A 144,179-nucleotide genomic window follows, 5' to 3' on the forward strand; every position below is an offset into this window, starting at 1 on the left:
TGATACAAGGAGAGGGCCCAGCTGTAATAAAGCTACGGAAGGCTCTGGTGCCCTTAAAAGGGCCCAGGGGAGTAGGCCCCCCGGGTTTGCTTTTGCCCAACCAAGCAACATACTATATGAGATTTGGACCAGAGATTATAGTAAAGTCTGGCAACATTTCTTGGCTTTTTTGTATTGCCCTACAGTGAAAAGAGACATCTATCCTGCATTCTTACATTTTCATATCAACTCTGAAGTAGAATAAACCACAGAAGTGATAAGGTTTAGACCATAATTAGTATCATTCACAAGGTACTAAAATACACTTGCACGAAGATGAAGATTTAGATTTAGGCTGGCCAATAATCTCTTTGTAGATTTAGTGATTTCATATTTGCAATCAAAGTTGGTATATGACCTTAAAGCAAGCATTCCATGGTATTTATTTACCTCTCATTTCTTGAGCACTGACCATTCACTAGCCAATGGGTTAGACTGTGGTGAAGACAAACAGAGCCTCAAACACAAATCTTACTTTCCAAAAGGTTTTTCTAATGGAAATGAAAACATTCTTGCACTATGATATGTTATGATATTATGACATGTACTATGGTGAAGGAATGTCCAAATTGCTTTAGTAGCTTGTAGTAAAAAGTGATTATTCTTTCTGAGGATGTCTAGGAGGGCTTCCCAGAGGTGGTGACAATTTAATGGAATGAGGAATATGAACATGAGTTCACCATTTGTAGAAGTAGGTGGGGTAGCATGCAAGAAAGCATATGCAAAGCTGTGAAACAATATGTCATGCCTGATAAGTGAAAACTAGTTCTTCATGATGATAGCTTGTATTGGGAAGCAGGAGACAAAAGAGTTTGAATGACTTTTTTATCATTATTGATATTTTAAAACTAGGTCCTTTAGAGAATTTGAAGCCATTGGAAGTTAGGATTTTTACATTTTATTTTTAGAGAGATAAATTGTGGAGCAATGTAAAACAAATAATATTCATTACAAACACTTAAATAAGTGACATTAAATGATTTAATGGAAAAAATAAAGACATGGTCAAATCCTACCATGACCATTTATCACCTTTACTTTTTAACCTTTAGAACCAGTGTGTTTTTCTCATTTGAAAAATGGTAATAATATATCTAACTTGCATGATTGCTAGACAAAATTCACACAGCATCAAGGACATGGTAGGTGTTTAATAATATTTTACCACTAATGGCTTTTATTCATAGAGTTGTTGTGATGATAAAAAATAATTTATACATTTGAAGTTCCTAGTGTAAACCCTGGCATATATGAAACACAATGTTTTATTTCCCTTTCTCTTTATTTTTAAACTGAAATAAGTGTGTTTTTTATGGTTATTTTCACAAGAAAAGCAAAAATAGAAACTTACTTTAAAAATGTCATAAGGAAATCTTGGGAGTTAAACAGTGTAATTATATTTTTAAAAAGTGACGATAATAAAATGATATACATTCACAGAAAAAATATATAGTTTTCAAATGAAATGTTGACCTCTATATATACAACTACAATATGTAATGATTTCAGACTTGAGGGAGAGAAATGGTCTATAAATGTGATCATAGAAAGATGTACACGATGTGTACAAAACAAAATAGAAAACAATATATGTAGGCTGATCACATTTTAGAAAAAAATGTGTTCTTAAACAAATAGACTACTATTTGAAAGACACATACCAAACTGTTAATGTGATTTCTGTGATATGTTACTTTCAATTTTACTTTATATTGTTATAGTGCTCTGAATTCTTTCCATTTTTTATAGGCAGGCATTGCATTTTTATTATAAATGCAAAACTTGGTAATTCACACAGACACACACCTCAACAAGCTACTTATTTATTTTACACTAAGATAACACACCAAAGATAGCATAAAGAACAAACACCAATTCCTTTTACACAAGGACCCAGTTCACAAAAATGCAAAGGGGAAGTGGTGGCTTTACCTTAATGAAGATAAAGCTGACAGTGAGAAAGTCCAGGGGAGGGTAATTGAAGAGACATGCAGAGTTATGCCTCCACTCACTTATGGTTACTGACTCCCAGCACCACTGCCGTGCATGGATAGCAGAGGCAATCTGTGAGCTTACAATTAAGTAAATAAAGATAAATCTTCCCCTTTATTCTACACAAAATTAGAAGCAAAAAGGGTCAAGGACCGAAGTGATAAATAGCATAAAATTAAACTTTAGCATATGGTACCTGCAGCCACACAGGATGTTTTCAGAGATTCCAGCTAGAGTTAAGAAAGTTTATGTTGTTTTTTTTCAAATGATAAATTGAAGGTATAATATTATGAAATGGATTAATATGGAGTCAAAAAGACTCCCATTCTGAGTTGCACGCACAAAAAAATGTTGGCAATGTTAAGGGGGGAAATGCTATTTTTCATGTAGATGAGAACTCATATTTTCTCTTTTAAACACTTTATTTTGCATTTGTATATATTACGTTTTCTGCTTAATCCCAAGGCTGAGAGGGAACATTTGGAAAATCACAAACTAAAATTACCTGTTAATCCAATATATCACATTTAATTTATTTTTTACCTCAATTGAATCTTGTCTGTCTAAGATCAACCATAGCACATTCTACCGGCCAAGTCCCATAGCCACTATTTTTTCCTGTGTTAAATGTGGGTGTGTGGTTACACTCTAGAGTAATAAAATTTAGTAAAAAGTAGCAAGAATAATTTAAATCACTCCTTAGTCGTTATTTTGGCTTCTTAGAGACAGAGAGAGAGAGAGAGAGAGAGAGAGAGAGAGAGGAGAGGAGAGGGGGGAGCTCTCACAAGCATAAGCATTTTGCATGTAATGTCAACAATGTAGCATTTTAATAGGAACAAAATATATCTATGAGTTTGTACTATATATCATTGTAAAGCTGGATGTTTATTATGTTTCAGTATTATACAGTTCTAATGATTTACACCTTGCGTGCCTTTTTCCCTGTAGATGCGGAGGACCTCATCAGTAGCAATGGCCTTGCTGGGGGTCCGAGCCCGGGCCGCAGCCAGGGCCTGCTGCCCGCAGGAAGGGAAAGGCGGAGCCGCGTTTGTGACCAGAGGAGACCCAGGAACTCCCGGGATGCACAGCCGGTGGCGGCCGGTCGCGGGGTCCGTGTGAGGAGCATGGGCTGATCCTGCCGAGAGGAGACGTCGCCTGGAAGCGCCCGCGCCCTGGGGAGCTGGGGTCGGCCTCTCCTGCCCCCGCTGCATGGAGGACGCCCAGGGATCCGGCTGCGTAGACGGGTCCCGGCCGTGCAGCGGGCCCGGACCCCTCCCCCTAGAGGGAGAGGAGGTGAGGAGGAGGAGGCGGCCGAGGAGGTGAGGAGGAGGAGGCGGCCGAGGAGGTGAGGAGGAGGAGGCGGCCGAGGAGGTGAGGAGGAGGAGGCGGCCGAGGAGGTGAGGACCGGGAGGAGGCGGCCGAGGAGGTGAGGACCGGGAGGAGGCGGCCGAGGAGGTGAGGAGGAGGAGGCGGCCGAGGAGGTGAGGAGGAGGAGGCGGCCGAGGAGGTGAGGAGGAGGAGGCGGCCGAGGAGGTGAGGACCGGGAGGAGGCGGCCGAGGAGGTGAGGAGGAGGAGGCGGCCGAGGAGGTGAGGAGGAGGAGGCGGCCGAGGAGGTGAGGACCGGGAGGAGGCGGCCGAGGAGGTGAGGAGGAGGAGGCGGCCGAGGAGGTGAGGACCGGGAGGAGGCGGCCGAGGAGGTGAGGAGGAGGAGGCGGCCGAGGAGGTGAGGAGGAGGAGGCGGCCGAGGAGGTGAGGAGGAGGAGGCGGCCGAGGAGGTGAGGAGGAGGAGGCGGCCGAGGAGGTGAGGACCGGGAGGAGGAGGCCGAGGAGGTGAGCACCGGGAGGACGCGGCGGCGGGTCTGGAGGAGGCAGCCCCCGCCGAGGCCCCCCGAGGGAGGGGGTCAGGCTGCTCCCGCCCAGGGACACGGGCCTTCTGCGAAACGCCCTCTCCGAGGTCTTTCCTCTGCTGTTCCCTGCACCGCAGCGTACAGAATAACTTATTCTGATGCTCACGGTCTTGGCGTCTCGATCTATACCCTGAAAAATAAATGGGCTCGTGTGTGGACGTCTCGCAGATTCTGCGGGGAATGCAGCTGCCGCCCCGAATTCTCCCCGCGGGTCGCCGGAGTTTTGCCGCCGAAATAATGCTGGGTCTTCTCAGCAGCCGCAAACCATTGCCTAGGAGTGTCTCTTGGGAGTGAGCTGACTTATTCTGATTCATTATCTCCCTCTTGGTAGAGTTTATACCCACTCGGGAAATGAAACAGAAACAAAAATATCTTAATAAACATTCCTAATGCAAGAGGTCCAGTCATCAGGTGCGTATTTCTCAGAAACCGCCTGGGCCTTGAGTATGCGAGGAGGTACCGTGCTTCCTTTAAGGCACGTTTTGGTTTCCACTTTTACACTGAGCACCATGTTTCCTTTTTTGAAAGTGGAGCTGTGGCCCCCCGATTCACAATCCCTTTCCAAATGAAGAAAAGTGCCTATATCAGCTGTCCTGGACGCTCCCCTCGTCCATCGCTGCTTTTCCTTTCGCCCACTGTGTCCTGGCCACATCAGACTCCTCCCATCCTGGGTGTAAGCGAAGCTCTTCCCTTCCTCAGATCCTTTGCATGTGCGGTTCTCTCTGCCTGGCTCATTCCTCCACCTCCCCTTTTTGCCTGACTAATGCCTACTTCATCACTCAGCTGAAATGTCACCACTTGTCCCCACCCACTCTCCTGGTCCAGTTACACAACACGAAGTATGATGCATCCAGTTAATTAAATTATTTTCATACACACACACTTGTGTGCATATGTGCATGTGTATACATTTATGGATAGTTTCCCCTACTACAGCGTAAGCTCCATGAGAACATGGGCTAAGTCTAAATTCTTTACACTTTTATCTTAGTACTGGGTAAGTACTACATGATAGATATTTGTTAAATGAACGTATCAGTAATTAGGTGCTTGCAGAATTTTGTTTTCATTCAATTCCAAAGTACTATCACATTGCAATCTCTACTATTTTGTTTACTATTAAAATAGTAATATCTCCAAATTCTTTTGGTGGTAATGTTGGGAAGGAGGTTTCTACTGGTTTCTGTCATATATTTTTATTTTATGTCAGCACATATTTACTGATCACTTACCATGGCAGTGCTAGATCCTGGGAATACAATAGTAAATAAGTAAAACTTGTTCCCCGATCTCACTATAAATACAGACAAATCTGAGAGATAGACATGAGACGAGAACCTCCGAGTGTTAGCTGAGGCGTCCAAATAGCTTCTGGTGTATATCGCAATATTTTACCAAGATTTAGCTTCATTTTCCCTTAATCTTCTAATATTGTTATAGTCTTAAATCCTGCCAATTTGAACATCAGTTTTTCTATTTCATGAACACTTCCACCATTGCATTACTAATGATTCGACAAGGTTTGGATTTACTTTGATTTTCCCCTTTCTTTCTTCAACTTTTCCAAGTTCCTAATCTTTTAAATCCTGCCCCCTTTTCCTTACGTTCCCAAGAATCTTATGACACTTTTAGTGGATTCAGAGAAGTTTATGCATTTATTTTCAAAGGGATAATGTAACTTTTCAAATTGTAAGAACACTGGCAATTTTTAGAGATAAAATTACAAAGGTTTCTTTTGCTAGCACAAGATTAATAATTTTTTTATCATCATAAGTTTTTAATTATATTTGAAGATGATCTAATAACAACAGATAATGCTTATTCAGTGCTTTCTACATGCCAGGCTCTGTTTTATCTCATGTAATCATCATTATAATGTTACAAAGACAGGCTCTACAACTACATTTTAGAGAAAGTATTCAAAGAACTTGTAATAAGAACCCACTGAGGGGAAGATTTTCAGTAGTAATTTTGTTTGACCCTTTAGTTCTATCTTGTTTGACAAACACTTAATTTAATAATTTCCGGAAAAATAAGGGGGAAAAAGTAACTCATTTAAGCAACAACAAAAAAACGCTGCCATCATCTGAGCAGGATATGAGCAAGAACCTATTCAGAGGTCAGATTGCTTTTCAAGCAGGGCTTGCCCAGAGAGCAACTAAAGGAGCAGGGCCTCCTCACCTGCAGGTAGAAGTGGCTCAGACAGGGGTTGCTTGTAATGCTAAGTGCTGTGGAGTTGAAGGTTAGTGGGGTAAGGGACTAGTTTAGCAAGGGAAATTTCTTTATCTTTGGTGGGGGAGGGTGGTCTAGCTATCGGCGAAGAAAAGCAACAGTCTTATGAAATAGAAATAGTAAGAACCACAGAGAAGCATATAGTGGTAAAAATTCAAAGGGGCTCCAATGGGAGAAAAAAGATCAGAATTGATTCTAAAACAAAGAAAAGCAGCAAGGGTGTTTTCCCCTTATTGTAGATATCAGAAGGTGTTTTATGAAAAAGAGAAATACCTACAAAGAAAATTATAATATTTTATATAAGGCCAGTGCAGTCCAGGGAATAAAACTTGATTTACATATTTATTTTTTGCATTATACCATGTGGAATCATAGACTGACATCTTCAAAGGCATGATAAAAATCACCCCATGAATTTACAAAGGAAAAAGAGAAAAGTATAATGGCCTTCCTAGAGTTACACAGCTAGAGAAAGAGCCAATCCCAGAAACAAAACGGACTCCTTGTTAAATTAAAAATCTTGGTTTTATTATTTACTTATCTTTAAACTGAGATCATAAAGTACATAATATTGAAATTGTGTCAGTACCTCAAAAGAATCGCATTATTTCAAACAATTTAAAACAAAAACCTAAAATGCTACCCAAGCAAAAGTGAGGTCCAATCTACTTGACAGCGTAAGGGGCCTGGACAAAAGCCTAGAAGAGACAGCCACTGTTAGGATCCAGCGAACTCCTTCATGAGGACTGAGCCAAGGTGGATGCCATTTGGCTTTCTTCCCTAGTCCACTCTGTGATCTAACCCCATCCTGGACTGGGAAGAAGTCCTCCCAGTCAGAAGGACAAGCTGGGGATTAATTTTGGGGCAGAAGTGGAATTGAAATGCAGTAGCAGCAAGAGCACACTCTAACAAGCTGTAGCGTAAAACGGAATGAGTGCAGGGCCATCCTTCCCAACTCTGGGGGAAGGAACCTGCCAGTGCTGACCAATTCAGAAATCTGCAAAAGTTCCTGACCCAGAGAGGCGATTTAATATTTAAAGCAGCTTTAGAAGATTGGCTTTGTTGGCAGATTAGAATTGTTTTTAGGTCCTCAGGTAGGGCCAGTGGTGTTCTGTGGTTGTGCAATCTGGGAGCAGGTGAGTTTGAAACTCTAGCTCTAAGTCTCCCAAATACAAGGTTACACATTGGGATTAAAAGCTTATTTAATTGTACCCATAGGTCCCAATATTATGCCTTGGTCACCTTAATTCAGCAGTTTGAATCTTCATACTCTGTCTCTATCCACCTTAGAATATGATGAGCAGTCTCAGGACATCCCCATACCTCCAAACATAACAAAAGCCCACCGTAGTCCAATGACCCTATCTGGAAACTATGCAATTTCTTTGCTTCATGCAACAGTCCTGATAAGGGAAGAGACAGGGTTGGCAATTGCGGTCTTCTGATCATCTGACGTTTTATCACTTCAGCACATGGTCAATGATGTCCAGTTGCGTAAGCTTAACCTTTGTGGATTTTTTTTTGTAATAATGACAACCTGAAAACTGTTTTTTTTATTAACCTCATAATATTGTGGCATGCATTTTAGTCAATAAAATTTTTTTGACCCTTCTTACAGTTATGATTCCAGTCGTTAGTGTCTGGAGTCCAAAATGCTCTCCTGAGGTTTACTGGGAAAGACAAACTTCTCTGCCTCTCTTCACTTACATGTCCAATAGGTACTTCAAATAGTATCTTCCAACCCAGAACACGTTGTCCCCCTAAACCTGATTTTCCTTCAATATTTTCTCCAGCTGTGGCAGTGCCATCTGCAAAATCACCAAAACCAGAGCCCTGGTTCATCCAGTCTTCTCCCACTTCTCATGGCTCAAATCACCAGATTTGCTGCTTTTGCCACCTATTTATGCCTGAAAATGACCATTCCTCTTCCTTTTTACCTCATTTCCCCGTTTGGAGCCTTCTTTATTTCCCTCCACAGTTTCAGTATTCTAAAAGGCTAAATCTAGCCCGGCCGGGCGTGGCTCAGCAGTTGAACCTCGACCTAGGATCCAGGTGATCGGGGTTCGATTCCCGGTCGGGGCACATGCCCGGGTTGCGGGCTCGATCAGTGACTCTCTCATCATTGATGTTTCTATCTCTCTCTCTCCCTCTCCCTTCCTCTCTCTGAAATCAATAAAGATATATTTAAAAAATAAAATAAAATAAAAAAATAAAAGGCTAAATCTAAATTGGCTCTCCTTTAAGCCACCCTCTTCTGTGCTTAGAGTAACCTATATAAGAGGCACATATGCAAAAGACAGCCCATGCCTACAGTTCTTCTTGGCTCTCCATCTGCCAGGATATAGACCCCAAGCTTTTTAGTGACCCCAGAGCTCCCTCCATACCTCTTCCCTCCTTGTTAACTCTGCTCTAAGCATAAGAGGTACCATGGTAACTGCTTATAAAACCAGTGACTTTTTTTAAGTTTCTTTATCTTTATAGTTGAAAATATTACAAATGTCCCCTTTTTACCTCATTGATCCCCCCCACCCCACATCCACCCCACCCTCAGGCCTTCCCCAGACCAGTGCCTGTGTCCATGTATTATGCTCATAAACATCTAAATTCTTTGATTAATCTCTCCCCACCCACTCCTCCTTCCCCACCTTCCCTCTGAGATCCCTCAGTCTGTTCCATGCTTCTATGCCTCTGAATCCATTTTGTTCATCAGTTTATTTTGGTTATTATATTCCACATATAAGTGAGATCGTGTGGTACTTGTCTTTCTCTGACTGGCTTATTTCACTTACCATAATACTTTCTAGTTCCCTCCATGCTGTGCCAAAGGATAAAAAGATCCTTCTTTTTATCAGCTGCATAGTATTCCATGGTGTAAATGTCCCACAGCTTTTTTATCCACTCATCTACTGATGGGCAGTTGAGCTCTTTCCAGATCTTAGCTATTGTGAATTGCGCTGCTATGAACATAGGGGTGCATAAGTTCTTTGCCATTGGTGTTTCGGGTTCCTTAGGGTATATTCCTAGAGGTGGGGTCACTGGGTCAAATGGCAGCTCCATTTTTAATTTTTTGAGGAAGCTCCATACTGTTTCCCATAGTGGCTGCACCAGTCTGCATTCCCACCAGCAGTGTACTAGGTGCCCTTTCTCCACACCCTCGCCAGCGCTTGCCCATTGATTTGCTGATGGAGCCATTCTGACAGATGTGAGATGATATCTCAGTGACTTATTTTGTTTTATCGTTTGTTAATTTTAATTTTTCCTTTGTTTCTTGCCTCAATAATTTTGTCACGGTGTTCTGTCTTCCTGTAATAGATCTGCCTACCATCTCCATTTGTTGCTAAATTCTACTTAAATTTTTAGTTTGACCCTAGGTGTAGCCTCTTCTTGGTTTTCATCCCAAACAGCTGGCTGGCTGGTTCCCGCTTTCTTGTTTAGTTCTGCCAGCCTCATGCTGGGAGGAAAACACTACTCTAGATTTGTTCCATCTGTTTTTAGACGAATATCCTTAAAGAACCTACTTTCCCTATGGCAACAGGATCTCAGCGCTGCAGCGACTGAGCCCAGCCCTTAGGGCCTGAACCGCTGTCACATGTAAAATGCCTGCACCATGGTTCACACAGTCAGTCCCTCTTCCTTGGAGCTTCAGTTTCCAGGTCAGATGTCACCTAATGTGCTCATAACTGCAGGGGGAACAGTTGTTTATCAATGAACCATAGATTCGGATGTGTTTGCTTTACCTTCCATGAAATGGAATTTACAAGACTGTACACATAAATGCCTTGGGTTTATGTTCATTTTAGATTTTTAGTTAACCAGCAGTAGTTTGGATCACTCTAATATCTACTCTAGTTAAGTGCTTAACATGGACGTGTGATGTTAAGGGAATCTATATTTTTGTGGTTTTGTTGTTGTAGTTTGCACAGTTAAGTATTTGGATAGTAAATCTTTTGTTTATTACTTTAAAAGAAAGTCCCATGAGTGTGGGTTTTTCAGTTAAAATTAGATTTAGCTTGACAAAAAATTCAAAATAATAATTTTATTTCTCTTTCATATAAAAGCAATCTGAAGGTAGAAGTGCAGAGTTGGCACGGTAAATTTGTGAAATCATGAGGGACTCAGATTCTTTCTGTTATTGCTGCATGACTCTCAGCACTCAGCTCAATTTTATGTCCAAAATGACTGCTCAAGGTTCTAGCATCAAGTGTGTGTTCCAGGGAGCAGGAAGGAGGAAGGGTAAAGAAAAGGCATCCTCCCTTTAGCAACACTCCCCAGGAGTTTCTTGGCCCTAACTTAGCCAAACGTGGCTGAAAGAGTAACTAGGATATATGGAATCGTAGGCTCCCTGTGTCGAGCTAAATCTTGAGGATTCTATTGCTAAAAAAGAAGTAGAGAAGGGATTTAGGGGAACACTAGCAAACTCTGTAATAGAGGAGATTGACTTTTATAAAGAAAGCCTTTAAGCCGCTTTCCTTCTACCCAACTACAGTAGCCCCCCTCCACCACCACCATCCACCAGGGATTTGTTCCAAGACCCCCAGTCTGAAGCTGAAAATAGTACAGAACCCTATATATACTGGGGTTTTTTTTCCCTTTGCATACATACCAATGATAAAGTTTAATGCCTTTCCTTCTTAACTAAGCATTTATCGATGCACTGTGGTTGTAACTTTTGCAGTTTGAGGTGTGACAAAACTAGCTCAAATTCTTTTCCTTCACAATTTTACAGAAAGAAAATTCATTCTTACCGTAGACCTTAGCAACCTCAGCACACAGTTTTTTTCTTTCCTTATTAAATCGAGAAATTTCACTTCTTTAACTTAAAGGTAGCACTTTACAGCCTCTCTTTGTCATCTTATTCAGTATCCCTACTCTTGTGTTTGAGGTCATTAGTAAGTAAAATAAGGGTTGCTTGAACACAACTACTGCAAAACCATGACAGCTGACCTAATCATTGAGATGGCTAAGTGAATCATGAGTAGGTAAGCATATGCAGAGTGGATATGCTGAAAATTGACCTGGGGAAATTCGCCAAGTGGAAAGATGGCTGGGAGATACTTTTGTAGGAAATAAAAATTATTGTAGGTTATAAAAGACAATAAAAATCTAAAACTATGTAGTTACCACTGCCTCCCATTCAGAAAATAAATATGTAAATCAAGTTTTCTTGGATTGCATTTAGCCGAACTCTAGTGCTAAAGGTATAAACATTGTCTCTGTAATTTTAAGGGGGTTCTGCAGCACGGTAAATTTGAAGAGTATGCCATATCATGCTCCCTCATGGGGCTTCAAAAGACATATGAATATCCAATACTCTTGACAATTCTACAGCACAGTGACCTATTAAACATATCAGCATGTCTAAAACTTATTCAAGCCCTGAACATTTTGTTCTTCTCAGCACAACTTGTAAGTATCCTGCAGAATCCTGTGAGACCTGTTTGGATAAAGCTTTCTTAATTCATTGAAGAAATATTTCCTATTTTAAGAAATGTCCATAGTAAGAGATCCCATGAATTTTCTTATTCATTTATATATTCTGTAGACTTCAGAATTATGAAGTTTCTTGGTACCTAAACTACCTGACTCAAACGTCAATCTTCCCCCTCCCCAAATTCTTACATTCTTAACCAGAAGGAATTGAGAATTTTCTCCCATAATGGCTCTTAGAACAACCAAAGAAAAGTATTAAATCATACATGCACCTTCTCTTCTCTACCTTAAAGATCCTTAGTCACTTTTATAATTTCATAATGTAAAATTTCCACTTATTAAATTATTTGTTATTTTTCTTTTATAGGATATAAAGTATTTGTTTTATAGTCATATATTCTAAACAATCACTGTTTTTGGATTTTAGTCACCTAAAAATCAGAGGTCTGAAGAGTGGACAATATCTTGTAAAGCTTTAAAAACACATGAACAAAAAATAATATGACAATCCATCTGCATTTTCTCCACTTCATTTCATTGCAACATGTTACCCAAGTTGACTTCTTTCAGTTTAGAAAAGTCATCAAATGAAAACCTTTTGCTAATTGAGTAACAATATTGTGAAACTTCTCAATGCACAGCAGATGGCATATTTGCACATAAGTAGTGAGTGGACTATTGTTGACTCAGAATTTTTTTGCAATAATTGATATGACTTTTCCCCTCAGTGTTATGACATCAACACTTCATGCAAGAAACTCAGATGGGAAATGTTCACCTACGTAATTGAAACTATATTAGGTTGTATGAAGTAAACACCTGTATCTATTAACCAACTAAAGTCTAGTTTTCCATTTTTATATTTAATAAACATATTTACAAATATAACTGTATAATCTCTTCAAAGTTAATATTCTCTCTTTCCTAGCTGCATGCTCTAGTGTATGAAATACAATAAGCAACTAAAAAATAATCCCACTTATTAATTCAACTCTAAATAATGCAATTAAATAAAAACTCTAAAATTCTTAACCCTGATGAGAGTTGCTTAATTTCTACAGATATTACAAATCTCTGGGTTATACTGTTAAGCCTTCAAAAAGATGATAGATTGTAGAATAATTATAAAATATATATTATAACTATGTGTAAAGTACTGTGAAAAATAAAGAATATATAAATATTAATAACAAGACTCTGCTGATGTCTCCAAGGATCTCAGATGGGGTGGAGGTAGATTGCACATTAACTACAAAATAAAACAAAATGAATCTCCTGTAGTCATAGGCAGACTATTATAAAAAGTGAGCAGGAAGCATAAGCAAACCAGCAGCAGGCTGAGGAAGGAATGGTTTCTAGATAAAGATGCTGAGGATGGATTCACATGGGAAATTATGTGACATTTGAAGGTTTTGAGGAGTTAAAGAAAAGTATACTGTTCACAGGGACTGTCTGAATGCAGGCATGATGTTTAAATGAAAGTAATGTTCCAAATGATGAAAATAAAGCAAAGAGTGTGTAGTATTTGGAAGAGATGAGGGTCCAAAGTCAGTTTGGAGTTATAAAATGTTAGATTGATAGCATTTGTTTTGTTTGATGTGGTTTACTTTTTTAAAAGCATAAATATACTTATAATCACCTTACACTTATTTTGGATTATATAAAGCAAAAGTGTCTTCCCCAGTATTTTCTGTCTTGTTTAGATGTATTTTAGACAACAATATATTCTTCATAGTTTTATAAACTTTGCCCAGTTTACAACAAATATTATTTTTATCTTGAAGTTACTTTTAAATTTCAGCTTTCCTAAACAACACATGCAATGGAGATATTTGTAAATGTAAGGTGCAAAGGAAAAACTGACTGTCTGGAATAAGACTTTTAATCTGAATTTTATATGAAGGGTTGATATTTGGTGAAATTATATAGACTGTGTAGATTAAGGATGGCCCCTGTGTAGGAAAATAATGAAATAAAATTACCATAAAAATCTTGGACCAAAACATTGAGTAAATGCAAACCAAGGTGATTCTATTCAGGACACTAACAAATGCTGACTAAAGTATTACAATTTGTAAGCATAGATAAATAACCTATATTAAGAAACTAACAAAATATTGTCCAAGTTTTATTTATCAGATTCCAAGTATTTAAACTGCTTGCCCTCTCACTTCATTGAGAATCTTGTTCAATGCTATCTCTTAGAGAAGCTTTCTTGGACTATTCTACTTAAAATAGCAGAATATAGGTTTATAATGGAGTTCTAGGGGAAAAAAGAGGGGAAAAGTCAAAATTTAGACATATATAAAATTTAGAGAAATCTAAATTTTGTACATATATGAAACATTCTAACAACAGAAATTAATGTGCATATATTCTACTTGCATTGAAATCATTAAGAAGATCAGATATTTTATCATGGGCTCTAGAATTAGCTACATTAATCATCACCTGAGATAAGTATCTATGCCAGAAAAATTAGAGCAACCTTTTGGGGAAGAGGCAGTATAGCATAACTTGAAATAATCAATAGTGTTAGAGAGTTCCTTTTGGTTTGATCAATTAATAATTAGTTCTTCCAACCTTGCTTCCCATTTTAATTAAATGAGCCCATTTACTTCATATTTATTCTGAGTTTAATACATATTTTGAAGATACACTCCAAATTGATTTGTTGAATCATGTGTAATTATCTTTGTAATATACAGTGATATGGTAAAGAAATGTAGGTGATCATTCAGGACAATATTTTGTATATATTAGCAAATAACATCATAACACCATTCTAGCAAATATGAAGAATGACTAAATAATTTTATTTCACAGTGAGAGAAACTAAACACTAATGGTTTACTGAAGATATTGTCATGGGTAGATGTTGGAATAAAATAATAACTTTTGTTTTAGCTCTATAAATGGATAATATGACATTTCTAGTATCATATGTTATTTCTGTCAATAAAACCATTGTTGTCCTAGTTTTCTGCATTAAGCTCTAGAGCAGATTCAAATAAGTTCATGTATATAATTATAATAAGAGAAGGGAAGCATTTTGGTAAAATATTTTATTATTAAGAATAATAATAATATAATCATGGTTATAAAAATAACAACTTTATTAACTACAGAAACTTCATATACAAGTCATAACCACAGTGTTCCCTTTCGGGGTAAGCATCCTGCTATACCACTGAATAGGCAGCTTATCAATTTCCTATTTACACACAACACAAACAGTCATAACATCCACAGTATTCCATTTTCAGTTTCCTAAAGACAGAAACTTTCTGTGCAAATGGAAATTACCTACTTAAAATTACACTGTCAAGATTTATAAGGTCCAAAGAATTTTAACATGTTTTTTTTTTTTGTATTAGTAAATTATTAGTTCAGAACTTAGTTGAACTTTGAAAGTTAAATTTTAGACTTTACTGTGAAAAGTAATTTAGTCACACCAAGACTGTGTCTTTTTATTCAAATTAATTTATTTTTCAAATGATGGTGTCTATAAATATGGGATATAATTATTTGAAAATAGTCAATTTTTGAACCTCAGTAAATCAATTTAATAGTTTTAGTCTGAGAGTTTATTAAAATTATTTACATCATGATCTCTATATTGCAGTATCTATTTTTAAAAATATGTTTTGAAACAAGAAAACACCTGACAGCAATTTTTAACTTCTTGACAGTGTTGTTTTTTAAGAGAATGTTGTGGCTATAACATTCACTTTGTACAGTACCATTGGTACCAACAAGAAATATTCACAGGAATAAGTGAAATACAATTTTGCTATCACATACCATTATTGTAATTTTTCTTGCCTTCCAGTGTCTCACATTTCCCACAGTTTGAAACACTTAGATAGCAAGCAAGAGCCTGTTAATATTAGAGACTGATTCAATAGAAACCACTGTACTGAGGACCTGCCCACAGCAAATAGGTAAAAGTCATTACATATTTTACAATAAAATTAAAGAAGTATACAAAAGGATTATTATCCCTTCTGCACGGCAGAGGCGTTATGACAAATATTTTAATTTTACATTACTATTCCTGGTAGACATAAGAAAATGTCCATAATTATAGCAACAAATGACCATTATTCAAACAGCCAAGACAAAAATAGCAAAGAAAACTTCTCATTTGAAAGAAAGTTTGGTCCATGACTCAAAATGAAATAGATCTTTTGAATAAATTGGATTTTTTATGTTTTGTAGTTTATTAAGAAAAGAATGCCCAGCCTCAATAGTAGCCCTTACCAGAGAGACAGGCAGGACTATACCCGGTCCTACCACCTAAAGGACACACAGGTCTCACTCATCTGGCTTTTATGGTCAGTTCCTCCCTTCTCCCTCTATTGCAAAGGGAGCTTCCCAAAGGGGGAGCAGCTTTCACCCCCACGTCTGTGGCTTATGGGGGGGGTGGTGCTAGCCTTTGCTAAATCTCCCGGCCTTAATAGAGATCCTTCTAGAGAAGCTAGTCGGAGGAGCAGGGATACTAGCTTTGAGTCATTCAAATCACTATTTTTAAAAAGCTTCTATAAGGAAGATTTTGTAAAAAGTCAGAACCTATCCTATTAGTCTTTATCTCATTTCTCGACAAATACATGATCTTTAGCTAATCACGACAAATACAGTAATATGATAATTTACTGATTATCATACAAAATACAACACTTAAGTGAATATTTCCCACGGTCTTAGGACAGATGTATGTAAAATTAATAAGATCGAATGAAGCTATCTTGATCAAATATCTCATTTAGCAGATTCAATTCCATTTTTTAAAAAATTGAATACAGAGTTTAGACAAACCATTTTCTTTCCTTTTCTTTTACATTTTTCCTTTACTTGAATAAAGTTCTATTAGGATAAAAGACTTCCAGGTGGAAAAAAGTATTTAGATTTTTTTCTTCAATATATATTTTAATGAATAATTTGAAAAAAAGCTATTTGCAAATCTTTGGAAACATGGAAATATTCCTCTGAAATAATTTTTTTAAATTAAAGAGGATGAGCTAGAAGCCAATCACAGCAAGTCTTTAATGGCCAAAACACTTTTAAATTTCAATTACATGGTTATCTAAGAATTTTAAAAAATACTTTAGGAAAATAAATCTAAAAATATCTTGCATAAAAAAGCGGTCCTAAATTTGGAGGAAAGAAATGATACTAATACACATATTGCCCTCTTCCTTTTAGGAATTAGAAACTACATGAAATAATCTGGATGATAAATATGTGTGACCACCTAGATTAGGTGTTATTTAACTTTGTGGGTCATGAACACACCTTGAACGCCAACCAGTAGAGGCCATATGCAGATTATATATCAGGATGAGCTAGTCATTCCTATGTTGCACTTTTCCTTAATATTTCTACTGGTCTTTAGAACTGTTTTTCTTAAGGAAAAACTGTAAGTACACACTTTCAAAATATTTAACGTTACATTAGAGACACCGCAACTTGAACTCTAGTGCATGCACATGTGTACCTAGGCTTGTGTATGTGGGTACATGTTCTTATAAAAAGTATGTGTACCAGTATTACAGGATACACGGTAAGGAGAAACAAATGAAATATAATGTGTGGTGTATGAAAAGTAATATAATTTAATATTGAGTTAAAATTTAAAGAAACAAAGTATAAATTGTTTTCGTGAGGTTAAAATAATGTTCAACTTATGGTTTATTCATTATTAAGAAACTAATCTTGAAAAGCAGCGTAGAGATTAATTGATTTTTCCATTACATCTTTTGTCATCCAGCAATTACACCTTTGCATTTTTTAATCCATTCAAGTATATTCAGGAGATATGTTACTACACTTGCATGTACCTTAATTCACTCAACATTTACAAAATAACACTCACAAACAAAACAACAGAAAACACCCATAAATATTAATGAGTATCTAACAAACATGACACTCAAGTAGTTGTCTTAGGATTGTTTTAAGTGACATTTTAATTTCATGTTCTCTGTATCTTCATGCGAAAGAGAGTTGTATTGATGGTAGCTTCAGACACAGTTACATCAGCTACAACTGTGGTACCTTATACGTCAATATAATTTTATGTATCCATTTTGCATAATATGCTACTCTGACAAAAATACCAGGACGATTTGCAATGGCACATCCACGACCAGGAACAATGACACCAAGAACCATTCTCATTTTATGTTGTTCGCAAACAAGCGGGCCACCATAATCCCCCTAGGAAGAAGACATGTAACAATAACAACAAACTATTATTTTAAAAATAGAAATTCATTAACATTTTCTATATAGATTTGTATATCAAAGGTACATATTTATTAAAAAAGAGAGTAATTAATTTAAATAAAAGTTATGTACTAGACCATTGGTTATCTTCTATTGAATTAACCAAATAAGAATGGGATAAGTACAAAAGTTCAAAGTGTTCTATAATCTGTAGCATTCATTGAATGCACACTAACACAGAGCCACTGACAACTATTTAAAAAGGGAGATTTTATGTTTATTTTTATTTTCTTCTGATGTTCAAAATATGTTCAATATAGAAAATTTGGAAAGTGTAGAAAAATGCAAGTACCAAAAAAATTCCACCTGTAGTCATACATGTTTAATGATTAAACTGCATTAAATTTTTTCTTATTCCTAAAGCTTTTTTTCCCTTCGTCCAATCCTGCCTCTAAAATGATCTTAACAATTTAGTGAAAGAAAAAACATATAGTTGACAAAAGTAATCTATTTACTACTTAGAAATTGCTGTTCCGGCATAAAGAAGGAATGCTTTTGCACTTACTATTGGCATTAGTAGTTAATATACATAGTTATATTTATATTTTATACTCCCCATAGTGGAAGGCAGCCTGTGATTTTTATGGCATTTTTTTAATGGTAACCCTGTTATATCTTCAGAGATAGATAGGTGACAGATGAATAGATGAATAAATTGCTTTGTGTGTATATTTTCATATACACATATACAAGGTGGGGCAAAATTAGGTTTACAGTTTGTATGGAAAATAATACAATAATTAATAAATAATAATACAAGAATATGCTCTGTGTCCCACATACTCACAACTATAAAGCTACTTTTGCCCCACCCTATATTTGCACATATTGTTGTATAGGTTGTATATTACAAATATACATGCACCATGTAGCGGCCTAAGATTGTGATAACTGGCCTTCGGCATCCGGTCTGAAGCAGTGTTTGGGGCTATCTCGATGCTCCCACAGCAGTGAGGTGGTGAGATAGAACTAAACTACTGCAAAACTGAGCTCTGTAATACAGGTGGAAAGAAGAGGGGTGTCAGCCTTCTATGATGGGGAAAATCAAGGCGAGGGTGAAGTAGAATATAAAATAGTAAGAAAGAAATAGGTTATTCTAAGAGACTTCATAGAAAGTATGCCAGATGAGGTTATAAATTTGATTTTTAAATAAACTCGCCAGTAATGACTGATATGACCTCTTCAAAGCAATTTACTTTGGGAAACTTTTACTAAATGTAATGCTATTGCTATTATACAAACATTTGGGAGGTTTATTTTTTAAGTATTTAGATTTCAGGGGTTTCTGTGATTTATTAGCTTGTTTTAAAAATAACTGATGTGAAAAAACCCATTCTGGAGGACAAATGCATTTTTGAGAAGTGGTAGAATCAATTTGAAGTCAAATCTTGTCCATATGAATAAAAATAAAAAGTATGTGATACTGTGATAAAACTTCAGTGCTAAAGTTAGGAATCTAAGAATGCATAAGTGGTAAACCAGATTACAGGTTATTCCTGAAGAGCAGCTGCCAAAGCATTTTTAGTAATGGCAGTAGGGCGGGGATAGTGCATAGCTTCCTAAATGATGGCAAAGATTGGGTCTAGCTCAGACTTCATGCCCACAGGTTTCTTAGGGGAAGGGAGGAAGGAAGGAAGGGAGGAAGGAAGGAAGGAAGGAAGGAAGGAAGGAAGGAAGGAAGGAAGGAAGGAAGGAAGGAAGGAAGGAAGGAAGGAAGGAAGGAAGGAAGGAAGGAAGGAAGGAAGGAAGGAAGGGGGGAAGGGGGAGGGGGGAGGGGGGAGGGGGGAGGGGGAGGGGGAGGGGGGAGGGGGGAGGGGGGAGGGGGGAGGGGGGAGGGGGGGTTTCTTTCTCCTAGTAGATTTTTACTTGTTATAATGAACACAATAATACTGACTTACTAGAATAACAACAAATTTAAAAGTGGTTATAAACACATAACCTGTTTCTAACCATATCATGTTAAGCAGTTCTAAAATGTTTTTAACTTAATGTTTTCTTTTTAGGAATAAATCTCAGAGCAATATATGTAACACATGCATTCCTATACATATTAATACTCCATCCTTAGGGTATTTTCTATATGTCAAAAGACATTTTACTATTACTGAACTCATTCTGTGCTTTGCTACACATAATATTCTACAATTCCACAGCTCCCAGGCTTGGAGAGTGTGTCTCTTACATTGAAAATACATCTAAAATAACATTTTAACAGCTTGTCTATGTAAAACAAGGATAGGAACACTGCCAAGTTGAAAGAACAGTTGCCTAACAAATTACAATGTCCAAGCTCTTACAGTCATAGACTTTGACCTTTCAGTTTTTTAAATAGAACTTGTTAAAACACACACACTGGCTGAACCAAGAGCACATTTAAAAGTTTAAAACTAGACAGGTATTTCTTAAAATTATAATTATAATTCATTTAGAAAACATTAGAACAATTAAAACTGTTATATCAAGCTCCTACTGGATACTCCTAATTAGAACAGCTTCCTTTAGCATTCTGGTTCTGTTCATTTACTGGTGTGTGTGTTTTTGTGGGTTTTTTGTGGATTTTTTGAGAGACAAATGTCATCACAGTTTACTGCAAGTAAAACATGATGGTCTCACTGTTCAGTTTTAAAAAAATGTACAAGGATAATACAGGGTTATCTTTCCCAATTCCTCTCTCTTGGAACATGTTGGTGAACAATGATCTTCATTTGAAAAAAATAGAGAAAAAATAAACATGAGAAACTATGCTATTCATTACATATGTCTTATAACAAAAGTTCCCTTTTTACCTCACATGGTCCTGTTCCAATATTTTCAGCTCCAGCACATATTTCGGATTCATTCAGAGTCACCTTCCCTTGATGATATTGACTGCATTTCTCATTCCCCATAATAAAGAGATGTGCTACTCGTAATAGGCCATCAGAGTTGATCACTAGAATAGTGCAAAAAATGTACAGTTAATGACCACAGGGTGAGGTGAGAAAAATAAAAAACAAATTGCCTTATCTTTTTAAAAATAGCTTACATCCAGTGTAGCCCCAGCCATAAACACTGCAAGTGGTTTTTTCAGGAATTGTGCATCCATAATTAGGTAAATCAATTGTACTAACAAAATTATCTAGGACAGCAGGTCTGAAAAGAGAAAATATAATGGTAGTATTCTTAATTGGATTCAACACAAAGTTAACATACTGAAATTCAATATTAATATTTAATATGACATTTAAGGAGAATAAAAAGTCATGTTTCTCGGAAAAAAAAAACAGAGAAGAATTTTTAATATATAACATAGAAATCTGTAGTAGGTGGTAGAGAAATTAGTTATTTGCTAATATTTAAGAATAAATGGGCACTGCTATTTTTTAAATCAATATTTTACCTGTTATCAAATAACTAACTGCTCACTAATCTTTGGTTTTAGAGTAGGTGAATGAGACTGTTGGCCCAATTTCACTTATTATTTTTGAAAATTTTGAAAATGCTTTTGTGTGTGTGTGCATACATATATACACACATATATATCTATATAACAAGTGGTTTAAGTTTTTATAATAAATCTATGTGAGAGAGAAAGAATATCCGTATAGCAGAAAGAGCTTCAACAATTCGAGTCTCAGTTAAAAATATGAAACCTTCTAGAGGAACCGACCTAGCCAGCTTCAGTAACACCAGGTCCGACCCGTCCGGCCCGTACACCACCTGGGAGACGTTGAGGACCTGTTTGCGCTTCTCATCTCCCCTCCCGTGCACGTCATGAATTCCAAGCCAAACTTCATAGTCTTTCAAGTCTTTGTTTCTAAATAAAAAAACCAAAATATAAAATATAATTTTAAATTGTATAAAGTTACTCAGATATATTGTTATTTTAGCTCACAAGAGCAGAAAAATCACCTAAATTTAAAATCTGACTCAAAGTATAATAAAAACATTTGTTATGCAAAATTCTGACTGCTGCAAGCACAGGTAAGCAGGAAGAATCTATAAACTGCTGAAAACTGGAATGGCTGTTTCAAAAAAAATTGATTATGCTTTTCTAGAGAGAAAGTTTTCTTCAGGCAAATAGTATTACATGAATTACAATTTTAGTACAAAATTTCCTTTTGATCTCAGCTGTGTATATGTTTGGTTTCTTAGTGCCGGCTGAAGATTTATACCAGCAAAATAAGAGTGACCTTGGTGAGAATCAGGAAGTTAGCCTACAAATGCTGCCTCCATATCTTTTCCTTAGGATAATTCTCATTGAAAATTATTCCCAGGATGATCTGGGAGCTGGCTCTACATAAGAAAGCAGAAGTGAGGATTGAGAGAAAGTTTTTGATCATTCACTAATGTCACCCCAATAAATGCAATAATAAATAAAACAAAAACAGGAAAATAATTTCTATCTAGAAATATAGTGTAAGAGGTTGTGATTAAATTATTTACATAATTCCAGCAAATTTTCCCCTCAAATGAGAGTAATGTCAATTGTGGAAAGAGGTGAAGAGTAGTACCCGGTAAGTAAATATCAAGTCAAAGCAAGTTTTGTTAGCTAAATCTAAAAAAAAATTAGCTTTTTTACTCCATGCTGGTAAATTTCTATTAAATAAATACACATATGAAGGCTAAAAGTTAAGTGGAAGCCATACATTTTTTTAAATGCTCAAAACAAACAATTGGTTGCAGAAACACTTTACCGAGAAGGGAAGCACTGTCTTGCAGTAAGAATCCAACTTTCCTTTATCAATGATCCTCCGCAGATATGTTTATTTCTATGAGAAAGAGGAAAGAGAAACAAGTAACATCTGTGCAAGAAGGTTGGCTGCCAATTAATGCAAAACCTATGGCTATGTTTGTTAAAAGCAAATGCATTTGAGAGAAAAATGTAGAAATTAACCCAACTAAAATAAAATGAGTAATACTTTTATCAGAAAGATGATACTGGGTGATTGTAGCATTAGCACTTTTTTCATAATGTGATTACAGTTTTATAAACTCAACTTTATTTTTGCATACAGAATCCTGTAACTACATACAAGATCCATCCCTTGTGAGAGAAAGTATGTGCTAAAAATATAGGATAATTAGAACAAACAAAAATATGAACAACAAAAACAATGTAGACCTATTCAGTGTTCGATTATAAAAAATGCAAATTTGAGTTTTTATTTAAACCCTAAAAAAAATGTGATAGTTACAATATAAAATTTGTACACGATTCCATTCTTTCATCACCATTATTTAGCTCCGATATGTTAACTCAGTAACTGAGTTTGAGTACATTTGTTTGTTCAGCTTAACACCAGCATTATTTCATTTATAAAATTAAAACAATTTTCCAAGACATATCACCTAAGAAATTATAAGATATTTGTGGAGAATAATAAATACTAGTACATTTAGTTGGTGATATCCCAAATCTGCAAATCTACTGCTTTTTTTTTGGCAGAGAAATTTTTAAAAGTACAACTTTTCACAACTTACTTTTCCAAAGTGTACAGATGTTCAGTGCTTGAGAGAGTAATAGAAGAGGATTCCCAGAATAAGACTATGGTTATTTATGGCCTGTACCACACAGGAGGATAAGAGTATATATTGAGTTTTAATTTCTGTTCCTCTCAGTATGTGTTTTGGAAGAATAACTTAACAGCTGTTGTTACTAAGAATTTGGATTTTAAAAAAACAAACATTTTTTTCCTAAAAGTTTATAGTAGTTTGAACTAATGAAAAACAGTTTCACCTACTTCTCCATGGAAAGTTCCAGAAGAGTGTTCTCGTATATTGCATTGGTAATAATACATTCAGAGGTACATACCTTTTTTCTGGAGTTATGAGATTTGCAAAGAATCACTAATTAATTTAGAGATGTGGATTCTTGAAATATTTTCTATAAAAATTGAATGGAACACTCCCTCCAAATTTTACACCCTTCATTAAAGCTTCATATTGCACAATTAGCTTTAATATTCTGGTGAGTTTCACAACTCTATTTCAGTACTACCCACCTAGGACAGCTACACTATAATTATCAACATACATATTTATAAAATTTGATCATTTACTCCTCAAAAGAAAGGCATACTAAAAGAGAACTTTAGGCCATCTTCTACCTGGTATATATCAAAGGATTCTGTTTGCTAAGAATGGGCTTATTCATAAAAGAACTTCAGTTTCAAGTTGTCTTTATTCTACTTTAAGATCACCGTCATTTAATTGTAGTAAAAGATATATTTTCTTCCTCTATTCAAGAAGTCTACAGTTAAGCAACAGAGAGGGTTTCCCAAAAGAAGATATATTTGAGTTGGTATTTGAAGAATGAAAAAGATTTTCCAAGCTCAAAATATGGAGGAAGAGAGTTACAACATGCATTGAGAACAGCACAAATGCGTGGAGGGGGAATGGAAGGTGTCTTAAAAACAAGAGAAAATGTGGTTAGAATTCAGGTTCATTTGAGGGTGTGTTGTGTGATGAGGCTCCAGTAGTAGCAGATAGTGACAAAAATATTTTAACATTCTGATTACCATATTGTATGATATATGGAGTATATAGAAAGTTTTAAGATCAGATTTTAAATTAACTTTCATTTTCAATATTAAACTCTTACAACAGAATTACTAAGCTTAATTTTTATATAACTATATTTTGCAAAGTGATTTTACACAGAACATGCCATTCATTCTTAAGAGCATTGAGAAACAGACATGTTAAGAAATTTTAACTACATTACATATTATAATAGCAGGACTATTCAACCATCAGTATTGTTTGTTAATATTTTTCTTAATGGTAAAATATTTTAGAATTTAAAATTATTGCTGTTCTCATTAGTATGGCAATGAAAAATAAAAAATTTCAAACAAATATAAATTTCTGATATAATTATGCATGGGCATGTTAGAAAATAAAGTCAAAATATCCTAGATTGGGAAATTAATAACATATGCATTATAACTAGTCTGGTGATATCAAGGTATAAGTTCTCTGCGTAGATGTCTTTTGCTTAATCAGAACTGAAGTATCACTTGTCATTAGGAACAATGCCAACACAAATGGGACCTTTGTAAACATTTAAGAAGGTACTATCTGAGGAGGCACAAATTGCAAACTCTAGGACTATTTGGGAATCAAAATGTCATTAATCCCCACTTGTGCTCCCCTCACATGGGTGCCCATGTGGAGGCACAATCTGCATGACCACATATGGCCATACTGCTGGGAATACACCTCTTGCAAATAAGCCAAATACATATGATTTTTGTCTATTAATAATTACCTGTATTTCAAACTAACCATCCATCCTACATTTGTTCTTGTTGGAATTCCATTTACAACTCTCAACTGTTTTGTTTTGGCGCAAGATATTACAGGATCTAAAAAGAAGACCAAACAGAACATTTTGACAAAACATTTTTAAATACTCTGTCTCTCAACTTTCTTAAATGTAATGGTAACTAGACAATTGCAACTACTGTAATTCTGTCAGAAGAACATTTTGAGGGGGAAAAGTATTATGACTATAGTGAGAAATCAAGCCCAAAATGTTTGCTCTTCTCAGTAGATGAGTATCACAGAGAAACTAATCAATCAAGGTCAACGGCATTGCCGGGGCAGCGACAGTGGCTTTCCTCACCCAGCACTAAGGACAAGTTACTCAGGTCTATTAGCAACGTTGTTTCCCTCAACATAAAATGAAACAATATCATTTATAGTGGTAATTTCTAAATGACCATGAAAATCAATAGCATGACCGAAACAAAAACAAAAAAAGCACAAAAGCTATATTGGGCTTATTACTTCTGAAATTGTAAAGCAAGAATGAAGAGCCATTTTGAAACAGGTTACCAACATTCTAATTATTGGAACTGTATCCAAATGACATAATTATTATGTTCAAATTATTATATCCAAATGACATAATACAGAATTCTCTGGAGTAAACTTTTTCCTGACCCTCCTCTGTGTTCCTTGCCTTATTGTGTCAATTACTGTCCATGGTCTAAAATTGATTTCCAATAGCTTCTTAAGCCTGGGACAAAGCAGGTGTCCTCTTAAATCAAAACACTTGAGTGACTTCTTTTAGCCCAAGAAATATGTGAATATTAAAAACAAGTAGCACTCCACAGATTTTTTTTTAAGCTGAGGATTAACTGAACCTCTCAGGCTGAGTTATCTTTGTCTAGTAGACCATGCAAAGAGCTTTAAAGATAGAGTGGGACAGACACTCTGCATAATTTTCCAACCTTTTGGTTTAATTGCTTCTGATATTTGCATCTTTATTCAACTTAAAAGGATGAAGGTCCATATATATATATTTGGCCAGAATTAAAAGCAATGTAAATGCTTTTTCAGAGTTAAATGTAACGTCTTATAATTTCTGATAGAGAATTGAATTTTGATATTTAGTATGCAGTTACCTTTGTAATCCCATTATATATGCACATCAAAAAATTTTAAGTAAAAATACTTTAACTTATTTTTATAATGCAAGTTGATATAATGATAAGATATTTTTCTATGAAGAATATAATGACATAATTTCTGACACATAGAGAATCAAATATACCAAATATTACTTACGGTCTAAGTTGACTATTGTAGGTGTGGTATCACCTTCACCTGTAAAAATAAGTATATACATATATACATAATTCTTACATACATACTTGTTATATAGAGCCAAAGCTATATATTAAAATTCAAATATCCATGAATTGGTTAATTTACTAAAATTATTGACATTGTAATCAAAGATAAAATGTAATAGTACTCTTTTGAGTAATTATGTGTCGCTTTTACTGAACAATATTGAAGGTATGTGCCTACTGGTGATGTGAGGAAAGCCCTGTTTTATGACTGTGGAGGCTTTCTACTGGCATCAAGGAGCTGCCTCATTCTACTAAGATACCCAGCATTGTAGACAAGGACATTGAATAGCACTAATACTTACTATTGCTTGCTTGGGAAATTCATATAGATAAACTATATTTTCACTGTAATTTGGCCCATTGATTTTTTTTCTGAAAGTGACATTTTAAAAAATATGGTTGAGGATAATTGAAACTTCACATGCTTTAGAAAACTTTAAGAATTCTAGAAGATAGAAATCAATGTCATCAATGGGGAAAAAAAGATAACAGTATAATTTGTTTTGTTAGAATATTTCAAAGATTGGTTTTTCCAGATGGTAGTGAAAAAATAATATATGGAAAAAAGAGAAAACTAGGAACTGGAAATTAATTCTAACTAAAACCTCATAACTCATCCCTTTTTCATAACCTCCCTACTGGGGCTTGATTGCTGCAAAGAGAAAGGCCTGGTGGATACTAGGATTTGAGATACTTATGCAGTAATGAATGAGGCACAAGACATTCCCTAGAGTTTAATGTCCAACTATTTATAATTGACGGCATAGAGTTTAGTCAAGCAGTTTAGACCCAGCCGGTTGTTAATCCAAGGAAATGCTCTCAGCTCAAATAAACTGGCAACGAAAGAATAATGGCCTATGGATTCCTTTGTAATAGATGCAAATTTGATTGTTATTTATAGGGAATTTCGAGAGAATTAATACATGCTAAAAGTTTTTACTTAAGCTCACTTACCAGGTCTAAGAGTAAAGGCAAACATAAATTTCATCATTTCTCTTTCTGTTTAGATTATCCTGGGAGAAGGTTGTGTCTTAGAGTCAGTAGAGGTTAAGGTTTTAGTTTATAGTACAAATAAGGATTGAGACTGACTGTGGGTCATTAAAACATCAAGGATATTAGTTTTTCCACTCAAGCCAATTACTCAAAAATTCTAAAATAAAAAACTAAATATTTATTTCTTATGTTTCCTGATGAGAAAGACTAAACTATTTAATCTACCCTTAATTGCATATCAAGTTTCTATTTCTAATCAAGTTAATAGACCAATACAGTATTTAGTTCATTATTGTACCTTACTAAAATATTTAAATTTTAAAAAGTTGTAGATATAATTAATTGTGAGCTTTAATAATTAATACTAATTAATCTTTAATAGTATATTATTGGTTTTAATATTAATTAATCATTGATAAGATATATACAATATCGTTTTCTCTAAGCCAATATTTCTCACGCTTTAGAAAAAGCTGAAATACCACTTAAAATCAGATTTCTAGAGGTTTTGGGTTGAAGGCTAGATTATGAATTATTAAAAAGCATTGCAGGTTCCTCTGTTGTACATTTTGAGCAAACGTGAAAAACTGCTCTCTAGGCCAACAAATACTATTCTCAATTTTCCTCTTTTACTTCTTCCCCACTATCTCCACCATAATACTCAAATCTGGAAAAAAAAAAATGATATGTACCTTATTTTGTATTGATTCAAGTTATATTTTGAAGAAGGAAAACATTTCAATGATAAAAGTTGTATCTATGGAAGTATAGGAGTGTGTGTCAGTTTATATGGCCTCAGAATCAAACATGAACAGTTATTGAAAATAAAAGAAATATTTTCATATATTCTTAAATTTTCAACTCAGGTTAAAAACTTTATGAACATCCTATATTTTTCCAGGCAGACATCTATGTTCCTATCACAATTATTTATTTTAATATTAATATATATTGATTAAATGATTGTATCTTCAATTATTTACATAAATGTTCCCTTTCTACACTGAATACTATGTTAAGAAACATTGTTTATATTGCCGCATAGTTAGTATGTTATATAGGGTTTTGCACACAATAGTAGCTCAATCTTAAATTGTTAATAAATGAATAAACAAATACAACCTGAGATGTAAGTAATGTGCCCAAGGCACTTATAGTGACAGAGCTGGAATTTGTACCCGGGAAGCCAGAGTTAAAGCTCTTAACCACTACACTCTCCCTTGTTAAAACCTGAGATTTTTCTAAGCTATACTGAATGTGTATGTGCATAGACTAATGTATAAACATTTCTACAGTTATAGTTTTGCATATTTGATAATCTTAAAATATATACTAAATATTATTCTGTAAGCATTTTTGAAAAAGTAATAAAAACCTTTACATGTTTTGTAACACAAATGTACAGTGCAAAAAAATGATTTATATAGTCTCTGCAGTTAACTAGAAAAGACCTCAAATCTTCTAAAGACAAATTTTATTATCCTTTCAACAGTGGTAAAATGTAAATAAATCCTGGCTATAAATATTAGTTAGAAAATGACAGTGTAAAAATATTTATTAAAATAAATGTTCAGAAAACATTGAAATAAAAATGAGTTATTTGCAATAGCATTTAATCAAATACTAGCAACACCTTAAAGTCTTTCAATAGCACATTACAATATTTATTTTAAAATGTTAGTTGAAAACATGTTTTTAAAACTTTTAAATTATTAGAGTCCTGTGTCAGTGAGGTTTGTAATCCAAGGCAGAGTTCCTTGAGATTCCACGGGAGCATTTTACTCCTTGTGCTAAAGTTAAGCTGCTGGGATTCTTACAAATCTGGGATTCTGTGGGGAAAGCATTAGAGCCTGTTTTAAAATCCAGATCGTTGACTTTTTTCCTTCTCGCTAGATCATTGGATATTCTGCTAGCCTTTTTTTATTCTTAATCATAGAAACTTCGCAAAAGTTTCCATGAGGTAAAACTAATATTTAGAAAAAATAATCCTTTTACCATTTTTTAAAAATTGTATGCCAGAGAAGTGGGTTTGTTTGCTTGTTGTTTTGGCATTAAAATTTGAAAGACATCTTCTGTAGAACATTTTCAAAACCTATGCAAACCCTACTATGGGAAAAATAGAACACCAGGGAAACACTAATTAATTTAAAAGCCTATGGTTATAGCTGATTAAATAAAATCTAATATTAATAGTATATCTTTGTAAACATGTAAGATGCTTACTTATTACTATAATTTCTTTATTAAAAATAAGTTGGAAAGTTCTAAGTCTTAATTATATATATACTTGATGAATAGTATATTTAAGGTTTGCTATTTTATGTGAAAATTCCATGAACTATAACTAGTGTTCCCACTTAAGGGGAGAAATTAACTCTTTAATTTGACATAATAAGGAAAAGTTTACATTTCACATTTTAAAGCAAATATCATTTCTTCAATCTAATGCCTCTTTGTAAAGAGGATGCTTTTGCTGCTGTTTTCAAGGCACTTGCTACTGGCTTGTCTCACAAGAAAAACATTCTTAACAGACTCTTACTAACTTATAAAAGTATGTCCATTTTAAACGAGAAGGTAGTTTAACAGAATTTAAAGATGTTTGCTATAAACATAGAGCTGTGAGATATGTAGTCTAGTTCAATGGTCTCTTGCTACTGTACAGTTTTATAATAAGGCTTTTTCACTCAATAACACATTGAGGATGTTTTTCTATCTCAATATATCTTACTCTACATCAGTGGTTCTCAATGGAAGGTGTTCTCCCTGCCCCCACCACCACCACCAAGGGGATGTTTGGTAATGCCTAAAAATATTTTTTTAATATGTTTTTATTGATTTCAGAGAGGAAGGGAGAAGGAAAGAGAGACAGAAACATCAATGAGGAGAGTCATTGATCAGCTGCCTCCTGCACACCCCCTACTGGGGATTGAGCCTGAAACCCAGGCATATGCCCTGACCAGGAATCGAACCATGACCTGGTTCATGGGTTGACACTCAACCATTGAGCCATGCCAGCCAAGCTAAAAATATTTTTGATTGTTATGACTGGAGTTAATGGTGGTATAAGTGGCATGTAGTGGGTTACGGATACTACTAAACATCTTACAGTGCACAAGATAGCCTCCCACAAGATTTATCTAGCACACAATGTAGTAGTATTTAGGCTGAAAAATCTTAGTACATTTGTGCATACTACTTCCAGGTAAGCTTTCCAATTCAGAAAGTAACGTAGAATTGAGAAAGTCAATTACCCAGATTGGGCATTTTCTTATTTGCCAACCTGACAAGTAGAAATTATTTCTTATGCTTTTATAATTTTATTTTTCTTACTATTAAGTTTTAATATCTTTTTATTTGTTTATTAACTATATTTATTCTTGAGGATTCATTTTCTTTATTTTTCTCCTGAATTTTCTTTTTCTTATTGACATATAGGAGCTCTTTTATATGAAGTATATCAGACATATATATTGTACATATATCTTTTACTTTATGCACTAATACTCTTTTAACAAAATGAGTTCAGAGAGTGGATGGGATGCTCCAGACTTCTTAATCTTGGGCTAAAGAACAGAGAAGAGGCACCACTATCCCAGGTCTGTATCAGACGATTAGTGGGCTCGGGCCTGTGCTGAGAGCTCTGCTACATTTAAAGGCTGACCAGGTAGTATCGGGGGTGGGGATGGGGATGGGGAGTTCTTTCTAGAGCAGTCATATCAGAACCATGACCAATGATTGCTTCTGGATTACAAATGAGAATCTTCTGAGGGAGGAAAGTCTTCTTTAAAAGGCCAGCAGAATATCCCCTTGTCTAGATGAAAGGTGAAGAAAGCCATGTGAGTGTGTGCACGTGTGTGTGCGTGCGTGCGTGTGTGTGCATTCATGTGTGTGCGTGCATGTGTGTGTGGGTGAAGTACATCCTCATTAGAGGACCAAATGCAGCCCTCTTATTTTCACTTCTGATTAAGGTATCAATTTAGAGAATATGCAGTATACTTAAAATACTTCACCTGAAAAAGATCATCCAATATACTTACAACGAGAAATAGGGCAATAATCCCAAGGAATGAGAGGATTCCCGGTGTAACACCAGGGACCATGGGCATCATCATCAGGATTCCGGCAGTAATTCTTATTCAGCTTACTAGCATCTGGTTCCCAGAAGATATGCCTGCATAAACAACAGACTCTGAACCTCACAAGATGCTCATTTGGTCCAAGAGAAACAAAATGTCACCAAGAAGATATAAGCCTAGCACATAACTTCCATTATACATACAGCACAAGCTTCGACTGGTGTGAATTTTGGTTATTTTGTTTGAGATTTATTTTGTTGTTCTTACAGTTTGGAAGCATGTTCTCTAACTCAGGAATATGGGACAGGGCTGCATAATTAGCATAGTTTAAATGATGAAAGATTTTGCGACTTTATTTCTATTTAATAATCGCAGTGGCAAGGTAACAATACACTTGTGCATAGAAATGGAGAAACATTGCCCAAAAATGAGCAGATGACAAAGAAGATCAAGGTTTTCAAATAACTAGAAAATATAAGCCATTGCAAAATACTTCGCTTGTTTTAAAAACATATGAAGCATCACTAGCAAAATCACTATGCAAAAATGCAAGAAGAAACACTGAAAAATTAATAATAAAGTGCTAATAAAATAGTTAAATTCTAAAATATCACTCGTCACTCGGCTGACATGGCTCAGTGGTTGAGCATCGACCTAGGATCCAGGACCACGCTGTTCGATTCCCGGTCAGGGCACATGCCAGGGTTGTGGGCTCGATCCCCAGTCGGGGGCGTGCAGGAGGCAGCCGATCAATGAGTCTCTCATCATTGATGTTTCTATCTCTCTCTCATTCCCTTCCTCTCCCTGAAATCAATAAAGATATATAATAAATAAATAAATAAATAAATAAATAAATAAATAAATAAATAAATAAATAATAAATAAACAAATAATAAAATGTCCCTGGTCATACAGTAACAAAATATGTTTTTTTGACAGGTAATTGAGTAACATTTTGGCTTTTTATATTTTACATCTTCACTAAATTTATTACAAAAGAAAAGCAAAAATGCTATATATTATTTTATAAGACCACTCCTGCTTATATAACATCAATATTTATATTGACCTCAACAACATTAGTGAAGTCAAATTCTATGTGGCCATCCTAAGCAAGTCACGAAAACTATACATCTAACTGGATGTGTTTTGGATTACTAATTACTACCATGTTTGAATGTAATTAATATATTATTTTTAAAATCGGGAAGAGCTTGGATATAGAAACTTAGATTATCTTTTCAGACTCAGGTTTATTTTCTGGAGCAATAACAACAGCAAGCACAAATAATACTTACTAAGTTTCAGATTCTATGTGATTTACATATACAACCTAAGTGATACCATGCAACTTAATCATTCATCAATTTCCTGCAAATTACTTCCAAATGACTTTTAACTATTTCCAAAAGTAAACCTAAACTCAATGAATAATAGTTATAACCACTGCAATACCTAAATAAGTGTGTCACATATTTCCAGGGTATGCTGCTAAATATTTAACAACTAGCACTCTGAGGTGTATATGAAAGGAGTCCTTATATATTGCCCCTACTGATTTCTGTGGTGTAAATACTTCTGCCATAAAAAATGTCCACCTTCTAATAAAAAATCACTGAAGGCAGAGTTAATGCAATTGTCTCTCACAGGTCCCTCCATAAGAGCTAGATCCACTCTACTGCATTTCTAAAAATGATTTTTAAAATAGCAATGTTGAAGTCAGCATTTAATTTTAATCATGCCAATTCTGGCTTAAAATTCTTAAATGAATTCTTTAATGCTAAGAATAAAATCCAAACTTCTTAACACAGCTTACAGGGCTCTATACAGTCTTGCCACTGGAGAATTCCTATGGACAGTGACCAAATTACATTGTTTCAACCTTACCAAAATTATTTCTGACTTTCAAACGCTTTAATCTTTAGGCTTTTGCGCAAGTTATCCCTTCTGCCTGATGTACTCCTATATTTCCTTTTACCAACCCCTATTTATCACATATGTCCCAGCTAATGTCCTTTCTTCTAGGAAGTCTTCCTGACCATCAAGAGCTTAAGTAGCACTTCGCATTCCCACAGCATTATATAGGCTATTCTGATGATTTTTACAATACAGTATTGACATTGGCTATTTTCTGGCATTACATACTAGAATGTGAGACCTATGAGGACAGAATTCTGCTTATGCTTGAAGTCCCAGAGCTACTGGGTCCAATACAGTTGCTACTATCTTCCTGTGGCTACTGAGAAATTGGTATGTGGCTGGTCCAAACTGAATGGTGCTAAGGTTGTAGACACACACCAGATTTTGAAGCTTTAGCAAAAAAATGTAAAAGATATCATTAATAACAATGAAATAGCTTTAAATATATTTGATTAATAATAAAGCTATATTTATAAAAACAATTCTGCCAGTTTATTTTTACTTCTTTAAACGTGGCTATTGGAAAAGTTAAAAGTACATGTGCAGCTTACATATGAGTTGCATATTTACATTACAGAGCACTACTTTAGAGTTATCGTTATTTGTAAAAGTAAATTAAGTGAAGCAATATCACCCACTAGTGAGTACATTTTTGAAGAGAATAAAGGCTTTAAAGTTAAAGTGGGACTGGAGGCGAAATGACTCAGCTTCTCTTGCGTTCCTGAAATTCTTATTCACACATATAGATATATCTTCCATGTAGGATTATAATGTCCAAATGCAGTAAAAACTCCTATAAAGCAACCATGTACTTTGATCAAATGACACTAACCTTTTTATCTTTTATTCTAGTGTATATATTCTGGGATATTTATTAAAAATCAATTTCATGTCACAACTATGTCTCACACTTCTGTAATTTCAAACACATTAGCACTGTTGCTAGGGTTGAGTGGAAGATAACTTATTTTTCTGTGAATATGTCCAATGTCAACATCTCTACTTCTCTGGAATATATAGATTTTTTTCCCAATTACATATACATTCCTTTTATTACAGAAAAATTTGATATGTCAAAATAAGGCTTTATAAGGAAACTTGTTTTTCTAAGTTTTTAGTAGTTAGTTGGATATTAAGGTATGCATGTACATGAAAATAGTAACTTACTGAATTTTTATGAATATTAGCAATAATTAATTATGAGAACATAATATAATGCACTACATGAAAGATGAGATTTGTCACTTAATTTGCACTGTTTTATCAAGTTATGTAAATTATTTTCTCATAGCCTCCTTCAAGATGGAGTCAAAAAGTGTACCCACTTTTTATAAATGTCCCCCATGGCACCTATCACAGAGCAGAACATATAGTAAATGCTCAATAAATATGTACTGGCTTGAACTTCTTATTTAAAAGCTTGATACTTAGAGGTAAAATATTAAATTGAGTTGCATGAATAATCAATCTAATGTTTTTGTTAGCTTACAATGATATATAAATAGTGGAAAGAAATAGCAATGTGCATACCTGAGTGTATCTATTACTATTATCACTACATATTATAATTGAAAGAAATTTACACACCGGTGTAAGTCTTCCATGTTCTTTTCCCACATTGAGCACGTTAGTCCAGATCGTGTTTTGGATAAATTGCCCATATAATTTTTGCCATTGCCACGATAACAATCTAAACATAAATATATGAAAAAAACTAGTGAATACTAAGGAATATAGATAGAACAAAAATATTTTTATAAGCATATAAATTCATAAAAGTCAACATAAAAATTAAATCACTCTGAAATCTGTACAAATTACTTTATTTTCAGCCAAATTTCTTTTTCATTAAAATAAGGTTTTATGCAGTAAATTACACATTTAAAAAAAAAATTAAAGAAAAAGTTAAATGAGTGGCTTTTACAGAAACTTAAAGTGATAATTTTTAGAATGACATATATATTTCCCAACATTTTCTTCAGAAAAATTTTACTCCACAGAAAAGAATGACATAATTAACATTCATCTGCTCATCACGTTTGTTCTGTTTGGATTTTATCTTTGATCAGACTGACATTCTGAGTCACCCAAGCCAGCTGTTTTGCAAATGCTCTTTAATTTCATCTTTTTATTTTCTCATGAATAAAATAGTTAAAGACAAGAATATTGCACAGGTAACATTTTGTTCTTTTCAGAGCTTTATATTATATTATATTATACATGATGTCAGTTTTTTTCATTATTGGTGGTGAGTTGATAACTTGGCTAAGTGGTATAAAAGAAAAGCTTCTCCTTTTATATAACAACAACAGAAGAAAATGTTGTGACCTTGGAGGCTGAGTAAACATCTTCTTGCCGAACACTGGTCACAAAATGGCTTAGGCATACTTTGGCTAATTTTACATGAATTAGTGCTATGCTGGTTTTAAAATGGTTATTATTTTATTTCCTACACTTCCTTTTTTGTTAGTTGCCATTCTTCTTGTAAATGAGTACTCCTTCTCCCCGTCTGCTTCCAAATGGTGTCACTACCACCAGGAGTGGCAGTGGTGGTGGAAGTAGTGCTACTGCCAGCAGTAGGAGTGACATAAATATGGACTTATTGATCCCTTTTTACTCAGTGAGGTATGTAATCTATTTCCCTTGTGCATTTTGATGCTCAAATTGTTCCAAATTCAGCCAATGGAAGCTACTTTACACGGGCTCCTATATCTTTCATCATGTCCCACCTGTTTTTATTTTGTATTACTTTTTAATTGAGCAATCTGTGGTCTGTTAAACACTGATATATGTTCACATTCTTAGTTTTAAAAATCTCATAAAAAGAATTCAAGTTCTATCAAACGTGTAAGTTACACTTCTACATTGGAAAAGAAACGCTATTCCATATTTTGAAATAATACCACATATTGAAAAAGTGACTATCTGTTAAACAGCCCTAATTTTTACATGAATAAGAATTGTATATCTGACTATTAAACTTTGTAAACCATAGTATATCATCATTGGTTCTAATTCTGTTCTGTGATTATAATAAATAATAGGTTTAAATCCTAATAAAATTTTTAAATAATTTAATAATTGGTTCAGGAATCAGTTAAGATAGTGAAAAAGTATGTATGTATACATACAACATACACACATATATACATATATACTATGAATATACAAATTATTTGTATATGTTCTATATATGTATGATGTCCCTTTTTTATTAGTAGTAGTAAATCCTTTTATTTGTTAATAAAGAATACCAAATATAGGGTGGGAAGGTGTGTGGGGAGAGGTTAACCAAAGAATTTGTATGCATATATGCATAGCCCATGGGACACAGACAATAGTGTGGGGAAGGCCTGGGGAGGAGACTGGGTGCAGGATGGAAGGGGTCAATGGGGAAAAAAGGGACATCTGTAATATTTTCAACAATAAAAAAAGAGAACACCAAATATATGCTTTAGTGTCCTGCTTTTTTTAAAATTAACAATATATTTGAAAAATCACTCCATATTAGTTCATGCAGAGTTTTATCATACTTTTTTGCAATCTCATAATATTTTATTGTTTGTTATTTATTCTTCCAGGAGAATTTTATAATCAATTTGCTTGATACTTAAAAGGACTTGTTGATCTATTTATTCATATCATTAAATTTATAATTATCCTAGGCTTCATTTAAGCATTTCCGACACTGGGGTCTCATATTAAGGACAAGAAATGTTTTTCTACATGTTAAAAGTACACCTATGTGGTTTTCAGGAGTGATTTAATATCTTATTACATGTATTTTGCACATTTCTAAGTATATTCCTAAGTTTCCAACCATTCTGTTGCTAGTATAGATGTAGTTTTCTATTTAATTAGATCATACATAATGCTATTGATATTTGTATATTAATTGTATATACTGCTACTTTAGTAAACATTTTTTTAATCTTCACCTGAGGATGTGTTTTTTTTATTGAGTTTTTTTTTAGAGAGAGAAGAAAGGAGGGAAAGAGAGAAGGAGAGAGAAAGAGAAAGAGAAGCAATCATCAATGTGAGAGAGAAACATTGATCGCTGCTTCCCTTAGGTGCCTGGCCAGGGATCGAACCTGCAGCCTAGGCGTGTGCCCTGACCAGAACTGAACCCGAAACCTTTTGGAGTGAAACTCCAACCAGCTGAGCAATCCAACCAGGACAGTACATTTTTTTATTATTTGAATTCAGGTTTCCAAGTATATTACCTTTATATCATTTGCATAAAGATAGGTCTTTTGCTTTTTGACCCAATCAGTATGCTTTCTCACATAATTGTTTAGAATATCTCCAAGAGCATGTTAAAGAGAAATGCAGTAACTTATATTTACAATGTTAAATAGAAAAAGAGAGAGCAGACATTCTTGTTTGTTTGTTTCTTTTAACCTTATTAAGAAAGCTTCTAATGTTTCCCCATTAAGTAAGTGGTGGTTTCTTTATTGGATCGTTTACTCAAATTTCATTTAGGATCTGTATATTAATATTCACATATGAGATGAGACTATATCTGTGCTATCTTTTTCATGTTTAATTATCAATATTATAAATCTATCATAAAAATAAATTTGGAAGGTTTATTATATTTTTAAAGCTACAGGACAATTTATGTAGCATTGAGATTATCTTGTTTGTGAATTTGTCTAGTCATGGTGTATTTTTGCTGAAATAATTCATTAATAAGTTTCCGTATTTTCTCCATAGGAATTAGTATAGGTAATCTTTCTTTCTCTACCAGGGGCAATTAAAAAAAATTGAATTTTCCTAGGAAAGTACCCATTTCATTTTTATTTTCAAACTTTTTTTACATGATGTTGTATAAAATAATATTTATGTTTTCTAACCTTCCTATTTCAATGATTATCTCCCTCATTAATTATATTTTATAATTGCATAATAGATATAACATATGTTATATATTTAAAATAATTGTGTTTTATAATTTGAAAAATAAATATATATTTTATATATGTGCTTCTTTCTTGAGACAGCTGATACTATTTTATTATTTTTTTTCAAAGCACCATCATTTTGCTTTATTCATTAAGTTATCTTTTTCTTTGTCTGCTTTATTAATGTCTGCTTTTATCTTCTTTTTTCCTTTCTTTCTTATATTGCTTTTGGTTTACTTTTCTCCCCATTCTTTGAGCTGGAAATTTCATTGACTTATCTTAATTATTTATGATATTGATGTAAGTACTTAGAGCTGTGAACTGTCTTCTGTTTACTATCTTAAGTGTACCTCATATAATCTAATAAATTGTGTTTTATCAGCAGTTTAAAAGAAATTCTGCAATTTCAGTTTTTACTTTTTAAACAGTTATTTAATGTCCAATTAGAATAGCATTTACACATATGCTAATTCATATGTTGCAAGATTTGAGAAGTGTCTAACTAATCAATCTATATGTGAAATTTGTATTTTCTGTTATATGGAGAGGGTAATAGCAACATTCTTTTGTTTGCATGTGTGTGTGTGTGCATGCATGCACATACAAACACATCACCTGTACAACAGTGCATACTATTAGCTTGGCAATATCAAACAACAGCATAACAGTGTTAAAATATCACAGCTGTATGTTGAATGGGCTGTGTCTCTTAAGTAGGACTTCTTCATTTTTAAATTGCCTCACAGAGCCTGCACTTTCTTGTAATGTATCAGGTACAATACATTATTAAAGAGAAATAATGCAATATACTGTTAAAGTATAATTAAAAAAGAGGAAGCATGGAGTAATGGAACCACAATTTTAAGGAGAGTTATATTCAATCCCAGATGTGCTAATTTGAGTATTTAGGCAAGTTATTTAAATTCTGTAAAACTAATTCCTTTGTCTATTAATGTGTGCACTTATTAAATAAGCAATATCTGCTTAACTTCTAAAATCCAAAACTCTCACTTTACCTGATCATTTGGTAAGTAGTATATATATATACTATACATAATACTATCTTAACATATACCAGAAACTTATGAAGTCATTGCTCTCATTTGCCTCTATGATCACAAATTATCAGTAATAGTTTCAGGGGTGGGGAACTTCCACCTGCAAAATCATTTGGTCTGGCCCTGCCAAGTCCAACCATGGGCAGGACTTGAAATTCGATAAATCTAGGAGCTTTTTTCATAGCTAACTTTTAAGTTGCTAATTTTGTATGGCCCGAGAATGATGTTATAAATATCCAATTGGCGCTTGACAGAAAAAAGGTACCCCATCCATGGAAACTTTAAATGAACAAGATAGAAACAAAACATCCAGCTGGTACCAAAACTCTCTTAATCATTTGTTTTAGCTTTATTTCCAAATGACCTTTAAAGTGTTCAAAGAACAGTGAAATTGACTGAGAAGGGACCCATCCTGTCTTTTCCCTACAACTGTGTTCAGAGTTGTTCATGAAAAATGTCACTGAGAAAGAAGTTAAAGGATGGATGAGCATGTATAGGGCAATAAATCTATGAATGAAACTTTAAATTTGGCTTGGACTTTTTAGAATGATTTAGGACTATGATCATCATAATTCAATTTATGTAGAAGAAATGATAATGTGAAAATTATAACTCTCAATTCAGTGTATAACAATAAATGCCCAGAAACCAACATTATTATTAATCTTTGACGAATGATTTCTTTTTTAAACCTGTTTCAATCTGACTTTCCTCTACTACTGCTCCCTGAAACAATTATCTTCAATGGTGCCTACATTTCCAAGTACAATGGTGATTTATCCCAAACCCCACCACTACACACCACCTCCACCGCTAACACCCAGGCAGCTTCTTATCTCCTGCCTCAATACTGAAACAATCACTCACTTGATTCCCCTATTTTGGCCCTTGTCAGAAGTTCAGATTATTTTCCATAATACAGCCAGAATTGTCCAGTTAAAATTTAAGTCAGGCAGGTCATTTATCTTCTCAGAACCCTTCAACACAGTTTCTTCTCTTTCAGAATAAAAGTATAAATTCTTCCTAATCTTACAAGGCCTAAGCAGTTCAACCCAATTGCTCTGTGACCCCATCTCCTGCCACTCTATCTTGCTCAGTCTGTACCAGCCACAGTCATGCGCTGTTTCTTCCCTTTAAACTTTTCAAGCACTCTCCCATTTCATGCCATTTTCAATTGCAGATTTTCTCTACCTAGAATGCTGTGTGTGTGTGTGTGTGTGTGTGTGTGTGTGTGTGTGTGTGTGGCCCAGGGAGGGTTGGGAAGGGTGAAATGATGTCCTTTATTTTTTTGAATTTTTCATTATGTGAGATCTTCCCAAACAATTAATATGTAAAGTAGCAAAGCCCCTCTCTTCTAACTGGGACACTTTTCTCTCTAGCACTTACCACAAACTAACTTAATATCCCCACCTCTTTTTTTTTTTTTTTTTTTGCTTCTTTTCTGTTTACTAGAGATTATTTCCATGGAGTCAGAGAATTTTGTTTTGTTTCCCAGTATCCAGTGCCTAGAACTGTGTCTGGCACTGGTATACAAGCAAATAAATAATTAAATGTTGAACAAATTAATATGAAAAAGAAATCCAACTTTAGACTTGGTGACTCTGTTTGCTATCCAGAGAAAATATTACAATAAGGAGTAGGCCTTCTGCTGTAAAATGTGAACTCCCTTTAAGCATTTCCCCTGAATTTATTTAATCATGCGCACATTGCAAAATGTCAACTGTTACCTTGTCCACTTGACACGTCACATTTTGGAATTTGGGAGCAGTAGCCAACTCGGATGTTTGGATCAGTGGTAAAACACCAGGGTGACTCAGCCCCATCTGGATTTCGGCAGTAATTTTCTCTTAAGTCCCTATTGAGAATAAACATGTTAATGTAAATTACCCGAGTTCTTACATTCATGAAATCAGCACTATTACATCTCTAGAACCCCAGAATGTGTGCATGTCTATAATTAGAGTGCTAAGTTTTAGTTTTAGGATTGTTAGAACAATCTAGAATTCAGTATACACAATTGACACTGCCCCTATTACTGAAAAAGATGCTGTCAGATATTGGTATTCTTTCCTTTCCGCTGGCCTGGTGTTCCAGACAAACACCACTGCTTCACAAAAGAGAGAACTAGTACCACTTCTTTCTTCCCATTCATTCTCAAGACTTGGACTCTCAACTGTTACAAATTTTAAAAACAAACCTGTTATTTTCTGCTTTTATGGCTCACATATAATGTAGAAACAACATGTACCTCTCTGCAGAATAGAGGCTAATATATAATAGTCATTAACTACTCTCATTTAAAATGCAAGTTTCACCTATTCAAACATTTGCCACAAGAAAACATCATATATATTTCTTCTTTAAATTCTGTATTTTCTTGATTTATTTCACTTATTACATACATTTATTTAACTTAAAGCAGTTATTTCTTGATTTAGAGAAGTTAACTAAATCTTCATAAGTATTTTTGTAAAATAAAGACGTAATTATAATATAGAAACCTAACTATAGAAGCTGTCAATGTAGTATATGTACATCCTTTATTTTACCAGTGATTTATTAAGTATTTAGAGTTTTCAATAAGGAAAATATTTTATACAAATAGTCTCTGTATGTAAAAGAATTTTAAGGTGAACCTTAATATAAGGTTCATTTTAAATAAAATATTGAGCTTATGATTTATTTTCCTAAAAAATGCTCTCTAATTTGAAACAAACTTGTACTTTCTTTTCTTAGATCTATGGCTAATCATTTAACAAAATTAATATTCAATCTATGGGAAACCACATTATTTACATTACTTAGGTCTAATTAGAAATACCTCTCTGGCCAGTGTGGCTCACTTGGTTGAGTGTCATCCCCTGCACTGAAAGGTCACCAGTTCCATTCCCAATCAAGGCACACACCCAGGTTGAGGGTTTGATCCCTGGTTGGGATGAATGCTGGAGACAACCAATGGATGTTTCTCTCTCAAGTCTATGTTTCTCTCTCTCCCTCTTCCTTCCTCTCTCTCTAGAATCAATAAAAACATATTAAAAAAAAAAAAAAAAGAATTCATATAATTTTATTGCTACCCAAATTGACCATTAGAAACTGATAAGTTTTTAAGGAAGAAGCTTGGGTTTGGTTATAAGAACAGTGATTGTCAATAGTTAAGGCCACAGTATAGCAAGTTTTCATAGCTGTAACCCATATTCAAGCCTTTAGCCTTCTTATAAAATGATAAAATTATTAACTTGAAAGATAAAGAAAATCTTTTATTTCTTTCAACCAATTTATACTTATGTTCCAAAAATTTATGTCAGTACAAACTACTTGCATTTAAATTTACATAAAGTTCACACACACAATTTTGTAATTTTAGATGAATAATTGTTTAGTTCAATTAATTTAAGACAAAACAATTAAACAGAGGTCTAAGGCTAACAAAACCCTCAGTTTAGGCCCACTTTAAAAATCTATATCTAATTACTAGTGAAGTTGAAAATCTTTTCATATGTCTGTTGGCTGTTTGTATGCCTTCTTGGGAGAGGTGTCTGTTCACTTGAAACCTACATGATCCTATAAACCAATGTCATCTCAATAAATTTATTTTAAAACAAATAAATAAATAAAATATAATTATTTATCACAAAAAAAGTATATAAAAATGGGAGTCAAGATGTGCCCAAATACTTTTGCAAGATTTTTTTCCTTTAGGAAGAATCATTTACAATTACTAAAACAGATTAATCATTATATGATTCATGTAGATTTATCACAGGCACATGGTTGAGTTATAGTTTTAAAAATTGTCATTTGTTAGGAGTCTCAGTATTGAGGCAAATAGTGTTTAAAACAACCAGAGACACCAGACCAGCACACTATTTTCTGCTAGGCCACAAATATTAAATGTATCAATATTCTGAGAAAAATGTTGAGTCAGATTTTATCTGCTTTATATTGCAACTCACTTTTTGTTTTGGGGGATGTGGGTTTGGTTATCTTGATCAAATAACTAAATTAATAAAGAATACTTTAAATTCTGATAACAAATAACAGCTAAACTTTTGATAATTTTTCATTGTGAAATGTGTGAATTAAATTTTTGTAACTACTCTCCTTTTCTTACAGATGAATTTTATTGGGTATTCACACACCCACAACTTCTTACTTGAGTATTACCAGTCCTTAGATGTTAACAGAAAGTTAACTAATCTTTCTTATTTTCTTTGCTTCCTTTACTTCAGTATTTATTTCTGAGGTGTGAAACACATACAACAGGAATAGAGAATGTACTGCTGTGAAGAAGACGGTGGGAAATAAACCCAGAATGACAACTATAATTTTTTTATTATAAAATAATGAAAAAATCATAACATGAATATTTACTGTCTAAGTAAATACATTAAATTAACTTAAAAAGAAACACATAAAATATATCCCCTCTCCAGTGATGGACCAACTAGTGCTCATAATTCTCCATCTTGAAATGTTAAGCTCTCTTATTAAAATCCAATTACATAAAGCCAATATATGTTATTTATAGGTGCTATTTCAGCAAAGCCACTATGAATGACACGTGTGTTATAAATTTCAAAAGCAATCATTTTATGTTCCCCATAACAAGGTGGACAATTTAAAAACACATGGCACTGTGGCTGTGTCTGTCCAACAAAAGTCAAGTGGTGAAAAAAAAACCAGTCACAGAGAAGGCACATACAACTATATAACTGATATTCAAGGGAAGTTTCTTTGGCTTGATTCATCTAATCAATTGTTTTACTTTCCCATTTTTTAAAAGCAAATCTAGAAATAATAGAAAATATTCATTTAAAATGTTTAAAATAATTTTGTTTCAAGGCTGAAAACTCATCAGTTTACAATGTTAGCTGAAACCAAGGTATTCTTCTTCTAGTGGGAGAAAAAGTAGGTAATCTCCCCTAAAGTTAACATGAACATTTAAAAAGGCAGTTTGAAATTTGACTTATTACTTGGTTATTATTACCACTTATGGGCTTATTAAATAGACCTGAGATCAGAAACCTGTGTATGCCCTTCCCAAAGCATGGTACATCAACGATCAATTCAGAATCACCTAGAGTGCTTGTTAAAATGCATAATTGAGATCCAAATATCAGACCTAAGAAATCAAAATCTAAGTGGATTAATCTGCCTTTTAACTCCCAATTATCCCCAGGCATGCTAAAGTTTAAGGATCACTAACACAGAAATTAGTAAAAAGTAACCACCCTACCTCATTTTCCCAGAGTTTACTGCAAATTTATATTTGCCTAATTTACTCACTTGCACTTGAAATTTTCAGGAGTTATGTCATGCTGGTGGGGATACTGGGAATCCCATCGCTGACATGGAATTCCATTCCAAATGGTATTGACTGTGCCCCGGTAACCTTCTCCTTCACCTTGAATGCATTCAGTTGTTTCCATAGGGACAGCTGTGTCATTCATAGTACTGTGAGCTATTGGTAAAAAGAAAAACAAAATAAATAAAATCTTTCAACCTATCATTTCCTTCCTAGTGTTCATTTGCATTTGTATTATCAGGATTTTTGGTCACATAAATTTTTATAATAATTGAATGGAATAAAAAATTAAATTTATTATTATTACTATCACACTCAATCTAAAAGAATGGGTTTACATGGTGGACTCAGCTGTGAAATTTTTCTCCTCATAAAACAGAATATTTTAGCTTGGCTTTATCTAAACCAATTTGAAAAAGCATCAACAAATACCACTTAAATTTCCTGGATCTGTCTACTCATTCATTATTAACATTAGATACAAAATCTCTCTATCAATTAATGCTTAAGTACCACATATGTTTTTTTTAAAAATTACTTTTCACCTAGGCAGGGTGAGTCAGTTGGTTAGAACATTGTACCCTACACCAAAAGGTTACAGGTTCCATCCCTGGTTGGGACATGCAGGAGAGGCAACCGATCAATGTGTCTCTCTCACACATCAATGTTTCTCTCTCTCTCTCCCTTCCTCTCTAAAAAAAAAAAAAAAAAAAATCAATAAACATATTCTTAGGTGAGGGTGAAAAAATAAAAAATAAATTAAAAATCACTTTTCTTACTTTGGAAATTGAAAAACATCTATGAGTAATATAGTGATCAAGTAGGGAAATTAAAAAGTACTATGTGCCAAGTTTTAAAGGGAAAATTAATGTTCTAAAGAGCAGAGTTATAAAAATATTTCAATTTATCATTATTGCTATCTCCTTTCTAATTTTGCTTTCAAGCACCAAATTAGGTTGTTCTTAAAAAGTTCTTTAAAGATATATACTTCCATGTCACTGTAACTTATATATGTTGAACATACAGTATTTCTGAAATAACTATACAATTATTCCTAAAATTAATTTGCTTAAATACATACAAAGTTGATAATGAGATTATCCTTGGATTTTTCTCTAATATAATAAAGTTGATATGCTCTTTCTTTTCTTTTTAATCAACTTGTTGGCATTAAAAAAAACAAAACACAAATTAGTTGTTCTAGCTCTTTTCTTAGTCCAACTGTAATTCTTACCATATTTTATGAAGATCATGAAAATCTCAGTAACAAAGTTAAAAAAGAAGTTAAATTTTTAGTACAAATTGGACTTTCTGTCTTTAATGTTACTCATTCAAACAAAATATAATTAAAAACATTCTGGAGGAACTAAAATTCATAGGCCTTCTCAAAACATATATGAAAATGTTTATGGTTCAAAAGACTCCTCAGTTACCTTCACAATTCCAATGGTCATTCAAGATATCACTGGAAAAAACTCAGGTTGACTCCCTCCAGGACAGTTTAAGGTTTGAATAAATGTCTTTGATTTATCCAATCTGGAATTAGATGTATCATTTCTCCAAAGAAGATGTCAAAATTAGACATGACTTCAGAGGCTGGGGATGCCTATAAAAGTGTTCCTTATTTAATAGTGTAAATTTTTTTAATGGCTTTTCAATTTTATAAATTTATATATTTTTTACAAGTAATTACTACCTTATGTGCCCAAATGTTTTATTTCATTAAATTCCATGGAGACTATGTAGAGCCTAAGTTTGAAATTATTCTATGAAGCTTTGTGAAAAAAAGAGGAGGGTTAATGACCATCCCAACCACTAGGATATGTTGTATATACAGATTTCTACAAATTGCCCTTTTAATAACTTCAGCCTATTTTTAAATGTTTTCACTTTTTACGTATCTACTTTAGGAAAATAATGTGGGCTTGGCCAAGGTGGCTCAATGGTTGAGCATGGACCCATAAACCTGGAGGTCACGGTTCCATTCCAGGTCAGGGCACATGCCTGGGTTTCAGGCTCGATCCCCAGTAGGGGGCTTGCAGGAGGCAGCCAGCAATGATTCTTTCTCATCATTGATGTTTCTATTACTCTCTCCCTCTCCTTTTCTCTCTCTGAAATCAATAAAAATGAAAAGAAATTAAAAAATAAAAACATGTTTAAAAAAAAAAGAAAAAAATATGGTTCAGAATTATTCTAAATTAAAAAGAAATTCAAATGGAGAAGAGAAAGTATCTGAAGACTAACCCATAAAGTCCTCATTAAGAGTTGATAGCCTAGAGAATTTACATATATGTAAGTTATACATATATATGTGTGTATATATATTAATATTACTAATACATATTGATTCAGGAAGAATAAAAATCATTGGGCTGGGAGAAATTACTTGTATAGAAAAGTTGGTTCTAATTAACCAAGTTCTTTGATTTTAATATTACCTAAAGTTCTTTCAAGAAATAGAAAATAAGATGGATTTCATAGGTCCTTAGGAACTATATATGTTTCAGTAAAACAAATGCCACTAAGCTACTAATGTCTGATGATTTGAGTTTACTGTTAAATTATTTGAGGAAACTCTGGGGGGGAGTCTTTAGAGGATGATAGCTCTAAAACAGATAAAAGGTCCAGCTTGTATTAATATATTTCATATATAGTTACAAAAGTATGACGTGAAAGGAGAAAAAAGCAAATGTCCCCAGGAATCCACCAATTCATTAGCTTAACATTCTAAGAAGAAAAGTTCTGATTCCCTCACTTCTTGGACACAAGCTCCTGGGCAGCACACGTGTGACCTTGGTAAGGACTCAGAATCCTTACAATGGGAGAAATGTCAGAGTTAGAGCATTCAAAGCAAAAATACTTCCATTAATCTTTTCACAAACCTCATTGCCTGTTGGGTACTTCTACTCTTTTACTTTCTTACTTATTTGTGTATGTTGTTTTATTTGTTTATTACTGACCTGTTTTTTTCAAAGCTGAAACTATGACTCTTTATTTTCCCCTGGATGGTTTAAAGAAAACCAGCACTAGCTTCTGTTTAATGTAAAAAAAGAAAAAAAAAAGAACTCATACACACACACGCGCATACATGCTAAACAAAACCTTGTGCTTAAAGGAAACCCATCTGTCATTAGGAGCTTGGTTGAAGGACTCATATTTTTAGAAGGGAAATGCAGTGCAGAATTCTTTAGAGAGCAATTTTTAAAGAAATTTGGAGGGCAATAAGTTTTAAAGCTAGTTTGGGGGGCTTATTTCCAAGGCTCAAGCATTACTCTGGCACTGTGAACATGAACCAAAAAACTCAGTCTTGATGAATCCCCATGTCAATCAGGGCCACCTCCAGGTAGATATGGGCCCAACAGATCTCACTAGGAACCTAGATTGAGGCTGAGCCCATCAGAGATTAGCAGGTTCTTCTTCTCCTTGGACAATGGTATGATTTGCCAGATACCAACCTAAACATTGAAAAAAATTAATATGATATTCAGAAATAGTTAGAGATTTGGCCATTATTTGACAGAATTTCTACATGTGGCAGCAGGTTCAGAGGGCTGTTTCCTCTACTATGTGAATGTAGCCTCTCACTATAAAACTATGCCTGTGTGGGGATGAGAGAGCAAAATTGTGTGCCTACAAAGTTAGTATAAGATTAAATATAAGGTGTCATTTTTAGAGAGTAATTGCATTTTCCAAATAATTTTTCATAAACACCTTTTATAAAATGACACTATTGTAGAAATGACCCATAATCATTAAAATGTGAAACAATACATAGAGCATTAAACTCAAAAACAAATTTAATTACACTGCTCTCTATAAAAGGGAAAGAATGTAAAAAATATCATAGTTTATTAGGAAATTAATACTGGGAAAATTAAGAGAGTAAGCAATCACATGATCATCAGAAAGCATTAAGAGGAATGCTAAAATATAAAAGCTAGTAGAAAATAAATATTTTCCTAATTTGAGGCCAAAGTTTTCAAATTTTAAAAACTAAAGTTGCCCGGCCAGCAGTTGAGCATCGACCTAGGATCCAGGTGATCGGGGTTCGATTCCCTGTCAGGGCACATGCCCGGGTTGCGGGCTAGCCGATCAGTGACTCTCATCATTGATGTTTCTATCTCTGTCTCTCCCTCTCCTTTCCTCTCTCTGAAATCAATAAAGATATACTTAAAAAACAAAAAAAAACAAAAAACTAAAGTTAATTTTAAAATACCTATATTACAAAACCCTGTCATAGAAAATGCTACTTATGTAAGAATATTTTTTTTTTATGTAAGAATATTGAAGAAAATATTTCACTGCTGATGGATCCACTAAAAAAATAGAGTCAAGTTCAAAGACTTGTATTTTTGGTTTTAACTTTCCACCTCATGTGCAGAGGTTCCCAATGAGATTTAATTAAAGAATCTTTCACTTTTAAAAGTAGCAATCATAGGCCCATTCGGTGTGGTTAAGTGGCTGAGTGTGGACCCATGCACCAAGAGGTCGCTGGTTGGATTCCCAGTCAGACGACATGCCCAGGTTTCTGTCTCAATCCCCTCTAGGGGGCGTGCAGGAGGCAGCTGATCAGCGTTTCTATCTCTCTCTCCCTTTCTCTCTTTCTAAAAATCAATAAAAAACATATTTAAAAGTAGCAATCATAGAAACATTTGAACGATTACATTGAATAGTTTTTTTATAAACTTTCATTAGTATATTTTAAAATCTTTGATATAATCTTATCTTAAGGAGTCACTGAATATTAACTAAAAGACAAGGTAAGTTAAAATGATTAAATAAAAACCAAAAGTTTGGTTTTGGATTAAATAACTTGGATTATTTAACAGATTCTAATTTGGAGGTAGAAACTAAAACCTTTTGAAATTACAAAAATTACTGAATATAAAGAATTACTGCACATTAATAGAAATATAATATGGTACAGAATAAATATAATTTTTTTGTAGGCCTTGCTAATAAATATTTGTGTCTCCCCAAAATTTATATACTGAAATTCTAATCCCTAATCCCTAATGTGATGGAATTAGAAGGTAGGGCCTTTGATAGATGATTAGGTTACAAGGGCAGAACCCACATGAATGAAATTAGTGCCCCTGTAAGAGACACCAGAGTTCCCCAGCTCCTTCCACCATATGAGGACACAGGGAGAAGACTGTCACCTATGAACCAGTTACCAAATCTACTGGCACCTTGATTTTGGACTTCCTGGATTCCACAACTGTGAGAAATAAATGTCTGGTGTTTATAAGCTGCCCAGTCTATGGTATTCTCTTATAGGAATCTGAACTAAAACAGGCCTCATTTAAGATATAAAGAATCTAAATAATATTATTTTTGTCTTTTATTTTAATAAGCATCTGTAACTTTCAAATATATAACCTCAAACAACTTGATGGTTTTACTTATTCTTGTGTTTTAATTCAGTGGAAATATTACTTATGATTTTAACTACAAACAAGCAGTATTTAGATAGCATTTTACTTTCACTAAAAAGTACCCTCTGAAATTAGTGCATCTGTATTTATCCCATTTGACATTCAGCTGTTAGAAGTAACCCCATAAGCAAAACTACATAACTCTGGTGGCAATGTGTAAGAATAAATAAGAAAGGTTAAAAAGATATATTAGTACAAGATAACTAAATAGTTCTCATCAATAAATAAGAGTTATGAGACTCATGCAGCTGCTTAATAAATATTATCCAATGAGGACCATGATGAATGATTTGTCCATAAACCATTTGACTGTGATGTAAATGTTTGATCTCTGCTGCCTACATACATACTTACTATTCAAACAAAATGAATTATTTCTCAACTGCAATAAAATAGGCTTCTTCAGCTGTCCTACAGTATAAATATCAAGACCTGGTTCAAAATCAAAACAAATGTTTTATGCCAGTTAATTTGGAAAGGGTTATTAAATGTTGGGAAAGCTATCCCTTTAGACTTAACACTTTAACATGGCACCTAAATTAAGGGATGGATTTGAAGAGTCTTTGGTAGTCAAGTGAAGTGTTAAATAAGTATAGAAACATCCCCAAATATCAGCTGAAGCTGATCAAGTGTAGCCAAAGCAACATGTTTTTAAAATACTACATCCCTACATACACAAATATTTTTGCAAGTTACACACTGAAAATACCCGAAACTCTTCTGAGAGTTCCTCACAAATTAAACATTTGTAGTGACTACCCTTTGAAGCAGATGTAAGATGTTTATATGATCAATGGTGGCCCATGAGAGAAAGAATGTTTTTCTCTGATGATTGACACAAAGTTTTCTGTTTGGAAATGCTTTAAGGAAAGCAACATTTGCTATTGAAAATTTTTACTGACCTGTTAGAATACAATAAAATACAACGGGTGCCTCTTGGAATATTAATTTCACTTTGCTGTTGTGGATGTGCTATTATCTGATTGCCAGTGGGGAACTTTAAGGTTTAAGTAGATTTTCTGAGAGAATGAACATTAACTGTGATGCAATTCTTGGAACAAACATCTGGCGCCTCAAAAAAAGAAACCAGTAGAACAAGATGACTAATAAATGTGATCCGTTTTCTCTGTGGAAAGCTAGACAAATCTATGTGGAGACCACATGGCCCTGCTGGAGGTCCATGAATGCCACTTGGAGATTTTAAATGCATACATATATTACACAGAGCCACACCACGGCTCTGTAGGATCTATATGGGCAATAAGCAAATCCCTACATTTACGTTTCCCCTACACATCCCAAAATTTCTTTCTCCCAGTGGTGATAAGCTATCACTGTTCTTTTGCCTCTAAAGAAGAGCAAGTTGCTTCATAGGCCTTTAGGCAAATACCTGCTTGTTCCTGGGAGTAGTTCAATCCACCCACTTCTTACTCCAAACTATTGAAGAGCAACTGAAATGTAGAGTTTACTTTAGGATGGTCCCTGAACACTGAGAACAGTGTATAAAGCTACTCTCCTGTCAACAGACTTGTGCACTTTTGGGGCCACAAAAGACAGGATCAGGCTCAGTGTAAATTTAAAGAGCTTCTTGTTTTAAAATTGACGTGGGAAAGTAGTATAAAGACCTCCAAAGTGCAAACCTCAAATTGCTTGCACGTTTATTTTCCATGTGAACCTACAATTCCTATCTGAAGCTTTTCCCTGGACTTTATCCAAGCTTTTTCTAGTATAAAATGCTCAAGAGACAAGCCTTTCATGAAAGGTCTTCAATTCCATACTCTTATTCCTTAGTAGATGACTTGGGAAAAACCTCGAAGTATAAGATCTTTCCCTTGAGAACGGGTATTGATAGCATTGTTTTCTCCTGACTCAGACTACAATAAGACTTTATTTCTATGAATCTCTGTCTGGCCTTGGATGGATTTATAAAATTAAGAGAAATAAACAGCTTTCTTAAAGATATAAAATAATTTCAGTGTGTTTGCATGTAATTTTATGAATTATTGTCTCAATATACAAACATACTGAATTTTAAAAGGTAGATATTCTCCTAAAATGACACTGATGTACATTGGTTAATAGGAAGGGTTCTTTTTTTTAATTATCAGTGGTAATATACCTGCATTAGTCTGCTCAGGCTGCCGTAACAAAATACCACAGACTGGGTGGCTTAAACAACAGATACTTGTTTTCTCACAATTCTGGAGACTGGGACATCCAAGATCAAGGTGCCAGTCAATTTGGTTCCTGAATAGCTGATAGCTGTCTTCTTACTGTATCCTCGTATGGTGAAGTGAGAGAGTGAGCGAGATCTCTCTTCTACTTCTAAAGCCACTAATCCTCATTTAACCTTAATTACATTCTAAAAGCCCTATCTCTAAATACAGACACAATAGAGGTTAAGGCTTCAATGTATGGATTTTTGTTGGGGAGGGACACAATTCAGTCCATAATAATACTTTTAACAGAAACCCTAGCTACCAAAGATCTGCCTAGCTCAGACTTCTGAAATGGGGAGTTTTTCAACAGATATAAAGTTTCAGTTATGCAAGATAAGTTCTAGAAATAGACTATACAACATAGAACCTATAGTTAAAAATACTGCACTATATGCTAAAAATTTTTAAGAGAGTAGATCTCAATTTAAGTGTTTTTACCACAATAAATAAATAAATAAATAAATAAGTGGCAGGTGGTTGGCAGAAGGAAACTTTTGGAGGTGATGGAAATATTTATTGCCTTGATTTCTGGGTATATGGAGACGCTCAAACCCATCAAATTGTAACATCAAATATGTGAAGGTTTTTTTATATCAATTACACTGCAATAAAGTTGTTAAGAACTAAAATGGCTCTGGATACTTACATATCTAAAAGTTTAAAAGAGAAGAAGGAAAAGAAATAGGAGGAAAATAAGATAAATCATGAAAAATCTTGTCTATTTTGTTGGTAAGGTAAAGACCATCAAGACAACCAGCAATGAAGGAACAAAAAATAGGGGAAGCATGAAACCTGAGGATGAGTTGATGTGGTGATGGGAAGATGGTACTAAGCAAATTTTCCTGGCAGACAGTGTCTGACAAAAGCCAAGTTTTCTTATGAAAATCAAGAAACATAGAAGAAATTTCAGGAAACACAAAAAAGAAAAAGAAAACTACCACTTTGTAGAAAGGTAACATTCATTTATTCAACAAATAGTTGCTGAAATTCTACCATGAGCAAGACAATGTGCTAAGCACTATGGGATAAAAAAAGAGACATAGTTCTTGCTCTGCTGGAGCTTACAAATTTTGATAGAGCTATTAACCAAATAATTTCAAAAATAAGTGTAAAACTGGATTCTAAGAAGTACATGGAAAGAGAGGCTTATGGTGCTATAAATATATAATAAGGAATTTGACCAACTCAAGGTTGTTGAATAAAGAAATGATAACTGAAGAAATGATGACTGAGTTGAACTTTGAACTCAGGAAGGAAGAGAAAATTTTCAAGGCAGGGGTGAAGGAACTATAATGACAATATGGAAAATAATGAGATATAATAAAGAAACTATTCTGGAAGGAACAGAGCATGGAGAGAATTGTGGTGGCATATGAGTTTAGAGATATGGGTGTAGGACTAAAAGATGGGTTTGTTTCGTCTTTGTCTTGAGATCAAAGAAAGTCATTGAAGGGTTTTTAACTGGTGTATGTGACTGAGTGTGTGTATTGTATGCTAGGGATGGGGAATCATGTACTCAGATTGAAAAAATATATACTATTTGCAGTGTAGAAAATAAATTGGAGGGGAAAACTAGTGAATATGGGTACAGCAGCTCCATTCAGAAGGTCATTCAAATATTCAAGATGAAAAATAATGCTCTGTTGGATAACAGAGACAGTGATGAAGTATAATGGCCATGTTTGAAGAGTACTCAGAAGATAAAATTGATAGGTCTTGACGGATCAAATGTGAGGAGTGCAAGAAATGATTATTCTAGGCTTTTAGCATTTAAACTGTATAAATGATGGTACCAATCATATAAGAGAGCTTAAAAACAGATTAGACCATCCTACAGCATAAATAAGAAAATCAGAGATAAAGATAATATATGATAAAAGAAATCCCCAACTAGGTAAGTTGCTGGTGGTGAGAGGTGAGGAACAGTTAGAGCAGCTAGCAGGTGTATCCTAGTTAGTGTATTCTAATGGGACTACATCAGCCTTACATGTCTGACATGCAGCAAGAAAGTTGTTCTTAGGGGGACACCTGGGGTTCTGGAGATTCTTTTAGGGATTTAGAAGATTGGAACTATTTTGATAACAATGCTAAGACACCATTTGTCCTTTATACAGTGGGATTTCCTGATGCACTTGGTGTATGATATCCTAAACTACTGAATGCAAAGCAAATGTGAGACAGTTATCTTCTAATTAAGGTGACATTAAAGAAATTTGCAAAACATTTGAATTTGAAAAAAATCTAAAACAATGCCATTGTTTTCCCTATTTTTCTGGGGAGAAAAGTTATTTTTTAATTTAAAATAGGTTTTATTTATTAACATCCAATAATCTTATTTTTAGCAAATTAATAAAAATTTTAAATGTATATTTTAATTTCCAATAAAGTAAATATTGATTCATAAGCCCACATTGACAATTTGAGGTTATCAATAATGTTAAAGATTATAAAGATATCTTCAGCCCAAGAAGTTTGTGAGAAGTGATTTAAATAATCAATGAAAGTTTCTGAGGGACATCAACCACAACAGTTTTTCTATTGCCAGAGAACTGTTAAAGTTCAGTTCAGAAAAGCACAATTAGTCCCAATAAATAGTATTATTTCTTCCTGAAAAACAGGGAACAAACTGTTTTTCAGAATATAAAGTTATTATAGGCAAAAACCACAAGAAAACCAATACTTCATTTAGGCACTATACAGCACCTCCAATCTTTTATGTTTGCAATGTTTTAAAATTCCATATACCTGGAAATCTGTTAAAAGTTATGTAGCCAGAATATATGTGGGCTGCTCCCATTGGGTGGACAACACCTCTGGGGAATGTGGTGTGAAGGAAGACTGAGAAGACCTGTCCTGGAACAGCCTGGCACACATTTGTCAGGTTACGAGCAGGGCTCATCCTTCACTTTCAGTGATCCACTGATTGTAAGATTAGAAGGTTGGGAGCAAAGTGACAAGAACAAATCTGTGGTTCATTCAGTTTTTTAACAAATAAAAGTAACAGAGCAGTATTCAAAACCTTGGCTGGAAGGGTGTGAATATCCTAGTGTCAAGGCAATGTCAGCTTTCACTTCACTAGTTCATGCCAAAGCTCTGAAATCTCAGTTTTATCATAGACCTCGGTCTGTTTTGTTCACTTCTACATCCCCAGAATCTAAAAAAGCATTGACGTATAAGATCTACTCAGTAAATATTTATTAAATAAATCCTGTAGAAAAGAGACAACCCTCTTTGTGTTCTCTTTGTGCTGCCTGGAATTGCTGCTGTGCCCAAGGCTTTTACCATCACTAGTACTTACTGATGGCTTTGCATGACCTTCAGAGAAGGCTGAACTTAAATGTGCTATGAGCACACACGTACGTAAATCACCTGCATCTCAATATAAGCAGAATTAAACTTTTATCTTTCTCCTCAAATTTCTCTCTCTCTCAAATATGCATCATCTACCCAATAATGTGGGATATATTTTAGACTTTTCTCTTTCCCTATCTCAATTCCCCACTACATCCAATTTGTTGTTATCCTGGACATTCTGCCTACTTAGTATCTTTCGCACCGTTCCCCACCCTGTTATTCTCACAGCTCACTGCCTTACTTCACAGTCTCTTTATCTCTTACAGGCTTGTTATATCAGATCTTATCAGACCCGGCTGCCTCCTTCCTCAGCCTTCCCCAGGTCAGTTACTTGGAGTGTTTAGTAATTCTTCCAGATCATTGGTCTTCAAATGTCATTGGGTTTTGGTTGTTGTTTTTTCTCATTACTAAAAGAATTTTGAAAAAATATTCATATTTCCTTTTATGTTTTTAAGTTGACCTCTATACTTTTTATGGTAAGTCTAAATAGCTCCAAAAGTTGTGATTTCTAGCATAACTATTGACATTTTTAACCAAAAGAAAATCATATTATTTTTAAATGGATCTAACAGACTGTAAATACCATCGTGAGGTGATACCTACCTCTTTCTAGTTAAAATGTACATCATCAAGTTATTTTTTTCCTTCAATCATTTTTCCATTCCACTTTACCCAGAGAATGTTATTCTAATGTAATGTATTTTATTTTATGTTGGAGAGTCTTTTATTCCTTGCTCCATCATACTTTTCTAAAATATTTTTATGTCTTTAAATTGAGTTTTTTTAATTTCTTATGGACACAAAATTCTAAGAGATAAATACACATTCACTAAATACACACACACACACACACACATATGTATATATTCTGGAGAGAGTTATATAATTATTGGTAGTACATAAATGATAAGCAGCACATATAGTATTTTCAAAGGTCTCTTTGTTTAGTGTCCCAAAAGTTTTTACACACCAGGACAATGTACTACCTTAAAATTCAGGAAGGATGGGCAGTGTGACTTTGTTTAGCAAAGGGGGGAATGGTGGTTGTGAATAGAAATGTAAGGTGTTAAACTTGATTGACTCCTTAGGAACATATGCATCTCTAGTAGACGACTTTGGGAAAGAATTCATATGAATTCTTTTAATAGAAGAGGTGGAATTTGAGGCCTTTAAGCTATCCATGCCTACAGAACTTTAGGAGAGTCATTATATTCCCCTGGGTTTCATAGATACCAATTTGGAGAATACTGTTCTAGGTCACAAATCAGATAAGACCACTCTCCCTGCTTAATTGCCCAGTGTTTCTCTTGGGAACTAGATGGGACAATTTTGGATCCTACTTGATCTGCCTCCCGTCATTCTTTGTCATCTTCTTTAATTTCTCTGTTTTCAGCCCATCCTAGCAGTATCAACCTACTTACCATGCCTTGAATACTGCAATGCTGTTCCATCCATCCATGCTTTTACACCCCTTTCCCCACTGGCTTAATCACAGCCATTTTGTGGAACTGAAATAAGGGTTACTGATTCTTGGAAAATACCTTTCTCTAGGTGTTAGATAAAGGTTGGAAATTATGATTTTCTCATATGGAAATTATAAATAAAAGACTTTAAAAGTTTCCCTTCAACATTAGTGAGGATAAATAACATACTAAACTCTATTTTTTTCTTCAAATATATTGAAAATTTAGAATGAATGCAAGCAATTGAGACTGAGAGATAACCAGAAAGCTCGCCCAAGAATCAAATAATACAAATAAAAAGTGATAATCAATATTCTGTTACAACCAGTGCATATAAACATGTGTGTGATATATGGAATGCAACTATAATACCCAAGATCCCCACCCACTGGTGTACAGTCTGTATAATGCACTCCCCTTAAGTGTGGGTGTGAACATTATGGGAGAGCTACTCCTGTGATTAGCTTATTAGCTTATATTAGCTTCATAAAAGTGAAGAGAATTTGCAGATGTAATTAAAGTCCCTAATCAGTTGAATTTAAGTTAATTAAAGGAAGACCATCTTAGATGAGTCTTTCTTAATCAAGCCAGAACTTTAAAAGAGGGTGTAGGGGTCAGAGGCTCACAATAACAGAAATCTATCCTGTTGGCTTTGAAGAGGTAAATTGACAGATTGTGGAGAGGATCAGATGATAAGAAGCAATAGGCATTCTCTAGGAGCTGAGGACTTCAGCACTACAACCACAAGAAACTGAATTCTGCCAATAACTGGTGAACTTGGAATGGAATCCTGAGTCTTAGATGAAACCATAGTTCTGGCAGGCACCTGAATTATGGCCTTGTGACATTCTAAGCAGAGAACCCACCTGAGTCATGCCTGGACTACTTACCAAGAGAAGCTATGAGATAATAAATATATATTGTTTTAAGCCACTAAGATTTTTTTGTAATTTGTTATGCAGCAGTAGAAAACTAATGCACAATTGAAATTACCACCAAATTTCTTGATTTTGCATTATAGGCTTTATTATATATTGAAGCCAAAATATTTGAAAGGATATTCATAAAAAATAATCTCATACTTATTAAAATTCCAAAATGTCGACTTTTATTCATTTTAATAAAAATGTAGACTTTCTATCTAATTTTGTAAATGAAAAGCTTCCCTATAATAAATTATTTCTAAAATATTTCCAAAGCTCAAAAGATTATTTTAATCTTAACTCTGTAAGTTTGATTCACAAGTTCTACTGTTTTCTTAGAATTAACATCTTATAAACACTGCCCTCTGTTTAACAAAGCCATCAGAATTATTGCATGTCACTTGTATAATTAGTTAAGTCTTCCTTGGACAGAAAAAAAAAAGAACATTTATCTAATAATTGGGAAGTGTTACATTCATTCTATTTCTTTCTTCTTCCAATGTATTTTTAAAATAACCACAGATTGGTTGGAAAATGAAGAGGAGAGCAACACTTGGATATTTTTGGAGGTGTGTGTGTCAGTTGAAGGGTAAATGTGTAGGTGCATATGCATGTGTGTGTCTGTATTTATACTGGTATTATTCCAGAGGTGATTTATAAGAGTACCTAAAATGTAAGGTACATTTTTTCCTTACAAAAATGTAAGGAAAACAGTTGTTTTATTGTACCTAAATGGTCTAGAATGATGAAAAGAGTAACATGATTTTAAAAGTCAACAAGTGGGACTAATTCAATCTTTACAGAGAAACACTGTCACAGGAGTCATCTTTTATTTTAAAGAACCAAGCAGATGATTCAATTTTCTTGGAACATTGAGTTCACATTGAGAGCCTTCCAGATTCTGCAGTTATTTCACATATGCCAGACTCATCCCCTTTCTATGGGCTTTGAGTCATCCAAAACACTTCCTTTTATTAGCAGGTCTAAATGAAGAGAGATTTACTTTGGCAGTATCATACTGTGGATAACACCAGATTAGGTTTGTTCAAAGGAATATCCCCATCCTCTTTATAACAGCAAGCCAATTTATAACATTATTACACCTTACTAAATTTATGCAATTCTACTGGTCTTAAAGTCTTTTAGGATTCAGTTGAAAAACTAAGACCTGTACTCATAGAAATAAAAGCATGTCTATATCTAATTATTACCGATTAGTATTATTTCAGAAAAGAGTAAAAATACCTGAGTTAACCATGGAGGAGAGGACCAAGCATACAGATATTAGAGGGATACCACAAAGCAAGTGAGAGAAGAAACTTTTTATACATTCAGAGAGTGGGTAAAGGACAATATATAGAAAAGAATTGTAGGATTGCTAAAAGAGGTTGAAACAGAATGCAGGTTGTATATAGGAACAGCCACAGAGTTGGGGATCAGCTCCTAGAGATGAAAGATGCCTGCGAGAGTCTTCTACTAGACTGGTTACTCATCACTGCAGCTTCTGTCCTTCACCAGAAGAGGTTCATGGTGAGCTGACAGCCAATGTTATATCTTGCAGGGGAAAGGCAGGGAAAGGATACAGGATTGGAAGGTAAGAATCTAAGGTCCTAGCTTTCACAGCCTAATGACATTATGATACTACATATAATCTTCGATTGTTTTCTCCTTCGGTGGATTTCTTTTTCTTTTTCTTGATAACATGAAAATGCTTAGGCCTTTCAATAAGTACCAATGTTTTGTGTGTATGTGTTCATTTGCTTATTTATCTCTTTCAAAATAATGGCTTGGATAGGATTATGTAACACATTTTAAAAATATTAAAACCTACACACATTAAAACATCAAGTAAAATAGTTGTTAACCTGTCTCACTAATAATCACCTGCTTCGATCCAATCTGTGAGAGAAAAAGGAAGCAATAAATTTGACCCTAACTTACCACACATTTTAATTGCACAGTATTCCCAAGGGGTGTCAGGGTCAAGAGTATAGCACCATGGCCTCGGCTTGCCATCGGGATTGCGGCAATAATTATCATCAAAGCCCTTGTCAGGATATCTGCAAAGCACACCAACAAAAGTGTCATGTAAATCTGCCTGGAAACACCACCCAGCCCTCAGCTCACAAAAGAACTTCTAATTCAGCTCAGATACTGCTAGCTGGGGGGAAAACAGGTTCTCTAAATTTTGCCTTACAAAAACTGCTAATCATTGGCTATCAAATCTATTAACTTACATATTCCATCAAGTATAGAGTACCATCATCTTTGCTGATTAGTTAAGACAATTTGGTGGTACCTGTCTACCAGCTGAGGTCCCAAACCAAATCCCCTTTTCATAAAGTCCAATTAAAGACAGATTACATAAATGTGACCTCATATAAAATGCTCATTAAGAAAACAGGTTCTCTTCTATGGCAGGCTTAAAGTTTAAACCAAAAGGTAGGTTTCAATAGCTGTTACTAATGATAACTCAATTCTGGAACCAGAGCCTTTCTAGGTCATGCCCTCACCTCCACCAGAGCAAGAGACAAACTCCATCACACCCCTTTCTCTATACCCTCCTCCCTTTAAATTAACTGGGGCCTGCATTGGTGACTTGATTTTAATTGCTAACATGTCCCTTTTGCTCTCACTTGAAAGACTAGAGATGCACTTAAAAATAATGCAGAGTTTTAATTTCATTTAGAACAATAAATAAAAATATAAAGAAGAAAAAACACCTTTATAAAAACACGTTTCTAAACAAAGATAGGGATAGAGTTTCCTCTGGAATTATCTTTATTTTTATTCTTTATAATAAAAATAAGAGAATTTTTTTTTTCAACTAAAACATGTCATGTGAAATGAATGGGCCAAAGTAGACATTTATTTTAACCATTTAAGTCCCAAACCTACTTCTGGGGAGAAAGTAGACTTGGTTACCTGACTTCTCCAGATTGGCAATTTCAAAATACAACAGGATAAAGCAGCCAAATAATTGTTTGCTCTACCTTTATTCCCTTTCTATGGGCATGACCTTTGCCATGTTGTCACACACATGGGCCCATTTTACCTAACTCACTGGAGATGTGGCTTGAGAAGGAGACTGGCCTGTATTTAGCAATAATGCCTCCTCTCACAGCCCAGGATGGTCAAAATGGCCATTATTGAAGGGGCCTCTGTCTTTTTTTCTGCTGTGGAAGAGAAAGAGAAGCCTCTGTTAGCTTCCCTTCCACACTCCACTGAATCTCCTCAGGACCATCCTGATTTCCGGGAATCAAAATCTGGTCAGCCAAGAACAGCTGGAGCTCTAGCCAGGGTTCTCATATACCTCATCATACATCCCTTTGGCCAAGACTCTCCAGAAAACAACGTATAAAGAGAATTTCTATTTCAGTTTGTCATGGAGCAAATAACAGTTTTAGAAAAGAATCATTGGTAGAATGACTGGTGGTATTGTACCTTTCTGGCATGAATTTGTGCCGATGTGGAGTCTGATGATCCCAGCGCTGACAAATCTTGCCTGATTCTGTATGATCCATGGGACCTCGATAACTTTCCCCATTGCAGGTCATACATTCGACTAATAAAATTAAAGTATGGCATGTTAATTGCTTCTGACAGAAAAATCAAAAACACCACTGTTCCATTTAAAGAACAGTAAATCACCTGTTAACAAAGAGATTTTTAGAAAACCTTACATACCATTTAAACTTTAAATTATGGCTTAATGTCCATAAAGAGTGACATAAAATACTCCTTACAGAACTTTTCATATAGCTTAAATGGGATTTTTGTACTTAGTGTCATACAGATTTACCATAGGGCCAGGACACTACCTTTCTAATTTTTCAATAACTGTCCAAAAGGTACTTAGAAACTGGAAATATCAGATAGAACTTTTCTCTTAGTTGGTCTAAAATGCAAGGGATCCCAGTAGCTATACTGTCAGTATAGTAATGCTCCTCTCTCAACTTAACCTCCAATTACATACACTGGAAATGAGAATACATCTTACTCCCATGGCTAATGCCAAAATAGGATGAAATACATTGGAGAGACAGCTTTGAATAGAAATCTGGTACTGTTCAAGAAACATGGATATTTTAAAAGAAGAAATCACAGCTCCTTTCTGTTAGTGAACATCCATGTTGAATAACTGAGCAGGCTTTATTCTTATCTAGCTTAGGATAGAAGTTGACCTGCTATTGAACTCCTTGCACTCACTGTTTTTAAAATGTATAAGCTGATCTAGTTATGCAGGGTCTTACTGATGATTTTGTGTGGTTAATTAATAGTTCTCTTCTGGCTGGCCTCTTATGTCACACTGAAAACTGAATCACATCAACTAGCTGAAAAAGAGACTTCTCCAGTGGACAGGGTGATTTGTAGCACAGCAGGCACCCTGTGGAATAAATCATCGCTTGGCTTTCCTACGGATCAGGCAAACTTCCCCAAACACATCATTTGTATCTTGTGATTACTGATCGTCTAACTTTAACTGAAAGGCAGCAAAGATATCAATGTTTAGTTTTATCTACCAAGATCTAGCCTAATTAGCATTTGTAATAATTTGGGATATAATATCAGAAAACTCACTTTTGAACCTTTGATTTTTATAATCTAATAGAACATTAACTATTAAGTTTTTGAAACATGAGACAGCTGGGCTTGATCTATCTACTTCTTTCCTTATAGTTTAATATGTGAACTAAGACAAGGAGGCAATTGAGCTTCCTCTCATTTGATCCTGAAATTCCCCAGACTACAGTCAGTAAGCACCTACACTATAAGCGACAGGGGTCCAAGAGCATATTGATAAAGTTCCTCTGTTTGGCCAAGGTCATTTCCACATTGAAAAGCTCAACATAGCTTATGCCTTATCACATTTCAGCTTTCCATTTGAATGAGGTACAGATTTATTAATTCCCTTTTTTAAAAGAATGCAAGGTTTGATATCTTCACAAAATGATGTGACACTTATCATTGTTGTTTGTTCTTTTGTAATGAAATGAATGAAATTGAATGAGAAATGAATTCAATTAAGTGAAAATTAGAATAAAATACTATGGTCACACATAAGAGATAAGTACCTACATACGCAATTTCTAACCTTGTATAGTACTTCAAAAATTAGAATATACTTATTTTATCTCCTTCAGCAAATGCAGTTTATAAGAGTCTATCCCTTTATGTGAGAGTGGATAAAATTATTTTCTAGGAAGCTGTACTATGGGGATTATTATAAAATATTTTTCCTGGATTTCAGGATTTAATTTTCCTATGACCACTTTCTAGAATGAGTGTGGTCAACCACTGCTTCTCCAAACTTTAATGTTCATAAAAAGTCACTTTGAGATCTTGTCAAAAGGCACGCTCTCATAAAGGGTATTAGGGGTGGAGGTGCTCCTGGTGGATGCTGATGCTTCTGGTCTTTGGACCTCATGTTGAGTAGCAAGTTTGTAGATAATTTGTTCTATTCTAAAAGTTCTAAGCATTTTTCAGTAATGGCTTTTTAGAAGAGAATAGATTTTACTTGGTCCTTGAAGGATGGGTGAAGGTTAAATAAGCTAAAAGGAGGCAAAATGCCATAAAATGGTATAGGAACATGAATTAGTACATTATATTTACAGTAAAGTGAAGAGATAATTATGGATGCAGTTTCAAACCCTGTGAGATTTGTTAAAATAATAAAAGTTAACAAGAATAATGTTAGATTTCAGTAGTCAATGAATGTGTGTTGTGATAGAAGTGAGATGCTAAATATATTATTGTTACATATTCTTTAATTATTCAGTATTTTTAATATATAAAAAATCATTTGATCTTTGTGAGGAAAACTCACAAAATTTTTAAAGGACTTACCTAAAACAGAAAATGTCAAACTTGTGCTTGGAACACAAGTCTTCTGACCCACAGTCCAGTGTTCTTTCCATTCTCCCTAATTGCCTTGTGTCCTACATATTTTAATGTGTTCCCTATACATTCTAACAGGTCATACTTTAAGACAGACTGATAGAAATAATTTTAGAAAGTCCACCTCCCTGACTTTTCCAGCATTTTCCCAATTACCTTTTACCCTCTTGTTTAAAACAGTAGGTTGCCCTCCTATTGGATTTTCACCTGTTGGGAGATGTGGAAAAAGAGGCCATGGGAAAGCAGATAGATTGGCCATCTTTTCCAAGCCTAAAAAGTTTGTTGGTTTACCAGTGCATCGAACCATCAGGTTAGTCTTAAACATTACCTCAAGAAAGCCAAACTCTAAGCCCACAGTCACTTTTCAAACTTCCATAATTCTAAGACTCTTCTATGTTTTTGCAGCTCAAAGTTAAGCAGTATAGGTAATACAGGTAGAAACCAAGTCTATCTACTCAAGGAATCAGGTGAAAGCATAATCTATATAACTGTGCAAGAAGGTAAGAATTGCCCTTCCTGCTCTATTTTTTATTTTTTTTATTTTTTGGTTTTCTCTATTGGAGCCAGTATATTATTTAACCCTTCTAGCAAAGTCTTCCCTTTAAAACAAAAGAACAAATAGTAAAATACTGTTCTAGATCACATAAGCACAAACTAAATAAATATTTCTATTCATAAGTAGAATGTTTTTCTAAATATAGTCTGACATAAATAATAGTAGAAAACTATAAAAAATGACACATAAATTATAACATAAGTAGGATTAACTTACCATCTTTCTCATCGTATTAACCAACTAACTCAAAAAATATTGTGTTTCATTTTTCTCAATCATAAAACCACAAGTGATCTGAGTTTACAGACTAAAACAGACATTTTGAAAGTATCTCTCAGCAAATTCCATGCTGGTGATTACTTCAGAAACACTGAATGTTTAAAATATGGATAGTCTCACAAATCCACATTTATAAATAATAGTTTTATTTAAACCTTTGTTTTTAAAAGTCTTTTTCCACACAGAGTATGGAATTAACACATAAAGTTATGGCAGTATCATTTGGGATATTAAGTGTAAGACATTAAAAAATAATGATTATGGCTTAAAATGCATTTACTTGGATATCTGACAATCATTAAAAAGACATCTGTTCCAATGACTAGTGTTGGCTTTATTTCAAATCCCAAGCAAATGTTAAAACAAGAAATTAAATTTTACATACCTCAGTTTTATACAACCTTTGAATCAAACATTAATGGTCTTTTTTTCTTCACACAATTATGTAAGATTTAAATGTGAAAAAGTATTTCTTTTCTATTGGAATGCTTAATATATTTCAAAGTTTTAAATTATAAGAATGTAATATTAACCATTGGACATCAGATATATATCATCTATGAACCAAACTTTCAGACAAATTTCAGATGATTATTTAGTAGAGTTAAATTGTTACAAAAATTTCAAATATATATATATATATATATACTGTTCTACATGTCTTTTTTAAAAGAACAGTTTAAAGTTTGACCTCAGGTATTTTTCTTAATTTTAAATATACAAAATGATTTGATTATTTGTATCTTAATAAAAATTTACAGTGTACCTCATTTTGAGTATTTTTTATTACTTATTTTATAAAGAGCTCTGCTTTTCTTTATTAATGTATTGGTAATGCTTCTTATTTTGCATCCTCTTTATTAAAATCCTGCTAAAACATTGTTCATTATAGGATGAATTTAAACATCTCAACTCAGTTCATGCTCCCTGAGATATGTTTAACCTATAGGGCAGGTGTTGGTTTACTTCTCTCACAGGTGAGTTATTCTACTACCAGATCTCTAATTGTTTCCAGAAAAAGCATATCTGCAACCTTCAGTGCCATGGTAACCACGAACATCATGTACCATTACAATAATGAGCAACACCCTTTTCCAAGAGAGATGCAGTGACCTCAAATAATTAAAGGATATTAGAGATGTATAATCTAATGAAATAAGAATAACTGGAAAGATGACTTTTACAATTACTTCTTTTCTAGCATGTTTATTCTATACTGCATATCATTTCAAATCTATGCCAGTGTATTTTGATGAAGGTTCCTCTTATAAACCAGGGGTTGAAAAATCACATTCTCACACAGACTAGACAGGTAACATAAATGCTAAACTGTTTACAGTTTGACCAAGTTACCTTCCCTTGAAAACATTTTCTCAGGTAAAACAAAACCAATTATAAAACTCGCAATGACTTTTAACCTCAGAAAACTGGGATAATGGAGAGTTTCCAAAAAGTAGGTTATTTTCTTCCATGTGTAAATTTAAGACAAACATTAATTACAGACTTATTCATACAAAACAGACTTGTTCATCATGTTATCACAGATCAGTTTATTATTTTTAAAAGAAAAGAAAACAATGATGAAGAAGTTATAGTGAACAGAATACGATATGGAATGAATGAAAAGTAAGAATTTACAAATAGACAAGGAACTGGCTCTAGCACATGAAGGCAAGAATTTTAAATTAACTAACAACAGAAAACAAATTCACCTTCTCCATGACAACTAACAATGAATGGTCTTTTTACGTGATAATATCAACCTAATACTAAATTGATATTTATGGAACAAATATATTTTTTTTAAAAATTGGTTTCTAACAAATAGGTAAGATAACTTACTATAACAATTGGACAGTACTTCAGCAGAACCCCACACCCAAGTACTTCAAATCCTACTAAATTTCTATCAGAATTTAATCCATGTTTCATTTGGATTTTCAGAAGTTTGGTTTCTGACAGAACAGCTATTCAGGAGCCAGATAACTAAGAAAAATAAAACCATATACAATGCTGACATGGTTACTCTCTCTTTTTGTCAGTCATTCAGTTTTCCACTGCGAAAGTAAGGACAGTGCCCTCTTATGCTATGAGAGGAGGTAAAAACATAGGCACGGATTTAGGGTGCCTGCCTTTAAGACAGCCTTGATCTCTTCAGACACTACTCTGAATGGCGTTCCAGTCTATGTACTGGATTTGGTTCTAGTCACTTTTGCACCAAAACGCACACAAGTGTCCAATTCCAGGGACCCCCTCCCATTTCCCTCCTGGGCCCATATACCCTTGCCTCCCCCCTTCAGAGTAGCTTTGACAAAACTGTGGAAGCAGGAGCTTGATGGCTAGAGAACTAGCTCTACTCACAAAGGGCTAAGTTTCACTTGGCTCCGTTCAGAAGATGTAGGAGCATCAGACTTTGAGGCATGTGAGCTCCAGGCAGTTCATGGAGAAGCCCCAACTTTTCCTCTCCCCAGAATGATGCCTGGGGCGCTAGTGAAACTTACAGACTGATAACTCACTCCATTATTCTGCATTAATCTGCTGATAATCAGGTTTGAAAACTTTGTAGAAAATGCTCAAATAATTGCCTATAGTTGTATTTGAATGAACAACATGTTTATTGCGATTGGATTGTTTTGTTAGCCTTTCACGCGAGCTGCAGTTCTACACAAAGGAGGAGCAGAGCGCCCCGCCCGGCACTCAGGTTCATTTACCTTCTGAACACTGGGGAATGTCACAGACTTCGTAGCGTACCTCTGGGTTGCTTGTGAAACACCAAGGTCCCCCTTCTTCCCCTCGAGGATTTCGACAGTAGTTTTCCTGTAGGTCTTTACCCCGATAGCTCGAAGGCAAAAAGCTAGTTTTAAAATGATAATCATTACAGTATAAGAGCATGCAACTTTACTTCAGGCTTATTAATTTTACTAATTAGTGGGTATGCTTTTCCTGGAAGTAGAGAAACCTTTGTTCTAACTCAGACCTCCATATAGAGGGTGGGGCAAAAGTAGATTTTCAGTTGTGAATATGCAAAAACCAGAGTTTGTTCTTATATTATTTATTAATTATGTATTATTGTCTGTATGAACAACTATAAATCTACTTTTGTCCCACCCTGTATATTAATTCAAATTATCCTTTCCATCCATTCTTAAAATCCTTAAATTTCATAAACATTTATAAATTCACGTATTCAACTTAATTCACATATTCAGCATCATTAAGAATGATTTATGCTTGGATTTGCAAAGAGCCAAACATTTGAGAACCTAATGAACATTGTTTGAACCACAATTTGAAAGCTGCATTCAAAGGCAGCAAGTGATTGAGCAAGGCCACCAAGGAGAGAAACGCTGCAATTGACCTTGAAAACTCACAATCACACTGCTTGTCCCACATAATTACTTGCTTGTTTGTTGCTTTATTATGAAGAATAACCCTCCTATTTTCTGCACAACTGAGAAACAGATCGAAGAAGTAACACGAACAAAGGGTCTAGTATTAAATTAAACCTGGATTCAAATTTCAACTTTCTTGCTTCCTAACTGGAGACCCAGCAGGTAATTTAGCCTCTCTCAGCCTGTTAGCTTACCTGTACAATGCGTATAACCATAACTTATAACATCGTACCCCTTATATGGTTGTTTTGAGAAGTTCTAAGAGATGACAGAGTAATTAACAATAAATGCTGCCCGGCCTGGCGTGGCTCAGCGGTTAAGCATCGACCTAAGATCCAGGCGATCGGGGTTCGATTCCCGGTCAGGGCACATGCCCGGATTGCTGGCTGCAGCTGATCAATGACTCTCTCATCATTGATGTTTCTATCTCTCTCTCTCCCTCTCCTTTTCTCTCTCTGAAATCAATAAAGATATATTTTTTTAAAAAAAAGAATATACTTTAAAAAAAACAAAAAAACAATAAATGCTACCTATTATTAAACATACTCCACTTAGTAGTCTTTCCTCTGTGGAAGTAAAAGTTAAACAATTAAATTAGCAATTAAAGCTCATTATTTCACAGTTTCCTATCAGTTTTAATTTTCAAAGGGAAAAGAAGTCATATTTTGTCTTAGTTAGCCTCATTATTCCAGAATAATTTAGGATACCTTTTGTTTGTGCCATTGCTTGAAATTTATTTTCTTTCATTTTTGTTAGTTCTCCAACTTTTTATAGTAAATTTATAATGAAATACTCATTGTTCTGATAGAATCAAAACTGATTTTACCTTTTTTGTAAAGTAATGTATTAATCAAATTTAACTTAGTAAATTCTCTTATAACTCTATTTTATGGAAAAGCTTAGTATAGTGTAGTAAGAATAAGTTACAGTTAATCACAAAATCTACATTGCCGCCATGTATATGAAACCAGTCCTTAGGCAATTTATTTACTTTTGGGTTTTCAACTTTCAGATTTATAAAATGAATGGAGTAAATTAGATTATTATGAGGTCCTTTATTTTGTATCATTTTACATATTAAGTTTACTTAAGAAACTAAATAATGGATTTAACACATGTTAAATGAACACATTAAATACCTGCAGTTTAGAGATTTTTGTTCTACACACACACACATACACACACTCACACAAATATATACACATATGCCTTTCCAGTAGATTTGTAAAGCCAAAAAGAAGCTGTGAAGAAGTAATGAATTAATCAATAAACAGTTTAGTAAGAAAAATACAAGTAAGAAGGAAGAGAGATAAAGTAGAAATCAAACCTAAAAAAGTGGCTGAAAAATGAATAAAGTTTGCTCACTGGAGTTAACAAATGAGAAATGAAAAGATGTGCTCCTTTCCACAATTCTGCATCAATGCATGCCATATTCTTCTTTAAGGCATGCAAGGTAAACAGCATTTTGGGTCATGTCTTCTCATCATTCTTTGGCATATATGGCTTTTTACCCAAATTAACTGTTTTTCCTTTGTGTTTTGTGGTTTTAGTATGCTCTGTTTAGCATCCCATACTTGACCAAAGGGTGAGCTTAGCCCCGCTCTTTTCATTTATTTTTGTTCATCCAACAAATGCTTATGAAAACCTGTTACACCAAAGCCATCTGCCAATCAACAGGCTCACTAATAAACTTTTATTCGCACACATACAGTTTTTGGTTCTCTGTCCTTGTTGGCAAGGCTTTAAGAAAGGTAAGTGAAGAAATATTTAAAATTGAGTTTATTTAAAGGTACTTTGAAACATAAATTAAATCTTCTGGTTGCTAGTCACCTTTTCTTTTCTTTTAATATAAACTGTGTTCATAGGAAACTTAATCTGTTCCATCATCTGCTTCATTAATGAATGCTGGGTGGCCAATGAAGGATAGAGATGTAGATATCAGGTCACCTGATTTTCTGGTTAAGCTTCTATACTAATTTCATCATCTATCATCATCTTCCCATTAAGCCACTTGTAAAATATTTCAATTTAGGGAGTCAACAATAAATCATTCCTCTAGACAGAGACATTATATATATCTATATATATAAACACACACACACTTTTTTTTCCCACTTCCTGTGAAGTTAATCTTTAGTTAACACTTAACTTAAAAGTGTTAAACTATCATACAGATATTCCAATAAGCTTCTAATTGATGATAATTAAGTGTTGTTCCCACTGAATTTTTTAAAATTTTGATTAATGTACAAGATCTTCTCAGCCCTAAACTCAAGGAAGTGTTTGTTGGAAAAATAGCTGATTGGACTAAAAAGTCTGTTCCCAGGGAGATCTATTTCACATTTACTCCTCTAGCCGAGAATCACAATCATAGAGAATTTCGTTGAAATAAGACCTCTACTAGGTCAGTCCAATGCACTCTCCTAGACTAGGGCAGGAATGACTTCAAATGCTGTTCCTTTGTTCATTAAAAGCATAGATTTATCTATTTAAATAAGATGTTTTCCTCACTATCTTGGGAGTGGCATCATCCAAACACTTAGGAAAAGACAAAACCAATTATATTGTTTGTTTTTGTAATATTAGGACAATACTATGTTTCAGAGATATTTGTGTATAAAGTAAATATGACCTCACTTATATGTGGAATCTAATGAATAAAATAAACTGACGAACAAAATAGAAATAGAGGAATGAATACAAGGAACAAACCAACAGCTGTCAGAGGGGAGAGAGAAGAGAGGGAATGGATGAAAGAAGGTGAAGGGATTAGTCAAAGAACATATATGTACAGACAAGTGAGGTGACGACCAGAGGGAAGGAGAGGTGGGGAAAGGGGGGAAATGGAGACATTTGTAATACTGTGAACAATAAAAATAAAATTTAAAAAATAAAATTAAAATTAATTAAAAATTCAAAAACAGTAAATAATTTTGAAAAATTTGTTGTTTTCTGTTATTAAAACATTGTAAAGCTGACACCTACTAGCTGGTGTTAGTTAGGCTAAGATCACAGGTTTCATCTCAATGTGGAGCAACAAACTTTTTTCTTTTTATGTGGCCAATTAACTCATCTTTGTTTACTGAAGTAAAATCACATTGTATAATTATACCCTCTAAAAGTTAATGAAAAGGAATAAAACATGGATTCATCAAGGCAAAGTTATCCTCACTATTGCAAAAACAAGTCACAGCACATGTCCTACTGACCTGCTAAGTGTATCAAAGCAAAGATTTTAGAGTGATACTAGCTAGGCTCAGATTCTGAACATATCACTTACTAGCTGTGAATGACCTTGAAAAGTTACTAAGACTTTATGCTTCAGTTCCACCATCTATAAAACAGAATTAATGAAACCAGGCACTACGTGGTTTTTGGGAAGATTAAATGTGACAAACCCAGTATGCTGTTCAGCAAGGTAACTGGCACACGGTAAACTAAGTCTTCTAATGCATTTAATAAAAAAGGAGAGCTGTTTTCAACTACTTTAGTTACTGTTCAAATTATTTGTGAAATAAATCTCGAAGACTGGTTATATTTAGTTCTCTAGTGGGTAGTAAATATCTATGTTTCTCCTCCATTATGACTAAAACTTTCAGACTAATGAGCCAAGGGAAACTATGTTTACTGGTCTTTAAGTAGTATTCATCTGTTATAATAAACACAATTCTTAAGTGTAGACATTTAATTCCTGAGGAATGAGAAGTTTTGTCCAGTCATTGGGCAATAGGTAAAATGGGTAAACTGGTCAATCTGAGGCATGAGTTTTTAGCAGAGCTTCACAACTTTGCACTTTGGAATCACCTGGGGAGCATCTTTTTAAATGCTGGTGCATGGGTTATTTCCCCAAGAGATTATGGTTTAATGAGTCTATGTTGACACCTGGGTGGTAGGATTTGTTAAGAGTTTCTAGCAGGTGATGTTAATGTGCAGCCGAGGCTGAGAATCACCAAGGTTAAAGAACATTTGGCCCCTGGGTAAGGTCAGAATGTGATCCATCTGTAATGTATACAGCCAACCCATCCATTCCAGCTAGAGTGCTGAAACTTCTCGAAGGTAAAGGGAAGGAAAAAGTCTTTTTTTTTTAAATTATGTTTTCATTATTTTTTTCACAAACACCAAGGTCTATAAATTGAGGTTCTGAGGTAGATTAACATTAGGTCACATCTTAATGATAAGTTTATTAACATTTGACTAAATATCAGTCATGGATATTTAGAATTATTCTGAAGGACTAACATGAGATTTATAACATACATAATAGGAAAAAAAAGAGGTTTATCCTCTCTTCTTCATGCTGTTCTTACCTGTGTTCATGGGGTATCATGGAATTCCAGGGCTGGCATTTGATGCCACTCTTTGTGACAGATACCGTCCCCTTGTAGCTACCTCCTTTACCAATGATGCAGTTTCTAATATAGTCTATCAGAAGAAAGCAGAAAAATGCTATAACTATGAGTAATATGCTATATATATTTAAAGGAAAAAGAAAATTCCATTCTAACCTTTAAGTAATTAACACTTGTAAACTACTCTATTTCAAATCATATTAAAACACCTTGCCTAAAGCTTCTACTAATATTTTCAAAATAATGCATTTCAGAATAGTCTAAAACAACAACCAAGGCTATTGAGTTTTAATTTTGTAAGCATAAACCTGGATAATTGCAGAGTTTAGTCTATATACTGAACATAGTCTCCATACTCAACTGGCCCAACAAATTTAATTTGGCAGAATGATTTGTTCAACTATGCAGACTGTGTTAAGAAAATTTTAAAAGTGAAAATTAAGTGATTTATAAAACCTATATTGAATTCAGAAAGTTACTGTAATTGAAACAAATACTATCATCATAAATGAAATCTATAATTATTTCTTATAATGAGAGATTTATTTTCTTAATTTCATGTTTATTTAACATTCTTATTGATATAATTTTGCTTTTGAACAAAGTAAATACCTTGTGAATTTAATATCAGAATATCAAAATAGACAAATTAACAAATAATTTGGTCTCAATTCTTCTTTTTAAAAATGCTTAAAGAACAAAATAATTAAAAATAGATTCAACTAATTTTTTAGAAATCTCCACATTTTTTATTATCAGCGATCATCACTTAGTTATCCAAAGTAAAATTTAAATTACTATAGTAAGCTCAAAATTTGCTGTATTATAAGATGTCTTAAGCTAATAGCTTAAGGTGGCACTTTCTAAAATGACATGAAGAATACCAGCTCTAAGAGAGGCTCCTAGAAATAAAGGGGGATATAATTATGAGACGTTTGGGAAATGATCTCTTTAGTCAAACGTATCATACTGAATATGGTCATCTGTCTGAATGGATGAATTTACTGCATAACAGATCCAGTATATAACAGAAAAATCAGTGGGAAAGAGCACTATGGAAGAAAATTACATATATTTTACACTTTATTCTATTATAAATATTTAGGGAGAGGCCGTTACCTTTGTTTTCATAGAGGTCGAATTCATGGCCAAACTGTTTTTTCACTCCACTTGACATGCTATTGAAAGGGAACCAGAGGCATCGTTTTCTTGCTTTATCAAAAACAAAGGCCCTGAAAAAAATATCTGAATGAAAAGAAGGAATACTACTATTTATACAGTTTTTAAAGAATGGGCACATGGTTTAACCAAGGAGGGCAATATAAATGTCTCTCTAAACAAAAATGATCAATGCAAAATTCTCTTAACCAAGAATAGTAAAGTACTTGATAAAATTTCTACATATTAAATGTTACCACTTCTTACAATAAAAGAAATGATGTTGGAATTCTGAACTGTTTTCTTTCCATTAAGAAATGGTATTAGCATTCCTCACTATGCTACTTACACTGCCACCATGTATAAACAACTCATTTTTTAAAAATACCCAGATTTTCTAAGAATAAGGATTTTTTTTTATTTCCAGTCCACATAATATTTTTGAGAACAAATAATCTCATAATTTTAGATATTTCAATTTAGTCATTTATCTCTTAGTATTTTGGCAACTTTTAAATAACATTAAATAAGGGCAAATAATTTTTCTAAAATCAATATATAAAAGACATTATAAAATTTTAGAAAATATTTTACCTGTTTTATATTTTACTACACTTTATTCTATATCCATAACTTCTAAACATTATATTCATAAACCCTGTGCTTCGATTTACATATAGATATTTCAAAATATTTACCTATAAAAATATTTTACAGCTGAAATAGTAATTAAGAGCAAATCATAAAAGTATTATTTTTGTGGCTGTGGCAAAATAACTTGATAAGAGAGAATTAGATAATAATAGACGGATATTGACCTGGTAGACTGTAAGCTTATGTAATGAATGTTAAATTCCCTATTTCCTTATTGTAGACTATTAGGGGGAGAGTGTTAAATGAACTTGAAACAATAGTAATTAAATAAAGAACATATATAAAAATAAACATCTAAAAATAAATCAACAGCTTGCCACTTAACTTCACATTAAAGTAAAAAGTACCACATATATATAAACTACTTTTCCATATGGTTTTGACATGAGATCACTTTGCAGGAACCCCATCAGGAACATGCAAGGTTTCCTCTGTAAATACAAATGTGGTTACATCTGGAAAGTGGGGGTCTCCAGTTTGCTGATTTCATTCGCTTTTTTCTCTCCTTCCATCATTATGCCATATTCTCTCAGAAAAGTGTCTCCTTATATCATTTGACACTTCCATATGGACTGGATCCAAGTTGTCAAATTTAAGTTTGACTTTAAGAGTTTTTATCTTAGCCTTATTTTAATTATTATCTTCATTTTGAGAATTCACTTTGTCTAGTTTCCTAGTTGTTCATGGCAGGAGGGCAGTTCTAGTATGAGTAGCTCAATCATGGCTAGAAGAGGAAAGCCTCCTGTTTTCTTCTTTTGGGCCTATTGATGAATAGCAATTTTCTGAAAAGCTTAGAATTATACATTCTGGTCAAGTTTCCTACCCAGCAAAGAAAAATTTCAGTCTCTATAAAATCAACTTTGTGGATCCCTTCTCAAGAGAAAACAGTGTTTGAGAATGTTCCATCCCATGCCCACTCAATCACAGATGCTTACACACAATTTTGTTGGTATTTCCCAAACATTTTCCTGTATTTGCCATTGTATGCCAATGATTCTAGTCCATATAACAAGTGAGCAATAAGATCCTTTAATCCTTAAAGAACCTAATTTCAGAGTATCACAGTATATATATTTAATTCTGAATAATTAATGTGTTTAACAATCCCAAACACATATGTATAATATACACATATTGGGAAAAATGAGTGAGAGGGATGACACCATTTCTAGGCAGAAGAACTTTGGCTGTGCACAGGTATTATTTCATGAGATTTTCTGTACAGGTTGCCATAAATTTGGAGACTAAATTTAACTCAACAAGAATATGGTAGGAAAATATGAAACCTCATACACATGGAGTATGTAAAGATTTATTAATCAGGTTGTATATGTTCTCCAGTGAAGCAAACTCATTTTAGTTTCTCTTAAATAAAACAAAGGAAAAGGTCTTTTGTTTTGTTTTGTTCTTAATAGGTGTAAGGCTGATTAATGTGAAAATTGAAAGGTAGCAATACTCTCCTTACTTGTGGATCCAGGAAAGTGTATTTTCAGATTCAGAGTTAAAAACCAACAATGAGATGTGGTTCTCTGATTCCCTTTGTCCAACCCTTCCAAACCCGAGGGGGGAAAATACAGTAAATCCAACCTCCTCAGTTGCCAGAAGAACATCTCCATAAACCTATACAGCTGAGAAGTTGATTGAGAGTGGTTTTCTCTAATTTATTTTTAACTATCTCAAGGCTTTTATCAGAAAGTCAGGGAAAGAAACAGAATCATCATAAGAAAATACTTGCAAAGTCAATCCCCCACTCTCCTTGCCAAGAAAGATCTCCCTGAAAGTGGCGGTTTGGCTATAAAAACACTTCCAGAGGAGTTGTAAATGAATAGAAAGAAGATAGTCTCTCCCCCTCTAAATCTATTGAAGAAATCTTCTCTGACCATGTCCTTTCCCCTCAGGCCCATAACACTCATTTCTCTGAGAAAGGCAAGATGAAATTAAGACCACTGCCATGACATTACTAAATCTGTGTTCACATTATGTGTCATGACCCAAATGTAATAGAGTAGAATTTAAAATTCACAGAGTGTCATGCTCAATCCTATAAAATGTGGGCTGAAACAGGGAATGGAAGGGTGGAAAGTAAGTGAGGGGAGAAATGTTTAGAGAAGAACTGGGAAATGCATTTTCCTTGGGCAGTTAGGAAGACTACTCAGATGAAATTGTCACCTTCGTGGCCTAAAACTTCAAATGTTATCCTCTGGGATTACTGACAAACTAGTAAGGAATTCTTCCCTGTGAGGTCACACAGGTACTTACACAAGATAAGAAAACACATTCTGAGTCCACTCATGACTCTGAATTACCCCATCTCTTTTCACCTAAAACTTCATCATCACTACCCCTAGCCTCTGCTGCTGACACCAATCCCTCTAGTTTTTTTATCTAATTCTCTCAACACTTTTTATTTAAATCTCTAAAGACAATGACATAAGTTACAGTAAATTTTGGCTGTTGCCCAACTTATATTCTGAAATTTTCTTCACTCTTCTTGAAAGGAAAGAAAAAGTTTACTCTGAATAGAATATTTTAAAATGTTTTCTAAAACATTTAAAAGAGAAAAAAAAGTCAATCTAATTAAATTTTAGTTCCTAAAGTTCAATTGTTTATAAGATGAGAAAGTATTAATTCCATAACCAAAACCACTGTGGATTCTAAAAGATATCAGTTTATATGCACTTTCTTACTCAAATTTCCACCAATTGAGAGCTAAGTCTTCTGTTGTAATGTGTTTTAAACTAAAACCAAGCTTATAATTTTAAGGGCAAATTACATGAATACTAAAACAAAACAAAAAAGCACATGATAGGTACATGCTATGTTTGAAAAGTATCCTAAAAACAAAACGAAGACACTTACTTGCAAGTAAATGGAAGTCCTTTATTCCTAATACATCTATTGGCACACAGGTCTGCAGTGCTCATTTTTTTGGTTTTTATCTTCAGTAATGGGTCTTCTTTAATTAGAGTAGTCTTTGCTGACTTTTTGAACTCATGAAGTGTGTTTCTTCTTTTCTTCTGTCCTTCTATTAATAATAATTTTTAAAAATAAGGAATAAGCTTTTAAGTCTCATGTAAAAAATGTCATCAAGGATCATCTGCAAGATAATGATTTTATCTGACAACATACTAGATCTCCAGAGGTTGGGGATGGAGTGAGGTGAGAAATGATACTCTCAGGGAGTTAAAAGAAAAGAGAAATAGTATAATCAGTGAAGAATAAATAACTTATCATGTAGAGTCACTTAACTACATTCTTTCGAATGAAGGATGTTTTTAAAAATTAGGACAGAGTTCACTCTAAAAAAATAAATAACATGATATTCTCCAAACAGTATGAAAGCAAGGGCCAAGGCATATCATATCATATCATGCTGTATAATTAAATTTGTTATTTCCTTCTATAAGTGGTCCGTATGTAAGTTACAGTATTAATTGGATAACCCAATTCAATAACAGGTGAGAAACTTCTCACTAAAAATGGTGTAGTGGACAAATTCTTCTGACTTGCTCTTTAAAGTATTTCATACTATTCATATTTTAGCGCTTCTCATTTCCTACATAAGTGTTTTCTGTGCTTTGGGGCACTATTTCTTAGTATCACTGAACTGTTTGTCTTGAAATCAAGCCAAATGCTGCAAATCAAATGTATGTAAAACTTCACCTTTAAAATAGCAATATCATTTTTCTTCATGAAAGTATTATACAAGGCCCCTAGACTGCACAAAGCCACCTTCTGAAAACCTGAAAACAAAACTAAAACACCCTAAATGATGTAATCTATTGAATAATATTCGAGTATCAAGAACTTGCTTCTTTATTCTCAATTTGCCTAAAGTTCTCTGGTTTCTAATGATGATCACCATCTTCACCATGATAATCAAAGTGTCTAAGAGACTGCAGCTATTGTATAATCAGGATAGACATGATTGGGCTCCTCCTCTTCCTGTCAATCCTTTTGAACACCCTATAACAAACGCACTAATAATACATTCATTTTTAAGATGTAGATACCGAGACACAGGGAATAGTTGACCATTTAGGACATCTGATTTGAAACCCAGCTGCCTAGCTTCAGACTCTTAAATACTTATAATGCTTTCTTTTCTCTTAGAATTCCTAAGAAAGGATGTGAAAATATGGCTTGTAAATATTTCCTGAAGATTTAGTAGAGCTATCAGTAGAGAAGTAATTTGGACAGTAGAACAGGAAATGCATTCCTGGCTTTTATATGTGGTGAAATGTGTCAAGAAAAGAGAGTGAAAAATTTTGTCTAGAAAATTTGGAAACATGGCTAGCAGAGTGAGGTACCAAGAATGGCATTGTACTCTTAAGTTTGCTAGCAACCACTGGCTCCAGTTCGTTTATTAAAAGGACAGATGCTACTCATTAATGTCTCTCCTAACCTGAAGTTCACAAAAATAAGAGAAAACATGAAGTCCTCTGAATTTCTGGTTCTCTGTAAAACTCCAGAAACAAGACCCAAAAGACTGGTACTAGTTTCTGTAGTAATGCTTTCATTTTTTAACTTTTCTTTGCCCTACAAGATTAAATGGCTATGGTACTACAGATATAATTTAAAAGACATTTTAACATAGAAATTCAATCAACCAAATAATCTATCAACATGTTTTTTATTGAGTGAGGACCAAGTGCCTTGCATAACGTTGGCAGACAGATGATAATTCTGGCATTCTCATTGACTTGCCAAAAGACCTTGTTTAATTACTGAAATGCTAATATCCCAATTACTGAATCTAAAAAAATAAAAGTTGAATTGCATTTGAACTAAAAGGAGCTATTTAAACTATAATCATTAAAGTAAATATTTGGAAATCAATTTGGATAATGTTATTAATATGCAATGTTTTCGTTTTCTTTTTGAAAATTTATTCTTTAATTTCTGGCACAATAGTGAAACTTATTCTCCCAAGCAAAAAAGTAGTATAATTCTTTCAAATTTTGTTTTCTACCACAGGACCATGTTAATGGGAGAAAAGTTTCTTCATTAAGAGGTTCTCCTTCTTTTGACCTTAGTGAACTATTTCTCAGATGCTGCAAATGTTTCACAGAATAACTATCTGATTTCCTGTATAAGTAGAAATATTTCTTAGAAACAAATATAGTTAATAGATGAAGATCATCTATTTCAAAAAAATAACTATCCACCAAAATGGAAGAATTTATATATAAATGTGTATATATATATATATATATATATATATATATATATATATTCAAATGAATTCTGTTAACTAAAAATATTGAATTAAAACTGACCTCGTGTATAATGTATTTATTACATACATCTAAGTGATAGAGAAATTTTAAAAGTTTAAGATAAACATTAAATTCAGATATGTATTTTACTAATTACCAAATAAAATAGAACCCTGGTCAATGCTGTTTCTCTTCTCAATACCATGCAATATGAAAGTGAGCATTGAAGCCTACTGTGAGAAAGTCTCTCTTGGTTTGTTGACTGTGTTTAACTCTACAGATCCTCAGTTGTCCTATTGAAATGTGTTAATGTGTGGCTATACCTCATAAAAATAGTTTACTTTTACTTGCTGATAAATTTTTCCATCACTACATTTCTTCTAAAACTCAAAAGACATTCTAAAATGCAAATAAATCTATGATTTCCCTTTACTAGATAATAAATAGGAGCAAAAAGCTTGTCTGGGCTACAAAGCTAATCAGAGGCAATTGGAACCAGATACCAGGATTCCCTTTTCACTATTTATTTCTCATGATTTAGAAGCTTTCCCTTATAATTCAGTCATTTCTCCTGGGTCAATAACTAAGTACTCAAAAACTTGAAGTTCAAGCTAGATGTACATCATGTAATCCATATACCTATAAAATTAATTTCTTCTTCAATAAAAAAAATTCAAAACAGAAGTCATTCAAAAACAGCATCCAAAAATAAATATTTTTTTTTTGCTAAAAACAGTTTCAACTTTCTCTTCCATATTGATTAACAACTGATGCTTGTTTTACTGAAAACAGTTAAAAAACAAACAACTTGGGAAGAAACTAAAAAATATCTTTGGATCAGACTTTGCCCTACTATTTTTTGTGCATGACTGTTAGCTGAAGTTTATAAACAAATTATTGAAATGAAATCAAAGGGTGAGAGATCACTTCAACTTTATCATCTTTTCCTATACTTTAAATGGCAACTACTTTTTTCCTCTTCTGCCACTATGGGAAACATTCTGGAAGCTATATTTCCTGAAGAACCTGAAGTCCCTATTTTAGAACTGAAATAATTAGGAACACAGTGAAAACCTACAAACAGAGAGTAGGGTCAAATGTATCAAGGTGCTTGAAGAAAGACACATTTCTCCCTCTGGTCCCTGGGCCTCACACTCATTTCTCTCAGTACCTCATATATTTTCTTCTCTGTATGGACTAACCATTGACTTCAAAGGAAAATCATGCAAGGAAAGGATTTGCAGGGTGTGGAAAGAAGCAGGAATCTGGCTCCACAGATTCTGAAAAACCTACCCACATGATTAGTGATTAACAGCTTGGAGTGGCAAGATGTTAAGATGAAAGAACACAAATAATTAATGGAAGGGAATGGTTGTGACTGGAGATTTTAAACTTCTCAAAGACAAGAATCATAAATACTAGTCCAGATTTTCATTGCAATGATCTAGGACTTGGGTTTCACAATCATCTCCCCTTCTTCAGAGAAGGTAACAACATCACAAATAAAGACGTCAAGAAGAAAGACTTAAATCATGTCAGGCATTGCTATTTGAGAAGCAGCGCAATAATCTCTTCCAAAGAGATTTACAAAATGAGGAGGTGCTCTGTGTGAGATTAGGGGCCTCCCTAGATATTTGCCTCCTCTCATCCCATGTCCTTGTTCAGTGTTTCATTGGTAGAGAAGCCCCCCTGGTCCCTTCCTTCCCTGTCTGCTCTGCCTACCACTCTCTCTCCACACAGCAGCCAGCCAACCGCACTGAAACGCGACGTCTGTCAGGTACACTGTCAACTCAAAAATTTTCGGTGTCTGCTCATGATGTTCATAATAATGTAGTTTAGCACGACACTCACCGCCTGGGCATGCCATCAGACCTTACTTCTCTAGTCATGGGTCAGGCTACCCCCTGCAGGTGCTCAGCATGCCAGCCCCACATGGCTGGTTAGCTGCCCTTTCTTCTACTCTCTCACCTCGACACCTTTGGTCACTGCATGTTCCCCTGACTTAGGTACTGACTATATGATTACGCATCTTTCCATATTTAACTGGGGTGCCATATACTCCCCAAAATCTAGTTTGATCTTTTACCCTAGAAATGCACTCTCTCTCATCACACTATAATAGTATTTCTAACACAGAGTTTTTCTTATATTTCTCAGCAAAATTGATTTTTTAAAGGCAGTTTCAGTTGATTTTACAGCTATTGGCTTCAATGTATATAAATTTTGTTTTAAAAATCTCATAGACTTCATTCACATAGATTTGGGTAAGAAACTCAGCTCTATCCCTTAACTAAGATAACAAGATAATTAAGGTCTTTAACCTAAGTTTCCTCATGTTAGATGAGTCCAACAATGCCAATCTTATTAAAATTAAATAAGTTTTATTTTTAGAGCTTGGTCCATAACAGTTGCTCAGTCATGTAGGTTTCTTTCTCACTTGTTCATCTTTAAGTCCCCTCACATTAGGTGCTCATTTAATACTTCAGGTGTTACAAGGGGTTGGATATTTGTTTCCAGTGTAGGTGGGAGTAGATAGAAGGTAATTCTCTGTAGAGCAACTTTTATAAAAATGGCTTGGGTCCAGTGTATTGAATATTTCTTAAGAAACTTTTCAATAAAATATCTCCATAATACATTCTGCTCATAACTGGTTGTCTGCCACCTTGTTATAGTATCCAATTCTTTTCTAACATTGCATTATTTTACATTATATACAGTACAGATGCATAAGACAAATCAAAAAGTAACAACAGAAAGAATTCTAAGTGTTCAACATTAGATGATACTAAAAAGAACAAACTTTCTTTCTATGTTCTAAGAGGGCTATCCATGTTTTCCATTTTGAGGAATGTAATTTAAAAAAAAAAAAAAAACTATCAAAATAAACTTGCCACCCAAACAAAGGCAGACCCTCTTTTGATGACAATTTTAGCATTATCCACTTCAGGAATTATTCACAACATATCTGTAATTCCCAACTGGCCTCTCCTTGCCTGCCAGCAGGCTCTTGGGCTGCATTTTCTCTATACTCAGGAAACACAGTCATTTCAACATTAGCCAAAGTGAAATATAATTACGAATGTATATCTCCTGCCAAAACATCATAATGCATGCCAAAAGCAAGTAGACATTGTCTATGGTTGATCTACTGTTTGGGTTTTCCACAATATTCCCCTTGCATTAGCACAGATGATTTCAGGTAGTCATAGTCTACTTCAGACCATCAACATTTTAATCCTTAAAAATGAAAGCCCTCAAAATATTAGACATGATTTGAATTTATGCTTAAATTCCCCTAAACCAGCAATGTCTTATAAGAATCTATTTTAACATGACACTTCTCAAGCATGATAACCTGGTGATTGCACTAACTTCATTTTCAGCCCTTCAGAAGTCTGACCTACATGTTTTCAAACTGACCTTTCTCACACAGTGTTGTTTTCCAAAAGGGCCAATTCACAAAAGAGAAGAAAGCCAGGTGGATTGAACGATTTTTTATCATTTAGCAAATCCTTGATGTTTTCAACCCTTGTATTACATCAGGATCTAGATCAGAGTTCTAATGTGATGAACTTCATACTTAACATATCACAAATGATACAGCCAGTTCTCTGTTTTAGATTATAAAAAGGCTGTGTCTACCATCTGGGCATTTGTTCCATTCTTTTATTCTGTGCCCACGCACGATGCTCACTACCTTCTCCCGTTGGCATCCCAGCCACTACAATGATAATACAACCAAATGCAGATGTTTCCTCTTTCCCTAATAATAACAGAAAACTTCCCAAAGCAGTAAATGAAATCTCTCAACTTTCAGGCAATATGAACTCCCAAGCAACTCCTTTCCAACCTGTAAATTCAGAGGAGAAGATGAGATACTGAAAGGAGCTCTGCAGCTTTACTCAAAGTTACATGATTTTTGCCTTCCTTGCCCTGCAATTTCAAAAGGGCAGGCATCCATACCCAGAAGGAATGAGATCTTAGAACGGAGCCTTTCTCTTTCATTTTCATAGCATACATATACTAAGAGTTTAATCTGCTTTCTCCAAATGTAAACCTGCATGAAGCCATAATTTGGCCCCGAATGTTTACTGAGTGATGTGGGGTAGTGGATTGTCACAGAAAATTATCCTCTGGAAAAAAATGAGTCCCCTCTTCAGACCAGACCTTCTGCTCAGCTTTCAACTTGCCCAAACCATCCAAGTTCAAGCCAGTGTTAGCGCTTCATTCCTAGCCCTCAGTCCACAGCTATTAGGCTAAGCAAGCAGGGGCCGTATCAGTAGGGGGTGAGGGTGGGGGACACCCCCTGAGGGGATGTTCATTATCATTTTAAATGCTTTGCAAATAGATCAAAAGAAAGGACTATGAGAAGTTTAACAAAACCATCCCACATACGGAGCTAAGAAAGGATGCTGGGGCTGGGGTAAAGAGAGTGTTAGGAAAAGGCAAGGTTAGCCAGAGAGCATTAAAATAACAGTAATAATGAAAAAGTGAAAACTAACCTGCATAGGGGATGGCGATGGGAAGCAGAAGGAGATGTGCGAGGACATGCTGCAGCAGCAGGACTGGCAGAAGTCTGGTCACCCACATGGTGCTGGCCGCTGGCGGGTCCCACTGGAGGAGATGCCTGGGTGAAAGGATCCTGTTCCGACTCAGCCCCTAAAAGAGCGAGTCCGCTCTGAGCGGCTTTTTATTGCGATGAGCTAAATTTGTTGTGTGATTAACTGGAAAGATCTAGGTCTGAACTCCCTCTTACGGTAAGAAACTGTTTAACAACAGCCCTTTACTCTCTTCCACCCCCTCCTTTCCTCACTACCCCTCTAACAACACCAAACAGATCCCAGCTCCCCGCCACCACCCCCCCTCTCTGCTTAGGAAAGAAACTTACAAAGAAAAGGTCACCTGGCCTGGGGCCAGCTTCAATTTGGAAGCTCGAGCTCCAGATCCCAGTGGCTCCTATCCGAGTAGGGAAGGGGGGAGCAAGGCTCAGCCCAATAGCTAAATCAAGGCACAGGCAGAGAACCAATTCGCTAAATTTAAACAGAGAAATACATGTGTTTACATATCTGTTTGGGAAAAGAGGAAGGGGAAGCAGCTAAGAAGAAAGCAAAGAGCTGCTTTTCGGTCAAATGTGCCGTAGCTCCTGATCTGTCTAGTGTCACTGCTGGGGCAGTCTAGGTACTCAAAACACTGACACAGGTGCCCGAGGGTGTGAGAGACAGGCTGGAAGGAGGGGCCGGCTGGAGGCAGAGCTCGGCTGGTCCAGCCCAGGTAGAAAGAGGTTAGGCAAGAAAAGGGTGTGGTATTGTTCAGTTAAAATAAATGAACAAGTAAAACAAAAGCACCCACAAAGTCAGGTGGGAAAATTGCCCCTGTCCAAAGGATTCAGAGCAGGCAGCTTTTTTCCGAAGCTCTGCTAAGCTCCCCGTCACCACAAATGTATGCAAAGTGCATAAAGGAAACTTGTCTGGTCATGGGTCTGATAAAATCTGATCCTGTTCTCAAAATATCTAAGAGATTGGGATTATCCACTGCTTGTCCTTGATGGATCAATGTAGAATGAACTATGTGTCCTTGTACACACACACTCACACACTCATACTCACACACACATGTCTGTATGATGCGTGCACCTTCAGAGGCTCTCTGGAAATCTCTCAAGCTGTTTCAATACACGAGCGATGAATGAACCTCTCTTCTTAAACTCTATCCCCCTGCACTCGCCCACCAGCCTCCCAAAATCTAAGTGGAGGGATGAAGAGCTTTGTGGAGGGGTGTAGGGTAAGGGGGACTCAAGTCTGTAGAATCCTTGTGAAATCATTGCCCAGACTTCCCAGTTTATTGAGAGGATTTTCCTTTGCACTATTCTGATTACTTTGGGCAAGCACTTGCTTTATTTTAAATGGATTTGGGGGCATAGTTGCCACATGTGTCTCTGAGGTGAATACAAGTGGGAACCAGCATCTCTGTCAACAGCGGAAAGGAAAGTGGCATAACGTGAGAATGGCTCTGGAGCAGTATGGCTCTGTACAGAAGAGGTAGCGGACAAAATTAATGCCATCCATGGAGCCGCCTCACCACCTTCTGCTCTCATTTCTCCTCCTCTGGCTCCACCCATCCCCATCTCCAGAAAAAAAGAACCTAAGGTTGCAGGATAGATAGGGAAGCTGGGGATTAAGAGAACTACTTTGAGGAATCCACTTTATATCACCTTTTTATTGTTCACTTTTCTCTTTGGTCATTTTCTCCTCATAAAAACAAAACCAATCAAACTTTAAAGTCATTTATCGCCTTCTCCCTAGTGTCCCAAGTATTCATTTCACTTTCCTCTGACTTTCTATTGCAGTTTTTGGGAAAATCTCAGTTTTATTGTTGACCATGATCCTGAATTGTCTTGTTACATCCCCTTGGGCTTTATTAGGGATTCAAACTCCTTTTAAAGAAGCTAGATTTTTCTGTAAGTAAATTCTTGTAGGTAAAGAATGAAGGGGGCCAGTTTTTCTGTTTTCTCTCTCTCACACACATACACACACACACATAAAAACACACACAAAGCAGTATCAGGGCAGAAAGCATAATTCAATTACTACAGGCTTGCGGCAAAATATAGCCTGAATAAAATATTATTTAACAGGTCACACATTTTCACAATTTTTTATTGTCACGTTGTTGGTGGCTATGAGAATGGCACCAGGTATTAGACTGGTGGGGTCAGACAGGACCTGGGTTCAGCAACCTCAGTACTTGAATTCTGGCTAGGAAAGAATTCAAAGCCAAGACTCAAACTATAAGAAAACATGTATTTAGAAAATCAATGAGGTAAAAGAAGTAGTTCATAGAATAAATGGGCTTAGGAAACAAGTTATAAAGGCAAAGGAAAGGCCCTTGGAGCTTAGAAGTGAAGAAGGTAAAGGTGACACACCTCTGGGGATGGGGAGGGAAAGGCAGGAGATGCTTCTGGAAGGGAGAACATGCTGGGTCCTTGTCCTAAGGGTTTTAAGGGTGAAGATTTTAGAGGTGCAAAGTCTATTCTGTAGCTGCTTTCTGCTGAAGAGGGATGACAATTTTCTTCAGAGCAAAGAGATACTTGCGCTCTGTCAGAGGGAGAATGAGGCCTGGATATGGAAGGAGGTGGCGATGGTGTCTAGTGGTGATATTCCCCAAGTATGAGTAGGGCTGGTAACCTGGTGTGTTATAAATCTTAGCATCATTGGAGCAAAAGCTAGAATGATGAGAATTATGGCAAGTGACCTGATGGAAGGAAAAATATTTAGTTCTAAGTCAAAGGATAGAAGAAAAATGAAACATTAGTTTGGAAGGTTGTAGTCAAATATTTAAGAAAATTAGAAATATTCAGGATCCATTTCAATTCACAGGTGAAAAATAAAACTTTGAAGGCACTTGAATTAGAATCTAATGTTCACAACTGTCTGTTATAGTATAATACCCCCCCCAAAATCACCCTTATTTTTATCAAAGAGCCAAATTAAGACTAATTTATTTATTGTATTAAGTCCAGTTTCAATCTGGCCCAATTATTTGCATAAACATGACAAGAATAGCAATTGATCATATAGGTTCTCTTAAATCTGCTTTGCTGGAATCTCATGATTGAGCTTCAATTAGCCTTTCAGAGCAAAGAGGCCGGCCACCTAGTAACGCTCAGGTTTGCCTGCAATACCCATAGGCTTGGATGAATTCTTCAAGTTCTCGAGATCCCCAAAGATGTCTTGAAGTTCCTTTCTTGCATTTCTCAGGAAAACAACCTTTGTTCCTTACCTGGAAAGACTGCCATGAACCATATGACCAAGCAATGTATCAAGCCACTTCTCCCAGGGGCTCTTAGTGGCTTCAAAGTCAACAGTCATTCGTTAAGGCTTTCTGGTGACATCCAGAGTCCAGACATGACATTCCAGCCAAAGTCTTGGTTAATAAAACCACAGCTGGAAACTGGTCTTATGGAAATCATGCAAAAAAACATATTGTCATGACTCACTCAATTGCCAAATTCTGGAGGGATCAGGTAAGGGAAAAAATACATAATCTACCAAATTGCTTTAAAAAAAGTAAGTCTCTTTATATCTGGAAATCAAGAGGAAAATCCTTGTCCTTCTAACAAAGTAGAAAAGAGACAAACTCAAATGCTTACTTTTGCTCTTTGAATTAATTTACTTAATAAATTTATTATTCAGCTTACTTATATAATTTCCTTTTAAGATTTTTCTTCACAAACCTTCTATAACTTTCATAAACCTTCTACAACTTTCATGAACCTTCTTACCCATTCAGAAATAACCAGCTTTAGAACAATTTGCTTCCTTTTCCTTCAAAAATTCTCTCTTTATACCTTATATCTTCTATCAACAAAACCATATAATTTCTTTCAAATTAATTAGAATTCTTAACTCTTAGAGACCTTCATTATTAGTGATAACTAAAAAGTAATCAATTAGCATTTTTTAGATTGGCAAATACATTTCATAACTTCTAGAAACATAGGCTCCTCCATTGGCAAATACACTCACACTTTTAAGAGTCATATTTCTAACGAAGTATAATACATTTATTAACAGTTCCAAATCTATTTTCCAGCTTTTTGTAATAAAAGTAGGTGAACTTAATATTTGTCTAGCAACCAATATTTAATAGCCAAAATAAGTTAATTTGATCTGCTTAGATAGCTAAAGTTTTCCTTTTTCTTTCAATAAGGATTATCTCCCAGAAACTTGGTGTTGTTTTTTTTAAATATATCTTTATTGATTTCAGAGAGAGGAAGGGAGAGGGAGAGAGAGAGATAGAAACATCAATGATGAGAGAGTCGTCATTAATCGGTTGACTCCTGCACGTCCCCAACTGGGGATCGAGCCCACAATCCAGGCATGTGCCCTGACCAGGAATTGAACCAGGATCTCCTGGGTCCTTGGTCAATGTTCAACCACTGAGCCAAGCCAGCCAGGAGAAACCTGCATTGTAAGAGGTGGTTCAGATAAGAATTCTCGAACAAGATCAGATACTTGCCTTTCAAAGGTACAGGAAAGGAAGTGTAAATTCCTCCTAGAAGGACATGGGTTTCATAAAGCCAATTATCGATAAGCCTCTTGAGTTGAATCCAAGAGGTTTGGGGAAGGTAAAAAGATTTAGTGAGCTTTGATGTTCTAGAGCCATGCCTCTGGCCCTATAAAGACTTTATTTGTAAAACAAGGACAGTCATTTTTAATAGCTCAAGAATTGGGTTGTGCCCAGCCAGGAGCAGCACAGCGGTTGAGCGTCGACCTAGGATCCAGGCAATCGGGGTTCGATTCCCAGTCAGGGCACATGCCTGGGTTGTCGGCTGCAGCCGATCAATGACTCTCTCATCATTGATGTTTCTATTTCTCTCTCTCCCTCTCTTTTCCTCTCTCTGAAATCAATAAAGATAAATTAAAAAAAAAAAAAAAGAAAGAATTGGGTTGCCACCCAAATGTTGGCAAAAACTAAGAAATTTATTCACCTATTTTTGGATTTTTTTTTTTTTTTAATCTGAGTACATTTTCTTTCAGGCTCTGTAACAATTACAGAGAGATCTAGCTTACCAGTAGTACTTAGCTGAGGGTCATTTCTGAAAACCATAAAGGCTTGAGTGTATGGAGAAGACACATTGATCTAAAAAGGACTCATCCTCCATCTACTTCCCTTGGGAATGGCAAAACAGGTAGAGTAACAGTGGGGATTATAAGCCACCCCACCATTCTTTTGACATTGTTTGTGTAAATACTCACTCTGATTAATATGTAGCTTGTAGAAAATAGCATGTTTGTACAGAATCCTAAGAACTAACTTCAGAAGATACAGACTCCAAATTTCAGCCATCCCAGTTCCAGGAGATTTGCTGACCTTCAACCATAGAACTAGGGTGACAGAGCCAGGATGATGAAGACCAGGATGGCGCACACCAAACCATTACTTGACCAGTTTCTAGATCCTTATTGGAATGGACTGTGCTGGCCTGCACATGGAGAACTTTTCAACTCCTTGTCATTGATTTCTTTGTCCTGCTTTCCCTTTCCCTCCTTGTAAAAACCTCTGCCTGTTCTGAGATGTTGAAATGGGCTTTGTGACAAGAGTCCCCCATCTCCTCAGGTAACTGGTACTTGAATAAACCTCTTTCATTTTTCACCAGCATCTACCTCACAAGTTTGGTTTTTGAGGCAACAAGCAGCTGAACATGGGTTCTGGTTACAGGTCTAGCTATAAGATAGTATTAAAATTAATGGTGTCATTAGCTGGCCAAACCTCTCCATTGCCCACTTTATAGTGGTGTCAGGCTATGTTCACTTGGGGCTTTCCACCCTGGTGACCTTATGTACTTGGTCCATCATCCTTGCTCTGTTGATGTCTGTCTGAATGCCTATCACAATATTAAATACAACAAATGCTTAAACCTATTTAACATTATATATTTATATTTCTCTTTTGACAGTTTACTTGATTTTTCTATTTTGAAATGATAGCTAATATGCATTGAGCTTTTAGTGTATGCTAAACATTGTGCCAAATGCTCTTTAAAAGATTATCTTATTTAATCTGTACAATAAACTTATATTTAAGAAAGAATTATTATAATTTCCATTTATTATAATTTTCATCTATAATTTCCACTTATAATTGAAAGTAAATTATTTCTATTCTTATTTTAAATTTTTATTTATGTTTTTCATTTTTTCTTTTTCTTCATATTGAATTTATTAGGGTAACACTATTTAACAAAATTATTAACAGGTTTCAGTGTACACAATTCTACAGCACATCATCTGTACACTGTATTGTGTGTTTACCATCCCAAGTCAAGTGTCTGTCCATCACCATTTATCCCCCCTATACCTTCCTTCACCTTCCTCAACCCGTATCCCTGGGCAGTCACCACACTGTTGTGCATGTACATGAGTTTTTCCTCTTTTTCTTTTTTATTCTGCCCAATGTCTCATAGGAATAAATTTTCAGGTGTGAGATTTAAACAAAGTCGGTCACTCCCCATAAGATGTGGTCAATTTCTGTAAACCCCATGAGAACCGTGCATCTTTTATTCAATATTACAATAACAAAAATTAGCCTAAGACAGAACATATAGGAGATGCCTAGTAATGATTTCAAAATAAATCAATATATAAGTAATTTAAAATCTCTCAAAACTATAATGACATATATAAATGAAATAAATCACTGATTACACTATTTTACTTTGTCTTGATAGCACCTTCTCTTTGTTTGTTTGTTTTTTCTAAATTATAATAATGATGTTTTCCCTAGCCCCTGCTATTACTTTTATACTCCTTAGTTGTTAGTTAAACTGTATAATCCCTAAAAATGTGTCTAAAATTTTTTTGATAAAAGAAAGTTTTTCAAGAAGAATATATTTTTTTTAATTCAATAAATCCAAGTTTATTAATTTTAGAGAAAGGAAGGGGGAGGAGAGAGAGAAATATCAATGTGAGAGGGAAGCATCAATTGGTTGTCTCCTGCATGCACCCTGACTGGGGATTGAACCCACAACCTAAGTGTGTGCCCTTACTGGGAATCCATCCAACAACCTCTTGGTGTATGGGACAACGCTCCAACTAACCGAGCCACCCGACCAGGGCAAAAGAATACTTTAAATGTTAGAATTTGTGTAAGTAGTTAAATACAGGATGGATACAAATTACCCATATAACTTTTTAAATCTATCATAAGATTGAGGTCTTTATTTATCCCACGGAAACAAAAGCCCCATGTTTCTCAAGCTCAAGTGATGCTTGCAGCTATTCACAACGGGAAGAAGCTGACGTGACTTTGTGCTCTACAAACTACTAATGTATTCTGTGCTCTTGGACTAGTCATTTCATTTATTAAATAATGGGCATTTTGTGGTACCATTCTGTTTGCTGCTGCTACTCTTGGTCTCAGTTGTTATTGAGATAATTAATGCCTAAACCTCAGTTACCCTACCACTGAAATAGGGCGCTCTGTGCCAGGTACTATGCTAAACATTTGCAATGTATTATCTCACTTACCCAACACCCCCCCCCATTTAAAATATAAATGGTAGATATTATTATTGTCATTGATTTATAGATAAGGAGACTGAAATTTAGAGATAACTAGTAACTAGCTTTAGGTTAGGCCACAGCTCTCCAAGTATAAAGTCACTGTTATACATACTATGCCACATTGACAGACTGATTTTCAACATTTTTCCCAGCTTTAAAATTTGAGTATTCTACTTATCTGAATTCTTTAATGGTCACCATACTTTTATGTAATTCTGACCTTCCACATCTCAGAAAGAAACACCTGTGTAATCTTTGATATTGCTTATCTTTCCCATGAAATATATCTTCTCATTCTTTCCTTTCTTATTGGCCCCACTTTCTAAATGGTAACTTTTCATCTCTAGGCCTCACCACTGAATAATTTGTGTTGAATACTTTTAATGTAGGAAATATTGCAAAATTTATTACAATTTGTATTAATTTCCTTTAGATAATACAGCTCAGTTAGGAGCATGTGCATAATTAATTTGCCTTGTCTTATTTGGAAGGTGGCATTGTCCAAATATTTGTGTCTCCACAAAATTCAAATATTGAAATCTTCATCCCCAAAGATGACAGACTTAGGAGGTGGGGGTGTTGAGAAATGCTTAGGCCATGATTGTGGAGTCCTCATGGATGGAATCAGTACCTTTAGAGAAGAGGCTCCAGAGAGTTCCATAGGCCCTTCTACCATGTGAAGACACAGCGGGAAGGCAGCGCCTGTGAGCTAGGAAGCGGGCCCTCACTAGACATCGAATCTGCTGGCACCCAATCTCCAGAATTGTGAGGAATAAATTTCTGTTGTTTATAAGCCACCCACTCTGTGGGATTTTTGTCACAGCAGGTCAAACAGACTAAATACACTAGTATCTTTGACAGGAACTCCTAATGAGGAAGCAATGTATGTTTCAAGGATGGAAAATGGTTATTGGGCAATTGCTTTTCAGAAAACAAAAAATGACTGTGTGTCTAATGTTCCACACGGAGTAGTAGCTCAACTATAAGTTTGGATCAGATAGAGCACATTTTAAAACACATGAGGTAGAATCAGAAAACAATGAGACAAGCAGGCATAATGGCATATTTATTTGAAAATGTTTTGAAGAGTAGGTACAATGGCCATACAAAAACTTAGACCTCTGTGCTGTCAGTGTGGTAGCCGCAAACCATGTACAGCTATGTCAGTTCAAACTTAAGTAACACTAAACTTTCCAAGCTGCTCTAGCTACATTTCAAGTACTTAATAGCTAAATATGTGGGGCTAGTGACTCTCATAGTTGACAAAGCAGATATTGAATTTTTTCATCACTGCCAAAGTTCTTTTAGGTGATGTTGATGTAGTCTAAGATGAGTGGAATAAATGCCATCTAAACATGATTATGGGCTCAACCGGAGAGGCAGAGCAAGAGAATGACTGTTAAAAATGTAATAAAAAGTATACTAAAAAAATCTGTATGTTGGTGACATTTCGTTTGAAATCCCCCACTTTTTTCTATTACTATTTTACATAGTTTGAACAAGGATAACAGGACTTCAATTACTTTGTCTTTTGGATATAAAGTAACTGACAGGAGACAACTTATTGTTTGGAGATCATGTCAGGCACACACTACAGACACAAGCACAGAGAAACTGGTCATGAAAAAACTTTTTTAAATAGATATTTTTAACAAACACTTGTCTACTAAGGACTATGATGCAATCCATACATTCAAGTATGTACAGGATCTCTGGGAATGTGGCAAATCTGTCTAGTACATTTTTTAAAATGACCTAATTGAAAACAACTGACAACTTTAGGACACATTATAGATATAATGTAAAACAATTTTAAATTAATTTTACATTGATTAACCACTAAAAAGACTCTAATGTTTATTCAGTCAAATCATAGACTCAACCAATTACCCATGACTTTTGCCTCACTCCCAGGAAACCTGTTGCAGGACCTGTGGTGAGACCACAAGACAACTTCCAGGACAATGACAGAAAGAGTTGGGGACATCATCACACTGTAGGAATTGTAAAGTGTGTAAAAAAGCAGGATTATTTTTTCTCTAGAAATATGTTGTACATACTGAAGCAGAAATCTTTGTGCAGTTCACTAATGTTGATAAAACAATAGCCTGGTGCATATTAAAAGAAATTCCTCTAAAAACAAAACAAAAGGACAGTCATGACTGGAGCTGTTCTTGCCTTTTGGGAGTAAAGAGAAGACAAGCATTGAGAACACCAGGAAATCTGAGCTAAAACTAAACTCTGTGATGCTGCATTTTCAGTTTTCTTTTCTGAGCCACGAGGGGCCATTCTCTGAATCCAGGGGGCCTAGTTAACTAACACTCATCACCTTGCGTTTAGAGGCCAGCTTTTATGTCTTTCCAGGTGTTGGCTGCTTCGTTAAATCTGGAGTGCCCCCAAACTTATAAAGCCTAAGCATTCCACACCTGGTATGTTGGACATGGGGATACTGGTAAAATGCATAAATTCGGGAAATCAATTTTTTTTCCTGAGTTTAGAATCCAATGATGATAAAAATCATTAGTATAAGAAAACTGAAATATCACAATAAGGTACTTTTCAAAGCAACTGTTTAATCCATTTATTTTGAATCTTAAAAGCCACATAATAAAATTGAGGTTTCCTTTTTATTATATGTACATGTTGCATGTTTATTGTGGTCTTGGGGATATCTGAGGGCAACTCCATTTACCAGATGGCACTCAATACCAGGAATTACATTTCAAACTTGAGAGAAAGGCTTCAGCTGGTGGAGCACTGCTTTTCTGTGAATGTGTATATGTGTGTGTGTGTGTGAGAGGAGGTGTTTCTTTATAATATACTATACTACACACAGCTCATCTGGTTTATTGGCTCTACTTATGAATTACTTAAAGAGCTATTTAACTAATGCTAGGATACCATGGTCCCATATAACACAATAACTTGGGTAATTTTTTTTTAAATGACTGTATTTATACCTAGTTTGTTCATAACAAGGCTGTATGGTTTAGATTTTAAAAGAAGTCTATATTTAAATTCCTAATCTATGAGCCTGGGATTTCTCATTCTAAATGGCAGGGTCTTTGGCAGACTTCTTACTTCACTCATTTGGGACTATTTGCACTCACTGGAATCCTGGAGACTTTTTAGAGCTAAGAGATTAACTATCAAATCCATCAAAACATTGTTTTTCTCTAGCCATGTAGAACTCAATATGAGGAGGCAAATTCATGGTTCCTGAAACTGTGTTGCTTAATTATTTAATTGTGCTATATGTATATACCTTTATAATTCACAATAATGTTGCTAAAATAGCAAAATTATGACAATTTCTGAGCTTAAAGGTCAGATGAAGCGTGTTGCTCAATGTTTTAATCTAATCCTGAATGGAGAAAAATCACTCTAGAATGAACCAAATGTTCTCACCCTGCAGCTTTAAGACAGAATTATGCCTCATATATTGAATAGGTGATGACATTTAGCAGAACACCCACGTGGAGAACACCAGATTATAGTTATCTTAAACTTTTTTTTCCCCCCTGATAAAAGAAAAATGTTCATAGAGTTTTCTGAATCTCTTTTCCATGGTTGGTTTATTTATTTTGTATTTTTACTTTTATAAATAAGAGAGGCTACAACCTTCTCTTTTAAAAGTAAATGAACTATGTTCTTTATCTCTACCTGTCCCCCAAATAATAGATTTATTGTAGTGTTTATGTTTAAAGGTGTACTAATATTTTTTCAAGTTTTTTTTCTGTCCTTTTTCCTCAGAAACAACTTCCTAATTCTCCAAAGTGCTATTACATGTTATGGTCATTTAGCATCATTCTAAGACTAACTTAAAAGAAAACACTGTGTCTTGCTTAATATTTAATTCAGAATTTCTGTACAATATATAGCTTTAATGCCCTATGGTTTAACATTTCTCATTATAGATTTAATTCTTTCTTAATCTATTCAAAGAGATAGTGCAAAGTCCAAACCAGCTGGTTCAAGGTCTAATTATCCACTACTAACTTACTAACTGAGAAAACCTAGACAAATTAACTCACTTTACTCATCTGCAAAATGATAATAAAAGGTTATATAAAAAGGTTTGTGACAGTTGTTTATAATTATATATCTGATCATTATTAATTATAGTAGCAATTGGAGAATAGTCATGGAAAATATTTAGGAACGTTATAGAATTTTAGTAATTATTTTTGCCGATACTGAAACATATACTCTTTGGGTCATTTAATGTCTCAAACAGAAAATACCTCAATTAAAATGCAAAGTGAAGACCTGCTTGTGGCATAATGACTTTAGGAAACCCCTTACTGTTTAACAGTTATTTAATCTGAAGAGCCTGTTAATATTTTAAAATAAATTTTAAGTGACACTAGATAGGAATTTAAGTTTTTCATATGTATCCATGTATTAACTAATCTAGGGAAGCAAAAAAAAGTATAGAATTCCATGTTATAAAATACTGTTAGTGAAAAATTATAAATAAGATAATTTGATATTTTAATATGTGAAAAGTTTTGAGCATGCTCAACTTTTCATTGGCATCTTGCCTGAATAATTGTCATTAAAATAATTTTCTTCATGTTACTTAAGGGAATTATAGCATCCAGAAACTAACAGTATTTGTGTTTTCTTACATTAAATCAGTAAAAAAGAGATTAAATACCAACATGTTTTATCCAAAAGATTTTTATTGACTGGATTACTCAATGTTAAAATATTAACTTTTTTTTCCTATTTCCAAAGAATTCAAGCTAACCACTCATTTTACATTCAAGTATATACAGTATATGACTGAATGTATACAGTACACCGGAGCCTATAGCAGTGTCTGCAATATCTTAGTGACCATCAAAAACTAATTAGACTCTGAATGGGCTTTATTAATTTTCACCTAATGTATCCAAAATGTTTAATGTTTGTCTTCAAACAGCATGACAAGATAGTAATAAGTTCACCATTTAACTTTATGCATAGACACATATGTACACAAACACACATACGAATGCATAAATAAAGTCTGTTTGTGAATCCATCACAAACTACTCTAAGAAAAGCCAGTTTACCATTTAGTAGACTATTAGATTTTTACATGACTCAAAGTCTGTCAGTTTACAAGAGGAAAAACTGAAACTGAAAGCAAAGTTCTACTTTTCTAGAACTCCTAAGGATTCTGTGTTTTTAGATACAAATCTTTAGACATTGATTTAAAACAAAATCCAAGATCCACATCCAGTGAAGCTCTATTGAGATTTATTTCAGCTCTAATAAGTACCTTCTTAATGGTATATGATTTACAATAGCAAAACTTAGGCACTATTAATGTGCATTGACATTAGAATTTATTTCCAGCGATTATGAAAACATTGAATAAAATATTTATAAGCATATACTTATAATGAATTGATATCTTTAAATCTTTTGATTTGAAATCTTTCTCTTCAAACAATTAGATATTTCTGTAGCAGTAGCCCAGTCCTGTAAAGGACTTGTCAATACTAAAATGTTAACTGTTTTTTCCTGTTTCCAAATAACTGTACAGTGATGTCTAGTTCCAAAAGACTTTCCTTATATCTTTAATATGTTGCTTTATAAATCTTGATTCAAAACATTTTTGGAACATTCTCCTAGGTGCTGAAGATACCACAGTGACTTTGTATATTCTGGTAGGAAGAAGAATGGCTCCCCAAAATGTCCTTGTCCTAATCCCTCTACCCAATGAAAAAGTCACCTTACATGGCAAAGGGACTTAGCATATGTGGTTGAGATTAAGGACCTTGAAATAGATTTTCCTGGGTTATGGAGGTGGACTCTATCTCATGACAGAGTCCTGTAACTCAGAGAACCTTTCCCAGCTGCCGTCAGAGAGAGAACCATGATGACTAAAGAAGGGTCAGAGAAATGCAAATTACTGATGAATGAAGGGGACCACAAACTAAAAATTGGGGGCAGCCTCTTGACTCTGAAAAGGCACGGAAATAGATAGTCCCTTAGAGTCTCCAAAACAAACACTACCATGCCATCCCTTTGATTTTATCCTAGTCAGACCAATGTCAGACGGCTGACCTACACTAACAAAGATAATATGCTTTATTTCAAGCCACTAAGTTTGTAGTAATTTGGTTACAACAGCAATAAAAAACCAATGCATATGCATATTTATTACTTCCCTAAGTAGTTTGTAAACCCTTTAAAGGTAGAAGTGAAGTCGTACATTTCCTTATTTCTTTCCAAATCACCTATTTTTATGCTCTTAGTAAGTGTTCGTGAGATCCTGATTGAAGGATATAATGGGGAAGTTGTCTGTTTTTTTTAACTATTTGTACGGTTTAGGTTGTGACGGCAATCTTAACCTCACCGCGGTTTCTGCCTTGCTTTGAGCAGCCATGCATTAACTGTTCTGGGGAGAAACATTTTGCAATGTGGTGTTTATTCAAGTAATCAGGAGAAAGCACAAAAATTACACTTGGCGGTTCAGGAAGATTAGCAAACAATAGTGCTGTTTTGAAAGACAGAGATCTGTATCTTTGGAAGGGGAAGTTGCGAAACTGTCTTTTCCTCTATCTATTCAGATTCCTAAGGAAGGAGGCTTGTACAACCAGTATTACCCTCGTCGGAGGCTCTTTTCTGCCTGGCACTCCTCCAGGCCCAGTGTATCTGATACCCTAGGCTTCCTGGAGCCTCCTCTGGGATGCAAACCCGAGTTCTTGTGCAGAATGTAACTGAAAAAATGGATGTAACTGAAAAAAAAAAGCGCCAAATAATTTATAAGAAAGGAGCAGAAAAATAGTTATAGAAATTACACAGCCTGTCAAACACAGATGGGTTTTGCTAAAAATCCTGGCCACATCCTCTAAGATGTGTGGGTGTAAAGTGGGTAATGAAAGTATTTTTATCCCCCCGCCCCACCTTGCTGGCCCATTTACTATTTCTTGGATGACTGTTGTATTTACACATATTATTACAAACATAAATCATACGTTGAAACCTACTCCAGTTCTTGCACCTGCCGGAAAATGACATTAATAATCTTTGAGTGCCCAAGGTATTAATAAATATGAGGTCATACAAAGATATAGAAGACATGATCCCCATCCAAAGGAATGATCTCCTACCAAAATGCCTAGCGGTACTAACCTGACAGAGCCATAGACATGCATGAAGTCAGTTCATGTATTTTTACATTTAATTTTGTGTCTCCATTCTTTGTATTCCTTTCCTCATGATTTTTAAACTGTTAAGTAGAACTGGATTTACTGTCTTCTTTTCATCCTCAGTCCTCAGTTATCCTAGTTTTTGGTCATTATAATGGCTAGTCAGTAATATTTATCCATTTTCACTTACTGTAACTTTATTATTTTCACTATATTTTCTAATTTAAAAATATCTAGAAATACCATTTTCATTAATTTAGGAAATGAGCATGGGGGATCACCAGGGTATTTCCCTTATTGATTTTGCTGTGGATAATTTAAAATGGATTAACTCCAAATCATAAATAATAATAGACATTTATTGGAGCACTAGGCTAAGCACCTTTCATACTTTATAATTTTAAAATACTTCCTTAAATCTTCATGACAAACATAAGAAAAGGTGCTGTTATTATATCCACTTTTCAGATACTGAGTTTTACTACAGCTAGTTAAGCATTCTGCTTCTGGATCCTATGTCATAACCTCTAACAAAAAAAAGAAAGAAAAGAAAAGAAGAGAAAAGAAAAGAAAGAAAAGAAGAAAAGAAAAGAAGAAAAGAAAAGAAGAAAAGAAAAGAAGAGAAAAGAAAAGAAAAGAAAAGAGAAAAGAAAAGAGAAAAGAAAAGAAAAAAGAAAAGAGAAAAGGAGGGGAGGGGAGGGGAGGGGAGGGGAGGGGAGGGGAGGGGAGGGGAGGGGAGGGGAGGGGAGGGGAGGGGAGGGGAGGGGAGGGGAGGGGAGGGGAGGGGAGGGGAGGGGAGGGGAGGGGAGGGGAGGGGAGGGAGAAAAAAGGAAAAAAAAAGAAGAAAAGAAAAGAAAAGAAAAAAAAGAAAAAAGAAAAGAAAAGAAAGGAAAAAAGACAAATACTTTACAGCAATTTAAGTGATACCTTTGTAAAAACCTGATTATTAATTAACAGAAAAGGAGCAAAGGGAAGGCCAGAAAATAGAGCGGTGACGTCTGCGCCGGGAAGCGCAGTTTGGCGCGCTCCAAGACTTCCCTGCAGGTCCTGGGGACGGGGCAGGACATGGAAAGAACAGCTGCAGGCCCAGTGAAGTCCAGGTGACTGTCTGTCCGGCACACCTGGGAGTAGGCCGCTGGCCAGGATGGGCGCGGCCTCTGGGGGTTTCCGAAGCTGAGATACAGAAGCTCCTGAGCACAGGGCGTCCCCCCTCTTGGCCCTCTCGCTCCCTGGGGCCCCTGAGGCAGGGCTGAGCTCTCACACTCTGCGCTCGCCCGCAGGGCCCCAGCCGCTTGGCCCCCCAGATGGACTAACCGCTGACAGCGAGCCCGATGCTGGGCCAGGCTCAGCTCCACCTGGAATGGACAGTCTGCACCCGGCTTTGCTTCTGTCTTTACTGACGTCCAGCTGCACATTTTCCAGGACTGGTTTAAGGAAAATGGGACTTTGGAAACCAAGGGATATAACTTCATGAAAATAGAGCTTTTTACCACATTTCATTCTCCCATGGGGGCCTCTGGAAGTTCTTATTCCAACAGCACCCCAAGAACCCCATTTCCACTGGTGGGCACCTCACTCTCACTTGCAACGGAGAAGTGCAGTCCACCAAATTCTCCGATAACATTAGGACATAGGATAAAGATTTGACTCTAATTGAAACTTGAATTAAACATAGAAAATGAGGAGAAATCTTTCTGTTAATAATATAATTGATTTCTCCGTCTGATAGGTGGCAATGTGGATTAATCATTTCTCTTCATCATTACTCAGGACTGCCTCATCCCCATATACATCTATATAACTTTCCATTTTTTCTGAAGCCTGTGAGCGGTTAAAAGTTCCTTTGATATTGAAATAAAACATTGATTCTAAAACCCTAGTTACTCATTACTACAAAGTACCTTGGTAGCCATTCATCGTTTTATTTCTTCAGTTTCTAGAAATCCACCAACATTTTGGGTAGTTTTTTCTGATGTTGAACATTTACACTGTCAGAAAATTCTCCTTCATATTGATCAGAAATCTGCCACCTTTCAACTTTCATGTTTTCCTGATTCTGCCTCCTACAGCCAAAGAAATAAGACTACTCCCTTTCAAACACATGAAGATGTGCATTGCTTCTTCAAGTGGTGCATCTCATTCCAGTCCTTTTAACCATCACCATTAGCAGCTTTTATGTTCAAATGCTCTCTTAAATTCTCCAGAGGAGAATGAAACACCATAAGCATGGTCCAGTCCACACAGAGTGGAACTCAAATTATCTCTATTCATGAATTACAAAGTAAAGACATGCCAATTGAATTCAGTGCTTATAATGCACAATCTGCCATCTATTGACAGGCTCAAAACTGGGAAACAATTTTATACAACACCGTACCATTTAATCCTCATGATAACCCCCTGAGGTGGGTAATGTGGGGAGCAAAGCATTCTATTTCTATCCAGATGCAAGTTTTCTTTCTCCACGTTTTGTTCGCTGTGTTCTCTCAGTGCCCACTCAGTATCACTTCTTCAAGCAGCCTTGTGAAAGTCCTCTTACAAACTTTGTAGATATTTAGGAACAATAAAATATAAAATGTACATAAATGTATTTTATAGTAGTATTAAAACGATGTAGTAAAACTATTCGCACCTAATAAATCTTCATAAATGCAGTAATTTTAAAGTGTTATTTTCCCATGTAATTCATTCTTTAACTCATGCTTGTAAGGTTATGTGAGCTCATATATTTACATATGACTTGGTTATGTAATATTTACAGATAAACATTTGGTCACAAAATTTTTATCTTTTTTTCAAAATTGAAATCAACTATAATTAGGAAAAATTCATATCATTAAGAAAAAGCTGTTTGGAACATAAAAATAAAATAGCTGTAAAAAAGTATCCACAAATTACAAGAAAAACCTTTGAAATATTTACCCACATTCCATTTTTTTTCAACTGGGATAAAATTTAATTATTATATCATTAAGATAAAGAATAACTGTCCAATAATGTGTTTTAAATTAACTAAATGACACCTAACACTCTTTTCACATCTCCTCCAGGAACCCCTGATCTTCATAGTTCACAAAAATATAAACAGACTTGTCAGACCTTTCTAAATTTATTAAGGTTTGGCAGAATGCCTGCAGGAAAAAAAAAATCATATTTCAAAATAAAGTTTAAAATGAGTAAGAAAAATAACCTCTTGAAAGTCAAGCAGCAGAGCAAAGCAGGTTGCCACTAACTGGTGAAATAATGAGTTCTTTTAGTATTTGTCTATCGTATAGTTACCTTTTTTTTTTCTTTTTGGAAACACAGTTCTAAAACAGATTTACTGCAGCCTAAGTTCTGTTTATTCTGGAATACATAATCAAAATCACTGAGGTCAACCTGTGTCATGAAAATGAGGGAGAAAGATGAAGATAAGTGTATTAACTAGATGATGCTGTCACAGTGATGCTTTAAAGTTGTTTTCACCTGTATCTTGAACTTATGCACTTCTTGGTACATCACCCCTGTGATGTTGGCTTATCTGACTTTAGGCATAGACCATTAGGCTGTGCTTATTTCAAAATAATCAATGAAACAATGGATAAGGAGACTTTTATAGTATTTATAGAAATAAAATGCATTTAAATCACAATTCTTTAAATTCCATATTGAGAAATTAAGAAAATATCAATGAAAAATGAATGTACATTCACATATTCAGAATACTCTCCCTGGTCAGGTAGCTCAGTTGGTTAGAGCGTTGCCCCAATACACCAAGGTTGCCAGTTCAATCCTCAGTTGGGGCACATACAAGAATCAACAAATGAATGCATAAATAAGTGGAACAACAAATCTATGTATCTTTCTCCCTCTCCCTTCCTCTCTCTCTCAAAAGAAAAAAAAAAAATATGCAGAAAAATTACAAGTAGAAATTCACAAATATTCATTAAAATAATTTATAGTTGAATGTCATTATTCTTAAAAGGGCCATTTCCCCAAAAGTATGTTTGCTTTTATTCATAAAGATTTTAATAATTATTCATTAAGGATTTCTGGCAGTGTAACATTTTTCAAAGACAAATCTATTTTTAAACTTAATGTCTCAATATACTTGATTTAAGAATGAAAAAATAATTTTTCCAATAGCATACAAAATACCTAGGGACTTACTAATGTGCTACATTAACTGTGTTCATGATTAACCTAATTTTCTACTACTGTGGTTAAAAATATGCATAGGATCTTGTCCTGTAAATACAGGATATGAATTTTGCTGATGGATCTATAATTTAAACTGATGATAGAAAGAAAAATGACTTCGGAAAAAATAGAATTATTTGTTAAATTATTTCTTTTACTTTAATTTTTGAAATAAAAACAAAGAGAAGCCAACTTTTTCACCTCCCATTGAATACATCATAACATCAAAGACATTCAAGATAAAATAGTCAAAACTCAAACAAATTTTGAGACTAAACTATTAAGTACATAATTGCCCGATGAGTTAAAGATTGAGTGTAAGTTTCACTAAAATAAAATTTAAATGGTAATAATTAAAATGTAATTTAAATTTTCTGCCAGGATAAATATTGTTTTCATTCTTGCTAATCTTTTCCAGCTATTGAACTACCACTAATGTTACACTTATCTCCAAACAGAGCCACAATTTAAGAAGAAAATGATAACATATAACAGGCTAAATATTGTGTTCTAATGTTAGAGAGAATAATTTCACTTAACTCGTCAGACATAGCACATATTATTATACTCTTTTCTACTGTTATTATACATTTATTATACTGTATAAATAGGATATAAAAAGAGCATGCAAATTTGTATTTATAACAACACTATTAAAACATTTCAGGAATGTTTGAGGCCAAAAGCAAAAAAAAACCAAAACAGTAAATGTTTAACTTATTACCTTTCTTTGAATAGGACAAAAAGACTAAAAGTAGAGTTAATCAGTTAGCTTCTAAATAAGTTCTACATATTTTTATCTCTGAAATTAATCATAAATTACAATTTAATTTTTTTATTCAGTATCACAAATGTTCACCACAAAGCATTTTCTCACTTGGTGTCTATGAAATTCTATTACACTTTTACTACGTCCTTTTTTCTTTCTTTTTCCTTGTGTCAGTTTTGTCCCCACACATCACACCTTTGGCCGCTCTGCAGGGTTTAGTGCTTCATTTTGTCCTTATGCCTAAATACCTTCCCTCAGAAAGCTGCTTTATTGCCACGGCTTAGTTCCTTCATGAAAAGTGGTATGTTTCATTAAATTATGAGCCCTCAGTACTTAACATCTATTTTAGTTAAATTATCTACATCCATTCCTTCTTTCTTTCACTATTTTTTGTTTTTTCTATAAAAATTTATTGTGCGCCCACTTTCCACCAATAATAGTTCTAGGCTCTGAAGAAACACTGGTAAACAAGATAGTCAAAGGTCCCTGGTCACCTGGAGATGATATTTTAGTGGGAAGGGACAGGAAACAAGTAAATAAATGACTAAGATTATTTCAGATAATAGTGATATGAAGGACGTTAAATACATTGATATGCTAGAGCGATGGGGCAGCTAGGGATGGAAAATTTAGAGTGGACTAGGGAAGACTAAGTGGGAGAGGTGACAAGAGAGGTAAGGTAAGAATATCAAAAGGAAATAGTTTGGGGAAATTTGGGACAGAAAATTTCAGACAGAGGTACCAGCAATTACATTTATAAAGCTGTAGTTCCAGAATGTGCCTGTCACCTGACCCACTTTTTCAATTATCTTCAGTTACCTTGTAGTCATCTCAATAAATATTTGGATATCAACTCAGAGTCAGTTTAACAGACCACCATATGAACTTCCTCTTTAAACTTGCTAACCTTTATAACTTTCAAATGTTTTTGGTGACATTACCACTTCTCAAATTACCAGGTTCAGAATCTTGAATTAGCTGAGACCCAAATCCTTTCTTTTGAGGAAGCATCAGCCATTGTTCTTCTGAGATGCTCTCCTGTCTTCTCCTTACTTCCTTGGATTGCCAAAGTAGACCACTTAGGTGACTTTCTTAAACCATAGTTGCTCATTTGTAAAGCAGAGGTAGTAATTATATACACTTCTAGTGGAAATAACATGGGTTTTGGAAAGAGGCAAATGAATTAAAATGTGGCCCACCATTTATTAGCTATGGCCTCAGGAATGTGACAGCCTATTTTAATCTCAGTTCCTTTACCTTATAAAATAAAAAAAATTAAAAAAAAAAATGGTGTACCTGTTTTACAAGACTTTGGTGAAGAATAAGAGAAGATAAAACACTAAGAGAACCTAACATACATTTGATGAGTGTCAAGTAATCTTCCTTGTCTTCTTTGATTATGGAATGAAAAAATAATAATAATATAGGAAAGTATTTTACTAATGATGTGCAATATTTTGTCAATCTTTTCCCCTTATATCCCTAGTATCACCATCAGATCAAATTCCTTTCTACTTGGATTTTTCTCTAATTTTTGGATGATAAAGTGAAAAATTCTAAATTCTGTTGCCTTTATCTCTCTCACATTAAGCAAATTGAAATTGGGACCTTAGAATATAAAGCCTGGAAATTTTGTCTAGAAAGGGTTATAGATGAAACTGTCACTGAGAACAGAGTTTTGGCAGTTCAGGTACCATTTGATTCTTGCTCCACCACAAATAGTTCCTTGGGAATGGACGCCTAAGCCCTGGGCAGGCAGAAGGAGGATTCCAATCGCTCTATTAGGATTCTATTCAGCTGTGACCTCCTGGAGGTCAAAACCAGGTCTTTTTATCTCAGTATCACCAGTGCCTAGCACAGTTCCCAGAACATGGTTGGTGCTTAAAAATGTTTGTATTTCTTTTCACATGATGCTGATACAGTCTTGAGTGAATTTTTAAATAAGAAGAGTGGGCTATACCACCAAGATTTCATCACACTGCCCAAGATTGAGTTTCTAAGTGTGCAGAGGATTATATGGAGAATTCTGTGGCCCCTGGAACCTCACTCCATTGCCGAGCCAACGGAGGAGTCCTCACTTCGTCCTGTAAGTCCCACACCACCCGTGATCAGGAGCCTCGCAGCTCCTCTGTAGACTTTGCCAACAGGGTGACTATACTGTCATAGAGCAGGTCATGGCCCTCAAAGATCAAGAGAGGTCATCTCCTTTTGAAGCTATTATTTCCTACACTGGGAGGTCCAGCAAAGGGGGTCTTTTGCTGTGGTTGCTTTATTTGTTTTTGGTTTTGTTTTGGTTTTGCTCTTTCAAAAAAAAACAAGTTCAAGGCCAGAGCAGTGTATCACCCATAAAGTAACCTTAGAACTTCATGCCAGAGGAATTTCTGACAAAATGAATGGTTTCAAATGTAACAGCCTGCTACCAAGTTCCCAGCTTGCGATCTCCCTGGAATCTGCAGTCTCAGATTAACCCTCAGCGGAAAAAGCCCCGCATTTTGATGCCTGGCCATCCCCATTGTCTGCTCCAGTCCTATGGACCCTCCATGCTGGGCAAGCTAATCTGGACAACTCTATGTGTGGTCATACTTAAAAGCAATTTTGTTCTATTCCTTCCAAATATATGTATTTTTAAGCGTAAGGAGAAAGTAGCAAAGCCTCTTTAAAAACCCAAACTCAAAACACGGCAGAAGGAACACAGGAAGTTTTACTGGAGTAATTGAAGTGATTACATGCAAAGCACTTTCCCATAATCAAGGAGTTTCAAAGGAGGGTAGAGGGTGATTGACAGTGTTGGCCACCCTTGAAACTACATCCTGATTGGAGGAAATAATTACAAGCAGGGAAAAAGAGACCCGGTACTCTACATTTCTTTACTGTCAGATCTATTCTGGGAGAGAAAACATAGTAGCAGAAAATAAAGTCTGAAAGTTTAGAAAACCTTGTCTCGGGGAAGAAGAAAACTGGAGTCTCTGCTGTACCTGCAAGTTTCCTCTTTTTTTCTTACATTTATTTACTGAAGACCTACTATGCTCCAGGTTGTGAAAACGATCGAAGCATGTGATAGCTTGTAAGCCCTTCACGTGAACTGCAAACCTATAAAAAGATAGAAGCTGTCGCTGTGGGCATTCACTATTTAAGAAAAGTAAGTAGGGCAAAGTGGCAAGCTCTGGTCCCAGATCAAGCCTGCTGCCTGGCTGCCAATGTGTGTATCTAACACACCTATGCAGGCAGATGCGGAGCAGCTTCAGTGGAAGCGGGCATGGGGTCGCTTGGCTCTAAGCATTTTAGAGCTCAGGAAAGCATTTGAAAACCACTGGGCTAGAAGAGAGTGTGTGTGCATCTCTGTCTGCTGTTGGTGCTTTGGCCCTCACAAGAAGCCAGGCTGTTTTCGTGATGTCTGTGAACAGTTTCCTCCATTTTCTCTCTAACTTGATATTCCACTCCAATGTGCCTACCTTCAATTCTTGGTCTTTTTTTTTTCTTTTTTTTTTTCTTTTTTCTAAAAAAGCAAAAGCTTGTCCACCTAGCCTGAAAATTTCCAGATTCAGATATATCTTTTGATTATTCCAGTTGCCTATAGCAGCTACTAAAAATACAGTACTTAGTTGTATACTTTTAACATGAAAGTATTGTCATGAAACATGAAACAATTATCTACATCCTTGGGAATATTTATCACAGGTGCCCAGTCATAAGTCTGCTTTAGAAGGCTCAGTCCTGGCTCTACTACTTAATTGCTATGTCCTGGAAGTAAACCAGTTACCATCTCTACACTTCATTTTTTTTAATCTATAAAATGATGATAATACTCCTATTTAACTTTTATGGTTGTTTTAAGTGTTAAAAAATAATGAATGTAGACTGGCACATATTAAATACTCAATAGATTTCAGCTACTATTATTATTATTATATTATTATTAATATAAGCATTATATTTACTTGCTCAGGAAAGTCTTACTAAATGGAATTCTGTTAAATAAAAATTAGAATAGATCTATATTCAACATTTTTTCCCAAGGAGAAAAATGGAAACTTTTCAGAATGTCACCCATTTACAAGAATGCATTGCCAAAGCCAAATGGGAGGGAACTAGAAAATCCTGAATGGAACTGGCTAAGCAGAAAGTCTATTAGACTAAACAATGAGCTGGGTGATGTAGGGGAATAGGGCATTAATAAGAAAGCATGGGCTTTGAAAGCCCTGGTCACCCGTGGTCAACTTGGATGAGCAGAAAGTGATGCGGCCCAGCTGCCTTCCTCACCGCTGTTTCTTCCATGTCGCAAGCATTTTCTTAGGATTGAATCCTGCCTGTAGGCATTCTATTCCATTTTATGATTAAATCGTTCTCTAAGGTCTTAAGTGGATTTTGTAAATTAATTATAGGTGGTAGAATTTAATTGCTATAGAAACAAATGCAGAACTTAGATATTTTTAAAGACACAGATTACCAATTACTTCAGTGAGAAGACTGGACCACCTACCAGTTCTGCTATTTTATCACCATAACAGAGCAATGAACCATGAAATGCTGAGCAAAATTTTAGATTCTACCAAACAGCAAACATCATGACATTTGTAAAATGGAATATTTCATAAATTGTATACACAATGAAACACCTTAAAAGGATTTCTTCTTTTAATGATGTTTAAATATATTTTTTAATCTTGTGAATTTTTTAAATTTGGTTGACATTCTCTCAATCTTGTTAACTAAAATGTTTTGGCTATTGATCTAACACCATCTTACATATAAGAAAAAAGCTACTTTATAAATAACTGAAAATTTAACTATTCCATCCCATTTGTGGAGTTAGGAAAAAAGCAAAATACAAACCCTTCTAAAAATAATAAACTGTATAAATAGTATAACCCACTGGAGACATTTGTGATCACAAAAGTAAGTAAATTTCTCCAGCTCATTATATAGTGGGCATTATTGGGGACAGAATAGAACAGAAACTATTTTTAACTCTTCAGGTATTCTTCCTAGTTTTAGAAGCCAAAGGATTATAAGAAAGGATTCAGCCACTTATTTAACACATATATATTGAACTTCTTCTATGGACCTAAATAGTTATAACCCTCTGGTAAACAAACATATGCATATGTAATAAAACATATGCATATATGTATTACATGTATTTATATCAGCCAGAACCTACAGAGCTCTTTTTTTTGGGGGGGGGCAATTAATCTTCACCCAAGGATATTTTTCCATGGATATTTAGAGAGAGTGGAAGGGGGGAGAAAGAGAAACATTGATGTGGGAGGGACACATCCATTGGTTGCATCCCGCAAGCACCTCAACTCTGGCAGGGATCCAACCTGCAACCCAGGTACGTGCCCTTGACCAGGAACGGAACCCTGGACCCTTCGGGGTGCAGGCAGGTGCTCTAACCACTGAGCAACACTGGCCAGGGTTGCAGAGCTCTTTTTATGTGGGAGAAATTACTTGGAGAACTTTACCCATTTAGTGATTTAACAACCCAATGAAAAATGTATTATCTCCCATTTTGCAGATGGGTAAACTGAGACATAGAGATGTTAAATGAATCTCCTAAAAATCACAGTTATTAAGTGACTATAAACCCAGATCATCCACATCCACAGAAGATAGATGAAAAGAAGAATCTAAACCACAATGAAATTTTTAACCATGAAAGGAATTGAATGCTCTATTTGTTTTAGTGAATTTCTTAGCTGTTTGAAGGCAGAAAAGAAATTTCCTTTCATCTCACTTTGAACGTTAAGAATTTATTATCAAGAGAAACATTTTAATCATTACTAAAAGGTTTCTCTCCAGGCCTTAAATCATTCTTGTGTTGGTAGTATATAAAGGTATTGATCACGATATTTGGCTTTTATATGTTTTACTAAAAATTGTCATTTTTTAAATATTCACAATGCTCCCAAAAAGAAACTTGTTGATAAAGATTCTTCAGCGCAGGTTTGAAATTTTTGGTGCTGTTTATTATACCAAATTACTTCCTAGGCAGCAAGGTAAATGTGATTTTATTTATTTAACAGATTAGAAAACTGTAGCATGAAGAGGTTAAAAAACTTTCCCCATCTCACTACATTGGCCTGAGATGAGACTGAAAGCCAAATCTCTCAATCCTACTCCAGGATTTTTCAGCCACCTTCTCACATGAAACGGAGCCTAATATTGTTGAGATAACTGATAACATGACCACTGGGTTTAGATGGCAGTGGATAATGTTGCTGTCCCACTCAGCCTGTGCCCTTCCCATCCACCTATCCACTGTGTCATTTCACTTCCAATAGTCAACACCCGTGACTCTTCTTCTGAAGGTGACAGCAAGGGCTTGGGAAATTTTATCCCCTTGGGATGGCCCATAAGCAATACTGAGGGTACCCAGCCTCCCGTGCCTCGGGGAAGAACCATGGGCACAGCAGAAACTTCAGAGTGCCCTTGCAGTGTCAGGCTGAAGCCACCCTTTCTGGGGTTGCCTGAGATTGCTTCTTTGCTTGGCTTGTTTCCCCCCTTCCCCGCTCCCCTTCTTTCCTCCAGTGCTGCTTTCTCCTAAGGTGCGTCCTGAAAAAAATCACTCATGTCTGTACCTATGTCTCAGAGTCTGCCTCTGTGGAACTTAATCTAAACAGAAGGTATTGGCTTATTATTATTAATATTGTTCTTGTCAATATAATTAAATATTTCCTTTCTGTACAGTTCCATGGACTGTAATACTCTTATGTCACATTCCTACCTCCTCCTGAGATCTGGATTTGGGTTAGCAACTATAGAGCACTATCGATGAGGTTATTTTAAAAATCCTCCTTCGTCCGAAAGAGAATGCACTGTGTTCTCACACCCTTGCTGCCTCTCTCCTTCTTACTCGGTTAGTGGAAATTTGTTAAGGAAGGAACATCAATCATTTTAACTTTCTCTTCTTTTTCACCTTCTCATAGTAAATCAGTCCTCAATACCTACCTGTTCATTTTTTTTTTCAAATAAGTTTTACTACCTTTCTTTTTATTACTCTTGTTTACATTCGCATCACTTAGTTCTGTACTACTCTAATAATATTCTACATTTCTCCATTGTCTCCTTTATCTATCTCAAATTTATCCCAGACTAGGACAGTTTTGAAGCATGACCATGTTGTTTCTTTGCCTGGGGAACTGACGACTTTCCAGAATCTTGGAAACAAGCCCCTTCCTAACCCAACTCTAATCAAAATCTCCAGTCTCATCTCATGACAACTTCCTCCACTCCATGCAATGCCAAAGCTAGTCAGAACTACTGCCAAGCTTTATCAGTGCTAGTTGCACTTCACATGTACGTGTCCATGGAGCACCCCTTCTGCCCGGATTGCACTTCTCCCAGTTTATCTGGCTACAGCTCATTCTTTATCATTCTATTTTGTAACCTGCCAACTCCACTGAATTATCTTCTTTGTCTTCACCAGACAAAAGTAGTGCATCCCTCCTCCTTGGTACAATGAGCTGTTTACAAAATTTGTCACATGGTTTAATTTAGAGTATGTCTATCTCTATCACATTAGGCTCTTAGTCTCTTGAAGACAAAGATTTATTAATCATCTGTCTATTTTTAGTTTGAGGCACATACCAGGTGAAAAATATAAATGTTGAAAAAACAAATGGTAAATATTTTGTGAATAAAGAAAAGTATAATGGTTAATTAATATTTGACAGAGGAGGCAAGAACATAAAATGGGGTAAAGATAGTCTATTCAATAAATGGGTTGGGGAAATTAGACAGATAATATGCAAAAAGATGAAACTAGACCACCTTCTTACACCATACACAAGAATAATCTCAAAATGGATTAAAGACTTAAATGATAGACTCAAAACCATAAAAATCCTAGAAGAAAACCTAGGCAGTAAAATCTCTGACATTTCTTTTAGAAATATTTTTTCTGATATATCTTCTCAGGCAAGGGAAACAAAAGAAAAAATAAATAAGTGAAACTACATCAAACCAAAAAGTTTCTGCACAGAAAAGAAAACCACCAACAAAATGAAAAGAAAAGACAACTTACTAAATGGGAAAACATATTCACCACTGATTCATCCAATAAGGGGTTAATATTCAAAATTTATAAAGAACTCATACAACTCAACACCAAAAAAACTCAAACCAATTTAAGTGTGCAGGGGGCTTGGATAGACACTTCTCCAAAGACAACACAGACATATGAAAAGATGATTAATGTCACTAATCATCACAAAAAATGCAAAGTAAAACCACAGTGAGATATCAGCTCACACCTGTAAGAACAGCTATCATCAATAAATCAACAAACAGCCTAGCTGGCATGAGTCAGTAGTTGAGCATCAATCTTGGGATTCCCAGTCAGGGCACATGCCCAGGTTTCAGGCTCGATCCCCAGTTGGGGGCAAGTAAGAGGTAGCCAATCAATGACTCTCTCATCATTAATGTTTCTCTCTCTCTCCCCCTCTCCCTTCCTCTCTCTGAAATCAATAAAAACATATTTAAAAAATAAATCAATCAATCAACAAATAATAACTGTTGGCAAGGATGTAGAGAAAAGGGGACTCTCATAAACTGTTGGTGGGAATGCAGATTGGTGCAGCAACTATAGAAAACAGTAAGGAGTTTCCTCAAAAATTAAAAATGGAACTGCCTTATGACCTAGAAATTCCACTTCTGGGTAAATATTCAAAGAAACCCCAAACACAAATTTGAAACACTATACACACCCCAATGTTCATTGCAGCGTTATTTATAATAGCCAAGATACGAAGAAACTCAAGTACCCATCAAGAGATGAAAGGATAAAAAAATGGTGGTACAGCTCAGTTGGCTTGGCTCAGTGGTTGAGAGTCAACCAATGAACCATGAGATCCCCGGTCAATTTCGGGTCAGGGCACCTGCCAGGTTGCAGGCTCAATCCCCAGTAGGGAGCACGCAGGATGCAGCCTATCAATGTCTCTCTCATCAGTGTTTCTAAAATCTCCCTGTCCCTCTCTTTTCTTCTCTCTCTAAAGTCAATAAAAACATATCTTTTAAAAAGGGTTGTACATATACACAATGGGATATTACTTGCTCATAAAAAGAATAAAATCTTATCATTTGCAACATCATGGATGGACCTAGCAGGTATTATGCTAAGCAAAATAAGCCAGAAAGAGAAAGACAAATACCGTATGATTTCCACTTATATGAGTAATCTAAAGAGCAAAATAAACTAACAAAATAGAAACAGACTCATAGATACTGAGATCAGACTGATGGTTGCCAGAGGGGAGTAGTTTGGGGGGCTGGGTAAAAAAAGTGAAGGGATTAAGAACTACAGTAGTCACAAAATAGTTATGCGATGTAAAATACAGTATAGGGAATATAGTCAATAATATTGTAATAACTTTGTATGGTGCAAGGTGGGTACTTGAAATATTGGAGGGACCACTATGTAAATTATATGATTGTCTAATCATTATGCTATACACCTGAAACTAATACTACAAAATAATATTGAATGCAAATTGCAATTGAAAAAAAGAATAATAAAATGCCATTTACAACAGCAAAAAGTTAAAGGAAATAAAGTATATATTTTAAAAGTTTTCTACTAATTCTGAGGCCTATACTTACAGAACTCTGCTAAGCTACTTTCTTGAATTCAGAAATTGTCCACCCATATCTCAGTTCCAGGAAGCCCATTAATAATATCCCTAATATATATGGGTCACCTGCAATCTGATTATACACAATATTGGGTTTTATTTCCTTGTCTGAAAAATGGGGAAATTATATCTATCTCACACATAATATGTGAAACAAATAAACAAAAAAACACCTCAGGGTTCACAATGCAGGTGTTACTGTTGACACTAAGCAGTGACAGCAAGATAAACCATAGGCTTTGAGAGAGTGCCATTGGAAGGCCATTCCAGGAGGGAAGATTTGTCAATTATATTGGAACAAATTCCGTTTTGGGAGGGAAAACTCTAAGTCAACATTTCAGTAAACGGTCATCTCATCATCTAAAACAATATATTTCGTTAGGAAACATTTAAAACATTGTAGATTCTGTGATCTAAATAAGATATTATCTATCTAAGAGAATGATGATATTTGCTTTTAAATATTCTTTGGCTTCAAATAATTCTTTGATTCCATATAAGATAGAGATAAATGTACAAATTGTTCTATAAATATTGATTACAAATATATACATATGCTTTGCTAAATCAGAATGCATGAGAACATTTAAAATTTTCATGTTTAAATGCTAACATATTTAACCTTGCCTGTAAGATTCTTTCTGTACCTCTTACTTTTGTTTTAAAAGATATACATACATATTGACAGAAAGATTGATACTTTTAATAAAATTCCCTGATTGACCTGATCTTCCTAAGTAATACCTTAAATTTATTTATTCGTTACATAAAAATGCAGACATTTTCAGGTGACTTATATAATGCACATTATTCAGTAAAATTCATGAGATGGTACAAATTATAAGAATGTTTATTCAAATTACTCCCAATAGAAGTGTGGATGTAGGTTAGAAAATAGTGAAGGCTCAGCAGGAACTACATTTACCTTAAAACATAGTGTGCATATATTTTTATAACTGGTTGGGAAAAATAAGTGGTAGTTATTTACTTCACTGTGTTATAGCCCTAATTAGACAGTAACTAAAAAGAATCTTTATACAGAATTTAAAATCCATTGACCCAGTGTTGGCTACAAAATCTCCATCAGCACCAAAACATGAAATCAAAATGTAAATAAAGATCAAAGGCTTTGCACAGCTGGCGACGGTGGCCACTCAATTCACACCGGCCTCATTGAGCGGTCAGCAAAATCATGTTTAATAGCTGTGCTGAGTGTCAGTGTCACTCTGAAAACAGTGTACGGTTGGAGATCAGGGAATGAAAATGGAGAAGGGATTGTAAAGAAGACAAGCTCAAGATATCAGCAAAATCCTTAGGAAAACCTAGCCCTATAGAGAAGAAGAATGAAGTGGTTTTAAAATTTATTTCTCCTTTAATAAGCGGATTCATGTTGCAGACAATTATTACAAACTATTTCTTGAATTAGTAAACACTTTGATTTTCAAACAAAACCACAGGACACTAACAAATAACTGTAAGATTTGATAAAATGGACACCATCAGTTTCTCTAAGTCAGACATGCAAATTTCAAGTCACTTGCTAGGGATCAAGAGTGATTTATGTCTTGCTTATATGAGGTTGTTTTATGCAGAGAGTGTTCATTCAGGGAATCATTTCAAAGAACACAGTGATAAATACAAATTGAATTCTTCCAGAATGAGATTATTACACACAGCAACAAGGGGTGGATCTCACATTCGGAGAAATACACCATTCCCCTCTTCTCTTTATAATGCCTTTTAAAGTCTGTCCATAATACATCTGGTGTTTGTTCTCCTAGACTGAAAATAACTAGTAGACCACCAGTAATTTAAATTGTACCCTGTTCCAAGGATATTTGACATGTGGTCCCTTTGGAAGAACTAATGCAAAAAACTGGCTCTAACCCTGGAAATAAGGTTACTATCGACCCACAGAAGGTTGTAATTAACTAATATCAAGAAGGTTAACCTGCAAATTTCTCTCTCAAATACATGCTAATCTCATTTGTAAACCATTTTATGCAGTTACAGAGAATGAAATAATAAGGGCATTAATGTTTAATTTTAAATTTGATTTCTTTTCACTGAAAAGAAAAAATAAGAAAGAGATGTCACATAAAGTTAATAGTTACCAGTCTACGGAAGAACACACACATCGTGAATTTATTTAATGCCTTACATTCATAGATAGATGACACAGAGAGAGATTCCTTCTGAGGACAATAATATCTGTTTTATTTTTAAATATGCTTAAAAAATAAATAAAACTTTATATTTTAAGGTCTTTATCATTCTCCATTATTGTGATTTCCTAGTGCAATTAGGGGGGTGGGGAGGAGAAATAGACTCATTGCAATATTAGAGCATGAAGTGTTAGAAATTATATAATTTAACCACTGCCCTTCATAGATTAGGAAGCTAAAACTCAGCTCATGGAAGTGACTTGCAGCAGTGTGCACAGTCAGTAACTGGCAAACAAGAGCTAGAAATCTGTTTTCCTGACTCAAGTCCAGAACACTTTTTTACAATACCATAGTGTTACTCATAAAATATTCTGCATGTATCTCTGTAATTGATAAAATGTGAGCCTACTTAACTAGAAGGGTAAATGGAAGCATGTAACACTTGGCAACAAATTTAAATATATTCTTGTATAAAAGCAGTTCCATTTTAGAATTTTTACTTTAATGGAAGGGAACAAAAAAGGGTGACTTTTTAATTAAAGGGAATAATCTATTTATTAGAATTTTCTAAAAATAAAAGAAACTGATCATGAAACATTTAAGACTTACCTATAGTTTAAAGAATTACTTCAGTTTCATGTTGACTGTTTGGGACAAACTACATGCTAGAATAGACAGGACCATGTCACTCCAGTATCCTATGAGTCATGGTGCTATTAATTCATGCATAATAGGATCAGTAGCAATCACTGTGATGTTTTCTTTTTTACCTCTGTTACTTAAGAAAACAAGTTTCTGAACTACACACCAAGCTAAAAGGCATAATCAAGTAAAATTTGAAACTGACAAAATATTAATTTACATAACAATAAAAATAATTTGTCTATCAAATAATAGAGATTAATATATAATTATCCCTAGGATAAGTAATTTGTTGATTGTTTTGAACATTTGAATTTGCCCTCTAACCCTGCAGCACCCTTCCCCCAATGACCACCTTCTTTCTCACGCCTTCTGGTTCTCTTTTTTCCTTAGTTTATCTGAAAAAGTGAAAAAGTGGGTCACTCATTTATTTCCTTCACATAAATATTGTTATTGGGCCATAACTCATAACACCCTTAAAACCTAAAACTGTAAATACTGCTGCATGAAAATTATTCTTGATTTTTTATAATATATTCAAAATATAATGAAACAACAAACTTAACTCTAAAAATGTGAACAATTTGGCTGAAGTGCTGCCATAACATAGGGAGGGAAATGAGCATTGGAAGGACTTAAAATATCACTAATAATAAAGTTAATAATCCCCATAAATAAACTCAGCAGTATCTATACTTTCTGATCATGAAATTTTGACATACAGTTGAAAAATTTTTACTTCTGGAGATTTAATTTTGAAAAGTATCAAAAACCAGGAAAGATACCAAATATGAGTAAAAACAATATTCAGCATCTTCTCCATATATGAAAAATTAACTTCCAAAATAAGTCTAGGCTATTTTTGTTTTTGAGACAAAGTCACCTTAAAGGAAATGTATTAAGTTTTATTTTGAGTTTCGTGCTAAGGTCTGGCGAGGTCTTCTGGAAGGCGAAGTGATAAAGTAGCTATGAAACCATAGAGATTATTGGTGTGACTCGTTTCTGCAATTTCTTGAACCACACTTCCCTCATCTGAAAAATATGGAAGCTAATAAATGTCTTGCAGAGTTGTGTTGAGTTTCATAAATAAAATGCCTGTTGTAGAAGAGGAGTTTAACAAATGATAGCTGGTATTATTAATGTTATTGGAGGACGTAGGCTCAGCAAAGCACGGGAGAAACTTCAGACAGAGGAAAGGAATAAAAAATACCACAATTTTGCTAAGTTTGGCTCTATTAAACATCATCTTGGCAAGAACAAATCATTTATATAATGCAGCATTTTTTTTATGCAGGTGCAAATGCATGATTTATGCACTTATAACTAAATCTGGCTTTACACATGGTTGACTATGTAAAATGGGGCTTTTATTTCCAGGGGATTTGTGATCATGGTGTCTGTATATAAAAGAAAGTGGAATTGCTGAGAACCTATAGCAATAGGAATTGTGGAAATGATGATGTCAAGTAAAGTTTGAAATATTTGAAAATAAATTTTTTTAAATGCCATTATACCCAAGCCCATGGTCATGGTTTACTTTTTAAAAAGTAATACTGGTATCTAATACACTATAATCAACAACAATGTGTAAGAAATAATATTCTTTAAGTAATTATGTGAGTGGAAAGAATTTTAAAACTAAAATCATAGGCGGTGCTCTCACATAAAGAGCTATATGGAAGGGATCATTTAACATGTGGTAAAACTGTTCACTTGCTGTCTGTGGGACCATAGATAAAACACTGGGCTTTAGTTTTATTAACAATAATCTAAATCAGTGTGTCACTAGTTTTCCATTATTTGATTTACATTTAATTTTTTTATTAAGACATGAAATGCTTCCTTCAAAAAATAGCCTAATTCATAGCCAGCCTGTAACAGGAGCGTGAAACTCCCTCTTCTCTCGCTGAAGCACAGATGGTCCCTCGCATTGTTTCAGCTCCCAGACTGGCCGACATTCCTTTGTTCCAAACATCTTAGAGCACCATGGAGCCAAATTTGAAACAATTTTGTCAGTGGTCTCTTGATAATAAAAATGTTTGACCTAATGATTCATTTAGAACAAATGATACACTTAAAAAAAATTCTTATTGAGTTGAGAGAGAGAGAGAGAGAGAGAGAGAGAGATTGACTGCCTCCTGCATGCTTCCCACAAGGGACTGAATCTGAAACCTGGGCATATGCCTTGACTGGGATTAGAACCAGCAGTCTCTAGGTTCATAGAATGACGCTCAACCAACTGAGCCACATCGGCCAGGGCTACACTTTATTTAAGAGCTTTTTTTTATTATTCAAAGAAGAATAATTACCTCTCCAACTTATTCATAAAAGTAACATTCTGACATGAATTATCTACAGTTCTCCAGAAAAAGAGAGTATGGTATATAGTAAATAACTGGGTTTTGAATAACAAGCTTTGGTTTGGTTCCATTTGTCTCTATTTACAACCCTTGGTCAAGTCCAAATTCTCTGAGCCTCAATGTTCTCAATTATCTAATGTGTACAACTATCTCTACTTACCTCAAAGGTTTGTTGTGAGGTTCCAATAAGATAAACATATAAAAGTGTTTTTAATATATATAGCATTCACATTCTGTACTACAACCTATATTTCCACAGAATCAAATAATGAATTTTTGTTCAACATTGAAATTGATTGCTGGTTCATTGCTTACTTTAAATCTTTGATAATAATTACTTTTTTCCCATAAAATATCAATTTATAGTCATAAAATATTGCAGAAATTAAACTTCCAATAACAAGTATACATTTATACTTTAATTACTAGTTAACTACTAATTATTTATTCCAAGGGAAGTAAATATTCAGATATGATAAATAAATCTGAATGGCATGGCCTGTTTCTTTCACTGTCATTGATAGGGGAATTAGAGTTCATGGGAACCCAATCACTTTTCATATACAAGCTCAGAATTTCCAAAAAGGACGTGAAAGCTTATATTCACCTTTTTCACTTTCCAAAAGCAAGGCAGAGGCCAAAGTCAATTAGCTAATCTGGGCCAAATTTAAAGACTGAAGATCTTTGGTGCAACTTTAAATGTGTTTAAACTTCATGAGTCCTTTCTTGTTTTCTCTTTGTTCTTTCCTTCATTTTTGTCTTATTCTTATTTTATAGAAAGGATTATCATTTCAAATCTCTCTAAAGCTAATCCATAAAGATTTATTCAAACTTGAGTTTGTATTCTAAGGGGAAGGCCTGCTTCCCCAGTGTGTGATCTACAGTCTCAGAGGGCCTTGAGCTCAGAAGGTCTCTCTTGGCTTAGTGCTTGGTGTGGCCATTTGAAATTTTTAATAATTTTGAACTAGGGGACCCATATTTATTTTTATTTGGCCCCACAAATTATGTAGTTGTTCCTGGACCTAAGTCCACTCTTTCTTTTTAGATCAATTTTACTCTTCTTAATGTTTACCTTGTTTCTTTATATTGAAGTTGCTTCTGTGCAACTCTCTAGTCATCTTTGGTCGCCTACTCATTTTTTAAAACAAGGCAATTGCTAATGTTTTTGGTATAACTGTGTGTGCAGACAGGGCTTTGCTCAGGCAAGGAGCCTTCCTCTCCCTGCAGGAACTTAAAGCTTGTTCTTGGGACATTCAATTTCTCCAGAGAACAAATTTCTAATTAAATGTAATAGTGATACCATCACCTTTCAAGTTAGGGTCACTCCAAGGTACAAATGAAAACAGACCCCTCTTTATACTCCCCACATGTAGCAGAATATATCCAGATAAAATATTTTCTCAGAAAAACCTATTTTCTATGATGATCTTGCTACTTTATCATCAAACATCTAACAAATGATTTGTTTCAAGAGTTAAGCTATATAAAAAGTTAAGATTGATTAAATAGGAGAGATGCTGTTTTGAGTAGCTAAAGGAAAGCCACTTTATAAGTAAGGTGGTTCAGGCATAGAAAATACCAAGGGAATTTCAAGATAAGAGACTTTGTGTTTATTGTGGACATGAGAAAATGTTAACCCTTGTGTGTCCACACTCAAGCATATATGGGTACTTCATCATGAATATATTTAACCATAGAGAGAACCCATGCATTGAGGAGATTTTGGGATGTGTGAAGGACAAAGATGTTGAGAAAAATTATTGAAATCAACTCTCAGTTTAATCTGTCTTACTCTCATCCATTTCATACTCAAAGTCTTAGTATTTTAAAATTTGAAAATACCCCTAAAATGCAATCTTTCCAGTAGTCAGAAATTCCATTCTTAAAATGTGCTCAAAATAATAAAAATTCACTGCAATACCTCAATCTGTTTGAAAGACACAACTTAAATTTCTAAGAAAATAATATATGTTTTTATATATTATATATGTCATATGTAATATATAGTATATATATACTTTATGTTAATATCATATTATGGACATCTTGCATATAAAGGCATTCCTGTTTTATTTCCTGATTTATTCTCTAGTACACATTTCCATAAGTAAATTTTCAAATAAAAACTACTAAATTAAAATGAAAGGTCTTACCATAGAACTGTTGTCATTTAAATAGCTTTATTGTACAATGAACCCCCCAAATCATTTATAGACTTACGGGAGGTACATGTGTATGTGCAAATGTATTTATATATGATTTTTTTTCCTGAGAGGAAGAGAGAAAGAAGATTTAGAGTGATTATCCAATTCTCCCATGGATCTTAACCTCTATAAGGTTAAAACAAAATAAAACTAAGGACACAGAGAAGTGACAGAAATTGGGGTAAAGTAGGATATATTTCTTCAATTTCTTATCATTGTCATTCTTAAATAATTTAATTATCATTGTCTTGGAGAATAATATAAAATATAAAAGACATTTAAGATTTGGTGACATAAAAGTTCAATGAATTGATAGTGTTCTCTATCATTTGGCTCTAATTCTGGGCCAGAAATATATCATGGTTGTCAAAGTATCTGTCTGCTCTTTGTGAATGAGGGTGTTCTAAAAGATTATACTTCAAAGAATTTTCATCCAGGGAATGGGACTGGTAGAGGGGCATCAATGACAACTAGCTTTTTCTTTTAAATTGGGGAATAACTGAATTTTGATAAAATTATTGGCAATAGATTACCTATATATTATTATTATTTTATTTTTTTAAATAACCCTTTTTTTATTGATTGATTTTAGAGAGAGAGAGCAAAGGAGGGAGGGGGAGAGGGGGAGATATTTGTTACTCCACTTATTTATGCATCCATTAATTAATACCTGCATGTGCCCTGAACAGGGATGGAACCTGCAACCTTGGCATATGGAGACAATTCTCCAAACAACTGAGCTACCCAGCCAGAGTTTTAAAATATACAAACAATAAAATAAATAAATAAATAAAATTACCGTATTAGATTAGAAAGATACATTTGTCAAAACATACAGAGAAAACAATTTCAAACTATCATAAAAGAAAAACAACAACCCCCCCCCTTTCTTATTTTTCTAAAATGATACTGTCCATCTACAGCAGGAATGGGGAATGTCCGGCCCACAGGTCACATAAGGCCGGCAAAAGCATTTGGTCTGACCCTGCCAAGGCAACCGCAGGCGGCACTCAAAATTTAATAAATCTAGGACCTTTTTTCATAGCTAATTTTTTAAGTTGATAATTTTGTATGGCCCATGAGTGATGTTATAAATATCCAAATGGCTCTTGGTAGAAAAAAAGCACCCCACCCCTGCTCTACAGCCTCACTTATTTAACCTTATTTTTGTATGAACTTGATACTAGAGATTTGTATAATAATATATTTAATGTACTTTCAAAACATATTTGATTGTAAACCCAATGTATTCAAGAAGAAGCTCTGATTTTCATTTATTTTTATGAGAAGCAGCTGTATGCAGAGAGTTCTGCATTGCTTTTAAAACAGCTATTGAAGGTGTCCATAGGCATTAAGGACACGAACCTTGAAGTCAGGTTTGAATCCTAGTTCAACACTGACCATCTGAGAGTCTTTGGCACTAAGTACAATTATAAGAGTGTACCATCTTCACACAGAGACTGTGAGGATGTACAAATGTAAAGCATCTAAAACAGTGCCTGTCAGATTACAAGCGCTCACTAAATGTCAGATAAGATACTGCCCCAGTTGCTGCTGCCCCCTGTTTTGGACATCAATCATTTGGATTGATTGCCCGGCAACCCATTTTCCCTCTCTTAAGAGAACACTGATTTCCTTTTGGGGAAATTGCCGCTCCCACTTTGTGTGGCCTTGATGGCACTGTAAACTCAGATGCCTATTTCCCACTAGGGAAGCCAGTGACGCTGGTCCCTGGAGATTTCCTACCTCAGAGCCTTACTCTCCTGCCCTATTCAGCAGTTGTATGGGCTTGTGTGTCATCCAAGCTCAGCCACTCCCTCACAAGACTTTAAATACTGAGCATCTTACAGATGTGGAGCCATTTTTTAATATCTGATATACTTTTTCTTTTTAGAGATTGTTCTTTATATGTCTCTTTCCCCAAAGGTGATAGGTTTCCTCCCTCCTCTCCTCTCTCTCCACCCTGGCCCAGGAGGGGGCCTGGAGGAGCAGAGATGCGGAGGAGAGAAGACTAAGATTCCCACTTAAGTGTTTCATTTTCTCCTGAAAAATTCTGTCTCTTGGTGCAATGATATGCGGTCTCATCAGATAATTAAATTTCATTTTTATTTCAGTTTAATACTACCTCTCTCCTCAAAATAATTTGCTTAACCGGATTTATCTGGATCTGACAGGATCTACTAGCCATGGACATTGTGGGGAGGGGTGGAGGAGACGATTGCGTGAGAAGGAAAGCCCTTCCAGATCTCAACTGACTGTCACAGGTTATAGAAGCAAGGGCAATGAAAAGTGGGACTAATTCATTAGAGTGATAGTGCCTGGAAGAAACTGTCAAATTCTTCCTGCTCTTGAGACTCAAGTCACCTTGTTATAGTAATAGGCACAAGGACAGCAGGAAAGTGGGACTTATTGAAGTGCTATTGCCTAGGAGAGACTGTCAGACTGTTTCAGCTACTAAGACTCAACTAAAAGCCTGGTGACTCTTCAGTCCAAACCTGGTTTTTCAACCTTTCCTTTGATTCCAGAAGCTCCCTCAATATCTTTTCAATAAATGTCCTGAAGTTACCCAAAGGAGGTTTCTGCTGCTTGGAACTGAACATTAACTGAATCAATGCTATATAATGTCACTTATGAAATAAACTCATGAAAATTAGTGCTAAGAGAAAATTTGTTTTCCTGATATTGAATTGTGCTTTCCAAGAGATAATTTATTCTATTTTTCTTTTTGCTTAGCTGCTAGGAAGTTTAGGAGTAGAAATAGCTCATACTACAGTAACTACCTTTAAGTTAAAATTTTTGGGGGAAAAATAATGTTCCTTTTTTTCCCTATCAGTAGGTCTTTATCTTATTTTAATATTTACCTAATTTTAATTTTTAGCTACATATTTGCCTTTATCACAAGTTACTTCTCTTATGCTTAAGTAGATGCATAAATAAATAACAAAGCTCTAAAAAATATAACCAAATCAAAGATAGAGATGACGCACTTTTATTTCAGACTATTAAAACATTGCCTCATTTCCATCTACCCTGCTGTTCTCCTGTACATCCCCCACAAGAATTAGCTGTGAAGACATCGTTTCTTATTTAATGTAATAACTTAGTCTTTAAGTTGTTTTTTTTATCAGATCTCTTTTAAACCTGATATTTGCATGTATGTACAGGTATGAAACTTTGGTGTCAATAAGTCAGGTTATCATGAGCATTTGCCCAATTCTTTTTTCCCTCTGATATTTAATGTCACTGGACCCTTTTCTTTCTATTTAAACTCTTCAGTGACACTCACTAATGATTAATGACCCACTGACTCGTGCTGCCTTACAACATGAAAGTCACCGAAATGCCTTTCCCCTGGAGAGCAATTATTCTATGGAACAATATCCCTTACCTGGTGCATTGAAGTCCCAAAAGCTGGCTGTTAAAGTTGCAGTTGTAATTCGTGAAAAAGTCCAGAAAGCCAAGTTTTGAACTGCTGGGGGTTTTATGCACAGTTTCAATTTACTAGAACAACTTGTTTCTTTTCTGCCTTTGCTTTCAGAGATTTTGAATAAGTGGCAGGGATAGCAAAAACTTGAATTAGGTGTATTTCTATTTAAGTCCAAGGATACCAAACTGGGAGCTACGTATTTTCCAGGTTTTTGGTTTGTGAAATGATACTGCTGGCATTAAAAAACAACAACACAGAAATTCAGGCATGCATATATATTCAGATGCTCATCCGTTTTGATATTTCGATTTGGGTAAGATAATTAAAAAGAAGATGCAGCTCAGGCATCAGAGTTACATTTTGAAATAGCATAGAATTTTAATATATAACTCTGCATGTAAATCTCTGGTCCTTGGAGTAAAAGATGTTTCTGAATCTGATACTTTCCTTGTCAGCAGTATATTCAGATTATTTGGCTCAGGATAAGTATATAAATAAAGACAAAATCATTAGACTTGTAAAATCTAAAAAATGTCATGAACCTCTTTGAGATATTTAATACTAAAGGATACCTTGTCAGCTTTTCCTATTTGCTTATAAAATATAATAATCTGTTTTTAATAAATCAATCAGTCAATTAGTAAAATATCACTTTTATGTGCCTTCAACTGTTTCAATGCTATGAAAGGTACAAGTGATAGTAGTTCTGTACAATAAGCATTTACAGTCTTTTCGGTAAGATAAATATACCATATTCATTAGAGCACAATAAAATACCAGAGCATGTGATAGTGATGAAAATCATATGAATTCAGGAACTAGAGAAATCATTATAAACTTCCTCAATTATAGAAGACGGGGACATTGATTTTGAGCTGAACCTTTCAGCATGGCTACAGTTTGAGTACAAAGAAGAGATGTAAGAAGTATGGAAGAGAAAATTATTCAAAACAAAATTTTTAAGCAGAAATAAGGTGGTGACTTGTGGCCTCCCTCAAGCTGAGAGCGAATGTTAGACTATTCTAGAAAAAAGACTTAGATTAGAAAGACTCAAAATCCCAGAAGAAGTGTTTAGACTAGCTAGTGGCTGTGAATATTGACAAGCCACTAATCTGGGGCCAGAGCGGTAGATGATGGAGTGTAGGCAAGGGAACCATCTGAAGGTTCTTTCAGTAATTTAAGTCTGAGGTGATGAAAGCCCTGAGTAGTGAGGTAGCTGTGGGGATCACGCAGGGGAGGCAAAGATGAAGGGATGATAACTCTTGGGGACAGACCATAATTAGACGATGAAGGAACAGAATGGGTAAAAGATGGCTCCAAATTTCTAGTCCTTTCATATGACGAGAAGAAGAATAGCATTTGTGAGAGATAGGATGCAGTTAGGACTTGATAAATGGAATGTAATGGCAAGGCAGTTCAGTGGTAAGACCTTACAACAGTTAGAAATATGACTCAGGAGAACTGCTGTAAGATCCAAGGTATATATGCATATATCTCTTGAGATGTGTTTCTATGGCACTATGATACTTGGATGAGTGCCATAGAAATTAACAAACAGGAAACTGAGAGAGTTCAGCTGATTTCAATTTTAATGTAAGTAAAAATAAAATGCCATATTAAGAAATTTTATTTATTCAAACTTACTATCCAGTGACCCCATTTAACTGCCTCAGCTACTTTGTGCATCAGTCTCCTTATCTCCAAGCTGGAGCTAATAACCTTGTCCTTTCCCAATTAAAAAGGAAGTATCTAAATCTTTTCATCCTAATTATGCTTTATATTTATTTAAAAATGCCTACTTAGTAAGTAAAACATATTTTTGTGTGTTTGAATTTTGTATTATCTCTTAGTGATATAAGATATATATGTAACATATAAACTATAAATGGCAGTTTCTGACTAGCATACACATCTCCGTCTGTTACTTACTGATAGCTACGTCCACTGGCCAGCTATGGAGCTCACCCTGGGCTAGCACAGAGTCTATCACTTACCTTACCCACCTGCTGTCTAGCAAACCTACTCCAACTCACCCCGTGCTCAGCCCTCTGCTTGTCCCATCCTAGAGGCCTGCGGGGAGCAGTGGGAAACGGCTGCACTGACAGCTGTGGGCTGTGGGAAGAGACCGGACTGCAAAGAGTGTGCCTGTCCCCCAGATGCCATCGGGCTGTTAGCAACCACAGCATTCCCCAATTCTGCTGCTGCGGTGGAGAGGAAGTGGGATGGAAAGAGGTGAAGGGAGAAGCAAAAAGTAAAACAAGAAGAGTAAATCTTGGGGAAAGGCGAGAACAAGGTTAAGGCCTTTTGCATCCTCAGCAAGTTCTAGAGGCCCTCTTTACGTTACCATTTACCACTCCACTCTTATTTCTCAGCCCCTGATCTGTGATACTTAAATTCTTCTGTGTCTCCTCTGTCTTCTATCCGAAGTCCTTGCATTCCATAATCTTCAGGTCCGGAGTTTTGAAGGCAGTGTCAGTAGTGTAGGATTGGGGAAGCCTTGTTTGTCATCATCTATCAAAATCTAGATTCTAGATGGACACAAAAGATGGAACACCAAGAAACAGAGAGTTTTTTGACCTTTGCAGTATGGATCACAAGACCTTCTCAACCTCAAAGGTCACTATTGAAAAAAAATTGATGTCACTGAATACGCATGTTTATTGTTCTTTTTCTCTCCTTTCACTGTATATGGTACATTTTCAAAGATTTTTATTTTTATTTTTTTTTAGCACTTAAGCCCTGGGAATTCTATTTTACACTGTTCTATTTATAATGTTTATTATATTTTTAAATCTCTAAGCTTGATTCAGTCATTAGCATTTTCTAATTTCTTGATTTTTAAAAATTAAATACTTTGAATCTTCTCTACAATTCTGTATGAAAGAAAGCATTTAACCATTTTATTTTATTTTTTTAAGTATTCTTGTCCCAATTCTGTCTCTATGGCTTTGGGAAAATCACATTGATGTCAGTCTTCTTAAGTGTGTGTCATTTCTAAAATTCAGTCCTCTCAATGTAAACTTGGAATAATAATATTTATCTTACTGGGTTCTTGTGACCTTTAAATTAGGCAATGTGCTTAGAGCATTTGGTAACTACTATTACTAGATGGTAGGTTTAAAATTATATCTTCTATTATTACTTTTTAATGAGACAATCACAGATGTTTTGCAATATAGGATGACTTCAGTAGTAAATTTGACAATGAAATTAAGAAATTAAGCCACTCTTTGATTTCACATTATGAAATTTAGAATCCCTTGATTTTATAAAGATTTTTTTTTCAAATAGAGAGAAAGGTTGTATTTTAAGACAAAAAAGGTGGATTAAAATAGAGTTAACAGATATCTAGGGCCTCAAACAAATTTATAGACAGCTCCATGTTCTTGGAAGATAAGGCAGCAAAATTACTGCTGGGCTTGACCCTGTCATCTTGCCGCAAGCAGAACTTTTCCTTTCTCAGTTGCCACCTGATCCACATTCAAGTAGCATTTTAGTCCCATCACCAAGGCAGATCAGAGGAACACCTATTTGTGAATATAATAGAAAACAACTAGATGGTCAAAATGCTGCTGCAAATGAACTTGCAAATACAGTTTTTATCATATCTTTAATTTTTACTGATTATTAGACTTATGAAGATTAAAAATTTTAATTATAACAAAAATAATTCAATACTATAAATAATTTTAAATATTTACAACTTGCATGTTATAAACATATCTCTTTTCTTTGATTATATAGTAATGCATTTGGGTAGTAAGTTAACTTTACACATAGAGGAATTGTAAACTGCATCTGTTCTCAATTGAAATATAAATAAATATTTTAATAATGGGGCAATATAAAAAAATGCATATTTTCCATTTTAAGAAATTTTGCCTCAATATTGCTAAACCTATGACCTTCAGAAGGGCATTTCCATATTTAATCAAGAAGATGTATAACCGGGTGTTTATTCATCTGGAACTTAGTAATGGCATTTTCTCTATTCATTCACATTCTAAGAAAAACAATCATGTTTTGTGTTGTGATTTCTATCATTAAGATATTGTAAAAATTGTTTACAAACATCCTACCATATTCTCTGGCACCAACAACCTTGAAGGAAAAAAATTAGATTTCCTCTATTCCAGTGTTTGGCACATAGAATTCTTTTTATAAAGTATTTATTAACTTCAGAGGCTTGGTCTTTACCATGTTTGGGGATAAAGTATATAAACACTGGAATTGAGCAGAGTTAGTCAAATATCAACATAGTTTCCGGGGCAAGTCATTTCATTTCCCTTTGCCTTACGTGAAATAGGGCTGATAACGCCTTTCTCAATGGTTGTTAGAAGCAATAACTGAGGCAGCCCACATGGAGGCTGAACACATGGCCTAGTAAAACTGTTAGGCACCCCTTGGCTTGCCACTGACCTGGGAACAAGAAGGAGGTTAGGGTATGAACATGTGTGCACCCCACAAACACACACACGCACACACATGAACACTCTTTCCTTCTTAGGGCTGAAAGATGCAAAGGCACTATTTGAAAAAGCCTCTGTTTTCTTCTAATGAAACCACAGTGTACAAATATAAACTGGGTGCCCATGAGCATAAAAAGCATAGAGTTAGATAGGTTTCACTCTGGATCTCCTATACCTTGCTCTGCCAGTCAAGCCTCAAACTGCCAACCCTCAAGACAGTGAAACTGGGACCAGGCTTACTCTCTACACTTCACTGCACAGTGGGGAAGAGGCATCGTCTCACTTTCCTATCAGCTGGTTTATAACACCTCCGCTCAGGTTTCACATAGAAGAGCATGGATCCAAGGCAAAATTATTCTGTTTGGGACACTTCCCAAAATATATTAAACTGAACATTAGAACAAGTTTTAAAGGGAAAAGAAATTTTAGAAGCCCAGCTTGCTAGGTTGCTTTGGGATTATTGGCAGTCTGCCTGTAGGCACCTTACATGCTCATAAAAGAGTCCTTCTTAGACTTTTTAAAAAATGGTTTCTTCTACAACTGGAGTGAGGTGATATAGGACTGAGACTTGACCCTTCAGAAAATAAGCACTGGGTGGAGTAAATTTAGCTTCACACCAGAAATAACGAAGTTAATTTAGGGAACTTAGAAAGGGTTTCTGACAAATATATTTACAATAGTATAATCTTTACATTTTGATACTTTCTGGAGTTGGTCTTGCCATGCTGAAAAGAATCTGGTTTTAATTAAACACCAGAACAATGGTATTGTCCAGATAAAAAGAGAAGCAAGTGATATTGTACTCAGAATAAACCTAGTCCCTCAGGGATTCAGGAGAGAAGATATACCCTGAGACTTGCCTACAGTGGTCAGTGTAACACTCTGGACTTACCCCACCAGTCTATGCAGTCATGTGGCCCATCCAAAGCCTTGTGCTGACAACGCAAGGATAGCTTGCTGATGCAGCAGGATTATTTTTAAGTATTATTTAATGGTCTTGAGTCCCTTGTTGAACAACAACAACAAAAAAAGCAAGTGAGAGAAAGAATTCCTCTTTTTCTCCTAAGTAAGGCAATTCATATCTGGAGGCTCTAACCAGATCACCGAGACAGACCTGATGCAACAAAGCTAACCCTGTAGGACAAAGTTCCACTTCTCAGCTGACTGAGCTGTCACCATACAAAGACAACTTTAGGGACAGAGAGAAGACAGCAAATCCTATAATATCCATCCAAGAGCCTTCATTTTTGAAACTCCCTTACAATATTTTGTGAAGGAAATCAGCCATTGAATGACTGGGTCAGCCCTGTAGACTAACATTCAGTGTCTCCTACCACTAACTAACAGCACAGTGTGTGTATATAAGCACAGGACATAGAGCTACTAGGACCAGAACTGTTGATCTTTGAAAAGATCGCAGCTGTGGTGAGACTGTGTCTTTACAGTTTGATAGTGCTCTAAGGGAGTTATCTGATATTCACAATTGGGAAGTATAGACACTTTTTTAGGTCAGCACACCAGAAGCGGTCTATAGCAAATATATTTATCTAGCTTGCAGTAAACTGCATAAGCCAGAATGACAATTATAAATCTACAGCAAGAAATACAGCTGACACTGAAAGCACTGACCAGGTGACCAGTTCATTTTCTTTCTGTAGGAGACAGGCATGGGGAGCTAAATCATAACTCAAAGTGATAAGCACAAGATCAAAACAAGAGAATTACTAGGATATGTATCTAAACTAGGATATGTATCTGGGTCAGTTAAGGTGCTTGCTAAAAATGTGGATTATCTAGCTATACTCTGGAGATATCAAGTGGGGCATGGAAACTGTATTTTGAAAGAACCTCAGACAACTCTGCTGACATCAGTTTGCATTTGGGAAAGACGAAGAGATCATTCAGTGTGTGCTGGAGTTGCTAGACAATCAAATGTGCTCACCTCCACATAAACACGTAACAGCCTCCTGACCAAACAGTTCAAATCCTTATCTCCACTCCCCAGGACATAGGTGAGGCCTGCCAGTGGAGTTCCTTCTCAAAACACGTGTGACTGAGTAACTGCTTTTCTAACCAGCACCTTCTGTGTTTACATAGACTGTTACCTTCGTTTGATTTTGTTGTAACCTGGGGTCTATTTTGTTTCCTCAAAGACACATTTCTCAGATAATAGAAATATTTATGCAGCACCTATTTATTATGTACAAGATCTAATGCAATATGGTTTATATCTTTTTTTTCATTTTGTCTTTACAGTTGCCTTGAACATTTATTCCAATTTCACTGATAAAGGAAATAAATTTCAGAAAGTTAACTAGTTTGCCCAAATTAAACTAATTTAAAAAATGGCAAAACTGAAAATCACATATATTTTGTGTTAGTTTAAATCTCAGTTGCCATAACCACAAGGCATGTTGCCTTGCACATTAATTTTATACTTCAACTCACAAAGTACACTGTTAATCCCAAATACATATGCAAGTCTCTCGCTCTTTCACTTTCTCTCCATGCATAGCCTGCCTAGAGACTTGAGATGCCTGACTGCTTAACAGTGCATTAACTGGCCCAAGCAAAGGAGTCAGGAATTTTATTTATTTACTTATTTTATTTATTTATGTATTTATTATTTATTTATTCCATTTCCTCACTGTACTCTTAGGCTTAATGTGAAAATATTTTAAAAATGTTTTATTAACAAGTGCAAATAAATTTTAATAGAATATTAGAAAATATTTAATATTAAAAGATAGTTTTTAGCACTAACTGGTGTTGCTCAATGGTTAGAACAAGGGCCTGTGCACCAGAGAGTCTCGGGTTTGATTACTGGTCAAGGGCATGTACTTGGGTTTCAAGTCTGATCTCTACCTCTGGTCAAGCCCATGTGGGAGGCAACCAATTGATGTGTCTCTGTCACATTGATGTTTCTCTCCCTCCCCCTTCCCTTCTCTCTAAAAAAAATCAGTGGAAAAATATCCTTGCTCTTTGGGTGAGGATTAAAAATTAGATATATAGCTTTTAAATAATTTGTTCTTAAACATAGATTGAATAATAACACATTGATTTTTATTAGAAAAATACATACACATGTGATGGAATAGAAAATGACTAATAAATATTGAAGAAAATGTGTTCTTAATTCACAAGGGCAAAGTTTATTTAGCTTTTGTGATGCTCCAATTGGAAACTCACCTTTTAATTTTGCAAAAAGTATCAACATGCTTGGCAAATACCCAAATGGGAGGGAAAGTCTATTCTATCTCCTTCCTAATTTCGCACTGTATTCTTCCAATTTGATTTGAACACTGTTCGACTTTTATTAACTCAACAAGCTTTTATTGAGTAACTGTTATGATCTGGACACAGTTACATAGTGATTAATTTGCTTGGGTTTAAAGTTTACCACTTGATAAGTTCATAACAAAAAACTTCCCAGGCTGTTTAATGTCTTTATACTTTAAGTCAATGTCTCTCTTCTTGCTATGATATCTTAATACTTTTGTCCAAAAATTAAACATCTTCTTTAGATTTAAAACTCAGGCCAAAAGTTATTTACTTCATTAAGTCTCCATTTAGAGGATGGGTAAGCTTCCATTACCCATCCCTCCAGAATATATGGCACCCCTTCTTTGTGCTCTAAGTTCATCTCTATTTCTATAATAACACCTATGTTACATAAATATATCTTTTAAAATATTCATAATAGACATTATATCTTATCTTTCTAGATAATTTTTGGAAAATTATTTAACTGCAGTTTAGTCCCTATGGTTCAGGAGGAACTGACTCCACCTTCCTCCTTACAGGATAGACACACAACCCAGATCAAAACCAATCATGAGCCCTGGACAGGGTGACTCAGTGGTTGGAGCATAAGTCTGTGCAAAGGAGGGTTGTGGGTTCAATTCCAGGTTGAAGGCACATACCTGGGTTACAGATTCAGTCCCCACCCCCAGCCTGGGCAAGTGTGGGAGGCAGCCGGAGGATGAGCCTCTCTCACATCCACATCGATGTTTCTCTCCCTCTCCCCCTCCTCACTCCCTTCCACTCTGTCTAAAAAATCAATGGAAAAAATATCCGAACTCCTCAGGTGAGGACAAACAACCAACAACATAAAACAATCATAATACTAAATTCCTTTGGCCACAATGAATGACTCAGGAAGAGCAAATGACCCAAGGGGTAAAAACCAGATTCCATTTTGAAATTGACACAGACACTGAAAAAGAAAGGGTCTATATTCTGAGAACACAAGTGCTATACATCATGTAAATTTGCAGATAATATATGCCACCATGTATCAGAAGCATACTGAAGAGAGAAGCCATGAAAAGGTAAAGAACAACAAGAAGTCAAGAAGAGAATGAAAGCTGAAGTAGTATTTGAGCACCTGACTGTAGCTTTGCCTGAAGCCACTTGTACCCTTAGATATTTCAGCTCTTCTTGATAATGGACATTAAGCTAGTTCAGGTTGAATTTTCATCATTTGCAGCTAGAAGAGTCTGCATTAATACATCATGACTGCCTCTGTCACTATACTGTGATGTAGGAATTGCCTCTTGTATTCTATGACAGGACTTTGAAGAAACTGGGTATTCAGCTTACATACTAATTACAGAAATAGAGAAGGAAGAAAGAAAAGAAAGAAAGAAAGAAGGAAGGAAGGAAGGAAGGAAGGAAGGAAGGAAGGAAGGAAGGAAGGAAGGAAGGAAGGAAGGAAGGAAGGAAGGAAGGAAGGGGGAAAAAGAAAGAATACCCTAGGAATACAGGAGAAAATATATTGTTGCTGTAGTCCTGGTATACCAACAATTTAGTACCCTTTTACCAAAACAAACAAAATCTCCCAAGTAAAAATTAATTACTTTCAAATTATTGTACTTCATGGTGTTGGGTCATTTTTGAGGTCATTCCTCAAAAAAAAAAAAAAAAAAATCCTTAAGGAAGCTTACTCAGATTGGATGGATTTTGCTAATATCTCAGGATAATCAAGCCCTTTATTTACATCTTAACACCAAATGATATCCTCCAGGTCCAAAAGTTATTTTAAATGGCACATGAGATGGCGTTTCTGTCAGTTCCCTTGGGATTGGGTTTCATGGTGTAATCAGACTCACCATTAACAATCTTTCCCCGGACAGGAATGGAGCTAATATAGTGTGATGAGAGAGTGTTGGCCGGTGGCTCAACCAGCTCTGCAAGTCTGCACATGTGGATTCTATTTTCAAACCTATGATTGATTTACTTTCTGACTATGGCAAACCTCTCTATTCTCCCATATGATGCTTATCAACAAATGGTGTCTGCTTAATTCATTTATTGAGAAAATATAACCACACTTCAAAAATTGGAAATTATTCCTCATGAAAATTTTTGCTTTTCTTACCACAGTGCTGTTCTGCATGTGTGATTTACTACCTGATCAAAATACAGCTACTTTGGGACAGTTATTTGAATTTTTGAAAGATTGTTATTTCTTAATAAAGATTTTGACCTCTTTTGATAATTTGATATTTCTCTGATCTCAATTCAGGTGTTATTTATGATCTTTATCTTTAAAAAATGCCTTTTGAGGATGCATTGTTTTTGAATGTTCACCAACTGGTTCCCTGTAGGTTGTAAAATATCCAAACAGGGAAGGATGATTATTGAACAAGCATTTGTTAATTTGACTTACTGACTTTTGAATTTGATGCAATAACCATCAGTTTCAATTCATTCATACACAGTAATGTGTGTAATCTCCAAATGCAAACCAGTAGATAAAAGAAGTACTATTTGGGATTCATTTTCCTTTTGATGTTACACAAATTTGAGCTAGTGTGTGCTGGGAAAAAATGACATAAGCCATGAAAAATAATTAAAGCTCCTGAATTACTGCTGTACCCTAAAGTCAAGAGTAAGGACAGATGACCTTAAGGGATACTTTAGAATTGATTCTGTTATTTGAAAATTGATATCAAACAACAGGAGAAATTATGTAAGATACTGTTATATATACACTTTCTTTAAAAAAATTTTAAAATCTGCCTGTTTGTATATGGGCTTATAATCAGAGTGACACTGACTTACTTACTGTTTCCATGTTATAAAACACTTGATCAGCATTGTTTGTTTCATCAAGGATTAAAAAGAAAAGTTACCTGTGGTGATGTCTAAACTTGCCACTTTGTAAGAGTAATAACTCATGACTTTGTGGGCATTTGTTTTCATAGTTAATGGTTTGATCACTGTCTAATGTTTCTATTTTTTCTGGGGTCATTTTCTGTTATTTTGGTTTTCTGTTTATGTCGTTTTGTTTTAGTGTAGAAATAATTTATTTTATGTTTTTGCACTTTTTTATCTGTACTTTTGCAAAATACATACTAAAAAGTGTCGAACTACCTCTGTGTCTGTACCTTTTTACTCCTTTATAATTGTGTAATTCTGTTTTCTCATATTTCTTTTATTTTACCCTAACAATTGTTCTTCACCTTATTTTTACTTTTTTTCTATTTTTGATTCATTTATCACTGCTTTTAGTTCTATTTGTACCCATCAATTATCTTTCCTTAGGCCTATTTTGTTGTATGTTTCTATCTTGTTCTATTAAATGTTTAATTTGTTATATTTATTTTGTATCAAATTAAGTAGCATTAATGAGTAAGGCTCTGAAGTTTTCATCTGAGTCCAATTTAGCTCTATCTCATATATTTTTTATATGTAGTGCTATCATTTGTATCTATTCTACATAATAAATATAGGGGTGAGTGTGTGTGTGTGTGTGTATTCACGTACACCGAATACTACTTGTTTTATACCACTTTTGGAATATGTTGTCTAAAATATACTATTTTTTGAAAATGTATAATAACTTGAAAAGTTTTACTCTAGTGTCATGGTTATTTACTCATATACATACTTGGATCAACCGTATTAATTATTACATATATCTCTATCTTTTTTTTTAACTTTTGTTTAAAATATTACAGATGTCCCTTTTTCTCCTCATCGACTCATTCCACCCCGCCCCACCTCCTCCCCAGTCCCTCTCCCCACCATTGTCCATGTCCTTGGGTTGTGCATGTATGTATATGAATTATTTGGTTAATCTCCCCCCACCCCGCCCTCCTCCGTCCCTCTGAGGTTCCTCAGTCTGACCCATGCATATATCTCTATCTTTTCACTTACATACTTGGTTGTACTTGGGATATGTGATTTCTTGAGTTGCTCTCTTATTTCTACTGCGTTTCTTTAGATTTATCTTTGGGAGTCTGCCATTCTCATTTATACATTTGATTGCTATTTGCTGCATAATGATTCATTCTCTAGCTTAGAAACTTTCATTTTCTAAAAACGTAGTGTTAACTCTGTACCCAGTGTAAACCATCTGTAGTTACTTTAAAGAGTTGTCTCTTCCATGTCATTATTTTAGTTTTTAGATATACATATTCCTGCTTTCCTAATACTTAATTGTTAATTCTTTAAGGCAATGGTTTTGACTCTCAGTGTTTCCCTTGAGTCCACAATCCCTAGTTTACATCACTCTGTTCATTATCTCATCCTTGCTTTATTGGTTTCGAGTTGCTTAACATTTCTTCTGGATCTGAAAGTACTTTTTTAGAAAACCTTTTTCAGAATCTAATGTAAGTCCTATAAGAAGGGGTTTTTACGCTGTGTTGCATTTTATGTTCTTAAAATTGAGCTGACATTTTTTCCCCATAGTGGTCAGGGGATTTCTTTTCACCTTTCTCATACTTCAAATGGGTAGTTACATCTGAATATTTCCCCCAGATACAGTTCATATAAATTCTCCATGACTCTTTTTCTTTCTTATCTGAAACCTCTTGGTGCTTTTTCAGACTGTGATGAAGTTCACAGGCTGAGTGTTGCTGGTTTGTCTTCTGTCTGTATTTTGTGCTCTTATGCTAGATAGAAGGCATGGGTTCATCAGCAGAGGCTGTGTGTCAACATAATTAGTTGATTTTTATCTCTGATTCTTTTTCTATTGAAGGTTTTATACCACCTAGTCACAATAGGAGATAGATTTTAATTTAATATCAAAATCAAATCAGGAAGTTTTCATCCCTCATGGACTCAGTCACAGGAGTTGCATCCAAGACCTCTGCCAACCTTTGCCCCAGCGGCGCTCCACTCTGCAGAGATCAAACAGAACTTTCATTGAAGCTCTTCCTTTGGGTTCTTACACAACCTCAGACATTCTCTGTAATGCACTTTCTCTTCCGTGTTTCTGACAATTCCAACTTATTCTTGTTGACCATTATTATTCTATGTTGCCTCTCTTGCCTTTCGACCTGTAAGAAGAAAAAGTTATTCATCTTTAATGAATAATTCTTATGATGATGATGACATTTGGCTTCTCTCCCCTTTAGATATCTGTCTGCAGATAAAATTAATTACTCTGGAAATGAGGTTTGCCAATTATTTAACCTGAAGTAATCCCATTTCCCACAGCTCAATCAAAATTCTGGGAGGTAAAACTTCTGAAACAAATGTTCTTCATATCCACAATGATCAATCCATCAGAATGCTTATTCATTTTCTCCTGAAAAATCCATTTTGCTTTTGTTAGTTCTATAATTACAATGAGACATGCAAGTCATATAAAATTTCAATTTTTTTAATTATAAAATTTCTATAGGCCATGATAGTTGCAAAGTTAAAGGTAAGTCTATTTCTTCAGTTTTGCCACACTAATTTGTCCTGGTCAAGCCAAAATATCATTTTAGTTCATGTGGTATTTAATTGTGAACAGCAATGGCTGGAGGGTTTTAAGGGTCACTAGGTCCAGATGTTTGGTCATTAGTCACCACCATATAACCCACCTTCAATATAATAAATATGGATAAAATAAGGAAACACTTCAGCCGTCAACAAGATTAGTGTTCAAGACTAATAGGAGCCTGATTTCTGCTTTTTAACTTTGTTAACATTTAACCCTTTGAGGGCAGAAGATTTCACTTGAAGTAAATCTCTCCTCACACACTCTGCTCTTATTTTCTGAAGTTTATATACCTTCATTAATGGCACGTCCATTCACCAAAGAAGTGCAGGCATGCTTTTAAGTATTTTAATACTTAACATCACACTTCATATCTTTTTCTTAACAACATATTGGAATGTTTAAGAAGGTGGTTTTGTTGGACAGTCAGGTAATTATCTGATAAAGTGACCTATGTCTGTGGCTAGGGAACAGCTTATTTAAAAGAATTTATTGGATATATCGGGCTGATCTGAGCTCCCGAAACAATAAAGATTCTTTCAAAACTTTCTCTGTGTGTTTATATTTTTTGGTATTTATATAAAATGAAAAGCAAATATCCTAATTTTTTTTTTCTAATGTAGTATTATTTCTCACCTGGTGCAATGGAAATAAAAACATACAGCCACACGGTGCAGGCCTTAGGATGTAGCTACGCTAGAAGTCCTTTTTGTAGGTTCCTTTTGCAAAAACTTGGGTATAATAATACTACTAACCAGGTAGAGTTCTTGTTTGATTTAATAAGATTATGTAAGCCTTCAATTAATGCTAATTTTCTTTTTCTTATCTGCATAGACATTGTACAATATTCTGACACATGTGTTTGCTAATTAATTATCTACCTGAAATAGTGGATTAGGTTATTGGCTACAAGGACAAAATAACCAGTTTGGATCCTTTTGCTGATATTTTGCCAGTATTTTTGCATTGATGCCTGTAATGTCTATTATTTTACATTTAGACCCTTTATGAAAATTCTTATATTTTATTATTAGATTAAGTATCATCTTGATTCCATATTTGAGGAACTTTTTTTCTCCTGTCAAAATGATCATCATTCTCTACTATTAGTAAGTTGCTTAAATTCCAGCTTTATCTTAGAAAAAAATTATTTGAAAAAAAAGAAAACCAAAGGAAAATATATACATTTGGCCAGTTGATTCAGTCTATGAGGATGTATTTTTAATAAAGACACAATGGCAGCTGTGAACTACTTGAGTACAGATTATTTTTGCTCTATCCTATTGCTTCAGAACCCAAAGTCTCGTTCTGTTAAAATCATAGCTTAGTTCCTCCAGGCCTTTGAGTCCCTCCTTGACCTGTCACAGGGCAAGGTGGCAATGATCCAGCTGAATATAATTGTTCAATAGAAAGAAAGTAGAGGGAAAACAATGGATTACCCAGTCCAACCAAAAAGTCAATTGGCAAAAATCACAAAACAGCCTCAGAAATCCTTCCTCTCTTTAAGAATTCTATGGTTTCCTTCTGTCTCCTCCTTTCCCTGTTGCTGCTTCCTCTTCTCTCTCTGCAATTTTTTTTCCTCCAAACATTAAAAAGAATAATCTCATTTCATATGGTCTGTTCTCATGCACAGAGCATTTTTATGAAAAACAAAATATAAGTATTTTTTTTCTATATCAATCAGATGATCAGAAAAAGTGAAAAATTTTAAAGCATCTATATAATAATTAGCTGTATTGTTTGTTTTCTATTGAGATGTATTCACATTTTGAAAACTTAATCAGTTTTAGGTTTTATTTTAAAAACTACACTAAATTGTTATCTGTTTACTTACCAATAACATCTATTTTCAAGGCTATTTCTCAATCAAAATATATAAAATGGTTACATTTAGTATGCTTGTGTAATACATACATGGATAAGTATATATTGTTCACATCAGCATATATATGTATATATATACACACTAACATATATATATGTTAATATCCATTTGTATTTATTTGCTCTTATAAATCTAAAACTAAGCTTTCCAATGCTTACTTCTATCCTTATTGAATCTGGGAACATTGTTATAATTGATGCCATACATTGCTAGGAAGCCAAGGACAAAATATTCAATTTCTTTTTCAAATGTTGTCCAAACTCTTTATAGATTTCTTTTCTCCATCCCCTTCCGTAAACTTATTAGTTAAATTAGTACAGCTGTCTGTAAAATCAAATTTAAAGTCTTCAAGTGTTTCCTTGGTCTACAGATGCCTCAGTAGACCTTGCACCAGAAAGGTACATTTGAATTAGCACAGCCTGTTTTCTTACTGCACTTTTTAAACAGAACTGACACTCCCCAAATAAGGAGCATGTTTTATTTGTTAGGACATGTATGGAGTTTTAAAAAACAATACATTTTTACCCTATCAGTATGAAGGAAACAATTTCACACCATTTCAATGAACAATAGGTGGTGAAATGAAATACTTAAATGTGGCAGGCTTCTATCAATGAAATGGATGCTTGCAAAATGAGAAGAAAGGTTTAATGGTGAAGAAAATTAGAGTGTCAGCTCGATAGAGCCATCAATCCAGGCATAATTCTATGCTAAAGACACTTGACATATGATAGCAATCTTGAGGGTACACACAATAATCTGGTTTTATTGGAACACGCAAGTCAGTAGAAGCCATGTTTATTGACTAGGCTGAAATGAGGCATCCTGAGATCTGAGACAGAATCTCAACCCCTCAAGAGAAGAATGGGTTTAGCAAAGAGCACAACACCTGCTGTTTTTCACCAAGCAAGATTTAGAAATTTATTTTTTTCTTTTAACTCTGAGCTGAGAATGTGGACTTTGGATAATACCTCAGAACTGTAAAACATAGCTTTAAGATGAAAGGTTTTAAAAGTATATCACAGCTTATAGAGAGCTAACTCATAAAAAATAAATAGGAAATATAAGCAAAATATAAAGAATATGGTTACACTCTTCCAATTGTGTGTATCTGTGGGAGTGTCTGAGTATAAATTTGTGCTTTGGGCTACAAAGGTATTCCTATTTGGCAAACAACTTTTTCATAATGAAACAACAGCTTCTGTATACTGGGTCCTAGCTTCTGACTTAGTTTATGCAGGTACCAGTTGTGCTAATAGTGTTATTCAAATAATGAGACACTTCCCCACAGATTGAAGATCAAGAATTGTCACACAAACAACCTGCACTTAATTATTTTTAGTAATAAGATACACATTTTAATACATGTAAGGCAAAAATGCATCTAATTATAACTTGTTAAGCATATCTAAATTTTCTTTTTTACCAAGCTATATCAAATAAGAGAATTTTCTTTAAAGCAACAAGAGGCTAGACAATCAACAACAAAATAACTGTATATAAAATATAATAATAAAATAAAGGAGAAGAAACACTATTTGTTGGGTATTTATTATGGGTCACTTGACTTCTGATTTCTGGCCCAACATGCAAAGAGCTTGGAAGTCATTACTCCCATCCAGATATGAAAAAATGCTGAAAAAATGAAAAATTAACAACTCTTGTTAAATACATCAGGAAATTGAGGTCTCAGGTCTACTTGCTACCCTGAAAACTGGAAAAAACAAACAGGCAGATACAGTGCATCACACTTATACTGAAGCAGAAGCCCTGGAGCAGATCCCCACAACTCAAGACCATATCAGGGGGAAGATTTTAAACTATTTGATGAATTGCTGAAGGGACAGCAAGAGTTAAAAACTAAGTTAAATAAGCCAGGCAGTGAAAGACAAATATCACATGGAATCTAAAGAACTTAATAAACTGATAAACAGAATAGATTCAGTGACATGGAAGCATAGATGAGACTGATGAATGTCAGAGAGATGGAGGAGGGCGGGTGGGTGGAAGGGGAGAGAGTAACCAAAGAATTTATGTGCATATATACACAACCCAAGGACATGGACAATGGTGGGGAGAGGACTAGGGAGGGGGAAGGAATGGGGTGGAATGAGTCATTGGGGAGAAAAAGGGACATCTGTAATATTTTAAACAATAATAAAATTTAAAAAACAACAAAAAACAACAACAACAAAAAAAAAACTAAGTGGTGGCTTATTTTTGGTGGGGTGTTGGCTTATTTTTGGTGGGGTGTTGGCCCACACTTTCATGGTGTTTACTTTCAGTTGCTCTATCAGGTTCCAACTGTGAAAATTTGAGAAAAAATTACCACATGCTTCCAGCAGGGGGAGGGGTAAAGTTACCATTTTGAAATATTTCCATAGTTCTTTGCCTCAACAAGGTCTGACCCCAACGAATCTATCTTACTAGAACCTAGCTGAATGGAGTTTTATTAGAGCTTATCCAACCTGGGAGAAGGGAAATATCAAACTCAAGCCTACCCTAGCCCTTGAAATGGGAGAAGAGAAATACCCAACTCAAGTTCACTCAAAGAATGAGACCTAATCATGGGACTGTAAATCACTTTCCCTCTCTCCCACCTTACCACCATATCTACAGGGCTCCTGTATGATAACAAGAATATAGCTAAAGAACTTCAAACATCAGACCCTATTTAAAGAGTCTCTAGAAAAACCTAAAACCACATGGGAATCAAAAACATGGAAACTACCCAATTTCCCACACCCTTCACCAGTTTTTTATTGCCTGAGGCAGGCCACGTGGCAGTTGCCATCTTGGTCTTTTTCCTGTTTCTGCCCTCCCTCCTTCTCTTCCTTCCTTCTTTCAATTCTGGGTTAGCTTTGCTCCTTTATATTGCATGCCTGCACCTTAGGCAATTAAATTTGTTTCTAAACTGTATGTCACTATCCCTCATAAAAATTTATATCCAGAACTAAGCACATACAGAATTTTTTAGACCACTGTTTCTGACCATGATGTTATGTTCTTACATGAAAATAGCAACTGAATTACATTTCTAAGTGCTCAAAATAAGCTTATATTGCATTAACAGTCACGTAAAGTCCTCAAGGCTGAAGCACGGCTTTCTACACAGCTGGAATTCCTTGAAAGCCACCTGCACAATCAACACTCCCTACATCCTAGAGAGGGATACTTGGAGCTCTAGTTAACTGTCCAACTAAACAAAAGTCACTCCTGCAATGACCCAAAGCTCTGTTCTAATAACTCACCTTTTACCTTATTCTCACTTTTACCTGTGCTGTTTCTGCTTGGAAACTTTTCATTCCAGAACATGCGCCTGGTTCCTAAATACTAGCATAGTAACTGATGCTGTCACTGACTTTAGATGAACAGCAGGTTCCTTCTACCTCAAAATGAATCCTGCTGTTGTAATTCTCTGTTACGCCAGGATGGTGATTTGTCATTACTTCTGTTCTACCTATTGGGTTGATATGCTAGCTGCTGCATAGGGCTCTGGTCCCCTCTATGTCAACACTCTCTAGGAGACTGGGGCAGATGAGGTCCCAGGCACTGATAGTGGTCTTCATTATGCTTCAGTTAAGTAAATAATAGCTACGTTTGTCTTTTTAAATGTAAGTAGTAGTTAAGCAATTCTTTGTACTATAATAGTTTGATTTGGGGAAGCTTAATAATAATTTTACTAGTGATATAGTTAATGTAACTATATGAGTATTTTTTACATTAGCATAGAGTTACATTCCAAAATATTCATAAAAGGCCTTGACAGTGTTCCCATGTTTTCCAATTGTTCTTTCCTTTTAGCTACCATCAACCTCCATGTTGCTTGCATTAGTAATAAATGATGTTATACTTGAATTTTTGAACCTAGCTATAGAACTTTGTGTTCCTATTATGTTTAACTAGTTAGATATAGCCTTTCACTTCATTTTTAAATGCCTTTTCAGACTTAAGTCACTCAATACATTACATATGTATTCTAATTTTAAAGCTTCTGGAAAATTGATAATTATTTTTATCTACAAAGTAACAAAATCAAACTTTGAATGGGCCCAATATAGAGACTGTGGCTTCTTTCTAGAGACAATTCTCTGAATTAACCTATTTATTGAACAGCTTGTCACTAGGCCTTGAGTTTTAGCCTTTTCCCTTCTTCCTATAACACTGATGTTTTAAATAGTTGTAGAGTATTCAATAAATAAATATGGATTCTAGCATTTAAAATTCTGAGTTAATATTTCTTCCTCACCAATACAACACAAGTAGTCCAGGTAAAAATGATAGCAATATATCAAATAAAAGACAATAATATTTAACATTTGAGTGTAGAATCCACAGAACTTGGCTAATTCAAAGTGAAGTGGAAAAAACAACAAAAAAACCTCAGAACATCATCTGGCTCCTAAGACTGTGATGTGTGATGGAGAATACGGAACTCATAGAGGATGGGACGTGGGAAGGGTAGGCCAATAAACTATATTTTAGATGTATGGTGTGTAGGGTCCTATGGGAGATCCAGGTATAGCTATATAAAACACAGATATATTAAATCTGAAACTCTAGAAGTTCTGTAGAGGAGAAAAAGATCTGGAATGCAATAGCAAATTGCAGGAAATGAACTTGCTCAAGAAGAACAGGCAGATGAGAAAAGGGAACATGCAGGAGAAAAAACATTGGGGGATATCATAGGACTTGTTTAAATTGTTATATTAACCACCCTACTGGATAAATAAAATTCAAAAAGAAACAACTCCATGCCACTCCTCAAAAGATGTCAGGTTCAAATAATTTCATAGGGAAAATTTCACAAACATTAAACTTTCCAAAGCATGCACCAGTGGATTTTT

At 34.9% G+C, this 144,179-nt stretch overlaps 1 protein-coding gene across 2 annotated transcripts; it reads right to left on the bottom strand.

The window, feature by feature from the left end:
• Nucleotides 1–14,971: 14,971 nt before the first annotated feature.
• On the bottom strand, nt 14,972–84,355 carry HGF (hepatocyte growth factor). 2 transcript variants are annotated; one of them, XM_081147462.1, is made up of 18 exons: nt 84,174–84,355; nt 77,312–77,477; nt 73,760–73,872; nt 72,599–72,713; nt 67,611–67,738; nt 61,611–61,731; nt 60,108–60,226; nt 44,751–44,925; nt 41,192–41,319; nt 35,090–35,192; nt 31,544–31,677; nt 26,446–26,484; nt 25,142–25,238; nt 22,566–22,640; nt 21,539–21,685; nt 20,915–21,021; nt 20,676–20,821; nt 14,972–17,820 (listed from the first exon to the last, which is right to left on the bottom strand). In XM_081147462.1, the coding sequence occupies exons 1-18, from the start codon at nt 84,259–84,261 to the stop codon at nt 17,644–17,646; spliced, it is 2,178 nt and encodes a 725-aa protein (XP_081003588.1). In that variant the 5' UTR covers nt 84,262–84,355; the 3' UTR covers nt 14,972–17,643. The 2 variants fall into 2 exon arrangements, with proteins under 2 accessions (XP_081003588.1, XP_081003587.1); XM_081147461.1 differs by having other exon boundaries at nt 67,611–67,753.
• Nucleotides 84,356–144,179: the final 59,824 nt, after the last annotated feature.

Source organism: Miniopterus schreibersii (genome assembly GCF_964146895.1).
Source record: "Miniopterus schreibersii genome assembly, chromosome: 9".
Taxonomy (NCBI): Eukaryota; Metazoa; Chordata; class Mammalia; order Chiroptera; family Miniopteridae; genus Miniopterus; species Miniopterus schreibersii.

What these genes read in the sequence shown, in the direction of transcription:
- HGF (XM_081147461.1), bottom strand. Translation starts at nt 84,261, where the DNA reads ATGTGGGTGACCAGACTTCTGCCAGTCCTGCTGCTGCAGCATGTCCTC. An exon ending in CACAAATTCATGCCAGAAAG is followed by an intron (nt 60,227 to 61,610) that starts GTACAATACCAC and finishes TGTGCTTTGCAG; the next exon opens with ATATCCTGACAAGGGCTTTG. An exon ending in AACATGGAAGACTTACACCG is followed by an intron (nt 31,678 to 35,089) that starts GTGTGTAAATTT and finishes TTGTTTATGCAG; the next exon opens with GCATATCTTCTGGGAACCAG.